Source organism: Amblyomma maculatum, chromosome 6, assembly GCF_055883805.1.
Source record: "Amblyomma maculatum isolate TAMU_Amacu chromosome 6, ASM5588380v1, whole genome shotgun sequence".
Lineage (NCBI taxonomy): Eukaryota > Metazoa > Arthropoda > Arachnida > Ixodida > Ixodidae > Amblyomma > Amblyomma maculatum.
The window spans coordinates 83,196,529-83,340,707 of NC_139349.1; the positions used below are offsets into that span (position 1 = coordinate 83,196,529).

General features: G+C 44.7%; 2 protein-coding genes and 1 long non-coding RNA gene across 4 annotated transcripts in view; 1 reads left to right on the top strand and 2 right to left on the bottom strand.

Annotated features, from left to right (window-relative positions):
- Positions 1–41,136, top strand: part of LOC146186123 (uncharacterized) — a 128,340-nt gene extending 87,204 nt beyond the window's left edge. Inside the window, exon 3 of one of the 2 annotated variants that reach the window (XR_014707840.1) lies at positions 40,752–41,136. This is a non-coding gene — a long non-coding RNA (uncharacterized LOC146186123). Of the gene's footprint in view, positions 1–7,879; positions 8,332–40,751 lie in introns of those variants that run through there. The other variant, XR_014707841.1, reaches the window with a different exon arrangement.
- Positions 41,137–54,894: 13,758 nt separating this feature from the next.
- On the bottom strand, positions 54,895–102,252 carry GPHR (Golgi pH regulator). The gene is made up of 16 exons (XM_084607053.1): positions 102,036–102,252; positions 101,497–101,556; positions 100,015–100,118; positions 97,996–98,102; positions 94,014–94,118; positions 93,798–93,918; positions 92,001–92,081; positions 89,040–89,152; positions 84,541–84,629; positions 72,472–72,564; positions 70,902–70,997; positions 67,599–67,688; positions 66,898–66,963; positions 66,383–66,441; positions 61,642–61,807; positions 54,895–55,062 (listed from the first exon to the last, which is right to left on the bottom strand). The coding sequence occupies exons 1-15, from the start codon at positions 102,075–102,077 to the stop codon at positions 61,660–61,662; spliced, it is 1,374 nt and encodes a 457-aa protein (XP_084463179.1). The 5' UTR covers positions 102,078–102,252; the 3' UTR covers positions 54,895–55,062; positions 61,642–61,659.
- Positions 102,253–102,755: 503 nt separating this feature from the next.
- or (AP-3 complex subunit sigma-2 or) lies at positions 102,756–116,037 on the bottom strand. The gene is made up of 7 exons (XM_084607054.1): positions 115,836–116,037; positions 115,509–115,600; positions 115,192–115,303; positions 110,920–110,991; positions 106,468–106,575; positions 104,239–104,359; positions 102,756–102,880 (listed from the first exon to the last, which is right to left on the bottom strand). The coding sequence occupies exons 1-6, from the start codon at positions 115,902–115,904 to the stop codon at positions 104,240–104,242; spliced, it is 573 nt and encodes a 190-aa protein (XP_084463180.1). The 5' UTR covers positions 115,905–116,037; the 3' UTR covers positions 102,756–102,880; position 104,239.
- Between the last annotated feature and the right edge of the window lie 28,142 nt (positions 116,038–144,179).

Here is a 144,179-nt window from a genome sequence, read left to right on the forward strand (position 1 = left end):
CTTCAAATCTTGGTACTTCGCCCTCAGACCACGCTTCCATAGATATCATGCGCAGGTCCATTTATTATTTGGCTAGTTCACTTACATACCCGTTCACTACCCTCGGTCATGGTGCCCCATTCAGTAATGACTATGGTTTTCTTTAAAAGGTCAATGCGTTACAAGGTTTTGCTGTGGTGTATCCTATAAATCTGCTATCGCTTTCGTTGGCAAAGCGTTGTGAACCTTCACAAGTGGCAGTCCTGCATGATCTGCTAGGCTTACTACTTTAGAGAAGTTGAACTTATGTTGTTTGAATATTAAGTTAAAAATAAGGCAAGCGCAGCCTAACGATCACTCAGCGTTTCATAAACCACAGAGGACAAAATAAAAAAAAAAGGGGGGGGGGGGGGGGGGCGGTAAGTATAATACCATAACTTTTTGACAGAAAGAAAAAGCGCAACAAGTTCTAATGCTTTGTTACCTAATCTTCGCGCCCAAAAAAAACGGACTTTATTCGAGAGGACTACGCATCTGAAAGTAACAGCACCAACAGAATTTACAGCGCGCCAGCAAGTTTGAGCGCATTTTTTATCATAAAAATTTCATGATAAAAATTGATAGCATTATCGAAATTGAGGGCGTTAAAAGCACGTTCCTGACGTCCCCCGCCTTTCTAATTCAAAGCGCCACGAAATAACGTTTTTGAACGGCGGGAACAAACGGCCCATATGCAGTTTCGCGTATAAAAAGCACTCGCGGCGCGCCCTTTGAGATAAATTCATATAATTAACGCCCAGTCAGATCAGCAATATCTCGAAATATGTTGAGAATAATATACTTTCGCACAGCGATCAGTAACTTCTTCCCTGAGCGTCACTCCGTAATACGCAATCGTCCGAGAACATATTTCGCAAAAAAATCACGCCGCCTTACCTCACCATTCGGTCCTTTCCATTAAGACCTCCGGTTGGCTTATCCCGAAAGTTGCATCGGCCACGCTCCGTGGAAGCAGCGCACTGTCTGTCAAACAGAAACAGCACGCAGTATCTTCGCGGCACCCACTGAAGTCGCTAGTCGCACGATAACACAAGTGCCGCACGAAACGGTTGTACGTTACCCATTTGCTAACGGGTAACAGACGTGCGTCGACGCTGATATCGGCGCCACATGCACAGTCATGGATTCCCCGTAGGCACAAATTCACACACAGCATCACACAATCAGAGCGCGCACGCAAGCGCACAATTTTCGAGATGTCCAGCGATGCTCAGTCGGTCTGGCGGCGACTTGCCTCCGTCCCCAGCAGACGATTTATGCCAGCTCTACTACGGACAGCGTCGGTTTCGTGCGGCTGGCCACGGCAGGAAGGCTCGACAGACACCGGTGTGTTCCCGTCTCTCTCTCTCACAGAGGAACACACTCTCTCGCTCCCCTGACAATCCCTTTCACACGCGAATGTTACGTTCTTTCCTGGTTTGTGTTTTTAATTCCATTTCTCGATCCCGGCAGCGGCGGTGGCGTTTAGTGAGGGCAGCAGTGCGACGGCGGCCGGTGATTCGCACCAGTGGCAGCTCGGCGCTCGCACCGCTAGCGCTGGCGCGTCGCCCGCGCCGCGGCAAACAGCACGGGCGCACGTGCTTGACTTGTCCCAAGAGCAGCAACAGCGGCAGGGTTCAGCGGCTGACCGCCAGGGGAGCATCGTCCGGCTGTGCGCCCGGCCGGCGGGCCGCGAGTCAGCTGAGTGCCGCAGCCGCGCCGATGCTCTCGCGCCGTTCGCCGCCTCTCGCAGCGCGCCATCAAAAGGAGTCAGTGCGGGGCACCCGGCTCGAGATGGAAAGAATAAAAAGAGGATATGATGACAAAAAAAAAAAAAAAAAGAAGACCCCGGCGCTCGCTCAAGAGAAAAGAAGGAGCGGAGAAGCGGGTCGAGGAGACGGAGGGAAAATAAAGAAAAGATGGAGGCGAAGGGAACCGCCGCGAGTCCCCACCCGGCAGCTCAACGTCGGCCGAGAGTTGCCAACGGTGACGGCCGGTGGCGTAGCGTACACGGATGAAGCTCCGGCCTGATGCGCGCTCGCAGGAGAGAGAACAGAGCTCCTCGGGTCCCATCCGCGCGCATCTTATTCCGAAGACGTGTGTCTACGTGTGTCGATGTGCTGCCGCCACCTGCGGCCGGTCGCCGATGCGTGGGGGTAGCAATCCATGCTCATATCTTTTCCGCCCCTCTCACCTAGCGCACAAGCAACAGAAAGTCGAAGCTTGCAGTCGCGGCTGGCGGGCGGACAGGCGTATATTCCAGCATACGATCGGCGATCGTGACGGACCCCGTCGCCGTGGCAGCTCTCCCGTCAGTCGAAAACCGTCCCTCTGGCCGCGGCACGCAACGTCTGTTTATTTTTATTTTTTTTCTATTCGTCCTTTTTATGCTACCGACGCGACTTTCTTATGGGCCCGTGTCTACTACCCCGCGATGCTTTATTTCTCCCGACCGCTGCCTCAGGTCCTCTCCTTTCCTCGATTGTTTCTCCTCTCGTTTGCCCTCTCACTCTGTGGCCACCGCGTTCGCTCGCAAGGCCGCGATTGCGCGCGTAAAAAGACGGCCGAGAAAGCATGCGTGCGCGCGCGCGTTTCGGCGTCGTCGCTCTCGTCCCGCGATGCTCGCTACTTCGCCGTCGTCCGTGCAGAGCCACCGGTGCTGTGCGCTCGTTGCGTGAGTGGATGTGAATGCTCGCAGAGATGCTCCCGAAATAGCCACTCCTCGGGGACACCCCGCGCCCGCACACACCTACCCTGGGCCAGAAAGTAGCTACATGCTGCCGACCCGCGAGCGAGCGTCTCCGCAGAGACAAAATAAACAAGTCCGCCGCTCGTTTTCACCCGAGCCCTGCGAGCCCGCCGCGACTCGGCTGAGAAAACCCCATCGCGGAGAATTATTCCAGCACTTTTGTATTGACTTTTTCCTCTTTTTCTGCTTCTCGTGTGTGGCCCCTGCGTCCATGTGGGACTTACCATTCCTGCTGTTTCCCTGTTACATGCTTCCCGGCGTTCCGCTTGGCTCGCTCATTTTTATTCTCGCATTTTTTTTTTTTTTTTTTTTTCTGCGCCTGAACGATGGCCTCAGTCTTCACGTGCGTACGGCTTGCTGCACACGCTATACCGTGGGTGGCTTCGAGGCGCGGTTAGCACCATCGGGCGCCGATATGAGCCTGTATGTACTTAGTTCTGCCAGTGGCTGTAATGATTTACTGGCGTGGCCAGCGCAGCACGTGCAATTAGCTCCAGAAGTACAATGAGCGATGAAACCGGTCTGTTGGATGTTCGAGACAGCTTCGAAAAGGAAAGAAGAGAAGGGTTACGTTGGGTTAACGTCCCAAAGTGGCTCGGCCTATGAGGGAAGCCGTAGTGAAGGGCTCTGAAAATTTCTACCACCAGGAGTTTCTTGACCTGCACTGACGTCGCCCAGTATTAGGGCGTCTTCTCTTTCGCCCCCAGAGAAAACCTGGCCGCCGCAGCCTGGACTGAACCCGCGCCTTTTGGGTTCAGCAGTGTAGCACCCTAAACACTGAGTCACCGTAGAGGCACAGAAGAAGAGAGAGAGAACTAAGTGTCCGCAGTATTAGCAACGCGGTTTTGTATAGATGACTTAGAATATCGCGCAAGAAGAAACAAGGACGTACTTAACTAATTGGCAGACTTCCTTTTAACCCCTCCCGATCTCCTCCAGCGAGAATTTTTACGTAGGAAAATTGTACAATACACCTGTTCTGGCGAAAAATTATCAAGAAATGCACAGTTAAAATCCCCTCCACGCCTTTCCTACCATTCGTCCTCCTTGATGCTTATGCAGCCACTTCCCTTTGTAGCGGGGGATCATATAGAATTCTAGATCAGGCCAAAAGAGAAATCAGGAAAAAAAAAAAAAAAACCTACACCGAATGCTGTACTTTGGTCAAATGGTCCAGAAAAAAAAAAGTAATAAGAAAAAAAAAGATGGGGGAAGGGGGGGAGTCCTTTAAGAATCTTCTCTTTTACGCCACCAGTCTTCAAGGCGGCGCTTTGTCCCCTCTACTGCCCTAGCTAGGGTAGCCTCTCTTTTTTGCGGTGTTTATTGCATTGGGGCTTAAAAAGAATATTATAAAGGATGAACGGTACGATAAATTTTGCGTGGAGCCGCCACCCGCAAACCAAGTGCTGTTTACACAGGTAGACCAGGTCTTAATAGGCAGCTACAGCTGTCAAAAGACTTCGCGCTCTTTTTTCTTTTGCGCTCAGTTTTTCTCCTACACCCAGCGATACACTGTTTTTTTTTTTTTTTTTTTTTTTTTTATTCTAACTGAATTTTGTACAGCATGTCTGCCGTGTACCAAACACTACCACCACATATTTTAAATGACAGCCACATACAGTATGCTTGAATAAGTATAAGCCTTAAAGAATAAGCATTACCCATTGTATTTTCCAGCGAGTGACAGTATGACCACGTCGGTGTGCACGTTGCTCAAGCTTTACGGCAAATCAACAAGTGCAAAATTCGGACGCAAAGACAACCGCGCACGCTGAAGACAGACAGCAAGGTATTGTTTACAGAACGCTCACGGAAAGAAAAAAAAAATGTGTATTCAGGGAATATTGGCGCGAATGTAGAGATGAGACCGTAAGTTTTCTGGCAACGATCATAATTTTATGATAGCTCGTTCGGTCGAAAAGCGTTGCCTCCGCCGTACCCCAGAATTGAGAAAAACGTGTTGGAAAAATTAGCGCCGGCATGCGGTGACCACCGAAAATAATCGAGACCTGATACGTCGTTGCCAAGACAGATCGCCCCACCGCTTTCTAAGCTAGAAAAGAACCTCCTGAGTGCAAACGGCGCAGTGGTTATGGCGCTCGACTACTGTTCCCAAGGACGCGGGATCGAATCCCGGCCTCGGCGGCCGCTTTTCGATGGAGGCGAAAAGCAAGGCGCCCGTGTGCTGTGCGATGCCAGTGCACGTCAAAAAACCCCAGGTGGTCGAAATTTCCGGAGTCCTCCACTACGGCGTCTCTCATAGCCTGAGTCGCTTTGGGACGTTAAACCCCACCAACCAAACCAAACCAAGGGCAGAGCAAATAAACACTTCTTTAAAAGGCACTTTAAAGGCTATAGGACTAAAGACCTGCAAACGGATATTATATCGTAAAAAAACAAAAAGACGGCTGATTTAGCATGGTTAGGCTAACTGCGAATTCGTCGCTCAAAAACTGGGGTTCAGTTCTGGTTCGAGGCTTGCATGGTTTTCAGGGTCAAGCAGGCTTCAGATGAATATATCTGCGAAATCGGTGAATAGCGGCCTTAATCTTAGTGCAATATAAACTTTGGAAGCCGCTTACGGCACCTTACGAGGGTGATACGATAGCGATATATTTTGTATCCACTGCGAACGAATGGAAGTTTACGATGGCCATATATGCAAGGCACAGCTCGAGGAAGTGATATACGAAGTGTCTATATTATATTTATTTTAGTTTTATTTTAGTTTATTTTAAGCCCTCCTACTGCTATACCGACTACCACCTGCCAGAGAGCAAGGATCGGACGAACCTCAGCAAAATCGACTAACGCGGTTTTTGACAGCCTGTCATATATATATATATATATATAGGCAGATCAATCAAGGGGAAATGAGGGTGCTCGTTATAATACATGAAGGAAAGAAGCCAACAGTCGGCGAGGCCAAGGAAAGCGTTGGGGATGGTATGTTTGTCATTTTTTTTTTTTTAATGTTTACTTCGATAACCACAGAAATTAGTAATGTAATCTGCTTAGGGGACAGATAATTAGACACAAAGTAGAAGAAAAAACAACGTGCCGATGGTGGGATCCGAACCCACGACCTCCGAATAACGCGTCCGGTGCTCTACCAACTGAGCTACATCGGCCGCTGTCCCCTCTGCTACTTTCTTGGGTATTTATGTTGTCTGTATACGAACCTTGAGAGTGTTCACCAGCGCCGCCCTCTGCCATAGCGGCGGACGTGGGACGTCCTTTGTTTTTTTCTTCTACTTTGTGTCTAATTATCTGTCCCCTAAGCAGATTACATTACTAATTTCTGTGGTTATCGAAGTAAACATTAAAAAAAAAAAAATGACAAACATACCATCCCCAACGCTTTCCTTGGCCTCGCCGACTGTTGGCTTCTTTCCTTCACATATATATATATATATATATATATATATATATATATATATATATATATATATATATATATATATATATATATATATATATATATATATATATATATATATATCGATCGAGACAGCCGTGGCCTAGTGGTTAGAGCGCCCGTCTCGGCTGCGGGAGGTGGTCAGTTCGAAACCCACCGCCGGACACCCACCGGTAAAAATGGGTACAAGCGTCCCCCGGCCTGGTGCTCGGCTTTTACAGGGGTGTACGTTTGGGAGAAGCTCCGTAAACCCCGTTGCGCGCCCCTCCTCCGCAGTGGGCCCAAACCCAGTTTCGAACCTCGCAGCCTGCAAAGGTGGTTCTGTTTGTCTTGCAAAGGTACTTCCTTTGACCCTCACCTGAAGTGCTCCCTTAGAGCCTCAGCTGCAGCAGTCCTAAACAAAAAAAATATATATATATATATATATATATATATATATATATATATATATGCAGCAGTCCTAAAAAAAAAACAAAACGAAAAAAAAAATATATATATATATATATATATATATATATATATATATATATATATATATATATATATATATATATATATATATATATATATATATATATGACAGGCTGTCAAACACCGCGTTAGTCGATTTTGCTGAGGTTCGTCCGATCCTTGCTCTCTGGCAGGTGGTAGTCGGTATAGCAGTAGGAGGGCTTAAAATAAACTAATATATATATATATATATATATATATATATATATATATATATATATATATATATATATATATATATATATATATATATTGAAGAAGGGTTTATTGGGGGTTATTCGAAGGACTGAAGACGGCGACCGGTGACACAAGACGATCGAGAGCACAATCTAGTCCGAACAAGACAGTCCGAGCTCTCTGAGTGCGCGCTAGCTGATCGGCGTCTTCATCATCGTTAGTGTCGGCGCTGTATCATCTTCTTCCTTACAATATATATATATATATATATATATATATATATATATATATATATATATATATATATATATATATATATGTATATATATATACATATATACATATATATATATATATATATATATATATATATATATATATATATATATATATATATATATATATATATGTATATATATATATATATATATATATATATATATATATATATATATATATATATATTCGTTTAAAAATGAAAATTCTGGAAATCTTGCTGACATGTAATTTTGTCTGCATATATATACTCTGCCGATCATCTGTTTGCGACCATTCATCTGTATTTATTGAATTGCACAGTTGTTTTTGGTGTCGCGAATATTGTTTCTTATGTAGTTCATTCGTTGCCCATTCTGCATGAAGCAGATGAGGTCTGCAGCATAAGGTAAATAAAGAAAAATTAGGAAAAATCACAACTTAAAATTTACACGCAATGTCGGGCAACGCATGTTTGTCATTCGTCGGCAATCGTTCGATCTATCGGTTCAGAACAAAAAGGTAAATTTCTTATGTTTGCCACCTTTTCTTTATTTTGATATTCCTATTGGTATATATATATATATATATATATATATATATATATATATATATATATATATATATATATATATATATATATATATATATATATATGCAGAACTGTTTTCTTCCGAAGTATTTCTCATTGCTGTGAATAGCTCCGTCATCATCCATATTTACTTTTTCTTTTTTTTTTTTTTTCTAAGCAGCCAGTGCCACTGGTTCTGCGCCGCCGGCAAAGCGGCCGAGACGAAGCAAGTTCGCCGATCTTGCCGAGCTGATGGATGGGAGGAATACTGTAGATGCTGGAGAACCGCTCCAAATTAATGCTTGAGCAGCAGAAAGAGCTGATAAAGAAGAAATTTAATCTTTTAAAGAAATTATGAATGGCATCACTGCGTCGTTCCTGCAAGGAACACTGGCAATGCTATCGCAGTTAATGAGCAGCCTCCCCCCACCTATTATCGGCTTTCAGAAGACATATTCCCATCCTTCGTGGATATATATGGCAAGACACCGTAGCCTCCAGAACGGAGCGGCACCCCAGCAGGCCCACAAAGTGTTCATGCCTCCATCAAACCTTGGGGCCCCACACATGCAGTAGGATGTTCTGTACCAGCGGGACACTCCATTCCAGCACGACGGGGCTAAGCAAGCAAGCAATGACTATATGTAATAAAGCATTCGTTTTATTTGTTTCATTAAAGAAACTGCTTAAATACGCACTGATAAGCATAATGGGAACGCTCATCATGCTAAAGAACGCAGTGGAAAACATTGCGCTAAATAATCGCACAAAAAATCTCGCACCCCCCAGCCAGGCCTTTGTTAACAGGTCTCGTTGATGGCTGTTGAAGTAAATTTTGCTCTGAGTCTCTAACATCTGCCATCACCCCTATCAGTTACCGTTTCACCCCTCTCTTCGCAAAAGTTGCGCAATATGCATGCAGCCAGAATCACTTTCGGCATAAATTTATAGTTGATGTCGGCTTGCTTCAAGGTTATATGCCATCGCCATTTTAATCGTCCGAAAGCATGCATGCTCTACAACATTTCTGGCACTGCATGCTGTGGTATAGATTAAATGACTCTTACACCCTAGAAAGTTTGCCGTATACGATTAATCCAAGGCAAGGCGGAATATATGCCGGATCTCCCAACAACGTGAACGGAATCGCTCGGCCCTGGAATATTTTTTATTCCTGAGGCATGGAGTTGGCCGCTTCTCTGGTACACAGATGACAGCCTAACTACAGCGTCAGCCGCACTTCCGGGGACGTTGCATGTTACACTGCGTAATCTGGAAAAGAGAAGTTCATTAAATGAGATTTTTATTGTACTTCTAATTATTCAGTCTTGGAGAACAGTTTTACATTCATTTACGCCGATTTTATCTGCACTGCTACAAAGCAAGACGTCCGTATGCGTTGCAAGGAGATTTATATATAATGAGATTAGAAGGTCTCAAAGCCTTTCAAGTCCTGCTAATAAATGCGTCTTACCGGCTTCGACCGTCCGCTATAGCTTGCAAGTTGTACGAAGTCATTATCTTTCTGCTGAAGAAGTCGCGATGTACCTTCTTCGGTGCCTTAACGGGAATATGTGAACCATCAATTGCATCAGAAATTTGTGCCAGGTGGCATCTCATTTCTAAACTCCTTGCGATCGCTGTCAATTCTTCTGCAGAAGGCAGGGCTATAAATTGATTCATATAATGGTCTACTAGTGCTTAGATATGCGGATGATACCACTTTAATGGCAGAAAGTGAAGTGGAACTCAAGAGACTTCTGATGCGCGTACAAGAAGAGAGTGAGAAGTTTGGGCTTAAACTGAACATTAAAAAGACAAAGATCATGGCGTCTTGCCCTATCAAGTCCTGGAGCATCAATGGACAAGAAGTGGAAGCTGTGACAGATTTTCTCTTCTTGGGCTCCAAGATTACCTCGGAAGGAGACTGCAGCCATGAAATTAGGAGACGCCTGCTTCTGGGAAAAAGAGCAATGGTTAGCCTTGACCGCCTAGTAAAGAGCAGAGACATTAGTCTGCCAACCAAGATCCGTATAACTCGTGCTATGGTCTTTCCAGTTGTGATGTATGGATGCCAGAGTTGGACTGTGAAAAAGGCTGACCGCCGAAGAATTGACGCATTTGAATTGTGGTGTTGGCGAAGACTCTTGAGAGTTCCTTGGACTGCCAGAAGATCAAATCAGTCGATATTGTCGACCATAAAACCTGAATGCTCATTGGAGGGTCAAATTCTAAAGTTAAAGCTCAGCTACTTTGGTCATCTGATGAGAAGAGAGGAGTCGCTGGAGAAAGATTTGATGTTGGGAAAGGTTGAGGGTCGGCGGAAAAGGGGTAGGCAGCGAACGCGGTGGTTAGATGGCACCCTCGAGGCACTGCAGATGAAGTTATGTGATGTTAGGAAGATAGTGAGAGACCGGAAAGCGTGGCGTGACATGGTCCATAGGGTCACGAAGAGTCGGACACGACTGAACGATTGAACTGAACTGAGTGCTTGGCAAAACATATAAACACAATTTTTTTATGCTGCTTTTGTAAATGCCGAACTGGTTTGCCACTATTCGGTATTCAGCACAGCTTGCCATTTTGTACAAAGTTATGGCCACTTTTTTCTCGACTGGAAGTGGTGGTCGCACACAGTGTTGCTTTGGCGGCATAAATGTCGTCAGAGCAACTAGTTCGTTGAAAGAAGCCAGACTCATTTTAAAGTTTTCTTTCCAATCAGCATCGGTGAACTCCGTTGCAACGAAGCGGTCCCAGCAGTCCCCGGTACGTGTCTTCATCCAAACCGATTTTTTCTTCCGTTTCATTTTTACAGAAGCTGCTCATTTCCACCGAAATGAGCAAGAAAAAAAAATTGGCGGGAAACAAATAACTTCACTTTAAAATATAATGTTTCATGGGGTTCAATGAACGAAATGACTCAGGCCATGAGAGGTGCCGTAGTCGAGGTCGCCGGATAATTTAACGTGTATGATTTTGCACATTACGCAGGCGTTTCGCGTTTCATCTCCACCGAAACGCTGCCACCTGGCCAGGGTTAAACCCCCCTGGTTCAGTAGTCCTAATCAAAGGCAGTGGTGAGAGAGCAATGAAATGAAAATGCATTCTCACGTACTTGTTGTGAAAGAAAATAATCGCTGTACAGCACCCTACAACAAACTGTTTAAAAATACTCAAATAAAGCGCTACTCCACCATCAGATATAAAACCGCACTCGCGAAGGCTTCGACCTCTATTAATAATCGTACGTCTCACCTTGCAAAAGAGCGCACAGATCTACGGTCGAACTCATCGCTGCTCCGGTGGCGTACAGACAAGCTTCCCGATGAGCTATCCGTATCCGCCGGCGAAGCATGCATGCGAGCGACAGTGTAGAGAAGGATGTGAAAGTTCGCCCACGCGGACAAAGCCAGCAGGACATGCAAACGCAATCTTGGGTTTAAAAACATGTTCCGTACAATCAAAAGCTTGATGTCGAGTTCACAGCACCCGAAGAACCGAACAAAAAATCGCGGGAAAAAGAAAAATATCGGAAGCAGATCGCACAGGAAGGGCACGCGTTGCTTTCGATATACGACAACATGCGCCGCCATCATCGCACTAGAGATGTTGTGCTACTGTAAACGCTGTCGCATCGCATTACCGTGAGGCGCTACGAAATGCGATGCGATGCGCTCCTGTCGCCTTCATGTAAACGCGGCTGATGAATCATATCGTTCGCGCGTTATTGGCGGCTGCGTGAGCCTTGATTTTGAATGTCTTCTACCGATTGATATATAGGGCACTATTGCTAACCGGTCAGGCTGCAAGACCCATACAATGGTTCCAAGGCGGCCACTCCGGTACAGACAGATGACGCTGATTTCTACTACACATAATGCTGTATAGCGCGCATATAATACGCACCAGGGAAGCCTGCCGCATTCCGCGCACTTACTCTCCGGAGTCTGCGTGCTGTCACTGATGGACCCCGAAAGCGGGGCCCGCATATATACGCACGTGCGCCTGCGTCCGAAAACGCGACACCTTGCTAGTGACAGCGTTGTTTGTCTCTAATCTGGAGATGTTTATCACTGCGCAATTTTCTAAATTGCCCCAGCTCGGGCCAGGGCGTATGCGCGTTATACAGCGAAGGCTTAACGTCTCGGATGCGCTGCTTAATTGGATATGTATCATACGAGCACCTGCTGCAAGCTTATAACGCTCCGTTTATTCAGGTCTATATCTTCTGCGTGCTCAGACGCGCGCACACACACGTATTATGCGAGGTGCACGCTTGTTCGCCGATTGTTTTTAGGAGCTATATATACGCGGGAACAGGAAGTTGTCCGCAGTGGGAAAAAAAAAAAAAAAAGAAAGAACAAAGAAGATGCAAAGACGGCTTCGCCCAGTTGTACAGGCACAAACATCCCAATTATGGCCAAAGCAGACTAAGAGTGGCGAATTGGGCGCTTTCTTTCTAAGACAGGAGCTGCGAGGAACAGACAATTCGTGAGAGAGTTTTCGCCTTATCGTGTGAGTTATGTGCTGCACCGTGGGCATGCCTTATCCTCCATATATTCCTCCACGGCAGCTGCCCATTATCTATTCCATGCAAGTGCTTCTTGCCTTAGCCAAGTGGATCCAAGTGCGAGTGTAGAAAACGTTTTTGTTTATTATTCCTATCCAAGCAAATTGTTTCGAAAGGTTTTGTGCCGGGCATCGCTTAAGACACGTAGTGCATGCTAATGACTTATAGGTGCAGGTGACGAATTGTGTGCATGACTTGTGGGAAAAATGGAACGAGGCCAAGCTGTTCAGAGTGGTATGCGGTTGCGCGTTGTGATGAGATGCGACGCATATGCAACACAGTGCGCCCTGACGTGCGCCTGTGCCAAGGCAGAGGGCACCACCAGGCTTGCAATATGGCGGACAAGTGGATGATCACGGACCTTTCACAGCTCTGAAGCATTACTTTTTTTTTATATGTTTTCTGGCTGGGTGTGAAATGATTGTATGTTTCGTTTTTCTTTGCTGGGCGCATCGAACCAGCTGACAATGACAGTCAATGTGTCCCGCGTCTCGATGAAGGCAAAAGTGCTTCAAGAAAGATTCCAGCGGGGAACATCGAACGTATCATATAGCGTTGGTAAAGTGACCGTCGATCGAGTGCGACATAAACTGTGTGTTCTCAGCCTGGTGTAATTAATAAATATTGGAATTGTCCGAAGCCCTAAATTTATTTATAAACGTTGCGCGGCTTAGAATTGGGTAGTACTATAGGTTCTTTTCCAGCCGCGTAGACAGCACATGAATAGGCACCACAGTGGCGAACACGCAAGCGTGTAGTGTGCGGTGTAAGAGCATCAATTGATGGTCGAAATTTGGAGCTCGCCCTCCCTTTCCGCCAACTCCTTCCAACGCCTCCTCTCCGCTGCGATATCCCCACCATACCTTCGGCACATAATTAAATTTACAGCAAGTTATGTGATTACTGCAACAAAACTCAGGCCGGCGTCTGGTGGCACTGATTCCCGTCAAAAGCCAATCTCGGAAGTCAGTTAAAAAAAAAGAGGTATTTATCACTTCTAATTCTAGCTACAAAGTGTATGGAAGGAAGCTATACTGGCAAATCAAAAACGCGCCCTATAGTTTTTTTAAAACACCAACGAGCTGCTTTCGTCAACGTTTAAACTAAGAATAAGCAGTTATGCTATTAGCGCCGTACACCTCACGGATGTTCGATCTCCATGGCAAATTTGTATTTGCTGACTACCCCAAGTATTATTTTGGAAAGCACAGGCCGAACGTGCGCAATCATCTTGTTGTCGAGCTAAAATCTTCCAATTAAAGCTCGAGGCAGAGTAATATCCTAAACAAGCTTTAACAAACGTGCTGACGAAAATGCTGCTGCTTTATCTGATAAGAAATTTCTGACCTGAAGGTCAGACACTTCTTACCAGATAAAGTCCCTACGCACATGGCTAGTGACTTCTGTGTTCTATGAGCAACAGTTAAAGCATTTATCATCTTCCCTGTATTTTAGTCTGTAATCGAGGATCTACTTATACATACGCTGGGTAAAATTATTACAATACATTGTCAATATTATGTTTTACATCATTGCTCTTGAAAAATTACATTACCCCCCCCCCCCCCCCCCCTTTCTCTATCAAAAATAAGAAACACAAAATAAATAGGAATGAATCAGTGACATTAATGCAAACTCACACCACCTGCCGCTCTCAAAACATCGCCCTCAACCAAAGTATGAGGTCTCGCTTATTACAACTTCTATGGCTAGGCATCATTAAGGCATCCGAGACAGCAGCGCTTCCTGGCGTCGGTTAGGCATAACAAAACATGTGAATGGAGGTTCGGTTCTCCTTTGCAGCTCATGACCACCGTTGACCACCGCGAAATAACTGGTCATCTTTCCTGGCCAAGCCAGTCGCACCGGCTGGCTCAGTATGGGCTAGTTATGTTTGAGTCGATATAGTACTTCTAAGAGTTCGCTACTATAGTTGTAACCTGACAGGGCGATTCGGCCCGCTTTTGTGGCATTCAATTGAACAGCCCGAAACTTTGGACGGAATAAAAAAAAAATAGACACTTAAATCTTGAGCAAACAAAACTTCGAGGATAGAAAACAATTATTCATGCGCCAATCGCAAGCCAGATTGGAGCTTAGCAAAAATATTTTTCTCTCGCAGCAAAAAATGGCACAAAGAGCATCGCATGGAACAAACTGGTGAAGAGCATCAGATACTTCGCTGCCACGTAGGGCCTCCCCCGTGGGTGTATGCGAGCGCGCGCGTGCACGCACGCACAAGTTGTCGAAGCGAGTGACCGCATTGAAAGGTCAGGGCGGCATTTTAAGCCCGTAATGGCGACACACACACGCACACACGCACAAACAACAGTGGGCGCAATAAACGGACCCAGCAGCGCGTCCGTCACCTTTTGTTGGCTCGTCCCATGCGCAACCTGTTTCGCGGGGGCCCCCTTTGTCTGGACGTGTAGGGAGCAACGCCAGTCGACAGACAGAGGGGAGGATCCGCGACCCCCGCTGCCGGACTGCTCAACGCCTCACCCCCCTTCCCTCTTTCTATTCCTAAGCCAGAAACAACAGACGGCCGGTCGCGGTGGTTTGTGCTCACCCTTCCCCATTCTCCGCTCTTTGCTCGGCCGGGACCCACTGTTATATGATTTATAGGCGCCGAGAGGGGGCCCCCCTCGACTGGCGAAGAGGCCAACGCACCGAACGGAAACTGGACTCTGCGTGCGACGAGGCGCTGGAGCGGGGAAGAGTACGCAGTGACTCGTCCGCTAGATGCAGACGACGGGTGCCCATCTGTAAGAACGACAGACACACACCCTTTTCCGAGCCAGCCGAGCAAGAAGGGCAGGCGCGGAAGCGAAGAAAGAAAAGCTCCGTCTGGCTAGCAAACGAGCGAGCGCTCTCTCGCGCGCGCGAAATCGAAGAGCGGTTGCAAATAAATGCAAAGCACAGATTCACCACCACGAGCGAAGAGCGACGGGAGAGGGATATGTAAAAAAACCTGTTTCCTCTCGTTGGACGGAGCGAGCCGAGACGACCCCCGTACGAAACGAGTCTCCGAGACGAACTGCCTCCGCACCCCTTCTCTTGATCCCTCCCTTATTCGTTGCTTTTCTTTTTCGGCGCTTGAGTTCTTGACCTTTGTTTCTGCGCAGTCGCAGACTCCTTCCTTCTTTCCACGCTGTGCAGCTGGCGATGATGTGCGTTATTGCGGTTGCGTGTGCGCGCGTGCGCTAGGTCTCATTTCGAAAACGAGCGGCCGTTATTTTTTCGGCGTCTAGGAGGAGACGCCCTTCATTCGTGGTCCTTGCTGCGTTGGTTTTTCAACTACGGCCGCACTCTTCCGGTTCAACCTCGCCACGCGTAATTCTGCGACGAGGAGGTGCCTAAGAAGAGGCCATATGTTGTCCATTGTCTGATGCAAAGAAAACCGGAAATTAAACAGAAGACACTCGCGTGAAGAGCTCAAGAACTTTTTTGTGAGGAGGAATAGGGAGCCGAATAAAAGTAGACGTGGTGTAAATGGCCAGGAATTGAAAATTCTGCACCGTTTTTTCCACCGAATTTTAGAGCGGAGCTCTTTGGCACCCGTTCCTGGGTTTCGTGTCGGCGTCGGCCTCGTAACCAGCTCCGCCCCCCTTTCGGCCCCCCACCTCAGCTCCCGTCTTCCAGTGTGGCGCCGACCGCGCGTGTTATCTGATTGCTTCGCGCGCTCCCCAGTTCTCCGATGCTTATACCCCCTTCCCCCCCCCCCCCCCCTCTTCCTGCGTGGCGGTGAGGGTGCTCTCCGGTTGCCGAAACGTCGGCTCGCTATCTGCGGATCACGGTGCGTGCATCTCAAGCCGAAACGCAGAGTCACGTTCTCTTCACTCGCTAGCGGCGTCAGCGGCATCAGTCAGGCGCTGCTGTCTGTTCGTCGCCCAACGTTCCTATGGGCCCACGCGCTGCCTCCCGCAACCTCCCGATAACGTATTCGCCCTCTTCATTTCTCCGACCACAAAGCTTCTTTCATGACAGCCAAGAACTGTTAGTGGAGTGTTTCTTGAAGGAATACGTATGAAAAATTAAAAAAAGTCTGTAAATGTACTTACGTTTCTTGCTCGAAATCTTTGCCTCAATCTATCGAAAAGAGCTGATGAGCTGCGCTCAAATTTAGCATTAGGAAGTAAAGTAATCATCGGCAATTTTTTTGTTTACGCGTGTCTTAAAACCAGGAAAAAGCAGACATATAACTATCATACGTTGGATGCAAGTTCTTGCCATGCCGCTTGTGCCAATGGAAGACGCTTATCTCTTCGGACACGGTGTGCGAATGCACATTGCATAAAATGAATATCCCTAATGCTGGCAAGCAGTAAAATAGCTAATGGGCTGAGTAGCATGTATGGCAAAATTACTTTTGAAAGGGAATTAAATTACATAACTAATTACCTTGCTGAGAAACGCAAAAAATGGTGTTGATTTACGCGCCTAATTACTGCTCCCAAAAAATAATGACAACACATTACATTACTTCTGGAGAGGAATGAAATTACTTTTAAATTACTTTCTAGTTTTCATTCGATTATGCAAAGCTAGGTAAATCTAGTGAATAATAAAACCTGTCTTTAAACGCGACGTACACATTATTTTGTATTCGCGCCGTATTCCGTTCCAGAGAACAATTCTTTTCAACTTAGACTGACATCGCTTGCTGTCAGTGTGCGTCCATGTGCGGCAGTCCCCAAGTTAAGCTAAGCCAATGTCAATAAATGTTTTCATCGTCATCATCATCATCATCATCCTCCCCGCGGCCGACATAACTAAGCAGCTTTCAATATGTCGGCGCCGAATGTTTTTTCTGTGCTCATGTCTATATATAGGTTGAGATATCAGTTTGCTCATTGTTGGTTTACTGCGTATTTATTTACTAAACATATCCAGGAGCTAGAAGAAGACTGATATCACAGAGCAAAACAACGGCCGCAACCTCGGTCTGTCATTTAGGGAGCTTCATCAACCGTTTTTTTTTTTTCTCTTTTGTCGACAATAATACGTACAAAGGTACATATAAAGTGACTTCGAAACGGCAACTACGAAGAGAGAGTTAATTTTTCCTCCCCTTTTTCTCCTTTTTGCTGATTGCTTGCTTATTGATACACTGACTCTGCACGTGCGATTTGAGTTGTCATTGAACTGACATGGTGCATTATTCGAGTCTGTCGAATGCGACAGGATGCTTCGCATGTTCTGGACATTCTGGCCTGAGAAAGGAACGAGGTGACCGGTATACGTAGGGGGCTTCCAGCGTGGTCATTCGAAAAGGCCGTTCACTTTAGACAGACGCAGCGAGGAAAGTTCCCCTCTGCCGTAAGGACGGAAATTAGCCAATGCGTGGGACGCACAGTGGAGCAATGACTCGGCCGGAGCTTTTCTGCGCAGTCGAGAGCAAGTGATCGCCCCGCGCGCGCTTCCCTTGGCAGCTTGACAAAGGTCGTTGCGCCGCGAAGAAAAAAAAAAAAAAACATTCCGGCAGCGCATCCGTTTGACACGCCGACAAGCGACACAAACCTCTCGCCCGGCAGCGAAGCCAAGTCGACTCAGCGCGCGCGCCATCTTGAGTGCGCACCATCACGGTGTGCGAATGATCGCGTGCATGTGTGACCTTCGGGGCGTTCACGTCACTCGTTTGACAAGTAAAATCGATTAACAGGCTTCGTACCCACGTTCTTTGTGGAACCCAGCTACATTTCCGCCCGCACTGACCACCCACTTAAGGTGCGCGAGTACAATTGCCGTATAAACGTATTCAAATATAGTTTTTTCCCACGAAAAGTGCATTACTGGAACTGTCTCCGTTCGCGAGTCACTACCGCTCCTCCTACATCGTTTCTGACCCATTTGCAAAGCCACCTGTCAATATAAGTGCAATAATTCTTGTTCAAGTGTATTATGTTGCTTTTTGGGGAATTTTTCCAAAGTTGATTATTCCTAAAGGTTTATTCTTTAAGCAGTGCTGCATTTTAAAATATATCTTTTTTTTTGTGCGTGTGTGTGTGTGTTTAGGGTATGCTTGCCTTTCTACAATGGTTTTTATTTTTTGTTTGTTTGTTTTTGCTTCCATAGTGCATGGGTTTTCTGTATTTTCTGTGTAGACCGCATCATTTGCCTAATTTATTGTGTGTTAGATGTTCGTTCTCATTTATGATGTTTCCCCCCTACAATAATGCCCCAATGAGGGCGCTGTAGGTATTCTGTATAAATAGAAATCAATACAAAACCCTTTCATTTACCTGAACTTCGGGCGGACGTCAACCCCGCCTTCAGGGGCAAGGCAGCGGGCAATGTGTCCAATCATTCATCTCCTAGGCTAAGCGTTTTCGTCTGGGGTAAGTGACTGCGGTATTTATTCACCATTGTTCACCTTACAGCAGTTTTCCCCGAGAAACCCTGAAGTGGCGCCCGTCCTACGTTTAGGTAGAATAGAGCACGCGCCGTTTATTTATTTTTTATTTTTTTGCGAAGAATGGGAGCGTGTGGTATGGGAACGAGTCGCATTGGCTTTTTTGGTCTATATTTATTTTTGTTCTACTGTTCTTACTTATTGGCTCTATTGTTTTTGTTTTGTTATTTTGCGGCTCCTGGCCCGCGACAACGGTGTAAGGACGAAATTTGGCTCCTTGGCTCGCATTTTGCTGTCCTATGACGTTGATGTGTCACGCGTGCCGCCGAAAAAGTTGCGAAAGTTCTAAAAAAGAGTCTGCCAAAATAAAATTCCCTGGCGTAATCTACAGCATATACCAGGCGAAAACTGTGATCACGCATATGCGAGTGAATTCGGAAACTTTGTGCAGATACTGAAACAGCACCGGAAGGATATTAAAAGAAGACAACAAAGCAAGAAACACACAAAACTGGCAAGCAGTTCTGTTCGTACGCGACGAATCGTAGATGCTTCTCCGCAGAGCAACCAAGCCGAGCGGTCCGAAAAACAAGAGCGCTTTCCAGGCGCTCGCGGGAGCCGCGGCAGAGCAAGCAGCGGAGGAGAGGGTAAAAGCGCCGGGCCCGCGGCCGGATAGACGCCGACGGAGGCTGAGGAGAGGGCAGCGCCAGACGCAGCGGCCGCTGCTGCGGGGTCAGCCGGGTTTATTTGCCTCCAAGGTTATGGAGGCGCGAAGCGCGCGCGCTCGCGCGACCGACCGACCGACGAGCTGCCACGTGCGCGCGCAAATGTGTGCCGGCTGCCGGTTGGGAGCTGAGCGCTGCCGTCTCGAAATAGGCATAGTTATTTCTTTCGGAAGAGAAAGAGTGAGAGGAAGCACGGAACTAGGGTTGCGCTAATGCTGAAGAACACACAATATATTTGTTGCATTACAGAATTACAGGTCGCACATTTAACCGGTGCTGAACCGTCGTACACTAGTGCTTTTAGGACGTGGATGAAAACGGCGGAGTTGGAAACAGCTCCTGTGATCTCGGAGAAGATCACAGTTTTGCTGCAGTAAACATCGCACATGACAGGACTAGTCACGGACTTCATGGTGGTGATGGGGACAATTAGGATGGTATGGTTATCATTGTTGTCATAAACATGACGTGGAGAGCTGCAGACACTGATTGTCCTTTAAAGAAAGCCACATGGATGATGATGCCAATGGTTATAGTGACATCACGCGCTAGAAGTAGCACCTGGGTACCTTCAGCGTCAATTTCCTGCTGCTCGATACCGCAATAAGTTTCCTTCACCTCTCAACAATTTTCTTCAACACTTTACATATGCTATCACGCGGAGTTGCGCCCGTTTTCAAAACAAAACGCAAAAAATAAAGTATTCGGCACTATTTTTACACTGTTTAATAAATTTAATATTTCATTGTTTGTAGACTTCTCTTCTTGCAGTTTAAACCACTTGGTCGTCCAGGCTGCTCGTCCCAAGTGAATTTCCGCTGTATTTTTCGATGCAACTTGCTCAAAAGGGGATATCCACTCGTGAGTTTGGTAATTTTTTTCTTCAGGCATACGTGCACTTCTTATACAATTTTCTACCTCTTTCTCTCGCTCTTTTAATTACGCAGCGAAAGCGCGCGGTTTAATTTGGTTAATATCAGCAGTCGAAATATAAGCCACACCGGCGCGCAAGAAACAACGAGGGCTGAAAACTTTTGGTGCGCAGCACGTCATAATGGGTACTTGTTTTGTCTCTCTGCTGCCACCCTCCCTTTTTTGTTGCATGACGGGTATGGTGCCATGTCTTCTATAGCCGGCCCTTGAAGTCGTCATGCAATTCGACTACGCCGTGTCCTTATTCACGGCACGCTGGTAGCACTGCTCGGGCATGTAATGAGTGATGACTATAAGCACGTAATAAGTGTTCAGTTCGAAATAGGCACTAAAATATTTAACTGCACTTGCTGGGCAATGTAGCCACATTCCAGAAATATTAACATAGAATACGACCAGCAGGTGTGGTGTCAGTGTACGCTAAAATCATTTTTGCTAATATTTTTCATATTATTAAAGCACACGCAAGTACATTTGTGCTTTTGCCACATTTCTTTTTTCATGTGCCCCCCCCCCCTCCCTCTCTTAAACCGCTCGTTTTCCTTTCTGTTTGTGACTGCACACTTTTATATACATTTTCTCTTTTAATGAGGATAATTCCAAAATTTTAAGAATCAGGAATCTCACTTTCAAACAAAATACTTGGGGGGGAAGGAAGGCGGTTTCTGGTGTATTCTGCAGTGTTGCTCTAAACATCCAACCTGTTTGTTAACAGTGGACCTCTAAGGGGACGCAAACATCATAGCGGGCAGGAAAATATTTTAGGTAATACGATCAACCTGTAAGGGTACAGCCCTGCTGCTAAGTAAGGTGCGTCTACCTTATTTAACAAAACGTATGGCTGCGGTGTAACCGTTTCTTCTGTACGCAAGTGGCGTCAGCATAAGCATAAGCCTAGCTGCCTGTGCTGGCACAACGCTTCAAGGGCGCGATTTCCGGCTTTTGCGCCTTCGTATATTCCCAGCCTTTTTTCTTTTTCTTTTTTTTTGTTTGCACATGATATGACGTCACTTTAGGAAAGAACGCTGCGCTAATATAGAAACAATACGCCAAGAGGCGAGGCAATCGAGGGATCGAGGCACCATAGCGCATGGTCGCCCCTCAAGCCTTTAAGGGCCTGGTAGCGCCATCTGTCGCAGGGCGGGTGCAATACAATGCTTGTCGAGGTTGCCGTCGCCACTTTACCGGCCGTGGCTACAGCTGCCTCGATCAGGCACTAGTATTCTTATTTTATACAGTGCGCAAGTTCTACTTTTTCTGACCTTATTAGATTATATATGTTCATGCTCACATATATTTACATATATAGTAAGTGATTTTTCCAATTGGCTCAAAAGCAGTTCGAAAAGCTATAGAATAAAAGTTGCGTACGCACATTTGCATGACGCCTAGTGAGCAATGGCGCACTAGGAAATATTTAAAAAAAAAAGAAAAGTGGCCTAAACGTGCTGCGCCTGCGTTAACCCGTGCACTGCAGGAATGCACACGTGTTATTCAAAGTTCTGATACCAATGCGTACGCAAGGAACAACACGAAGAGGGCTGTCATTAAAGAAACCTTTTCTCACCTTACTTATTACGCCACTTGTAAGCACTCATTTGGCAGCACTATAGTAAGAAAGCTTTGTATACCACTTAAAACCCTTCCCCGTTGCCGGCGTTTCGGCGCAAGCATTTGTTTTTGTTACACTTATGCCATCATGTTACGTGCTCCAGGTGAGAGGTCTGACGAATGCAAACATGATGACGCTATAGCGTTGGCAGATGCATACTTATAGACATCCTATGCGAGCCAGCTAAACACTCAAAAGCAGTCACAAAACCAAGGAAACAAACGCGCCCACTGCAAGCACGTGTGGACAAGAACGCGCCTGCTGGAGGCTATAGGAGCGATTGCTCGAAAACTACACAGAACGAATTATATGCAGAATCCCTGTTTTCCCCTATTATAACACATCAGTGGAACTGTTTGCCTCCATTTATCGTTGAATGCTCCAATGAAAATATGTTTGCTGAGCTGTTATTGCAACATATGTAATTTTTTCTCTGCCCTGCTAGACAGCGCTGCTGCCTGCAGTATAAATAAATAAATAAATAAATAAATAAATAAATAAATAAATAAATAAATAAATAAATAAATAAATAAATAAATAAATAAATAAATAAATAAATAAATAAATAAATAAATAAATAAATAAATAAATAAATAAATAAATAAATAAATAAATAAATAAATAAATAAATAAATAAATAAATAAATAAATAAATAAATACACCCTGCCCGTTACAAAATTACGAAAAGCAACTCGCGAAGATGCTTTGAATTTATAAATGGGCAAAATTTATGTCTGGTATGGTTTCTATTTTATAAATGTTTGTTTAGAAGTTAAACGCGATTTGTTATCGAATACTTCTAATTCTTAGCGCACATAAATTGCGTATGCGTAACTTTAGTACCTTTATTCACCCCAAGTATATGTGCTTCGGTGGCTTATAGGCAGCGTGCCCGCCTCTCAATAGGAAAGGCTCGATTCCTGCCCCACGCAAAATTAGCCCCTTTTATTTCCAACGCAATTATTTTTATTCGGTTACAGTAACCTCCCCGAGAAACTTGGCACCAATCCTAATATTTTGGCCTGTTCCTGAATTTATTTGTCCCAGCTGCACCCACTTTCTCGCAATGTAGACGAACAGAAGGAGAAAGGAAGATGAGAGATGAAAATCTAGTCGTTAAATGCATCCCTGCATTAAAAGCTTTCTTTTCTTAGAAACAAGCTGGTCTTGGATTTGACCATGTTGCTACAACTAAACAAAGATCGAAGTCTTACTTCGGTAAACTGATTTCAACTTGCGAATTGATGCTGAAGTCATTTGGTCAATCTCAATTTCTAAATAAGTTGTTTGGTTCAAACAATGAGTTACCACTGGTGGTGGTAGTAGTAGCGATATAGTTGCTTTTTTTGCTTAAATAAAGAACATGGAGAATTAAACCCAGTGCCCTGTAGCGGCGACTCGCTTTTTTTGTTCCAATGGGAGCAACCCGATATTCAGTACGTTGTCACTCTGTGATAATTTTCGTGTAGCAACGCGCTGATTTATTAATATTTCTTTATGCTTTCTCCTTCTCCCCGGCCTACAAATCGAAGCCAAACTTTTATCTGAAAAGGATAAGATTAAAGTATCGATTAGTGACGCTGAACGATGTCTTCCCGGAAGGGAACCCGAAGCGCTAGATGATATCCTACTTCAAAATTGCCGCCCGCGCCGACGAGTGACAGAACCGCGCTCGGCAACGAAAGATGGCGCGAGCGTACCACGCGTTTTAAAACTCCTCAAACTGCTTAAACTACGCGGTTTTGAGACGGGCACGCTCTCACTCAAATCGAAGGCAGTCACGATGCTCCCAATCGTTTCGTCGCATCTTCACTGCTCACACATTGGAGAGTCTGTCATTGTGATGACATGAGAATAGGCGTATGCAAACGCCATTCTCTGCCACAGGCGGCACTACAGCGTAGCATCACAGTGAGGTAGGCCGAATGGTATTTGTAGTTCAAGTAAGGGGTCAAAGTGGTGCGAACACGTGTCCAGTTTCCGGGGGTATAGACCATGACTGTACAGTCACTAGTCCAGTTTCGGGCGAACAGTCGAAGGTGTCTTGCTGCGCCGGCTCTTGTCAGTGGTATGGACAATGTTGGTTCGATTATGAGCCGATCGAGCATCATCGATCCTCAGCTAAGCCGTTGCCAACAAGGCTGCTATGCATAGGCGTGCATATCAGTGTTGCATGAACAGTGTCAATTAGGGCTAGCGTTGATAGGTTCGATTTTTTAATGGAAGTGCGGGCCCATGCCGAGCACGGGCTTGGAGCCATGGCCCCGGGCTGTGTTCGAGCTTCAAACGTTGGGCCAGGACCGGGCTCGGGCTGGGCACGGCCGGAAAATCAGGCCCATGCAGTGTTCTGACGTGCATTCTCAAGGAGGCTAGGGCAATATACGTCGAAAGCGAGTGGTCATTGGCGAGCGCAATACTTCAAAATGTTGATGCGCTCCGAAGGAGACCCAGTCATATCGAAGGGCCTGAACCTGGATTGTATGAGGGGCACGCAAATTAGTCTTGCACGTGTTTGAAAGTACGGGTGATATCAGATTTCCCTATTTGGGGTATCAGCCTACTAGATTTCTTTTCATGAGGAACAACACCGTATAGAGCCAAGAGTGGGTATAATGTTTGAAGACCTCTTCTCTCATGGTGTGGCAGCGCGCAGCATATCTGATTCTATCTGACCCTGCTGAAGACGAACGCCTACACCTTGGCAGAGCAGCGTCGAGTTCCTCCCGAGAAAAAAATGACATCCATCGCTGATTTTCGTGATGCACGAGGAACACGCTGGGAACCCCAGGTAGTCGTTGCACCCGCAATTTTCTTGCAGAAGTCTGTTGATACCTCAATCTGCTTACGACTTTGATAGGGCAGCCAACGCATAGAACGGCTGTCTTTGCTGTGGAAGCATACGAAGGCACCGCACACAGTACGTCACATGAGGGACATATATGCTTGGGATCCAAGTGCTGACAGAAGGAATTTTTGTGCTGGTCTGCCAGCATACCCAATCTTCACTTGATTTTTTTTTTTCTGCATTCGTATAGCCTCTCTCAGATCATTTGAGCACTGGTTCTGTATCCCCTTTCTGCCCGCCGCCGAAGTGCACGTAGCCGTTAGTTCGGCATTAAAGTCGTTGCGTAATCTAGATGACGTGGTGTGATTTCTGGCAACATAATTCATTGCTTTAGTTACGTATGCTCCAACCTGCCAGTGAGGGCTTCTTTGCACGCCTCCTCCATATGCTTTTGAAATACCGTCCAGTCGCGATGTGCATGAGTATAGCTGAGGCGAAGGCACAAAGTCCGTTTATTTTGAGGTAAGTAGGAATGTGGTCTCTCCCATGGGTATCCACATCACAAAACCAGCGAACACAACGGCGCGAAGGCCGTGCAACTAATGTCAGGCTCAGACAACTATAGAACAGCCGCGCAGGAATGTCGAACTGCCGTCATTCATTACATAGCGAACATTGTCGGAACCAAATAAGGCCAAATTCCTTCCTTTGTCGTTGATATAGTAGCTCCCCCATACTAAGTGGTGGACGTTTAAACCGCAACTAATGATCCAAGGAGTACGGGTTTCCTCCATGATGGCCTTTGGCAGTCTACTTGAGAGGAGGGAGAAAAATATGCTGGAATTGACGTATTGCCGTAAGTTGCCGCAGTGCGAATCCTAACGTTCTTCTACCGCTGTGAAACACGCGTACTGGTTGTCATTGTCAGGCGGAACCATATAGGCAGCAAACGTATACACGTCGTGTCAGTGCAGATGTATACCAAGACATGGCTACGCTCCCCGCTTGCATGAAGCGAAGAAAGATTCGCACCCGAAAATTCTGACTACTTGGGATAAGTTAGGCTTGCAGACGAACAAAATCAGGAAATTATAACTTCCCTCTCAAGTTTGCGACAGTATACGTCTTCATATATAGTTAAGACGTATTGCCGCAAACTTGAGATTCACAAATTCAGACCTCTTGCGTTCGAAGATAGCGGTGCCTATGACTTCCTCACAAAACATGAGAAGTTGGAATATGTTTTAAATATCCTTTAGCGCAGGGCCCATGATCCAGCATCATTAAGACGCTTCGAGCATGGTGAGGATTGCAGGCCTGTATAGAGAGGTCGAATGGCGTTGACCCGCCCGGAGCAGTCGATGTGGTCAACGATGGGAGCTTATGCTGATATGTCTCAAAAGAACGGAATGGTGGAAGCAGTGGCCAGGAATCTGAACCTGATGCCATTTGGCCGTCCTTGCCGTAGGGCGCGGACGGGTCACCATGGGCCGAGGTGGAACAGGAGGAGGGGGGTAGAGGAAGCTCAATTGCAGCAGCGCGTCGGCGCGGCTGTCGTTGGCAGCGCCCTTTCTGGAATTCCTCTTCCGTCTGGCATGTCTGGCAGCGCTTTTGCGCTTCATTTCTGCGAATAGTCGCATCAGATTCCCGGTGTGTACAATGGCCTCGGACCATTTGATTCAGGACAGCACGCTCGCCTTTAGCCGCGCGAAATCCCTAGATACGGCGATCATGGGGAACGTTGCAGTTTAAACACCTTAAAACTTGTTCTTCGTGCGGTACATGACTCAGCGTCATGAGGTCAGACACAATGGGAGTACACACTATAGCGTCACCACTGGCTCCGTTAACGTGGCCCAGTTTTATATTTGTGACATTTTATGGGCTTCGGTATAAATGGCTATACAGCGTGACGAAAATGGTCTACCTTCACATGAGAAGGAAGGCTGTGGGTAGTTGAAGACGATCCACAGCGTGATTTGCCAAGATGTGGAATCCGGAGAATTAAGGTGGTTTCATTTGCTGGCTTTTCGAGTATGTGCAAATCATGACAGCCTCGTCGACGTCGTAGATGACGCCAGAAGTTTCTCCTTGCCGAGCGCGATAACTGTGTGGACTGACATGCATGCCTTCGAGTTCAGCGATGGCCCGCAGTGATCCGAGCGCAGGCGAATGATGGACGTCAACTGCAAAGACGATTTTGCACGAGTTCACCCGAACGTCTTTAATTTCGATAGGCGCGAGGGCCTCAAGTTATACAGAGACCAGATCGATGCACAGGCAGAATGAGAATTGTGTGCCTCAGTGCTTGGCCATTTGTCTTCACCGTGAACTGGCTTGATGAAGTAAAGATATGGTAGCTTCGCTATTGGGGTCACTCGGAAGGCTACAATTAATGCTTCCTCGAAGAACTCGAAAAGGGAGCCGTCAGTTCGGTCGGATGCACAGGAGGATCCAGATCCATCGCCGTGTGAGGGGAGATGGCGTCGCACATTACATATATATGTAAAAACACTGAAAAAACGCTAAAAACGGATATAAAGCATTACAGAAGGATGCACTTGTCGTCTTCCCCGCGAAACATATATATTTTTAATTAAACATATTAGGAGTCATAATAGGGTTATTATACAGACCACCGAACTCAGGGCTATCAACAATCCTGCTAAAAAAAAATGGAAGAAATCTTAGACGATTTTTCAAATACAGAGAAACGGGTAATAATAGCTGGCGAATTCAATATTAGCATAAACAACCAAGTGAGTAGTGAATACCAAAACTGCTGTTGTCCTACGATTTCAAAAATCACATCGATCATCCGACAAGAATAACACCCACGTCTTCTTCCATAATCGACCATTTTCTCTCCGATTTCGAAGAGGATCTAGTTAGATCTAGAAGACAGAGAGCCCGAAGAGATGTGGACTGATGTTCGTGATATAATACAAGAAGTTGCTACTAAGGTAGTTCCAAAGCCAAATAAATGCAAGAAAGCAAACTGGTTATCTGAAGAGGCTTTGCAAATAGCTGAGGAAAGGAGGATGGCAAAAGTTATGGGGGAAAGAGAAAGATACAAGGTTCTCAATGCGGATTTTCAGAAAATAGCAAGGAGAGATAAGAATGCCTTCCTGAACATACAGTGCCAAGCAGTTGAGGACAACAGCCAATTAAGGAACACAAGAGCTCTGTATAAGACAATCAAAGATATCAAAGGAAGCTTCTGTGCTAAGCTGGGCATGATAAAGGACAAACGAGGCAAAGACCTCACTGAAGCCTCAGAGATAAAGAAGAGGTGGCAGGAATACACAGAAGAACTGTGCAAGAAGGACCCGAATGTGCAAACCCAACATAAGACTGTTGCGATTACTGATCTCGAGCCGGGCATCCTGAAGAGTGAAGTTGAATGGGCCTTAGCCAGCCTTGCTAAGAACAAAGCTGGCGGAATTGATGGCATTCCAGCTGAGTTGCTTCAAAACCTCAACCATGACGCTGTTAACATTCTGCATACATTATGTCAGAAGATTTGGACAACCCTGCAGTGGCCACATGATTGGAGAAGGTCAGTTTACATCCCCATTCCAAAGAAAGGCAGTGCCAAAGATTGTTCCAACTACCGCACGATCGCGCTTATTTCGCATGCTAGCAAGGTGATGTTGAAAATCCTCCAAGGTAGGCTGCAGCAGTATGTGGATCAGGAGCTTCCGGACGTGCAAGCTGGGTTTCGCAAGGCCAGAGGAACTAGGGACCAAATCGCCAACCTTCGCTGGATCATGGAAAAAGCAAGAGAGTTCCAGAAACCCATCTACTTCTGCTTTATTGATTATGCAAAAGCGTTTGACTGCGTAGATCACAGCAGATTGTGGCAAGCTCTCCAAGAGATGGGAGTTCCAATTCACATCATCTGTCTCCTCAGGAACCTGTATGAAGGGCAAGAGGCCACAGTCAGAACTGGGCATGGTCTTAATGATTGGTTTCCGATCGAGAAAGGAGTGAGGCAAGGCTGCATATTGTCGCCCTGCCTATTTAACCTATATGCAGAGTGCATCATGAGGAAGGCCGGTCTGGACGAGTCTTCAGCTGGAGTGAAGATTGCTGGAAAACGTATCAACAACCTTAGATATGCGGATGATACCACTTTAATGACAGAAAGTGGAACTCAAGAGACTTCTGATGCGCGTGCAAGAAGAGAGTGAGACGTTTGGGCTTAAACTGAACATTAAAAAGACAAAGATCATGGCGTCTCGCCCTATCAAGTCCTGGAGCATCAACGGACAAGAAGTGGAAGCTGTGACAAATTTTCTGTTCTTGGGCTCCAAGATTACCTCGGAAGGAGACTGCAGCCATGAAATTGGGATACGCCTGCTTTTGGGAAAGAGAGCAATGGCTAGCCTTGACCGCCTAGTAAAGAGCAGAGACATTAGTCTGCCAACCAAGATCCGTATAACTCGTGCTATGGTCTTTCCGGTTGTGATGTATGGATGCGAGAGTTGGACTGTGAAAAAGGCTGACCGCCGAAGAATTGACGCGTTTGAATTGTGGTGCTGGCGAAGACTCTTGAGAGTTCCTTGGACTGCCAGAAGATCAAATCAGTCGATATTGTCAACCATAAACCCTGACTGCTAATTGGAGGGTCAAATTCTAAAGTTAAAGCTCAGCTACTTTGGTCATACGATGAGAAGAGAGGAGTCGCGAGAAAGATTTGATGTTGGGAAAGGTTGAGGGTCGCCGGAGAAGGGGTAGGCAGCGAACGCGATGGTTAGATGGCATCCTCGAGGCACTGCAGATGAAGTTATGTGATGTTAGGAAGATAGTGAGAGACCGGAAAGCGTGGCGTGACATGGTCCATAGGGTCACGAAGAGTCGGACACGACTGAGAACGACTGAACTGAACTGATAGCTGATCATTTTCCCTTAATCATATCTGCAGACCTTGGTGCTCGGAGCTTCGCTAACAAACGCCAGAAAGCGACTCGTATAGGATCACGAAAAAAATAGAACATTGCTTCGAGAAAATAACTTTTCAGAAGCTAATGACGATGATGTAAATGTAACATATGAAAAGTTTTTTTCGCTGCTGAATTCAAGCTGTGTTAGCATTAACTCAATACTCGGAGGTCGAGGTACTTGACCATCCCGATCTGTCCCTGGATGACTGATTCAATACTGCATGTTATTAAATATAAGAACAGGTGAAGCATAATAGAAATAACGGCTACTGCAAAGAGAAATTCAGAATTACCCGAAACATATCCCTCTCACTGATGCGCAAGCGCAAAAAGCAGTACTCCCACACACTAATCTCAAAAGCACAAGGTAATTCTAAAAAGATATAAAGCGTCGCCCCAAAACGCTGTTCTATACTATAGGTGAACAATGATCTCTAATACCTGGCTGAAACGTTTAACGACTCTTTCTTCAAATAGGCAACCATTTTTTGTCCACTCCTAACGCCTCAAGCGACACTGCTCTGCTAAATGCGGTAGATAACACTTTTGTATTCAAAGAAATTACCGCCCAAGAATTAGGTGACATCACTCGCCAGATGAAAGCTAATACGGTTATGGGTTATGTTATGAAATATCAGTCGATGTACTAGGAGAACATTGACGTTTTGTGCAATGTTTTAGAAAAGATATTCAGTCAATCATTCATAACACGGGTTTAACCGAACGGCACAAAACTGCAAGGGTAACACCAGTATACAAAGGAGATGATCCGAGCATCGCAACAAATTACAGGACAATTACGATATTATTATGCATAAATGCGCTTGTTCAAACGTTAATAGCTAAGAGAATGACAGATTTCATGGAAAAATATAACATATTTATGCCTAGCCAACATGCATGGTTTCCGTGAGCATTATTCTACCGCTCAGTACTTTCAGCGGCAGAAATTGTTAACAGTGCGTTAAACAATAATCACGTTGTCATAGGTGTATTTTTAGATTTATATGTAAAAAAGCTTCTGGCTCGGTATATCGAAATATTCTTTCATTCAAATTAGAACGTTGTAGTTTCCGTGAGATAGTCATTATTCTGTTCAAAAGTTACCTAATAAATCGTGCTCAATATGTAGAAATTAATGGTTATCAGCCTTTAGTAGGAAAAGTTACACGACTACCCCAGTTTCCTACAGAGCACATCGCCAGTTTCATACGTCGATGACACAGTTCTTATTAAAACGCACAAGTCCTTAAAATAAGCAGAGGTAATCGTAAATAACGAACTGAAAGACTACAATGCAGTGTTTTAGAATAAACAAGGTTTTTACTTAATATATATATAAAAAACTGAATTTATGATTTTCGTCTCTAGCAGAAGACAGAGTTCTAAAACGTGAGCATTAAAGATCGGAAGAATACCCCTTGAGAAGCTATAAAACTGCAATATACTTAGAAGTTACCTTAGATAAATCTATCAATTGGGCTACTCACATACAAACACTACGTAAAAATTAACCCTTGCACGCGCCACTTTTTTTAAAGTTAGAAAGCATTTCAGTGTTTAAATACTTCGTGTAGTCTATTTCAGTATATGCTTTATTGTCATCTCACTGCATCTAGTCATGGAGCTTCATCTCCTCACCGTACCTCGCGCCGCTCAATACTCTCCATGAAAGAGCCTTACGAATAATAGCATCACTACCTTGGCACTCATCATCAGAACACTCTTCAGAGACCAACATCATGTGCTTTGATATAATTCGCGATCACAAAACAGCCGTTTTGGTGAACTCTATATATTATAAACGCAAATATACCGCACAAATCTTCCAGTCTGAAAATCAAGTCACACAAAACACGCTGATAACAGTAGCCTCAATATACCTAAAACCCACGATGCATACGGACGTCGAATCATGTCATTTGTCAGCACTAAATTTTGAAATTCATCCCCTTCGGCATTAAGTCCTCTCGATCATTACATCTACTTAAAAAAAAAAAAAAAAGCGATCAGAGCAGTTTACCGCCCCCAACTATTGAAATGTTCATATGTATAGTTGCAACCATAATCAACTGCCTAGATATATAGCATTTTTTGTAATGGATCCTATCCACTGCATGGCTAAAGATCCAGATGCCTCAGTCAACATGAACTTTGCATATTTTTTTTTTTCTGTGCAGTAGACGTGATGATACGCAGTGTTCAGATTGTAAAGAAACGCGAAGACTGAAACATATTTGTATTTTGTGTTATATTTACGACCTGAAAACTGCATTAGCATTTAGTGCGCATCATTGAGTAAAGTTCAGTTTAATGTCTTGTATTTACAACACATATAACGTTATTAATTTTGAGTTTGGCGCATTATAGCTTCAGCTGCTCACACGGCATCTAATCCAGGAGCGCGAATATAACTCCTTTTTGTTCATATTTTTACACAACTTTCTAGTGAAACATATATGTAATGCTTCTGCAACTTAAAGAACAGTTTTCTAACATTATTGAAAGTGTTAGGTGCTACCATGCCAGCTAAGCAATCCTGCTCTTTTAATAAATGTCAAGATGCAATTCTTAGGCTAAAAGCCCATGGTGCACTCAGCCCTCAGCGCATACAGCGGCAAATTGCATGCGTGTTCTGTCTTGTATATGCATAGGAACCTGTTTTGTACGTCGTACATCTAATTTGTGATTAGCTATACTCGCTAGCTGCTCTCAAACTATGTCGTAAGCGCGTGATTACTCACGAAGAGACACATTTTTCGCTCATATTATTAAAAGCAAAAGCTTTTACTACTCCCATCCGTAGATTCTTCGCCTTGCGCACAATGTTGACCCAAGGAGAAACCATGCGTGACAGCTATGACTTCCTCAGTGAGCCGCCGTGGCCGGAACCTCACCTATGCTTAGTCACGTGACAGCCATGACGTCACTAAACAGCTACGCCGGAGCAGTGCTCTAGCTCTGTCTTGATAGCCTCCGCTGCCTCTGAGCCAGTGCCAACACAGCAGATGTCACGGATGATCCAGGCGACACGCGGTACTGTCTGCGTCTCAGAGGTTGCGAAGACGAGAGGCTGAATCCGATCATCCGTGCAGTGGACGTAGCTCGCCGAGAGGATGCCGCACACGGACGAAAAAAGGCGAGTCCAGCGAAACGTGCCGCCGCTTTCACTTTGGTTACTTAGGTTTAGATAGGTTATATATTTGCCTATTTTTTTCTGACGGCACCAAGCCTTTGTGCAGCGGCTCTGCTGAAATCAAAATAAAGATTTAATGACAGCGGGACAACGAGTGAGCGAACAAAAACGTGCTACTTACCTGAGCGTGATCAGAGGTGCACGCTGTATATGGAGGTGTTTAAACAGTCAACACATCAAAGATACTGATATATGCTCATCTGCGCTGGGCTTTCATGTACACAAAAAGCTGTGACCAAAACAAGAAGGCTCAGCAGCCTGCTTCTCCACGATACACACGAGCATGCAAAGAAACAAACTTTCAAATGTGCGCAAGCAATAACAAAAAGGTTGGGGGAGAGGAACGGGGTGGAAAAACAAAAGGCTTACAGTGCACTATCTTCCCAAACATCTATAATTGCATATCGAGGGCGAGGTACATTATTCCATACATTGCTAATTATTCTGGAATGTTTATATGCTGCAAGTAATAAAATTAATCAAAAGACTATAAAATAATGTGTAGGTCTTAAAAAAATAAAAAAGGAAAACTGTCTCAACCATAACCTCGTTTTGAACGTCTTGAAATGCACTTAGACACAAACTCAGCGCAGGCTTGACAGCACACTCGAAAGCATTTTATGTAAACTTGTGTTTTTGATAGGCCATTAATGAGTAGGGTACAACGCTGCAAAGCACGGCGTTTTACTATAGCGCCACCTAAATTTTAAACGTGCCATCATATCGGTTTAATATTTAGCGATCATGGTCCAGCACACTTCCACTGAGATTTTCTGCAGGGCTGATTAGTTTGGTCTTTTCCATAGAAAATTGTTAAACAAGACTGTGTGAACGACAAAGGGGACCAACTTGTAAAATTGAGAAAAACACCTTGCGCAAAAAGAAGAAGAAAAAAAAAAAAGAAATGACAACAACAATAAATTAAAAGACACAAGAGAGAGACGAGAAGACAATGGATAGGCGCCTGGTCGTTCTGATTCAGTCGGGCTTCCAGTGCAACTTAGCCAATCTCGCATCCGTTCCGGAACGATCGAAATCACTTTTGTTGTGGTTTAAAAAGACAGACATTTCTTCCAGAGCAGGAAGCACAACAAGGCAGGCTGACAAAAATGTCTTCAAACAGCAGGCGGCACGCAACAACATCAATGCAGCGGTGAGAAAGCGTAGAACACAGTACATTATGTGGCGCGATCAACACTCAAATACCACTGAACACCAACGCAAGCAAAAAGGAAGACAACAAATAAGCGATTCACACACGGGCACAAACACAGACAAATAAGGGGAAAATACGTTGTCCACAGACAGAAATACAACGTCCAGTAAGCCAACAAACAATCATTACGCAGTCGCTTTCGTTTCACCAACAGAGTACGCCAGTCACCGCACAATGTCGAAGCGACGAACGTCATTTCGACAATGCCGACAATCGCTTCTACGCCGTCTTCATATTACACACGCGTCAACAGAGACATGCAACACGTGCCGGGAGGGGGTCTCTTCTGCCGAGCTAAGACTTGGCGCTGAACTCACTTGGACAAAAAAAGTCCTTCCTCTGCGGCAACAGCGTAGGCGCAATGGGCGCGGCAGTAATCCGATCACAGGGCACGTTCAGATGAAAAGAGGCTGCCAGAAGCGATGGTCGAATAGCTTCGACTGTGTGTACTCAGACCAGCCGTGGACGCGCAAACGCACAGAAGTCAACGTTTCTCCAGAAAGCCGCCGACGCCCAGGGGCAGAGAGAACGAAGACAGGGAGGAAGAGTACGGAGGGATAGCTATGAGGAAGCTCCGAGTCAGCGCCGCAAAAGGAAAGAAGAATAGAAGATTTGAAGAAAGAAGAGAGAGGGAGAGGGAGAGAAGGCCCACGCGGGGAAAACGAGTGGAGACAGCCGATAGGGGAAAGCCACCACGGACCGTTTCCCACTTTTTGGCTTTCGAGTTGGCTGTAGGAAGGGGACCGAAGCTTTCAAGCAAAAAGAAAAAAAAAAAAAAAAGGATTGGTGAGAACGAAAAGAAGTGTCTGAGAGTGACAGAAAGGGACAAGCCGCGTGCGCGAGAGGGAACGAAGAAAAAAACGACCATGAAAATGGAAAGAGGATGCGGAGGGAAAAGACAGGCGGAGTAAGCAAGTAAACAGGCATCAAGAGAGTCGGCTAAAAAAAAAAAAAGAAATGTAGGAAACACGAAGCACCAATGGGAGACCGAGCAAGGCGGAGTTGCCTCCACACTCCCGCCTCGTAACCCAGTAGCCCAAATAGGGGAGCGTGGCCACGAAGGAGAGAAGGAAAGGCAGGAGGAGGACGCAGTTAGCTGTGCGTTCTCGCGAACGGCCAAGCTGATTTCTACGTTTTTGTTTAGCACCACGCTTGCTTTCCCTTCAGAATGCCTATCCTCCCCACACCTTGCTTCCGCGGCGTGGTTAACTTATCTCCGTTTACGACTGTCCCGTCGTGGGCAGTCACTAGCGTCCATTTGCTCGGTGCGTTTCGGTGCTATGCGAAGCTGGGCGGACCAGGCTGTGGACACTGGACTGTATCGGAAGTGGCATGTGTGAGATGAGTGCTCGGAAGAGGACAGGAAAAGAAAGATACAGTTCTTTGCTACGGTCTTGGAACGATGACGAAGGACTTGCCAAGTACCGTCAGACGACTAAACTTCTCCGAGTGGAAGCACGGAAGTAGGACCGTATTAGGGAATTCTTTTTCTTTGCCGATATACAAGTGTGTAAGTATGTGGTTATTTTATATATATCTAAAAGGAAGGAAATATATTTGCCAGCCCCTGTATCTGCTATCTGATATCCGAAGCACCGGGCCGTGGAAATAAAGGGATAGTGAGGAAGCGGCAGATGAAATCAAAGAGGTGAGCGACAGGGAGAAAGGACAGGGTAGGAGATGTACAACTTCAGAGTGCTGTGTTCACCGCTGATGTAGGCTTGTGTTTTTGGAAGGGAATAAGAAATAATGACGGCAGGAATGTGGCGCAAACGTCAAAACGTTGTGATTAGCATAAAACTCGTGACTTTCGATTGCTGCAAGGCATATATAATCATATAGCATGACTTCAAACCAACAAACGAACATTTTGATCCTTCCACGTAGAGGCTGCTCCTGTTGAATACTGCTGCGCACGCTATGACAGCACTGATTCACAAAGTGTCGGAGCGGATCATCTGCTAGCTAGCGTTTCGACTCAAGGATTTGTCTTTGTTTTCGCTCAAATAAAGACAAGCCATTTTGTCGAAACGTTCGTATATGGTACTATATGAAGTGGCTGGCTGATTGAGGCTTGCCTCCTGCTTCTTGTTCATTTAGTACTGTGAATACATTCTACTCTTTCATCTGGGAATAATTCATGCGAGTAATTTGCTTGGAAGCAAGAGGCTAATTATTAAATAAGGCTTCATGATAAGACGTGCTTGACAGATTGAAATGGTCCACTTGAAATAGTCCACACAATTGCTATAGAACACGTCAGCGGCGATGGATGTGATTTCTTTCTTGCCACAAGATATGTGTCGTCATCAACACCTTCAGCTGATGCAACGCTTAGTTGTCTCAGCATTTAATTACATTCGCTCCGCTTTGACGCTTTGAACAAATCCTATGTTGATGATGACAGCTAGCTCAAAGACGCCTACTGTATCAATATCTCGGTGGTTGAAAAAGTGCCGGATGAGCAGGTTCAGACAACGCGTGCTGTGCAACGATTGAAAAGTTTTGACACCGAATAAGCGTATTTTATACCAAACAGTGTTTGATAAGGTGCTAGTGCAGGTGATGCACCAGATTTTGATGTCCCGTCCATTCTTGGTGTGTTCAAATTAAAAGCCCACCCTCAAAAATTCTGTAAACGGAAAGTAATTTTGGGTTCAGTCGCAATGTTTCAGGAAAAAAAAAAAGAAAAAAGAAAAGGCTTCACCAAAACCACGTTAATGCCTGTTCATGCTTGCGACTCGCCGAGGTCACACGATCGGAAATTTGGTCAAAAAGCGACTGTCGCAAATGATCGCATTGGTCGAAAAGCGATATTCGCAGGTCGTTCCGACTACTGCTCGTTTTCTAGCTTTGTGACTGCTGGTCGCAAACCGTTAAACCAAACAGCGGTTCAGCTGACGTGAACGTAAGTTAGCTTTACTCCATGTGGTGGACAGTCAAGGTAGACAAGATGGGAAAAGCGACCCGCAGGTCTCATTTGCAAGTGTGAATATCGGTCTTGCTGCGCGGCTCTCTGGTCGCATGCGACAGCCGGTCGCACGCCCTTCGCGAGTCGCAAGTGTGAATGGACATTTAAACCTCGTTGTGTGGCATCCACTGAGCGACGAGTCATCCAGCAGCACGTCGCCATGTATGCTTGTCCATGGCATCATTTCCCTTTCGTGCAGTTCTTGGCCATCCACATTCGTTCTCGATCGTGCATGCGAAGAAAAAAAAAAAAAACGCAGGAGAATTCGCTTTTGCGTCTATACTATAAGTTAAACGTCATTACCCATCTCCGTGTCCATCCGTTACTTCTCGATGACGCTCTATATCGCCCAAAGGGCTACAGTATTTTTCTACCTTACACCTTCAGTATGCGGTCTTTGCCAACTCTCCGCACTTTTCAGCGCCTCATTGATCGCGTGTTGGGTCACATATAAGTATAAGCCATGGCGCGTGGTCTATACCTCGACGACGTGATTGTCTACGCCTCTCACTTCGAGGAGCATCAGACACAGCTGAAAGGCTGAAACGCGTCCTATAGAAGCCCTAGGCAGTTACCAAGCAGTGCATGAAAAAAAAAAAAAAAAGAAAGAAAACCTCTTATTCGGTTTTGCCGAGGATTTTTATATATGCGTCATGTCGTGGACCGCGGCCCGACGTTCGTGCCGATAGTATACTTGCAAGCGGGCCAGTTGGCTAGACGACTCCGAAGACCTCTGGAGTTGCATAGTTATACATAAACACAACACACACACAAGAGATTAAAGCAAGACGTTCACACCGATGATGCGCTCGCTAACAACTGGCTGTTAATTATTTGTGATAGGTTGTAAAATGGAAGACGATCAACAGGACTCGAGGGGTACCCATTGTGTATCAAGGTTCACCGAAACAAAGGTGCTGGCTGGCGCAAAAGACAGTTTTAAAAGACAGATTATCGAAACATTCAAGATGATTTCGGGGGAAGAAGGGGAACACGCGTGTGTGTTCCGTCGGTGGCGCTCAACAGGAAGAAGGGGATACTGCTACGTTTGGACAATATGACAAGAAGATAGACGCAATTTGTCATTATTTTCGTTTTAATTTCGTTTTATTTTCGCATTTTTTTCTGAATCTTTTGTTTTCTTCTTCTTACCGAGCTGAGGGGCCTGATAGGGTTGGAACGTGTGTTGCGTAATCCTTCCAGTCTATATTGATACAAACTATAGAAGTCTACGCCAACTAGCAACCACTTCATCGTCTACGTCAACTAGCCACTGATTGTCTCCGCTTCGTCGTCGACTATAGTTTGTATCAATATACTCCGCTGCTGCGAAAAACAAAAAACAAAGTGAAAATAAACGACGAAAGAAGGAGCCTAACATTTCAAGGAAACAAATAAGCACGCTATAAGGTTGTTTCCTTTTTATTTATTTATTTTACGGGTATCTGTGTGCCAACGGAAGCACTGGGTGGAGAAAGGCGAGCAAGAGTATATCGTACACACATATGTGAAGTTCGCACGGGCTGAAAGCACTTAATCGATATAGCGCTAAAGCGAGTCGTAATACGAATATAGATTTGGCAGCTCGCGATGAGAGACGTTTAACTCGAACGTGCATATTTAGCCGCCTCGTCACTTCGCTCTTGACAGTCGTGTATCGGAGAACAAGATAAGTTACTTAGAGACGTTACATTCTACATAGCTCTTTATTTATACCTACACGGCGACGACTAATCTTGGAAGCATGGATGCATACTGATGTCGATAGCTGCCAAAGCGGACAGATCTGCCAAGACAATAGAGATGTTCGCATTAGGCATCGCTCTCGATTACTCGCTTCAACTAATTATACTGATGAGTACACATTATTGGTAAGGCTTCTTTCTTGACTCCTCTTTAAGGAAATATATGCACCACTACCACCTGTGGGGCTGGACAAAAAGAAGTGATTGTGGCACGGCTGGGTAGATTCACGGATTTTTTTTCTTTAATTCTTTAATGGTGCTAAAACTGGTGAACTGGTCCTTTCACTTACTAAGTTTAAATTCCTGCGCTTCTAACCTCACGCCCACTAATTTTCAGCCAACAGTCTTCCAATAGCTCTGTGCCAACTCCCAACGCATATTGAATATTATATTGGCATATCCCTTCTATAGAAGACGGGTCTGCGAGCCGCGGTCTCGCTCGTCGAGTGGCAACCCCATTCTGTCAAAAAAACACAGGTTTATTCCGAATAAATAGAACTTTGAGATCAGTGACTAAATTGCATTGAGAGAATGCGAAAGCATTAGCGCTGGCGCGAAGTTGGTGGCTCATAGTCGACGCTTTTCTACATTTACTTAACCACACGGCATGACTCAGCACTTTTTGTCTCATTACTCACATGACTCGAACGTTCATGTCACATGACAAATGACTCATGGCTCGTTGATGATACAGCACTTGTTTACAAAATGACTTAAGCATTCATCCCGTCATTTATTGATGATAACAGTTGGTGATGATGACGTAACAGGGGACTAACTTGCGGCTACACATTTTGCGGACACTTCCGTCGCCAACATAGCCTACTGATGCTTTCACATTAAAAAGCGCTTGGCAAAGCACATCATATCACGATGCTGCGCAGCAAAACGTGCTGTCGAGACTCGCGACAACGCAATGGCAATATTAAAACATAAAGAGGATCAGGGTTTTAACGCGGAAAAAAAAAAAAAAAAAAAAAAAAAAAAAGCACCGCGGCGCAAACAGCGCGATGCGACACCGCCTAAGAGTTCTGAGCGGTACAAGGAGCATTGCGTCTTGCGTGGCAGCAACTCACGCAAAACTGTCTAACTCATCTTTTTCGCTTGACTTGGTGCAAAAGGCCTGCTTCAAAGAAAATTACTGTTCATGCATCGACATCCGAGTGGATACCATCGCATTCGAGTACAAGCTCTTCCCTTGTTTCCAATGTTTTGCCTCACACATTGCACATGTTTCATTTTCCTGGCTAAATTTATTTTTGTATCTGCGTGTTCTAAGGCACCCTGATAAAGCCTCTTGAGTTATCAAAAAAAGGTTCCTTCCTGACCTGCTTTTCTAATTTCAATATAATTCTACACTCTGCCTCTTTCCTATATAATTTACCCAGTTTTTACGTACTGTGTTTTTATCTACCGTTTAAGACTTTCTATTTCTCCGTTTTGTATCTTGCATACTTACCGGCTTGTTTCCTAGTTATTTTCCCCCATTCAGAGCCAAAATTATTTAAGTATCTGCCCACCTGTATTGTCCAGTTTCCGAAGGCGATCCTTAAGTAATATTTTACTTCGAGCTTCCTGTGCTTTGAAAGATTCCCAGCCCATATCTTCCTGTACTGCCTTATTTTTTTGTGGTTTTGCAGTGGGCCCTTAGCGTTAATCGTCCAATAGCTCTCTGACTCATTACTAATTCCGACTGTCTTTGTGCATTTAGGCTCACAACCGCATTCCCGAAAGTAAGCCCTGGCATCATCATTCCTTTCCAAATATTCCTCAAAACCTGATATTTGTTGTACCCCATGTTATGATCTTGGCTCCAACCGAGGTTCGCGCGGTTCTCGCAGCGGTTGACGACATAAGCCAAGCGGGTTCCGTGCCGGTGCTCGGCGAGAGTGTGACGCCCCTTTACAAGTCCCGGTGCTGCGCCGCATGGCAGCGGAGCATGAAAGGAAGCCACGTCCTCGGACAACTCTGTACACGCTTCACGCCTGTTGTCCTGTCCAGGTTCCGTGGTGCCTCTACACGACGGCGACGCACCCTCCTGGCCCCCTCGCGCCGCGGAAGATTCGGAGCTGGATACCAGCGCGCTCGCTATTGGCCCTCTTGGACCACCACCAACTGCTGCCTCCAGATTGGAAAATTCAAGTGGCAACGATTTCCTGACCTATATAAGAAGGCGCGCTACCGCTCGGAGAGAGACCGCCGAGAGCGTCCATCGAGTGTAGTGCTGCTCGCCTGGAGGGGACACGGTGGAATCTCCCTGGCCGTCGCTGCGCGAAGACAGTCGCATGGAGACGGTAGCTTTCGGTCACCGTGCCGATGTTGTTCTGTGTTTTACCACGTCTGTAAATAATGTATAAAGTCACCATTTGTTCGCCTCATCTCGTGGACTCGGAGCCTTGATACCCGAATCGCGAAACCCACAATGCTCAATGGTTCATTATCCCGGTATATTTTCGCCCTTCTGACCCAAGAGACGGTTCGTGCTTTTCCATGTATGCCAGTCCTTCGTTTACTCATACTCCAAGATATCTGCTTTCTGCCACAGAGTATTTCATGGCCGTGTATTCTAATCCCTTGATCGGTTGAACAGTTGGAACATCAGACCCGACTTAACTGAGCTACAACTGAATGAAGCCTATAAAGAGCTTATCATCATCATCATCATCGAGTGGTGGAAAACCAATGCACGCGACGCTCTCGCGTAATTAATCAGGGCCCAAACACACAGTCGAAAAATTATACGAGGAAAGCATTAACAAGTTATTTCGTTTCATTTTCGCTTTGCGCCCGATCCCGGATTACTGGGTAGGGATGCAAACTTAGCGTTAGCTACATAAAGACATACTGCGCCGTGTGACTATAGCTGAATATTTACTGAAGGACGTCTGAAAATGCAATTGCACTCTTAAGATAGGTGTAAACGTCTACAATGCCTCACATTTATTTATTTAATATATATCTCAAAGCTGGCATGACCATGCCATGAAAATGGGAGCTTTTCGTGCTATAGAAGGAAGCTGCCCCAACCAAGGTGGTATACTAACGCTCACTGCAACCACGAAGATGACCACGAAGCATACTCAGAATGAACCAAGTCAAAATGAGAATATCAAGAGGTGTATGAACAGAATGTTCCTCTTCCGCCACGAGTTAGGAAAACCTTCATGCTGTGCAAATGCTTCGGCAAAGGAAGTGCATAGATATTGAACACGCAAGAAATGCTTTCTGGCAAAGCTTCCCCTGTCCTTTCTTGCTATCGCTCCTCTCTGCACTTCCACTTCCCCTCGCTATCGATCCTCTCCCTATCCCTTTTCTTTCCCGCTGGTCGCAGCTCGGGTGCTTCAGATTTTAGATAGCAGTTGCCGCTACCAGCAGCACTCTTTTCCTTCCTTTTGTTTGATTATTCAATAAATATATCCGCTACCACAACCAAATAGTTTACTTGACTTTTCTTTTTTCTTTTTTGACCACCCGACGTGTCATACATTGAAGGGTGTCATGGCCTGGTGACGAAACCTGGCCCTGATCGGTTTATGGTTTGTGTGACGTCAAGATAACGAATGACATAATCGAGTCGAATATAACTTTTGACATGAGAGACACGATTAGTAATTAAACGAACAGCAAAGCGTATGCACGCACACGAGTTTCAGCTAAGGGAAGCGTAGATGGGAGCCAATGACGATATATAACATCATACCCTTAAAGGCACAGCTTAAGTGTCACCTAAATTGTTTTGTATTATGACACAAGCAACTCAAACAACAAAAAAAGTGCTTTTGACTAGCCTGTATAAAACTTGTTAAAGTCGCTATATCATCTCCTTCAGTGTGAGGTATTCTTGCATGTGTTCCTGATGGCTTTGTTTCTTATGGAACTATGTGAGAGTATCGCAGATTGTGGGGATGCGATTGGGCTGCAACTTTGTGATGCGTCAGGTAAATGTACCGGCATGGATGCCAATATTATGGCATGCATGACACATTCAGTTAATAACAATTGTTATTGAACCAATTGGTCACTTCGGAGAGACTGCCTACCCGGTGGATGTGCACACCCAATTGACAATGTATACGACCAAAGAATTAAGAAGACTTCAGTCAACTACACTGCATTCGTATACGAGTTCCGTTCTAGCGCGGATGCGTCAGATCGACATCATTTCTTCTATTCTGTTCACTCGGTCTGTACAGGGATGTAGAACATTATTTAATGTGTTGTCAAGCTTACAATGCGGATAAATGTATACAGTTTGCTTGCCTCAAGAGGGCAGCTGCGCAACATGGTCCACCTCAAGTTATTGATAGCCCCCTTGGATACCAGACATATAGGGAGGTTTCCCGTCTTGTAGTGTTTCTACGAAACATTTATCTGCAGATAAATGTGGATCCCATTGGCTCCAGATGTTCATTGTGTACATGACGATGTAATTCTGCCAAGACATATAAGTCTATGCATCAGTTCCGGATGTTAATTAACCCCTAAGTATCGCTACGGCGTAGAAGTTGTTGAAATACAATCGCGAGGCTAATCAAACCAGTAGCTTATAATCTCAAAATTGTGGCACTATATATAATAGTTCCTGTGCACGTGCTGCCGCCGCGATTTTCCGGCGAAGGTGAAGAAACAAGCGACAGAGAGGCAGGGAATTTGTGACATATTCCATAGTCGCTCTCACGCCGAGGTCAAAGCCCCTCAAGTCGAGCACGGGTCCCTACAAAAAAAGAAAAAAAAAAAGAAAGAAAACTGTTACACGTCCCTCCGCAACGTATAAGCGAGCACAATGGCGAAAACCGGGAAGAAAAGGACGTCGCTTGCCCTCTTTCCTAGATGAACAGAGAAGAGACACACATACACATAACGGTGGGTTCCTTTTCAAAAATGCTTCCCTCCTGTCCCGGTTATGGACGTGGTATAACAAAGTAGGTCGCGACGGCAAACTTCGTGCTTCTTTTGTCGCGCATTTTCTATGCAGAGCTCGCCGTTATGTCCGACCCGCAGAGGTTCCTTGACGTGATGCGTGCGCACAATACACACAGTTCCTTGTTGCTCTCGAAATGCTGCCCTTCTTCAGCCGCCATTGTCGTGCCCGCCCCAAAGGCAGGTGTGGTTACGTATAGTGTTATGGCGAGTACACACACTATATGCACGCGCGCCATCCACTTCCGCCTCCGTGTAGCGCGCACGGAAGCGCTGTGTGTAACGGTGCGACTTCCCTGCTGGCGCCACATTTGTTACGGATCGACCCCTCCCCTTTCTATGAGAGGTCAATGGATAATACTGTAGTTCCGTGGCTTACCTGATACAGGCTACATGCATAATGATGTTGGACTTTATGATGAATTAAAAGCAAAACAAAATACGATGATCAAAATGCGACCAGATGCGAGAATAATGCTTGAGGGTACATGTCCTCGTCAGCCTGGTAATTAACTGAAACCAATTAATAAACATGTAGTTAGCATGCATGTTTCGCATGCACGGGTCCAAAAATATTAGGCTTTTTAATTATCAACTCAGTTCTGATAATCAAGTACGCAAGGCGGTCACGGTGGCAATTAGAAGGCAATGTTTTTGTCTGCCAGACAGTGCACTTGCAACATTTTTCGTGTAGGCGTGCATTTGACCTCAATAACTTCGACCTCGTCTTAACGTCAAATAAGGTTTCGTGGCTCAACCTCAATCTCTCACCAGTTGTGATTGAGGTCTCGTGAAACGCTCTCACCTCAATTTTCTAGACGGTACTGGTGACTTCACTCAACCTCATCTCAAACACATGCATGTTGTGAGGTTGAGGTCGTATGGCCGACCTCGAAAATAAAAGTAAATGTCATAAAGTAAACGTCAATAGGTCAGTAAATGAGTTACTAGAAATTCTAATTAAGCTCCGTCTATCGAGAAAACCAATATACTTGAATAAGACAACTTGTCGGGCTATTTGGTGATACAGGATCGTGCACTCTTAGTGCGAACAAGCATGCTTCCTTCAAAGCGCCATTGTGTCCGAGGCGGCTGCACACCGAAAGCAAAGCGGCGTAGCCTCAAAGCGACCCGAAAGTCGATGACTTTGTTTCAATGCGTGGTCGAATCGAAGGCAATGGCGCTCTGAATAGAGCATGCTTGTTCACAGTACGAGCGGACGACCCTGTATACATCATATTGGTCAACAGCGCATATTTCACAGGGACAGAACACACCTGCGTCGTTGCGTTCCGTCCCTGTGTACTATACTATGCGCTGTTGACCAATATGGGGTTAGAAAGCCAGATAATTTCGTTATAATTACAGCTTGGGGCAGTAATGGCGTTTAGGGCTGCGTTACTGGGTGTTTCGTGAACTAAGAAACCGTTAGAGCGTTGCTGGGTGGAACCATTGTTTGCCGTTATGTGACGCTCAACAAGGTATCTTAAGATACTAATCTCTATTAATTATATAACAAACTAATATTCTGGACACACATTTTAAACATGTATTCTAAGACATAATTCGCTTAATTAAGCTGCGAAGAGGGCTATGAAACAACAGAACCATTTTTTCCATGTTACGCATGGGACAGGTTGATCGAAAAAATTCGATCGGCTGTTTCTTAATCCACTCAACCGCAGACCCACTCTATACTGTTTGACTAAACAAGGTCTTCCGAGATTGCGTCGCTTTCAGAAGCGTCGTTTCCTCCCTGAGCTCGAGTCATCTGATTGGTGGAAATATCGGAACTGGACATCAATCTGACTCTCGGTTCCGGCGTTTTCACCAATTAGGTAAGAACAGACACTGAAAAAACGCCACTTCTGAAAACGACGTCAACTGGTAATACAGACGTATAGATTTCCCCCGGATGTAAATGTCAGTTTCGCCTGCAGCTGCAGTGCGGCACGTTTTATTAAGGCGAAAGCCTTTCTATGCTCATGGAACGAAATCATTTGCGCAAGAGTTGCGCATGGGATCTGTGCTGCACTTTGAGCATCGGATATGTGTGCAGATTTGTCATTTGCTAATAACGGAAGGAAATCAGGAACGGTATTGGGAAGGAAATTAGATGTCGTTCATTCTGATGACGTCATCAGAAGAGTAAAAATCCTGTCTCCATCGAGTTCGAACCATCCATACCTCGGATCCCAACCGAGTGCGCGCTAACCAACTTAGCCACGCCCGAGATCGTGAAACGCCCACCATATTATTGCGAAAGCAATACTACTCTTAAGTTTCGAGCCTTCAGCGTAGCGCGGCGGTAGCCATGCCTTACCCACGTGACGCTGTTACGTCACACCCCACGTGACACTAGGGTGAGAGCTGGGCTACCAACTCAAGCGGTCGGCGTAGCGCGGCGTTAGCCACGTCTTACCCCCGTGAAGCTGTGACGTCACACCCTACGTGACACAAAAGCGAGAAATGGGCTCCCAACTCAAGCGGTCGGCGTGGCGCGGTCGGAGCCGCGGCTTAGTTGGCAGAAGCTGCCAACTTGGGTATATCGTTTCACATGGGACGGTTATGTCAGAATCAGCCTGCTAGGACCCTGGCAGTCACGTTACTCCTAGAGCCCAATAAGGCACGTTCATACGGCTTGGTTAAAGCGGGGCTTTATATGTGGGCTGAGGAAGAAGAAAAAGAGGAGAAGAAGAACGCTCGGTCACCCGCAGCTAATGCTTTCGCTCAATATTTGGTTCAGCAGCGTTTAACTCTTGTAACTTCTTATATAATTCTTCTCTGTATACCGTGAGGATGATAACAGCGATAACAAGACGCTGCAATTAGTGACAGCAAGAATGACAAGCGATGATAATGATAGTTCATTTAGTTCATATTGATAATGAGAGCAAATATGCTTCAGTTAAATTTGCGTCAAACGCTCTGTGTATGCAATATGTAGTGCACCTATCTGTTCAGTGTGCATTAGGGTTTGGTCGGCTCGTAAATTTTTATGGATGATTTGCACGTGAAAGAGTCTGTCAATGACGTGGTTGTTAAGGGGCCCCGGGTATACTTTGTTTAGTCATGCGCTGCTACACAGCGTCTTACGCATCCGTATTCTGGATGATGGTGGTCTACTTTTCCGGTGCAAAGAACCCCGGGAAAATATGACTCACAGGTTTTAACACAAATATTGGTGAAATGTAGAAAATATTAGATGTTCGTTTATTCCTTTTTAATGCGCTGTCAATCAATAAGTGTCATCTGGCTTAGTGGACATTACCCACCTTCCACGGTTGGTGCACCAAAGAGCTAACCACCTCTGCCTGTCATGATTGACAGGTAGTACTCTTCCAGTCTCCCCTTGCAGGAGAAAAGATGTTAGCCAAAAGAAAATGTGTAAAGATACTGCCGATATTCTGCAAGTCATGTTAGAAAGGACCGAAATAAGGATAATGACTAAGAAACGCCATTCAAACAACGGTATATACAGTACTCCTTCTAAGAAAGTCATCCTGTAAGCTCGGGGTGAAGGGGCATGTTGGAACTGCTCAAGCCTATAGGAACGGGCTGTGACATCTGGTCTTTATAAGGAAGGGGGACAACCAAACCCTAGACAATAAACGGCGCACACGGCGGTGCACTTGGACTCCAGTTAGGAAGGAGTGTTCGTCCGAGTAAGCTGTGCCTGTCAACGCGCCGCGCGAACAATACAGCGGCGCTGCCGCTCCCGTCGCTGAGGGCGCCACTGACGTAGGTGTCGAGGCGCACGGGTACGAACATCGGCGCGAGGACGGGAGCGCTGTTATTCGCTCGAGGAATAACTGTCCCTCAGCATGAATTGTGCTTATTCAGCATATTTACTTGTAATACAGACATCCGGAGTGTAAGCATAACAAGTGATCATGATACTTGTTAGGCAATGACACAGACGCTATGACTTTTTACGTGATGCAGTTTCAAGAAATTGCTCATAGCTCGAAAAACTGCATGACTGCGCGCCAGCGCCAATGATAATAGAAAAATTACAATGCAAGTCTACGCTGCGGTAAAACAAAATTTAAGAAGAAAGGCATCAGCATTCATTTACACATTTCACAACAGCAGTTGTGCTACAAGAGTACCAGAGGTGGTGTTTGCACAAGCAGGGAAAAATGTTCACGGTGACTGCGGTCACTGATAGGGCGCATCAGAAGCCAGCTTGATTTGCAGATGACTGGAACAACTGCATCGTAGTACGCCCATTGAGATCTGTAAGGAGAACAATATTTCGGTATCAGCTGTTACTTTCAATGATTCAGCGCGTCGTACAAATATTTTTTTTTTACTTGAAAAACAGGAAAAAATATATGTGTTGCATCTTTCTGTTTCGCTCACTCCAAAGTAATCGTCACAATAGGTGAAGCTTGTGTTCTTATTTTATCATAAAATTGCGCAGTTAGCGAAACAAAAAATACTATGCTGGAGCACATGTAACATACCACACAGACGAGCTAACCAGGGAGGAAGTTAGCACCATAGTCCAGAAAATACACGTGCATACTTAACATTTTTATTACCTTACTGAAGCGTAACAAACACATTTTCTGGTGCTGTCATTATTTTTCACAGGCCTCAATGCGGTTGAGTACGAGTTTTGCGGTATCCGATGCTAGAGAGGGACACAACGATTTTGTTGACAAGGGAAACTAATATATGCTTTGCACGATTCGGTTTAACTCACTTTAAAGTAGTCATCTTCACAATAGGTAAAGCTTGTGTTTCTATTTTATCACATTTCGTGATTAGCGTATACTGCGAAAAAAAAAAAAACTGCACAGGAGCACATTCAACACACTACGCAGACGAGCTAGGCAGGGAAGCAATTAGCATTTCAGTCGAGAAAGCACACGTTCACATCTAATATTATTATTGCAGTATCGACGCTTAATAAACAGAGTTTTTAGTGCTGTCACTATTTTTCACAAGCCCCAAAGCAGATGAACACTACGCAGCGATCACCGGAAGGATAAAGCAAAGCTGGCACTTACCAGTTGGTGCAGTGCTGTACTCCTTGCACCCGAAAGCCGATAAAAGTAGAAGCATGACCTTGCACACTGCAAAACAGTCCACGAAACCGCGAGAGAGCGACAGCGCATGGCTATCCGGACCGCTTTGCAACACGGCGCACCCGGCACTCATCTGGCGAGGGTGACCCTACGTCGCTGTCGCCATCTCTCGGCAGCCAGCGGCGTAACTTCTCAATGGAGGAGTTTGTCGCTACCTTAAAATACTTAAAAATTATAGAGGGACCTTAATTCATCGTAGAGTCAGTAAAGTCACTGGAAAAATATTCATCGAGCACAACATCGGGCTCTGGCAGATCCGTTGGACCATAGCCTCCTTTATACTCAGAGTGTATAAAGGAGGCTATGGTTGGACAGCCCAGTCCGTCAAACCGCGGCTGTGTGAAGAAACGAGTCGGAGTTTTGTTTTTGGTTGTCCTTTTATATTACCTCTCATGCTAGATGTTACCCCTAATCCTTTAATTGCACCCATCATAGCCGGATTTTAGGAGACGCGATCCAAGACGCCGCATCGGCAGCCACCGTGACGGGCGCTTTTTCACGCCAGTGAGGTAACAAAGACGGCGAACTTCGCTGCGGGCGCTGCTTCTCTTTCGAAGCTGTCGTTTGGCAGTGTCTTCGCAATAAGCTTGATATCCTGTTCAGCAAAACAACTGCATTTTTTTTTAATTGGAGTCTACGATACGTAGTCTTTGACGATAATTTCTTTACAATGGTTCAGTCCCGAATAGATCCTTAGGAAGACGAATCACAAAAATTGTCAGTAACGAAATTTATTTGCGGAAGATTAAAAATCTCATTGGCATTCTTCAGAGTGACCTTAGTGAGACCAAAAGGTGCCGTCTGCAGCGATGACTTGACTTAGTCGTCGGCACAGGGGTTCTTATTCTTCCTTTCCGGGATCGGTTCGGTTCGGTTCCGGGCGAAAATTCGGGTTCGGTTCCGGTTCGACGCCCTGACCATGATGCTGTAGTAGGCAATTTTACGTCGATAACAGCCACAAAACACGGAGACGGGCAAGAGTTAGAGGTGCTTGGAATTACTCTGGTTTTTTTAGAACCAGGATGTCGAACCGGAATTTTTTCGGGGTCGGTTCGTGTTTGGCTCTAGAGACACATTCTGTTCCGGTTCGAACAGGTTCGACCCTGACAGAACCGGTTAAATTGACTCAGAAAAAAAAAAAAAGCTTCGGGTGCATTTTTTTAAACTGCTTTTATAATACTGAGTTTTCTTTCCTGTTCCAGTATATAATAAAAGCTGAAAATTCATATAGTAGTCAGTCTATTTTTGTCGTCACATGTGACGACCCACTGGTGAAGATTGTAACGGCATACTGGTTTATGGAACAATTCCCAGTTAGTTCCCATTGAGTTCCTACCGAGTTTCCATTGAAACCAATAGGAACTGGGTTGGAACTCAATGGGAACCAACTGGTACCAGCTGAGAATTGTTCCACAAACCAGTAAGACCAGTTACGATTTTCAACAGTAAAATGTTTATAATGATCGGTTGATTGGCGATTAGAGCATTACGAAGAAAAATAATTATTTTCATCAGCACATATACAAACTAACTATATATAGCTGTCATGCGCTGGAAATTAAAAGAAAATATTGTTTCTTGTCACGCTTTTCAGGTACACAAAATTTAACATCAATTTTATTTTAGAGCGAAACCTCTACTACAACACGTTCAGCTTGCCAAGGGAAATAAAGCAAGCAGACATTGCTAGGGACAAAAGGAAGAGAAGAAAAAAGAAATAGACTTATGAAATAATCTTTGTGCTAAGTTCAGGTACAACTCAAGAACAGACTGGTAAATTGCTGCCCAAGGCGGCCTTTCCATCATGTGTCGGCTTATCGTTCTGAAGACTAAGTCAATCAAATTGCATATACGGCTGCTATGTGCGTGCCCTGTCGCTCAAATTATCTGCGTGACATCTTTGTTAACAGATTCGTAATTTTATTTTCGAGTTTTACATGCATGGTTATATATATTTATCTAAATATGTAAGAACTTACTATTTATGCTACTATTTCACTGCCTAGGAAGGCTCTTGAATGGGGCAACTTTCTTCATGAGCGGTGTCATTGCGCAATGCAGCGACCACCTGTGTTCAGAATGAAACGATAGTATGACACCTGAGACTGGTGCTATGCATGTGGCAATGATATTTTCCTTTGTTCTTGTCATCTTTTTGCAAGGGACAATTTTTCAATATGGTTGATGTTTGCGTGGCGCTTTGGAAATAAGTGAGGGGAGCGCTTTACAAGCAGCGATAAAAGAAGAAACAAATGAAGGTAAGTTGCCAGCAAAAGTGGGGGAACCGGAAAAGCGGGGGTACCACGAACCGGCTCGGAACAGTTCTTCCGATTAGTTCCAGTTTTGGGCGAAAATTCGGGCTCGGCACCATGCTGAGTGCAATTTGCTCGATGGTGTCGTTCTGCACAAAAATGCGAGAAAGGACCAAGATAGCGAGTACTTTTGAAGTACATAAGCAATAAATAAAAAAAACTAAAAAATCAAAAAGAATGTTTCCCTGCTATTGTGATGGCCTTATCTAGCTCTGCGTTCACTGGTCCTTGGTACGCTGTAGATGAGCCCCCTTTGTCTGTGTTAAGGCATCTGCTTAGTTCCTCTATTAGGCCTTCACACACAGCACCATGCCCATGCTTGCCAGCCAAAATCAAGTCGTGCCCTTCACTCCTTATGACATTTCATCCATGACCCAGGCTGGAAGAAGTCTATTAGAGCAACATTCCCGGTTCAAAAAACAAACAGAAATATTAATTTTGAACATCCTGTACATATATGGCTGTGTCATTTTATTGAACATAGGAATAGAACCTATAAAAGGTAAGCTAGGTATCTGGCTGAATAGATAATTCAAAATAACAAGTGGCACCATGAAGGTATTGCAAGACTTGTCATAAATCCTGTACTGAAATAACACAAAGAATATACTGGCATCCCCTGGGTCCATAAAATGACCACTGCAGTTCGTCTGCAACCTGAATATGTGTGCTCGAACAGGGACCCACACCACACTAATTTTGCAAAAGCTCTCGAGTTGATATAGAGCAAATAGGTACATTTTGCACTTTCTGAGTACTATACATATCAACACACCATTGAAAAAGGAAGCTAACCTTCCCAGCCTTGAACCTCGCCACAAAAAACTGGACTCTGTTGTTTCAGCAAATTCTATCATTCACCGCTGAAACATTCCATTATCATCCCTGTTTATTGTCACTCAGTCCGTACCAAGAATAAGAATTAGTTTATTAAACGATCAATCAGTGCATACACATATTTGATAAAAAATTGTGGGGGTTTAAGCATGGCTTAAACCTAGTGATAAAGCGAAAGCTGCGAGTGTTGCAGCGATAGCATCTTAAACACCCGCTTTTCAATTCGCAGCTTTTTCATAATTTTTCTTTTGTGTTAGGTTTGGGGGAAAGAAATGTGCAGAATACTTTTGGGTGGATACCACAGAATCATGGACACCCACACTTAATTGGTCAAGGTCACAGTTGAAGGTCAAACTCCCAGCCACAGCAACCTTGAATTGACCTAGCGTAGCGAAGATTTCGCTGCAATAAATTGCTCCTTGACAATCCATGTCTGTGCATCTGAAGTTCTTTTTTGAGCAGGCAGCAAAAAACAAATAGCTTGCCTGCCGAACCGGTGACTTATCGCGACTGTGTGTGCTCCAGATCATTCACTGGAAGAAATGAATCACCTGTTAGTACATTCCTCATGTAATGCCTCCTTGTCGGCCTTCCTATTAAAATAAAATAAATAAATAAATAAATTGCACTACCTAAGCCTCAGCGCAAATGGTGGAAATACTTGCACATTGACAGCATCACCATCATACGAAGGAATATCAGTGACAGCAATCAAACCCTACCAAGGCAAGATTTGAGCTGCGATTCTCTTCAAATCTCAATACCATGCTTCCACCGGTGTGGAAGATGGTGAAGGCACTTGAGGCATCATTTTGTTTCACAAGGATTTACGATGCAGATAGCTTCAGTTATGTTAAACATAAGAATACGCACTTGCATCTAGTTCTCACTAAACAACTATACTTTTTCTTGCAAAACTACATGAACAGCTAGCACACTTGAAGGCATTATCTTTTATAACACATGAATTGCAAGAATATGAAAGCTAACCCTAGCGGCAGAAAAGCTTGAAATTTCTGTGAATGTAACACTCGAATGGCAGACAGTTAAGCGCTCAAATTTTTATTTACTCTATGTACTCCATATTTGTGATCAGTAACCTAATGTATTAAGACATCCAGACATAAACAAAATTGAATAAAATTCACTTAGGCTATTATCACATCTTCCCTAAAGTAACTACCGTAAAATTCGGAGCAAATGCCCCCCCTTCTCAAGAGCTGAAATTAGAGGAAAAGAGGAGGGGGGCACTTATCTAGAACAGCACTGAAATTAAAATGGCGAAGAGAAATTTTTTCCGCCAGGAAAATAAATGACCGCAGGTACAAGGATTTAAGGTTTAATTTTTCTTTCATCAGACCTAACGGGCTTAGAAGTGTGCACCGAGAGATCGGTGAACAGCTGCCGAGTGTTCTCGCTACCCCGCCGCAGATGTATTCTATGCACTATAGCCGATACTCGGCGTCCGCCTATGTTTCCTTTCAGCGCGCTATTTAATTATGTTCTCGGTTGTTGTATTTCTTTCGGCGCCAGTTCCTTTGGTCGCTCGCATCGGAAGTCTCTATCGCGGTGGTCATCCGACGCCAGCCGCCAACCTTTGAGAATGTGCACATCCGGACGAGTCAGTGCTGTACTGGTGACATTTTTGTTTGCGATGATGTTTTTGAAAGCTGAGATTGAATAGGATACTTGGACTGGAGAGGGCTGGCAGTGTTGCCTGAGTGAGGTGCGTGTTAAGGGTAGGGAGCGGGAAAGTGCGGCATGTTAGAAGGGTTGGGAGGAGGGGGCGCTTTCCCGTAGCAGCGTGGAAATGTGAAATTAGCTGTGCAGTGGGAGTGCTTGCCCAAAATTTCACGGTAGCGGTTTTTTTCATATTTCCACAATGAGAAGAGTTATACAGAAACAAAGATCACAACTCTTATCTGACACGTTAAATGCCTGCAGGCTCTACTGTATTATACAGCCTGTATTGCACTGCAGTATAATACCAAGCTGCTGGTGATAAGAATCACTAGGTCATCCATCACGTGATACAATGAAACCATTTAAATAAGACGAATTACGTTCAGTATGAAACAATAGTCATAGTGAGAGATTATTAACACAAACCATATGGCATGAAGAAAACTGGAAATTCAACATTATGCCAAACTCCAACTGTGTTACATCCAAAAAGTGACTTTCACCTTCCTGGAGAGCTGGATTCTTTGCCACACATCAAATGGGCAGGAGCAGTAGCGCCAACAGTGGGCACTTCTGGGTCAAAAGAGTTCATTTAATGCACTGCAGTCAATTTTGTGCAGCCTGCATATCACCATCGTATGATCATTCATGTGTGAGGTGACCGTGAACATGCGCAGTAACTTCACTAAAGGGCAGTCACTGATCACTGGAGGACCAAGTAAGCAATCCACCCATTATACTATGGCTGATAAAATCTTGCTAAACATCACAATCTCAGTGCGAGGCACCTGTTTTAACTGAAAGTGATATTGCAAATATGTTTGCACAAAATAATAATTTAATTTAACATATATTTGGCATTGTCTGTTTCCTTTTCTTTTTTTAATTTGACAGTGTGGGAGCTTGATGGCAATCCACATCAGTGCACACTGCAGTTTCAGTTATTCGACCTTGCAACCCAAGGTCTATTCATGACCTTGAAAGTGGGGTCTCGACAGCGGATCTTCACAAATGAATGAGAAAAATTTGTTGCGCATAACTTGAACTTTTCTGTGCAATCTGTTCGTGTCTTGTTTAGCTTGGATGGCAAAATGAATGGAAAAGAGGTGTGGTGATTCCAAGTTCGAGCTTCAGTACAGGATGAATTTTTTTTTCAACTAGAAACGTTTCTGAGGAAACCACACCGCTTTCTTCTGCAAGCAGTTGGCTGTGCTTTGGTAGACATCGGTGTGCCATTCCTCCCAAATGAAAAACACTGCACCCTCGAAGATTACACTAAACACGCCAGACTAACAACATTTGTACATAAGTTTATTACGCAGCGCTAAAAGTACTTATTTTTACCAGAAGCAGGTGTTACCTATGACCCTGTCAATAATCCCATTATGGTTTGGCCGGTCAAGTGTTGTTAAGTGCTCACACATTGTGTGAGCAGTATGATGAGCAGAAGAGTCTATGCCTGGCCTGGAAAGACACCAACAGTAAAAAAAGGGGGGGGGGGGGGAAACAAATTAAGCAACAATAAAATAAAATATGCCTAGTACACTGCAGCAGGTTTGTAATGGGAAAGAAAAAAGAAGATGCTGTTAAATAATCGCTTTGACACACACAATGACTATCCTTTTAAGTAGTATAATACCATCTACTTGTACAAGCAAACATTGAGTCCGGGTTTAGTTCTCTCTTCTCATTATTCTTCACGGAATCATAAACCACTTCTGAAAGTGATGCACAATGAAATATGCTTAAAAAACTAACAAAAGGGCCTCGTCCTTGGACTGCCATACAAGTGATAAAAACTTTGTTTCTGAATAGCTTCTCTTATCATTGTCTCTCCAGACATGATAAACCACCCATGAAATGTTGAGCACATGTCACTGACTTTACTTTGAAAGAAGCTAGGGAGGGTAACAATATAGAGGAAGAGTTTATTGGCGCATTCGGTTGGGGGGACAAGAGCAGGAGCGCCGAGCAGTGTAGAGCAGTACAGAAGCACGTCGAGTAAGGGTGTAACTGCCCTCCCACGGGAACGCTCTCTGCATGTCAAGAGCAGCGCGCCACGACCACATGACCGTACTTCTCTCCCCAGCATTCTCCACCTGCCCGCAGTGGCGGCAGTTGCAACCCGAGGAGAGGCCAACGCTCCGTGAAGAACCGCTTGCTTTGTATGCCTTGTTCTCACAGCATGGCGATCTGCCTCCTTTGGCTCTTTCGATGCCAGCAGTGACTCTCAAACATGCATACAGCACCTGAGCAATGCTTTCCGCTCCTGACGAAAATTCGCTTGATTCCGAAGAGCTCTCAGAAAGCCGACGCTTTGCAGCCGCCATTTTGAGAATCGCCGACTCCAGAGAAAAAATTAAAATAAAAAGATGCCGCGGATATGACGCTTTATGCCATGACTTCCTCTACTCTCGCTGTAGACGAGAGAGCAGCCGGGATTGCACTCGGGTGCTCTCAGCAGAAGAAAAGCCCTCCTCCTCTACCATTGGAAGCGAGTGATTCTACTCCTGCTCTCCAACTGGAGTGCGCCCGCTTGTCTGAGAGAACTTTTGAAGTGCTCTCGAGTGCACCTGCTCTCCCACTCGAATTCGCCATAAGGCTGCTTGAACTGGAAAGAAACAAACTGTACTTGTGAACATTCGCTTTAGAAGAAATGAATGCAGTAAAACTAGCTTCAGGCATGCTCGTTAGTTCCACTCGGGATACAGTGGCATGAAATACCTAGACCACTTGCTATTAAACCTCATGCATTTATGCTTTTTATGGCACAGTGATTATCACAAACACCTCATTTAGCACATGTTTATCACTGCACATGAGTCCTATGCCACGCATCAGAAGGAAGCTTCATCAGCGTTCCTAATGTGTACACTGCAGTAATATGATGGGACTGACATCGCACAACACGTGATGAGCATGGTTGCAGCTGTTGACACGCCTCAAGAGACCGCACCCTTTCGAGCTTAAGAACATATTGTATCCTTCTGTCTCCCCTCCCTTGCATGCAGGTCCGAGGAATCCTTGTCTGTGGAGTGCACACACCGGCCAACACAACTATCACTTATCACTGTCATGTGCCTCAGCTTTTCTGAGGCTTATGGTAGCCGACAACGAACTCTGGTTTCCCATGTGCTGCGGCCCCACTCTGTGGCCATGATTTCTTTTCGTAAAGTGTCATTCCTGTGTTACTAGCGTTGTCATGGGCCGCACACTTTCTATGCTTTCCTAATGACATCACTCCAGAGTGTGTCCAGCATCGTGCTGAAGCTTTTAGCATTGACTACTGCCGAAAATGACACCTGTGAGCAGCTGTTTAGAAGAGTCTTGAAGCAAGAAGGCACTGTACAGACAGCAAACTTTGGCATACTGGTGTGACATTTACAGACGACTGTTCATGGAATACACATGTGGATACCGTAGTTGCAAAAGCCGCCAGGACCTCAAACTTTATACAGCGAAATCTGAAACACGTGCCACCTTGTTTGAAATCAATAGCCTACTTAACGTACGTTCGACCCCTGCTCGAATACACTTGTGCTCTAAGGGACCCTTGGCAAACAGCACTGAGCAATAAAATTGAAAACATCCAAAATAGAGCAGCAAGGTTTGTCCTGTGTCGGTACTCGAGAACTGACAGCTGCACCGTCATGAAAAATGAATCAGGATAGGAAATCCTTTCCTCTCGAAAAAGGAAATTACGTCTGAAACTCTTGTACCAAATATACAACAAAACAGGCATTCGAAAGGAAATATACATACATAGGCCACATTATGTCTCTTCTCGCACAGATAACTGTTTTAAAATTTTGAAATACCGTGGCAGAACTAACATGTATGCCAGTTCTTTTTTTTGTTCGATCCATCAGTGAATGGAATCGGCTTTCAGGTCATCAAGTGTGCTCCATAAATGAAGATGTGTTTTTTTCCACTTTGTAACCCTCCTGCTGTAGCGTCCTCGGGCTAAGCGGGGTTATCATTGAATAAAGAATTAAAAAATACTTTAAGACGCGGACAGTGCAGGAACCAGGCGGCTAGCCCACGCGGAAAGTGGCAAGCGTGATCAAGCCCGCACATTTTGTTTACCACAGCCAAAACACGCACGTGGTGCCAAGAATTTGAACACAGCTTTATAGGCAGTTAAAATCACATAAACTTAAATACACAGTTGTTTATAATTTGAAAATAAAGTTTTTGAGTAATAGTTACTTTTGGTGGTATATTTGATTTATGTCTGCGAACAAGGGTGGCAATGACAGCTCGACTGCAGTCGAGACGGTAGAGCAGGATCACAGGGTGGTCGCGATTGAGTTCAGAGTGTAGCAACGCCAGATCTGCATCGGGCTCGATTTCGATCGACTTGATCCTGATCGAAATTGCCCATGTGACAGGGGTATAATGCTTGTAATTAGGCACCTTGCTTTTGTTTCAACCATCTAGCCGCCTCAGATAGAGTGTTCTCCACCTCCTCGCCATCCGTCTTACCAAGTCTCCGTGGTCATGTCAAGCCCCACCATCCAGGAAGACACATCTTCAAACAAAGGCCTCACACTATTAGACGCATCTGGTATACCGTATTTACTCGCATAATGATCGCACCCCTGAATTTTGAGGTCAAAATTCCATTTTTTAAATTCTCCGCGTAATGATCGCACCCCGAACATGGAGCCGCCTGGTGGTTGATCTGCAGTCATCCCGCAGCGAATGCATTCCGACGAGTTCCCAACCTAGTCTAGTAACGTTGGAGTTCCCATGATTCCATGCTTTGCGGCGTTCGCCATTTTGCAATTTGGCAGCGTCGTAGCGTGCTTTGTGTTTTTGTGCGAATTTACGCCATTTCACCATGGGGCGGTATGCCAGTTACACCACCGCGTTCAAGCTCAAGGCTGTCGATTATGCACTGGAGCATGGCAACTGCGCTGCTGGTAGGCATTTCGGCGTGGACGAAATGAGGATACGCTATTGGAAGAAGCAGCGGGAGAAGCTGATGGCTACGAACAAGACACGGCGGGCTTTCCGTGGACCCAAAACGGGCAAGTTCCCTCGTATTGAGGAGGCGGTCCTAGAATACGTGAGGGACCTGCGCAAGGATGGTTTTGCAGTGTCATTAGAGATGATACAGACGCAGGCGCGCACAACTGCCAGGAAGCTGGGAATCGCCGCAAAGGATTTCCGCGCTAGCTCCGGTTGGACGACTCGCTTTATGCGACGGAATGGACTTTCCCTGAGGCGGCGGACGTCGTTGTGCCAGCGGCTCCCAGCCGCGTATGAAAGCAAAGTGATAGACTTCCATCACTTCGTCACTAGGCTTCGCGAAAAATGCGGTTACCTCATGTCGCAAATTGGAAACGCCGATCAAACTCCACTGACGCTCGACATGCCCCGGAATACAACTGTGAACGAGAAGGGTGCTCGGCACGTCCTCGTGAAGACGTCTGGCGCAGAAAAACAGCGATGCACAGTCATGCTTGCTGTGACGGCCGACGGGCGGAAGCTGCCACCATACGTGATCTTCAAACGGAAGACTATTCCGAAGGGAAACTTTCCCCGTGGCATCCATATACGTGCACAGATGAAAGGGTGGATGACTGCAGACCTGATGGTCGACTGGATCAAGACTGGTTGGGGAAGAAGACCAGGAGCATTTCTGCTTCCCTCGCTTCTGGTTTTGGACAGTTTTAGGGGTCACCTTGTGGACAGCGTGCGTGCCAAGCTGAAAGAGCTGTGCACGGACATTGCAGTCATTCCTGGCGGCCTGACTTCGCTGCTGCAGCCTCTCGACGTGTTTTTGAACAAACCGTTCAAGGACAACGTTCGACGACTTTATGCTGAGTGGATGGCGATGGGCCAGCATGATTTGACGCCGAGCGGAAAGATTAGAAGGCCATCCGTGGAGATGCTGTGCTCGTGGATCACAGAAGCGTGGAGCAGTATCCCCGACGAGGTAGTGGCTAAGAGTTTTAAGAAGACAGGCATATCTAACGCTTCGGATGGAATGGAAGATGACTTCCTGTGGGATTGTGAAGATGCTCCCAGCGACGACACTGCCGTTTCCGATGAGTCGTGCAGCAGTGAAAGCGAGGATGGCGAGGATTCAGACTTTGATTAGAGTACTGACAAAAAAAAATAAATGGGCATTGTGCACTCCATGTGATGCTTAATGTGCGTGTTTATTGCGAAGGTAAGCCTTACTCAGCTTTTATTTTTGGTTGTAATCGAGATATATGTTCTAAGACGTCTCACCTGCAACTTGTTTGCGTTTTCGGTGCTCAAAAATTTTTTGTTGAAAATTTACCCCGCGTAATGATCGCACCCCGAAATTTGCGTCAGTATTTTAAAAAAAAAAGTGCGACCATTATGCGAGTAAATACGGTAATGCCACACGACGTTGTCGTACTAGTACCAGCCAGAGGTCATCATCACATGTGTTAAAATTCAGTGACACACATACAGATTATTTGTCTACAGTACACTGGTTTTATTCACTAATTGCCAATCACTGCTCACTAACCAGTCAGTCAACAAATCACACCCTCAATCAATAAACCAACACAATGCTTATCATATACACTCCATACAAGGTGCCTGTCATTTTTTTGGCATCTCTTTCGACTCAACCTCGACGTAGAATTGCAGTTTGATGATACAGTGAAAGCTCGTTAATTCACAACTCGTTAATTCGAAATTTTGGATAATTCGAAATAGTCATCGTGGTCCGGTCCGCAGTGCATAGAAGTCTATGCGCGTAACAGCTTGTTAATTCACTCAAAAATTGGCGCCGCCACCCATAATTTGAACTGCGCGCCGCCAAGCGGCGCTGTTAAAAACCATCGTTGGAAGCTTTCACGGCAGAACGATAGATGGCGCAGCCATCGGGGCGCCGCTAGGGTGCTGGAACAAGTACTAAACAGTCTTTCCTGCTGCGACTCCTTCGAGGAACGACGTTTTAGTGTTATCGACCACGGTTTCGTGTTGCATTTCGTGAGCCCTCGTTTTGCACGCCGCTTGTTGTGAGCTTGTGTCCGCGAGATGTGTTCGCGTGGGAAATACTGCGCCAAGACGGTGAAGGAGAAAGTGGCTATTTTACGCGAGGTGGATGAACGGAAGGCCAGCAAAGTGGAAATCGCGAAAAAGCACGGGATTCCACCAAGCACGTTGTCGACGTACGTCCGAAATAGGAAAGCCATCGAGGATGCCTATGAAGCCGAAGATTTCGCCAGCAACAGAAAAAGGCTTCGGTTAGCCAAGTATCCGGAAATTGAGACCGCTGTGATCACGTGGGTGAAAGATATGAGAAGCGCTGACATTCCACTGAGCGGCCCAATTATCATGGCGAAGGCGGCCGATTTCGCCCTGCGCTTGAATGTGGAAGATTTTGTCGCCTCCGAAGGATGGTTTCACCGCTTTAGAGACAGACATAATCAGAGGGGGAAGAAGACTCCCTGCATCGCATTCGCATGCTAGAAGACCGAGTGAGTACGGTAGCCCTCAGAGAGAAGAAGCAGAAGATAACAGACTTTTTTGCTAAATAAATGTTTTTCGTGCCCTCCGGGCATCAAACGCCTTTATTTTTGCTCACTTTCATTAGTTCGAATTTTGGTTAATTCGAACTGGCCTGGCGGCCCCGTGGAATTTGAATTAACGAGCTTTTACTGTAACACTAGAACGCGGAGGCATCACCTATCTTGGCCTTTATCAAGTCTATAGTTCTGGTAGCTGCCGCGCATTGCATGACGGCACCACCCAAATGTTTCGCCGACAAGAATTAGACTTGTCCTTCAAAGCTCCCTCTCAAACTGGGTACGGCAAGGGCTTTTTTGTGCAATGAGCCCAGTATGCAATACCTGTCACAAAGGCAACTCTTGGCGATGCAGAATTTGACACTTCTGTTGTTCTGAGAACTACCCCACTTAGGGATGTTCTAGTATCGTCACAAAACTGAGTGCCCATAAGAGGATCAAGGGTGAAAAAAGCAATTCTGCTTTTGAGTTGCTACAGTTTCCAATGCCCCCTAGTAACATATGGAGCAATATCTGGCGCCACCTTATCACAGGAGCCAGGTTAGGAGACAGTGTCCCGCTCAGGGCCTTGCTTGTGGGCCAGGTAGAGGAAGCCGATGCTCGTGAGTGCGCTGACCAGGAAGATCACATCGAACCACCTGTGGTAGAAGTTGAACTGCAGTTCCCCTAACACTTCAGTGATGATGGACCTGGAAGAAAATTTGGTTTTTAAGAAAATGCACATTGATGTCAAACAATCTCAAAAGCAACGTGTAATGCCAACAACAGTCCAAAAGTCGCATAAATCGCTTGTCCTGTGCTCCACCAGACTATATTCATTTCATGACTGCTCCAGTCCTATCAAAATTACTGTCGTCAACCTCCTCTGCTTATAGGCGGCACGCAAAACAAAGGCTGCACAACTGATGGGGGAATTGATAGGTGCATCCAGGAGTGAAGCTGGCTGCCCTGTCTGCTTGTCATGTGCTCCTATAGAGTCGTTGCACCATGGATTCGTTTTCCCACGGCGTTTGCATCGTTACATAAGCAGCATTCACTGCCAGTGCACCTTAAAACAAACTTTGGGGCATCTCCAGCGATAGTTTCTGATTGGGTAAATGTTCAAATGCTAAAAGAAGAAAAAAAAAAACACGCACTGGAGATTGTATTTGCTTGTCCCTGGTCGGCAAGCAATATTATCGAGAGCGTCCTGCTCGAGTTCACTTCACGTTAACAAGTTGCTTGTTATTCCCTCCTTACATTTAGACATGAAAGTACTATTTGAAACGATACCGGAGCGTCGTCATTAATTTTCTGATGTTCACTACCATCTACGTTTAGGTACAGGCAACAAAATGTGTTGGTTACTGAGTAATCCTGTAACAGTTCACTTGTTTAGAACAGTGCTGGATAGTTTTGTGGTGCTTAATTATTAGTCATTCCACAGGCCTTTAGTGAAAAGTAAAAATAGACATGACGAGCATGAAGTACCAGATTTAATGAATGAAACATGGTGCACCAAGCACATGGCACTTGCATTCAATGGCTTATACCTGGTGCGTGTTGGAAGTTGTATCCATAAATATTTTGGGGCTTGTACCGTAGCGCTCAAGCTTTACACAGTGTAGGATTTACCGAAGGATGTAACTGCTAGAATTGTTGCGTTTCACCCATTCACGACTGTACACGCTATGGAACATGTCATCGTCACGATCGAGTCCATCCTCCCGGCTAATCCCATGGGGGGATGTTTTAAGCATGGAGGAGCTTAATTAAGCTCCACTTTTAAAAGCAGAATGCGATAGTACTGCAGAGCCCAGTTCCCACTGCACATTCAGTATAGATCTACCTATATTCAACTTGAACCAGTGAGCCTTCGTGTCCTATAAGCAGTGTGTGTGTCTAGCAACCTAAAAGTCTTTGGTTTGATTTTTATGCCCCCTCCCATCAAAATTAAATCAATTTCAAATTCTGCTTAAAGGTCCCCAGAAAGGGGTCACCAAGAAGGGTAAACAACGCCATAACACTGATAGTTATTGAACCACCCATCATTCTCCCGCAAAAATTTTCGATCAAGCTTCTGCAACACCAGAGATATCGGCGATTAAAAATGACCCTTCCAATTTTCCCCCTCAACTCGTACGCCGAAGGGAGCCATAAAAAAACAAAGAATACAAGCAAGTTCAAAGCTCCGCCCAGACATACGTCACTTCGACGAACTTCCGGTTGCCACGCGCTCGCTCGCTGGCGTACTCGCGCCAACCCTGCCAACCCGTCCTCGCTCGCGTGTAGTTCGCCAGTTCGCGCAGCGACGGTTAGTGTAACCGCGAACCCGTGGTTATCCTATGTTACACGGCGGATCAAACCGTGGTTGCACCACTAACCGCGGTTACCGCAAACCGAGCTTGACGACCTAGGTTTGCGTCGTTAACCGAGGTTATGACGGCGTCTGTTGACGGAAGCTACTCGTCGGCGCCCGAGTGCGCGAAACGTACGAGCGGGTCTGCTTCACAAAATTATTCATTTGCCCACTGTATCACGTTTAAAGATCGATGTATAGATTATGGTGCTGCCCGACGTCTTCGATTACGGCCGACAGCGCAGCGACTGCGTACTGAAGCCTTGTCGTGCCTACAGTATCGTTTGAACGGCTTGTTGCTGAGCAGAACGCCAAAAAATATGCGGCCTTAGCTATGAAAGTACACGAGTTTGCAACGCTTGCAGCACGGGATGCCGCGAGCAGGCTGAGGTACGTTACACAATTACCGCGGGGGTGGAACGTGCGAGCGCGGCGAACGCCGGCACCGTGCGTGACCGTCCCTAGTCGCCGCTAGGCCTATTTCGCTTCGAAGCCGCGGCGGTCGACGCTTTGGAACATGATCAACGCTGTCGTAAATCGCCTACTTATGAAACTGCCTTATAGTGATTCCTATCCTGCCATAGTAAAATATCTGCCGACGCATTAATCGCAGAGCTAGTACGAGCAGATCGGATCAGCCGAAATGCACCAGCGGCAGCTGGCTTGAGCAGAAACTAGCTTGTATCACGGCTATCGCTCTTACCAGCAATTTGCTGCTGGTCAGCGATCCTCACTAGGGCTTCATACTTGATATTTGGCTCAGTATTCCAGACGCCAACAAATTTTAGAACGCTTTATTTCGGACATCGGTGCTAACAATCCGCCGTGTGGTTCGCGAACGGTATGCGGGAGGAGGGGCCACAGCGGCGATGTTTATGGCGGTCAAGGAGGTGCTGCCATCGTGCGGTGCTTGACCGTGCTGTTGACGCCTCGTCGGACGACACTCCGATACTCCTGAAACCACGTTATATAAATAAGATATTTGTAAATGCAGCTTCGTTCTGCCGATCCCTGCGTCGCTTCGGTTGTTGCACTTAATGGGCAATAGCCACCTAACCGATAAGGGCGGCGAGCTGTAACAGCCCGCACAGAGTTCGAGCAGCGCACGAGCAGACGACTTTCGCAGCTACCGGAAGTGTGTTCGTGACGTCATGGTTGCAGTGACCGCAGCGAATGGCAGCTTCTAGCAAGCCTTGCCAGTCAACCGACCCGTTACGTCACGGGATTAGGAAATAGTTCCATGCGACACCGCCAAGCGACATTTCCTCTGCCCGCGAATTTCAAAAAATGCTGTTTTTAAAAATTAATAATAAATCGCTGGCTTTGTTCCGAGGAGTTATACTTTGCGTTAATGCTCAAAAGGATGTGTTCTACACACTGAACACGTTTATCAGTGGTTTCTTGGGGGCCGTTTCCGTGGACCTTTAATTACTTTCCTTTGGTTACAGAAACTTCCGTGAGAAATTTAATGTCAATCCCAATATTTTGACCTATTCTTGAATGTTCCATCGAGATTTCTCACTCATGGCTGACGCCGATGCTGCCACTGTCGGATTTCCTTAACAATGTCGCGTTAATGTCTTGTGAATTCGGCCAATGAGGTCATATACAAAAATTGATGCTGGCACAATGCATTGGCCAGAGGCGCAGAATGTCTCATTGGTGTCAAGGCGTGTCAGTATATGCACGTGAAATGTGCTTGCAAAGGCAGGGCAAATGAAAAAAAAAAAGAAAACAAAAGAATAGCAATTCCTCAGTTGAAGTAATTGATCAGCGGGTGAAGCATACCCGCTCAATATAGCAACTGGCTATTAAAGATGGCTGCAGTACCTTAGTTTTATACTTCAGTCCACCACAGAAGAAATCGATAGGAGCCAAAAAAAAATTAATTTATAATCACTGCCGCAAACATCAATAATTCTTGCAGCAATGGATGAGCAGTGGCAACTCGCATCCCGGAAGAACTTTCGAAAACGACCATTAGGCGGCTTTCAGTGGCGCCCCTATACGCGATGCACGGGGCCCATATACTAGTCTCCCCAAAACAAATCTCACATGATCACGAAAATTATTTGTATCACCAGAAATGAAAATAATAAAATAAAAACAGTACAATCTGCCTGTTGAAGTACAGTCTACAGGTAACATATTCACAGCCATGTGCTGCTGCTTAGTGCTTGCGGTGTGGCGATGTGTGACTTGTGATTGCGCTTCTTGTGCCTCTATTGGTGCCGTAAAATGCTTGAGAAAGCCCAAATTTTGAAACTGAACTTCGGCAACACAATTTCAATATATGCATCATGTTCGTGTCAGTTCTGACTGTGCTGCAGATTCTGAGACTCTACTGTACCTTTACCACAGAGTTTTCAAATTCTTATCACAATGATATCCGTATCAGTTGTGACCATGCCATTGCAATTCTACCATAGCTTCACACCATGTTTTCACACCATGTTGTGCACTGAATGCACAGACTAAATACCTAAACTGCAAGGACCTAATGGCCCCATGGCTGTTTTCAATATGGGTGGAAAATCCAGTGAATTCTGTCACGTGAAAATACCATTTCAGGCAGTTTTTTTTCAGGTACCTTATACCAATACAGGTCTGTGAAGGTGGCATAATATTCTATGCCCATAGGAATAACAATTTCGCTGTAGGCACAATGATTACCTCGCAACGCCAGAAGCTGCATTACTTTCAACCGCATGTATAGCGAGCGTGGCAGACCACCACAGGATGTTATGGTGAGATTCCTTAAAACCAATCTTGCTGGAAAGTATTTAAATGAAATTTTTGAAAAACATAAGTCAATTTCTCACGACATGATCGATGCGGCAACTGTTTTAAAGCGCGACCTTCTATTGAGAAGGGACATAAGCTGTAAAGTGCATTCTGTGCAAGAAACAACATCTGCAAGTCTCACCTGTATTCTGCAGGCATGTTCATCCTGATAAGAAGCACAGAAGAAACAAAGTACATCCCCTGAAACATGCAGGAACTAGTGAGCATAAACTAGAAAGCCCTAATATCTTTTTTTTTTTTTTTGTTGCTGTTGTACCGTGTGACTCAATATGAAAGAGAACAAAGCCTGAAATTACAAAAAATGATTACTTCATAATTCTGTTTCACAAGCAACTTTTATCTCTTTGCTAACTAGAATTCTTCTTTGTATATAATATCGAAAAGTAATTTTAAGTTTTAGTACAGAAATAGTGATCAAATTCGTCTTTTTGTGCAGGCTCACTCCCTTTCACGTTGAGCAACCCTATAAGAGCGCTTGTGAGATGGCAAATCATGACTGCTACTGCGTTCCAGAAGCTCGACATAGGTAAATTATTCTAAATGTAGAGCTGATGTTTAAACAAGAGCAAGCTGCGACATTCATTCAGGCATTTAACAGTAGGTGGCGGTGGACAAAAAAGTTTGAACAGGGCGTACCATAACTTGGGCAAGGGCCAGGACAATGATGTTGGATGACTTGCTGCTTGAAATTGCATAGAAAAACTGCAGGAAGATTTTTTGCATCACTACACAGTAAAGAAAAGAAAGTTATCTTACATCCCCAAAAAATAAGAGCAGCTACCAGACACGAATTCATCAGATGTGTCTAAGACATATCAGCATGGTTAAAGGCACTTCAGCAGGCCTCATTAAACTGAGCCACCCTAAGTTGCCAATAATTATTTCAAGCTTGTATCGTTCGATTACTAGATCTAGTCACTGGGTGTTCACTTATCAGCTAATGCTTTGTAGGCTACACTAAGTTACATTGGTGATGAACAACTGAAAACAACGAAAAAGAATACTGCTTTGAAGGAAATACAGCTTTACCTGCCAACAAAATGACAAAAATTTGGCACCCCACACTCATCTGTCAAGAGCTTGGAAGCAAGTTTAGCTAACTGCTGATAGGCAAACCTACCAACTTTGCTTCCTTCGACTGTTCCACAAAAGGTAACATTATGCCATCCACCAAATCTTACCGTTTTGTTTTATTCTGTAATACATATTCTTGCTACGTATTTATTATTCAACACTGGATTTAATGCACGGTTAATTGCACCTTGCTGAGAGCAATAGCCTCAGACAAAGGAACACGCAATGACTAACCCAGAAGGAGAACAAGCCAATCGACTTACCTTAGTGAGTGTTATGAGAAGACCTCGTATGGAGGTGATAACAATAATGCCAACCAAGATAAAGGATATGTGCTGCGACCAAAACTTCACCTGAAACCATAGAAAACAAGCACATTCTCGAGGACACATAGTATATGTAAATATAAACAATAGAATGGTGAGTTTAAAATCACTGCAGGTATTCCTGGTAGATTTTTTTTTTCTTTTTTAAATGCCTTTGCTACCAGGATTTCTATTAAACTCTTTTTTGCAGAGATTTCCTCGAAACATGCAAGCAGGAAGCAGATATTTGAGGTTCCATAAATATCAGTTAAGTGTCAGCAGTCAGCCTCTGTTTTCCAACGATGCCAAACAGTCTTCCAATTAAAATTGACAATTCAAAACTCAGAATGATCATGTATACATACAGTAGTGCCTTGCCAATATGGATACATAGATCCCTAAACAAAACTGTCCATAAAACGATGCATCCACAATAACGAATCACAAAGAAGGAAAAAAGGCTGCCTCTGTGCATGCAATGGAAAGTGATAAGAAATAAAAATAAATTCAGGTGTTCCAAGTGGATCATCCTGGTTGAAATTACAGTTAAAATAATGCAGTGCAGTTTAAAGCCCCTAGAGGTATCTTATACAGCTGAACCTCCCTAACACGAATCTTATCATCATCATCATCAGCCTGATTATACCCACTGCAGGGCGACGGCCTCTCCCATATTCCTCCAATTAACCCGGTCCTGTGCTAGCTGTATCCACTTGACCCCTGTGAACTTTACCTCATCCACCCACCTAACTCTCTGCCGCCACCTGCTACACTTTCCTTCCCTTGGAATCCAGTTTGTTGTCCTAAGCGACCATCGGTTATCCTTTCTTCGCGCTACATGCCCTGCCCATGCCCATTTCTTCTTCTTGATTTCCACTAGAATGGCAGTGACTTGAGTTATTTCTCTGACTCACTCTGCACGTTTCCTATCTCTTAATAATATACCTACCATCTTTCTTTCCATAGCCCTCTGCGTTGTCCTCAACTTAAGTAGAACCCTCTTCGTTAGCCTCCACATTTCAGCCCCATAAGTAAGTATACAGGTAAAATGCAACTGTCGTATACTTTCCTCTTGAGCGATACCGGTAAGTTGCTAGTCATAATTTAGGAGTGCTTACCAAATGCGCTCCATCCCAGTCTTATTCTCCTTGTTATTTCCCTTTTATGGTCTAGATCTGCGGTTACTACCTGTCCTAAGTAGACATATTCGCCTACTACTTCCAGTGCTTCGCTACCTAACCTAAACTGTTTTTCCTTCCCTAGGAATCTCAAGGGATCGCAAATATATTCCTATCACTCAAAACAAATAAAAATCGTATGCAGAAGCATTGAAAGCCATTAACAAAAATTTTCTTTCTGGCTGTGCCACCAACACTACTTCTCGCGGTGCATACCAAGTGATCAGTGATCGCAATCATGGCAATTTATGAATTACATTTAGGGCCTGCAAGTCATGGATAGCGTGCAATCAGTTTTGGTCATTTGCTAAGGCCCCAGAGCACTAGGAAGGCGCAGAGAGACTTCAACGGATGGACCGAAACCAGTTGCGTGGTGTCTGCGAAAGCAAGCTTGAATGCACTCTTATTCCTCGAGGATGCATTTGTGTCTCACATGTTTGTATCTGTTGTGGTGCCAGAAAATGTCTAGAAGTTGGAACGTCTGAAATTCTGTACATAGCACTTTGGCAGGTTATATCATCCTAAAGTTCTTGAAAGGCCCCTGAAACGCTACTTGCGGTAATATTCTAACGTAAGAAATCCATGGATGTTGTCCTTATGAGTATTCGAGTCATATTTGAAAATTCTCTGCACGGAGCATGTAATTTACAAACAATTTTAAAAAGTGATCCTTGTTACCACTTAGGACAGATTGGGGCAATGCACCACCGCGCGTACCGCATACAAACCTCCATCGTGACGTCACTGGGACTCGCTGGACGCCCCCAAGTTACTATGTGGGCGGGATGAAGTGTGATGGGGCGCCGTTGCGACTTGTTTACTTCCTTTTTTCTTGTACACCAGAGCGGGCAGAGTTGAGTGGGGAGAGGAGGAGAATCGTTTTTGATCGCCCATATCTTCGATGCCAATAAATGCCTAAAAAGTTTTGCATTGCGGTGACGATAGACGGGATACCCATTGCTCGTGCGCGCTTTCTCGTTTTCGTAAACAATGGGCCCTTTAACCACCACGATAGATTCAACGGTACTCTAGCGGGTACGATGATGTACCCCCCAACGGTATGGTTTTTCAAATCTGGTGAAAAGCAGTAGTGCACATCTGCACTCAGTCGACTGAAAGCTGAAGAATGCACCCTTCAACCCAGCACAAGTTGAGGAGCTCACTTCACCATCATTCATACAATGTGGCAGATAGTAAAGCTTGCTAATTGTGCACCGTGACATTGTAAAGCACAAAGCCACACACACACACAAAAATATATGGGGCCATAACTTAGGCAATTGCAGTTTCACACTTCCTTTCAGTCCTGTTCTGCACTCAAAATACAGGATAAGGAAAGATCTCATTCGGGAGTGAACATCTTTTTCAAGGCGAAAGCCTTTAATGGCTCATGCTGTTGTGGACAAAATGTGTCCTGCTTTTGCGGCAGTTCTGATTGGTCGAGGCGGGATGGCGTCATAGAGGTCTCGACCGATCACAGAGCACCCCAGTATGCATGAATGCGTGCCTTATATTGCCATATGTCAATCAACGACCAATTACTATTTAATGACTAATTAATTAATTACCCACATAAGGCTGAATTCAATTACCAGTGATGCATAATTGTTTATTAATGCCCAATTAATCAATTACTAATTAGTGTTAATTGTATAGCACAATGCGGCACTCAGGCTTTCGCCTCTCACTACTTTAGTAGCTAAAGTCCCTCATAATTTTTTTTTCTCATCACTGTTCATATTTACTACGTGGCAAGGACATGTGGACCTCAATGGGCTCCATGCATTTTCATCCACGGTTACTGCCTGGACAGCGAGCTGCAACATTAAAATGAGGTACAAGCACACTGAAAAAGCTTGGTTTCCAAGAAAACTTCATATATAATGACTTGCGTCAACAAGATTAATGGGGTCATACCATCGAGCTATGACTATGAACCTCTAGAGCACAGCTATACCCTCTTTGTCGGTCACCTCCCATTAGAGGGTGACACCTCTAGACATATGTCTCCTGGGATAACTTTCAGTAGCTGTGCAAAATGGGAGCTAGAAATAAAAGCCGGAAAACAAGGGTTCCTACTCACATCAACATCAAATCCCATGTAATGCACAGCAATTTGCATTCCTCTCGTGACAGGATCCACCTTCCCGACACGATCAAACACAATGTTGATCGTGCACTGCAAAAATGACAAAAGAAATATAGCACCACACAAACATACACACAGAGAGAGGAAGAGTTTGAAACAGATATCATGAAGAGCAAAAGTAGGCTTGCTAAATTTAAAACAGGCTGCATGAGCTAGTACTGAGCAGAAGCACTCTTAACTGTCCACAAATGCAAACCTGACACAACCTAGTATCTAGGAAGGTGTTTGGATTTCCCGAACTTCAAGTGAAGGATGAGACAAAAAGGTACTGAAAGAGCCAACATATACTTTGTGTGTGTGGGTGTGACAGAGAGAGAGCAAAGTTAGACAATAACAGTAGAACAACAAACTTAGCAGTCGTAAGAACTAACATATTATACCACTAAAGGTGCGAGTGGGCCAGCAGCTAACATTAGCGCAGAATATACAAGCTTCCCATATACTAGTGCGTACCCTGATAAGGGAGCGACAGCAAAATAGACAAGACCACCCGAACTACCTTGTGAAGTGTCTGCACAAGCTCTAAATCACACAAAATATTCTTGTTATAGAACCTAGCACCACAGCTGATGTAAACTACACAGAGATAACTGTCCTTCCTAGCCAATGAGTGCCACAAATGCATAACAGATAGGAGATGCTTGAAACATCCATCACAAGCATTGTGCTGCAGAATGTTTTTGTTTTTTTTTCGGAGTTGACGCATTTTTAACGATGAAATAAACAGCAAAACCCAAAAGTGTTGCCCGCATATTATGCATAATGATCACTACACTCAAAAGCTACGAAATAAAATCTCTAGGACTAAACAAACAATAGAAAAAAGGGGAAGGCATTGTGCTTAGCAAGATATAAACAATCTATTTTCCAAACTATCTTGTCATGCAAAGTCTGCACCATAAAACAATGTCTGGTTTCACATTTCCTCACTCTGGACCAGCTCCTTAGCACTACAGCAGGTGTAAGCACATTGCACAGCTGTTCTGGACAAAAGATAGGCATTTCCGTAGCCCTAATCAGGCAGTATTCAATTACGATTACTAACTGAATACAAATTTAAGTGCTACCCATCCAAAGATCTAGACGAGTTTAACATTCAAATTACGAAGTTTTACATTAAAGATGAATTAACTTGGGTCACACTTTGCATGTTTGGCCTTTGCGTGTCGCACCGTATTCTTTGTTTGAATGAACTCTGAAAATGTGAGCATGTGATCTTCAATATATTCTGCACCACGGTGGAGCAAGCTTGCTTCAGGAGACTAATGAAAAGCAAACGCGCAAAAGCACAGACACCCTTAGAGCTTCATTCCAGGAAAAACTAATTCAGTAAGCATACGTGCACAACAAAGGAGCATGTATTCATTCAGAGCATTCACTGCATTCAGAGCACCACATTTCATTTGCTGAGGACTGTTCATGTAAACAAAATGCCCGACTGTAATGAAACTCATGCTTTTTGTGATATTCTCCCCTCTGCTCACACACACAAGAAAAAACTTACAATAAATATCTTCCATATACAGTACAGAGAGAAGAAGTAGCCGATAAAGTTGAAATATTTCCCCTTGAATGTGTGGGACCATTCAATTCTCTCCTGGAAAGAAAAAATAAAAAAGAGCAAGGAAAACAAGAATGAGAAAAACGGTGTGCATCGCTTCTCAGGTCAATGGGAACAAGTGGCTACCCCGATGTCACGTCCCTGCTCAAAATGTGCAGAAGTTTTCGACATTAATAATTCTAGGACACAGAGCCTTTCTACTACTGCAAGAGCTCCTCTCCAATATCCCCAGTTTACTTTATCTCTTTCTTCCTTTATCAGATAATAGTACTCCCTGAAGTTAATAAGCGCACCTCTAACATAATTTTACTCCTAAATGAAGGGCAGAAAAAAAAAGGCCTGATTAACAACAGAACACACACACATACAAACGAAAGGAGTGAAATCTTCAGATAAGAAGCTGTAACCAAAAATTATCCATCAATAAAATCTCACTGTATCCTATACCACAAGGATACGTGACGAATTTACAAAAAGTAAATGATAAGAAACGCTCAGAAGGACAGTGAGACAACTGCATCTAATCTTTGCTCTCAGGAAAAACTGATTCTGGGGCTCTCTCTGGGCAAGATGATGTCTGCCTGACAGTAAGAGGCACACTTATCGTTGAGAGAGTTGCATTTTCAAAATTCTCTGTTACTCGATTTAAACTTGTGACATATGAACTGAAAACTACTTCGTGGTCCCTGCATTGAAAGTGAGTGGTTGAGCAGGTCAGCCTCTGCGTGCCCATAAATTCTGCACTACAGGTTACTCACAAGAGTGGTTCGTGATGGAGATTCTTGTACTTCATTTCATCGCCTTTTTCTGTGTATATAACGCTCTCTTTTCCGTAAAAGTAGATCCTTTGGAAGAATGTGGCGATTTATAAATTACAAGTCAGCCTAAGCTTTTCTATGGTATCTTTTTAACCTTGAGCTGTCTTCATTTTTCTTTCTTGTGCTTAACAGTCGAATTTTACAAGTGCCAAAATAAAAGGCAAGGTATTTAGACCAGGGTTTATTAAACTGAGTTCTGAGGGCTCCTTTTGTGGATTTCGTAAACACCCACCCTGGCCAGTCCCCAGCTTTCAGTACTCTTCTTGCAAGCACGTGCTGGTTTGTTAACCAAGTTTAATGCGGCAGACTCCATTTAGGATGAATCTCAAGGAATCAGAAAATTTGTTGATCTTAACAGTAATGCCCATAAACGAGCAGGCACCGCACGTGCCTTTTTGTACACCGTAGGCAATGCACACGGTTGCCATATTTAGCCACATATGCATTCTGATAACAAGTGTTGTAGACCCAGAGTTTTGATTCCATCGGCCAATGAGCAAATGCACCTTGCACATACGTCTCATTTAGTCTGTGTCACAGGCATGTAACGCAAGCGAGGTGCCAAGATGTGATGTCACATTTCTATTAAGTCAGGTGCTAAGGTGCCCCGCAATTTCCACACCAGCAAGCAAGCTTTTCCCCAAAAGAATGCGCTTCTACAAGACAGCTACTCTCCAGTATTGCGCAAAAGGTGCGCAGAAGCCGTATTGTGGGGCTGTGTTTTTTCCAGCATAGAATAATTTAATACATACATGTATATTAATTGTTTTTCTGTGACAGTCCAAAGGCACCAAAGCCTACAGACTGCCGTGGTGGGCACAAGCAAGCAACTCTGCACAGTAGTCGGCGCACAACGTCACATGTTGCAGGGAGCTAATCAACGTGCATCACACATCACCCAGACAATGCATGCCATGACATCAAACCACATTTGACACTACAGGTTATGCCATGACGTTATCACGTCACCTGACACTTGGCATTGGTAAAAGTATGACAAACATCACCTAATGGTCCAACAATCTAGTCACGCTCTCATGTGACATCTGCTAAACAGAAAAAAATGCCAAAGCTGTGCTGACGCCACAACGAGAGGCAGCAAATGACCAATGAAAGCCGGAAAAGTTATCACATGGTTGTATGAGCAGTCCAGCTGACTGAGCGTGTGAATGTGATGGAATGTTTGTCTTGTGACTAGATGTCTGGATTCGAATCTTAGGTTTAGAGGTCTGAGCACGAGTGGCAGAGGGGCATTAATGAAAACTGATCGCCAATACAACAAACAATTTCTAACAAAAGGAAACAAAATGGCAAAAAGTTTGAAGGGTCCAGTCACAAGGAGCATTAACCAATATAACAACGCAAAGCATGGAGTGGTTTCTTGGCATATATTTAAGCTTTTGAGGCAGTTATTTCCAAAAGGTGCGAAGGCTTGGGGAATCGATGGGCTTCCCTATACAGCAGGTGTTCTTGCTGTTTCTTCTGCTGCCTTCGCTCGTACCAAATGGTGTTGGTGACCACCGCTGTGTCCGTGGCTCAGTGACACATTGCGGTGCGGAGATGACGACTTCTCTTCTCGGACTGTACACGTTTATTTACACCTTTTGACAACTTAGTATTTACAATAATGTCGTCGGGTGCGACATCAAACAGAGGGTTAACTTCAACGGGGTGTACGATCAGAGGTCAGAGGCTAGCAGAATCAGGCCTTGGCCTTCTGCTACACTTTAGGCCGGAGTCCCTTGGGCCCTCCGTCAGCCTAGCCTCCCTCCTCGAACAACCCGTCTGCTCTCGACTCTCGTCCGAGCCCAACTCTGCTCAGAGCCCAACTCTCTTCCAAGCCCAACTGTCCAACTCTCGCTTTCTTAGCGTTACCCAAAATTCCAGTTTAGTCCGTTGACCAATCAACGTACGCCACTCTGTGGCCAATAACATGCAGTCTTTTGAAATGGGCTCGCCAATCATTGTGCCACATATACCCCTCTCCTACGCATGTCAAATAATACAAACACAAAGCACGCACTAAGCGGTGAGTGGTTGCGCACACAAACACATACATCTGCAACTTTTCCCTCTCCAAAATCCTCCCACGCAAGAGGTGCCAAACAGTCGCAAAGACAAACGGCGTCAACGGTTACACTTCCGAAAATACATAAAAACACACACGCGCAAACCTCAGGCCCAAACATTCCGATCCCTGCTCTTGGTCGGTTGCGCGCGGGCGGCGGATTCAAAGGGACACACAGGCGTCTTCTCGGGAAGACATGTCAACAGCGCGTTCTCCCCAGGTCCGTGTTACGCCGCGTTTCGGGATTTATGGCCTCCGCGCCCTCTCCACTCGAACCGGGAGACACCGCAGTTAGCGCCGAACCCACAACCACGCGCTTATGCTGTGCGCTCTAACTGCACTGTTCTGCCTCCCTCGCGGCACGGGACGGAGAGAGCCGGCGGCGTCGCCCGCTGCCATGTGTTCTGGGCTCACTTCCGAGAAGCGGTCGCCCGCGCGACCGTCATAAATCTGCCCGCGTCAAACTGCCCCTTGACCTTGGTCGCCCCTTCGGAATCTTGCTTCTGTGCGAAGCCCAACTTAACTCCTCCCCATCGAGAATGTTGCGCGTACACTTGCTGTACGCTCAACATAAAACTCCTCTAACAGGGGGAAGAGGGGGGGGGGGGGGGGAATTGGGGTGTGGCGTACACCAAACAAAACAAACCAACGCAGCATGCAAACAATAGTGCACCGCTCCGTACATAGGCGTGTGCGCCCTGAACGACAACATCCGGTGTGCATATTCGCAAACGGTAAGTAATGCATGCGCCAAAACTCTGAACAACACTCCTGGCGTATACGACACCACACAAAGCAATACAAGGTAACACTGCTTGGCGTATACAGCACGAAACAAGGCAATAAACACAGCATGATAGAGCACAAAGCCAGAGTTCACACAAGACACATAGTCCGGCACAGGAATGACTGTCCACTCCGTGCTCAAAGTCTCTTGGATGAGTCAATGTTCCCCCACTCCAAATCACTGCTTCAGCGCGTGGTCGAGCCACAGGGGATCTTTACGCCTGTCACAACTGGCAGTGGCAGAGTGGGTTGACTGTGAACATTGCTCGGCGCTTACCACCGGGATCAAACAGCTTGACTGCTCGCACGGCACAGACGAGCCGCAGCATGCAAGACAATCGCACGCGCCCTGCTTTCCGGCTGTGCCGCTCTCCTGCATCACATAAGACGCTAGCTGCCTGCGTGCACGACACACGCGCTTCCTCGGAAGCACGAACAAGAATGCACCCAAAAGGTGCCTCTGAGACTATTGTGCCTGTCTCAGAAAGCTCATTCTCCGGAGGCTCCGCCTTAGCTGTCCTTCCTTTACGCAGATGCGCACCGAGGTCACAACGCTGGTCATGGTCCATCGCTGCATGTGACAATGTTATTTTACTGTTTTCTAAGCGTGGGACGCAATTTCCGCCGCCATCGCTCAGACCATGCCCCAGACTGCGCTCATCTGCATCTTCACACGAACCCGTGTTTTTCGGCTCGGGATCGCTTCGCCTAACCAGCTCTGCGGCTGCTGGCTCCTCGGACGCTACTACTGGTGTAGCGATCACTGTTTGGACTGTGGCGCTCTCGACACAGCCTGCCTGGCACTCTGCCGCTTCGGTCGGGAACACAAGTTCAGCGCTCGCGCCAACCAAGCATTTCGCGTCCTTGCTCACATTCGCGTCATTAGCATGGTGAGCACATTCGGCTACCTCGCAAGACTTGACCTGCTCATTTTGGCTAATGACATTCCATGTCAGAGGCGCCTCCGTAGAACACGTCTCTACCTCAGGGATATGAGACTGCTCCTCTCTCTCAACATCGGTTGATTCTACAACTCGCGTCTCCTCAACGCGAACTTCAACTGCACTCTCCTTACCGACCGCCTCGATCAGCGCTTGATCAGTGCCATCTGTGGGAGTGTACGCCTGAATTTGCACCGGCTCCGGTAGTTCACGCGCTGCCCTCCGTAAGCGCTCCTCCTCCTCGAGCCTTTTCCTTTCCTGCCTTAGCTCTTCCTTGGCTATGGCTAACTGCCGCAGGCGTTCGTGGATCTGCGCTACTCTTTTCTCCCTTCTCTCCCTTTCCTCTTTTTCCTTAATTCGCTCAGCCTCTGACATCGGCGCATACCAAGCGTCGTATGCACAGTCCGAGGCGTCGTTGATCTCTCGCCACTCCGCAGAAAGTCGCTGGGCCGATCCTGTCTCGACTGCGCCAGTTATTTTCAAAAGGTGCGAAGGCTTGGGGAATCGATGGGCTTCCCTATACAGCAGGTGTTCTTGCTGTTTCTTCTGCTGCCTTCGCTCGTACCGAGTGGTGTTGGTGACCACCGCTGCGTCCGTGGCTCAGTGACACATTGCGGTGCGGAGATGACGACTTCTCTTCTCGGACTGTACACGTTTATTTACACCTTTTTACAACTTAGTATTTACAATAATGTCGTCGGGTGTGACATCAAACAGAGGGTTAACTTCAACGGGGTGTACGATCAGAGGTCAGAGGCTAGCAGAATCAGGCCTTGGCCTTCTGCTACACTTTAGGCCGGAGTCCCTTGGGCCCTCCGTCAGCCTAGCCTCCCTCCTCGAACAACCAGTCTGCTCTCGACTCTCGTCCGAGCCCAACTCTGCTCCAAGCCCAACTCTCTTCCAAGCCCAACTGTCCAACGCTCGCTTTCTTAGCGTTACCCAAAATTCCAGTTTAGTCCGTTGACCAATCAACGTACGCCACTCTGTGGCCAATAACATGCAGTCTTTTGAAATGGGCTCGCCAATCATTGTGCCACATATACCCCTCTCCTACGCATGTCAAATAATACAAACACAAAGCACGCACTAAGCGGCGAGTGGTTGCGCACACAAACACATACATCTGCAACTTTTCCCTCTCCAAAATCCTCCCTCGCAAGAGGTGCCAAACGGTCGCAAAGACAAACGGCGTCAACGGTTACACTTCCGAAAATACATAAAAACACACACGCGCAAACCTCAGGCCAAAACATTCCGATCCCTGCTCTTGGTCGGTTGCGCGCGGGCGGCGGATTCAAAGGGACACACAGGCGTCTTCTCGGGAAGACATGTCAACAGCGCGTTCTCCCCAGGTCCGTGTTACGCCGCGTTTCGGGATTTATGGCCTCTGCGCCTTCTCCACTCGAACCGGGAGACACCGCAGTTAGCGCCGAACCCACAACCACGTGCTTATGCTGTGCGCTCTAACTGCACTGTTCTGCCTCCCTCGCGGCACGGGACGGAGAGAGCCGGCGGCGTCGCCCGCTGCCATGTGTTCTGGGCTCACTTTCGAGAAGCGGTCGCCCGCGCGACCATCATAAATCTGCTTGCGTCAAACTGCCCCTTGACCTTGGTCGCCCCTTCGGAATCTCGCTTCTGTGCGAAGCCCAACTTAACTGAGGCTACCGTGGTGTAGACAAAACTAAATGAATCATTAGAATAAATACCCAAACACCGTACTTTCTTTAAATACATAAATACATATAATAAATACATAGACCTTCCGCGTCGGGACCAATCAGTGCATGCGCGCCGCCCACACGCGGGAGAGGGTCACAGTAGCGGATCGCAGATCACAGTATACTGTCTCTCTAATATCAAGAACAGCTGGGATGAAACAATACAGTGGACAATTGTTGTTGCAATCAGTGTCAGGAGCCATTCACTGCAAAGTTCGCATTTCAATTTAGACTGAAGACACAAGCTTTTGCTCAACATCATCAGTACTGGTTACTTCAGGTTACTTCATTCCAGCATTTGTTATTATAATGCACCAACATGTAAAAAAAGCCACAAAATTTTCTATGAATAAAATACCTCGTGCAATGCAAATCTTGGGAAACAGAAGACCAGGGCATTACAAGCAGAGCAACCAGGAGAAAGGTCGTCAAGGTAGCAAAAATAATAACTGTAATGTCTTCTCACATTCTACAGTCACATATCGGTCATTCCTCAATAAATGCATAAGACTTTCACTTGACCCATATTGATCTCTTTTGGAAAAGTTATGGTGCTTCAATACTGTGTGGAGAAAGAATGTTCCTGACATGTGACACCCTTTAAAATTTGCAGACAAATGAACAGCTATATCACACTAAAGATTAGTTAAAAAACAATCAATTTTTACAGGCTGAAGCTCAAAATGTTTTTCCTGAACAACATACAAGCACTGCTTTTTAATACCAACTAAATATAAACTTCCACAAAACAAAATGTCTTATACCTGTGCTACACGGGCATCTTCGAATGATATTCGAATCGACTGGCATTCGAGATTTCGAATGACATTCGGACTCAACGGGCTCCCGCGGTGCTATACGACAGCTTCCAGATTCATTCAAAAGCTTCAGAATTCGCTCGCGGTATTGCAACGGCGCTTCTGCATCGAGTTTCGCTTCTGTACGAATTCGCTTCTCTTCAGTTTGTACAATGTACAACGGCGCCATGACAGTGGCTCTCATGGTCACGCCAGACCGACAGCAACACAAGCATGTCCAACAGCCGCATATTATTTTACTGCGTCATGTTTTTCGGGCAATCGACATGGACAGCAGCCATTTATGCCTTCGACAGATCGCGGTGGCTTTACGTAAATTTTAGGTTGGCGAGGCGACGCCGTGATGAGAGCGCTTGTATCTACGTTATACATTACAAATACAAGCGAAACGAGCGGCTATATTTCACACTTGAACACTCAACCATGCGATAAACTCATGTGAAATGATTGCATTTCATTCGACGGCAACTCTCTTCTCCACGATAGCCTATCATCGAGTAAGCAGTACTCGCGCTTTCAGCGATTCTCCAGAGCCAATGCACAAGTTTTAATGAATGCAAATGGCCATTGATTGTAGTTTTGGCAATACTGTTCTGAAATCGACTATTGTTCACATGGCAGGTCGCGCATACAATAGACAGAAGGCATCGATGTGACCCAGCAAAGTCGGAAACGTCACTTGCAAATGGCAAATAAGACCATTGTAGTGAATGTGAACGGTCACTGCACATACTTTTGGTTAAAGCAATCTATATAAGGTAGTGGTCACGTTAGAGAAAACAGGGAGAATCAGCGAGAAGCCCCGGTCGTATGCGACATCACCAAACAGACTGTAAAGTGCCTTCAAGGTAGGCAATCGCATCAGCACTTCCTACAGAGTTGTCTTACTATGTAAACAAGTAATAGTACGAACGGTTCGAAAGAGAAGATATTACTTCATAACAGTACAGCACAACCTATGCTTCATGTCAGGTAAACGAGCACTGGTTTTATGTGCACATCGATGTAAACAAGCGTACCGGAGCGAAATCGTCGCATCGGCGCATTCGCGAGCAACTTTTGCACTCACGCGGTAAATACCAAGCTGTGTAATAGTATCTCCAAGCACTCATTTAGCCAATACACGAGCTATTCCGGAAACAGGCAGCAGAAGAAAGCAAGCAGCAGAGACATCTAAATCAACAACACCGCAGAGCGAAGCAGTCGCGAACCTCGTCGTGCAGCCTGGCTGTGGGTGGAGCAAAGCGATGGCGACCTGCCGGCCTGCTATTGGTCGGCACTTGCTGTGTTCGCGTTTCGAAGGCATTCCAAAATCTCGAATGTCTTCACGTAGCTCATTCAATTCGAATGACATTTCAGTCAAATACTGTCGAAACACACCGTGTAGCAGCGCACGTTCGGCATTCGAGTCGAATGGCATTCGATTCGAAGGCATTCGAAACTCCTGTGTAGCAGGGGTATTATATTACTTTAGGTCAATGTTTTAGCCCTAACTGCGCCATTCTTTCCCAATTTCTCCAGAAAACACATGTCATCATCATCATCATCACCAGCCTGATTATACCCACTGCAGGGCGAAGGCCTCTCCCATATTTCTCCACTTAACCCAGTTCTGTGCTAGCTGCATCCACTTGACCCCTGCGAACTTCTTAATCTCATCCACCCACCTAACTTTCTGCTGCCCCCTGCTACGCTTTCCTTCCCTTGGAATCCAGTTTGTTACCCTCAGCGACCATCGGTTATCCTCTCTTCACACTACATGTCCTGCCCATGTCCATTTCTTCTTCTTAATTTCTACTAGAATGTCGGTAACTTGAGTTATTTCTCTGACCCACTCTGCACGCTTTCTATCTCTTAATGTTACCCCTACCATTTTTCGTTCCATAGCCCTCTGGGTTGTCCTCAACTTAAGTAGAACTCTCTTGGTTAGCCTCCACGCTTCAGCCCCATAGGTGAGTACAGGCAAGATGCAACTGAAAACACATGTAACATATCACAAGTTCAGAAGTGCAAGATGCCGGGCTAGTTGGTACTGCATAATGAAATAAAACAGCGCTGTTTTATTTCATTATGACATATCACCTTTACCAGCACCTTAGTATTGGCCAACGATCCTCCTAAATTATTAGTTACTGACAGTTCTCTATACGAAGATTTGTTATTTATGCGAAGAAAAATTACCATGGTCTGCCATCATGCGTTCTACTCTGCACGCCCAGAGTGATGGCGCCAGATGGCGTCACATGCTTGGACGGCAATACACAGGCCTGCCACATCGGAACCAATCAATGTGCAGTATACCGGCGGCGCGTGGTAGCAGGCCACAGTGGCTGACCACGGGTGGACCGCACCATGCTAAAACCTCTCTACTCGAACATTTTTCCAAACGCTGGCTTGGCTGGCAGCAGTGGCAAAGCTGACTTATAGAGTTAACATACTGCTGCTGCTTCCTGCTTCATCGCAGGTGAATGGTTCGAAATAAAGGTGTCTGGCAATACTGTTAATGTCTGCACCACTGGGCGAAATAATGTTAGACCGAAACTATGCTGAATTGTTGCTTGGTAACAATATTTTTTTTCCACGTGAGATCGCAAGCAGATGAAAAACACTACCCTATGCGTCATCAGATCCTGTGTCCACGAGATCACCAGTCGTGCCAGTAGGGGTGTTTCTGTGGTGTTTTTGCAACTTTGACGTCACCCTGTGCTCATGCTCGGAACTTTCCAAGTCGAAACTGGTCGTGGTAAGTGCCCTAATAATTAATTAAATGAGTTGTGTTGGGGCTTTTTGGGTTGCAGTTATTCTGCTTTGACCATTATGAATCGACTAAAGCCAAAATCCTACAACAGACAACATACATATTTATACTCCTTTACCTCAGCTTATGCACCTCTAAGTGCATCTAAATACCATCTCCCCGTGCATCTGAACAGCTTATGATACTAGTAGAACAATGTCAACTGATCTTCATTTTTCCACAGACCCACAGATATTTCAAGGCTGAAAGTTCCCGAACTGCACTTGTCAGTCATTTCAGTAACACAATGTATTAGCATCAGAAGTGGCACCTTCGGAAATAAACGCCTAGCCGTTAAGACATACGGGTCACAAAACACATCCAGGTTTGCTACCCAAATACACACAGCAGTAGCGAGTGTATGCTGATAACGAACATGAATCATTGCCTAAGAAGGAAGGAAGCGACTAGTTTTGGCAGCACTTGAATAAACAGAGCATGAAATTATTGCCATATGCCTCTTAAAACAAATTCCGACAGTGCCACGCAGTGCAAAGTGTAAATATAATCTTTTTGGTATTTTTACTTGGGCAATACCAAAAACCTCAGTGCAAAAATTAAGGTGCAATATAGTCGAGCCCACTTATAACGGCCGCAGTTATAACAAACGCTCGGTTATTACGAACGAGGGGGGAGCTACCGCCACAATATGTATTGTGGTAATGGCGCTGCGTCTTAGATAAAACGAACCATGGCCACACAACTTGGTTAGAGCGAACGTGAAGGCGCAGTAAAATCGACCCCGCTGTCGAAAAATTCGCCCTTACCACGCCAGCGCGACATGCGCGGCAACCCCCTTCCCCTCCCTTTCCCCCCGTTTCATCACTCTCCAGCTAACATCTCCATTTCGAGAGGTAGGCCAGGCGGCTGCCATTTGTGATCGGGAAGTCTCCTGCAAGCCGCGGTGCTTTGGGACTAATGTTGCAGTCTGCTACAGACACAACAGAAAGACTTGGATGATGTGCAAATTGTTCGCCAAGTGGCTGTTTGCATTCGACCGTGACATGATGAAGGAAAACAGAAAGGTCTTACTTGTGGCCGACAACTGCTCGGCGCACCACGTGCAGCCTTCCCCGACTGCAGAGACCACACTTTTTCTGCCACCGAATGCGACATGAAAGATTCAACTACTGGACATGGGTATCATTCACGCGCTAAAGGTTTCTCATTTATCAGCGTGTAATCCGGTGGATGCTGATTGCAATTGAGAGACCAGGTTCCGTCGCTCCATTCTGTATCTCTTCGTTTGATGCTCTGAGATTGCTTAAGGCCTCTTGGATTGAGCTTTGATTGATGCTTATCGTGACATATAATGCCCATACACAAAGCTCAACTTCAGCCACAAACTCACTGAGAAAGAGCCTCTGATATACCTCTGAGAACAGGTGGAAAGGTAAGTGGCACAAAAATAATACAAGAAAATTGCCCATCAGCAGTCCACTCCCACCCTCTCCTTTTTTAAAAGTTAACAGGGAAGAAAAATGTGTCAAAGTTGAGCACAATTTCTTCCTAATTAAAGAGACCAAACAATCAAACAATTGGTATTGGTGTCCAATTTTCTCCGATGTCCATAATGATTGATTCCATAACAGTTCTGATAGAAATGCAGCAGACAAATTTTGCAGACAATTTTTCATCAGTGCATGCGCCCGCTTTTATGCACGCCGATGCTGAAAAGCATATGCAGCGCCCACAATGACAACTTTGGTGTCGGTAAAAGTGATGTATGAAAACTAGTACAAATCTTACCTACCAGACAGCAATCAACCATTTTTAGTGTAGAGCGGCCTCCATTTCAATTTTCACACTCAAGGCTGTCATGGCACACACGAACGTACACAAGACATCGCTTCAGTTTGTTTCACGTGACGTTCAGCACCAAAGCAAAACTATAAATCCTCGTTTCACCGCCACTGTAGCGCTCAGTCTGTACACTATGAGGCATTACCACCGTAAACCCATGACACGTTTTGGTCAGTGTTTGCTCCATTTGGTGCAAACACAGATGAGTGGATGGCCCAAAAGGGCTTCAACACAGAGTCCTTCCTCTGCGAGCTTTGCCTCACCAGCATGTTGTGCAGCTCCACGGTCTCGAGGAACAACTGTCGGCTGAACTCCTCCAGGGCTTCCACACTCTGCTTCAGCTGTCCAATATCTGGAATACAGAGAGAGAACGTCTGATCGGGCCACAACCACACAAATGCAAAATGTCAGGTCAGAACCACGCAATGTCCCCCCTTCCTCCCTGTGAGGAAATATGTGATTAAATATGATGCCTTTGTACACAGTCAAGAATTCCGGACATTTTGTATGCACCTTCTAAACATTTTAAACAGTTTGGCACTTCCTGAATTGAATGTTACAAATCAAAGAATAGCACGGAGCAATAAAAAGTTAGAAAACATAATGGTGCATTAGTTGGTGCTTACAACAGATCTGAGACACAGCCTGTGGCAATGGGTTAAATGGCTCCATTATTCGACTTAGGAGGACACTGGAAACAGCAAACTCTTGTGCACACGTTTACAATGCTGTCCTCGTGAACTCAATCTCATGTCTCCAACTTGACTTTGAAATTCGAACGATATGGTGCCCATCTCATCTGCAGGAATACTTTTCTGAATGAAGGTCTATCATGGTCCCTACATCCCTGAAGGTAAGTGTACAAGGCAAAAATACGCACTCTATGTGCCTCCAATGAACTTCTTTCAAAATCGTAATAATTTGAAAAGCATTCCGCTGATCCATTACATAGTAAGGGTAATTAACGCCCGTCCCAATTAAACAGGATAGTGTTTCCACATGTCGCTGGTCCATCAATGGTTGGAATTCCAACGCAAATTACCTCCAATAACATGAGCTCAAGTTTTATCACACAGTTGGCGAGTGCTATATGGCATCAACTGCGGAAGGGAAAGTTGAAGCCACGCATGCAGAATGTCCTGCCTGGCTAGCGCAGAAATCTGTGGTACCTCGAGCGCGTGCCGTCTGTGTGGAACGCAATGAGGGCGACATCTGGTGGCAGTCAAAGAAAGAAGGTGGCACCCTGCGACTTTCTGGTCATGGGAGAGGCGAGTCTTTCCTCTTAAAGACTATTGCTCTGTGACCAACACATACGTCCTTGGGACACTCAGGGCATGAACAACCTTTCTTTCTTTATACCTGCATATAACCGTTCCCTCCAAAAAATATTAATGAAAGGTTTCGTCATTGTTTTATGGGGCTTAACACCATGAAGTGACACAGGCTATGAGGAATGCCACAGTGGAGGGGCCTGGACAACTTCGACCACCAGGGTTATCCAATGTGCTTTTATATTGCCCACTACAGGGGTGTCCTGCCCTTTGCCTCCCCATAAAAGATTGGCCACTGTAGCTGTCGAGCACCATAACCCCGAGCCACTGCAGCTGCAGGAGTGCGAAAAGAATCTACAACTGGGGTACAGGCACATAATGTAGTGCAAAATGATTATAGGCTCAGTGATAAGACCAAAACCACTTACAGCATGGGCTGTGAAACACACACAAAGAAAACGAAAAATTTAGCCAGCGTTTAACTCCTCTTAAACTGACTAAGGTATGGAAAGCACTGGCATGGTTTTGCTTGGCAGTTTACCGAGCACCTGTCACAACGATGTCAGCATGTAAAAGTCCTTAGGTGGCGGAAATTATTCCACAGTTCTCCATAACGGTCACTCTCTCTCATTAACTTCCCCCTTATTCCCATCCCATAAAGCGCAGCTCAGGTGCCTAGTGAGAACATTTAAATATACTGCGCCTTTCCTACACACCGATTTGCAATTTACGAAGAGTTTGCGAGAAGCCCATGCACTGTGTGACGACACTCGGGTCCGATCCATGCTGCAGTCTCTCTGGGAGTTTGTATGTGAGGCACGCACTGATGTCCAAATGTGACCTCCCCAACCCTAATAGGTCTCCCGTGAATCGGCCTTAATGCCAGCTCCATTTAATAACGATTATTCACTCACTCACTGTGCAATGTCAGTGCACATTAAAGAACCCCAAAACAAATGGACAAACATTGTTGTCACTCTGGTTTCATCTCAAATGCAGACAACCATCATGCAGGTGCTCAGGTGTTCATCTGACAAAATTACTGTGATGGTTTTCGGCAGTTTTTTCAGGCTCATTCAATAATTCGAGGTTTCGGTTAAGTCACACACCTTTTCTGGTCCCTTAAAAATTGAATGAAAGAGAGTTTACTGTATTCAGCAGTGATATGACAGCTCCACCCAGTTTCATGTAGATCCTTCCTGTACAGAAAGCTGGTATGCAGAATCATGGTATACACTTTTGGGCAATTTTAGTTTAACTTTATTTGTAAATACCATGTCAATTCTGAAATAAACAAGATGAGCAATGTTTGCTTGATTTAATTTTGTATTTATTTTTCACTGATGAGATATTTTGTATTCTATATGATATTTGAAGAAATCTTTTTCCCAATTCATAATTGATTTGTATTTGAAAATTTTGATCTTTGCACACCCCTAGTCTTCATCTGTTGTAATAATGGCTGGAAGGTGTTGCATTATAGTTGTCATAAATATGGGGTCACATGATCGGTATTCCGCTGTACATAGGGCGATCAAAAAGTACTGTGACGCGCTTTGAATTGTACTTCATTTAATTTTGCTTATATTTTGTGCACCAATATTGCTGTTTTTGTTTTCCTTGTGCTCTTTTCATTGAGAAATTAAAATTTTTAATGCAATGGGTGTGATAGCAATGGAAAAAAATGTATCTGAAGAACTAGATTGTATCATTGTCCCGCGCCACAGGCAAAAACAGTTAATTCTGGGGATAATGAAACTGGTTGGTTTGGCTTGGCTTATGATGTTTGACGTCCCAAAGCAACTGAGGCTATGAGAGACGACATAGTGGAAGGCTCCGGAAATTTTGACCCCCTGGGGTTCTTAATTGCGCACTGAAATCGCGTAGCATATGGGCGCCTTTCTTTTCGCCTCCATCGAAAAGAGGCCGCAGGTAACGAAATGGCTGTAAGTGCAAGTGCATTCTTTGTTAAACCTAATCCAGAAAACAGGAGGCATCGAGGGCTGGTACTACAGTGGAAGACCTCAAACAACCAAAATATGGGAGTTGAAATTGGCCGTGCATGAGAAAATCAAGCAAAATCTCCTAAAAGACATGAGAAATCTCTCCCAGGAAGTGCAGAGTTAGCAACTCTGTGATGCAGCTACTCGTCAAACAGAACCTAGGATACCAAGTGCACATATCAGAAACAAGACAGCTGCTCAGGACCCAGATGAAGGACTGCAGAGCACAAAGCTGCAAAGTAACGAAGCTGCAGAGCCTCAATGAAGCCCTGAATCATCTAGCAACGAGATTTTTTCGCTCTCAAACAGGCCTGAAATTCACAAAATCGAGATCTGCTGCCAACTGTGCGGGTTGAAAAAAAAAAAAATCTTTAATTTAAAGCATCATAGCTTTTGGCAAGATTTGAGGCCTTGAGGTGACAAAGCTTGTTTTTCTGCAAACACAGAATACAGTCAATGCAATATAATCACCGCGAGTATTCTTTTGTTGGCAGTGCCAACACCTTGGTTCAAGATAATGCATGGAAGAATGAGTGGAGGCTTCAGCAAGAATGGGTTCCAGCTGACGGCACGGAGAAGTGTGAGGCAAAATTCCTCACCTTCTGGGAAAAGGAAGTTAGGCCATCAAATTGCCTCGGTCTCTGTCCGTAGGACTTCGCTGGTTGGTGAACAGTGGTGAAAAAAAAAAAAGGTGCTCTTTCAAGCACAAATCCAAACACTCGCTGAACTGTGCTCTGGAGAAAGAGTGGAGCAAAATCACTCCCCAAGGCATTGCGGTTACTTTGAAGAATTTCAAAGATCATCTAGGAGCCTGTGTTGAAGCAGAACATAGGAATTTTGAACCTGGAATTATAAACTGTCTTAAGGAATTGCATGCGCTTTAAAATTTAAAAAAAAAAAAAAAAAATGCCCCATTTTGCTTGCGCATTAGAAAGTTACAGTTGCTTTTTTGTGTTGCAGTATTTCTCAATCACTCTATATATGCAGGGTTACCATGAAAAGCTTTCTAGCTGCAAACTCTACAAAAGAAGTTACTACAGGCTGACACAGTGCATAAGGCCACGTCTGCTTCTCTAATAAATAATAATAATTGTATAGTTGCTTATGATGACAGGGAAGGCACAGTGACCCTCACTTAGAATGAGAACCTAAATTGTGCGACAGGCTTGCGATTAAGGGGTGAAAAGAATGGAGGAAGACGGCAGTGGTGGCGGATGGCTCTGGATTGATTTCGACAACTGGAGCACCTTATCCCACACCGACATTGTAGAGCACACGAGTCAATCTGTATTTTGCCCCCATTGATACAGACCTGCAGCAGCTGGGGTTTGATTTCATGACCTCCTGCATAGCAGCAGGATGCCATGGCCAATTAGCCACCATTGAGTGACCTTTGAACTTTAGCTACAGAGACTGAATACCTTGAGACAAAGCACACACAAAGTGTACACGTGTATTGCTTTTAACTGGCTGCTGCCGTAAACCTACCTTCGGTGCCTCCAGATGGGAGTGATGTGACGCTCTGAAGCATCCCCCAGATACCAGAGGTCTGTCTACCGGATGCTGACTGCTTCTGCTTTTCCCTCATGGCCAAGGCAATCCTGGTGAAAAGCAGAAACACTAGTTTTGAGAACCAAAGTCATTACAACTGCCCACTACGTAGACATGGCACAGAAGAAAGCAAACACAGAGAGACAGTGGCATCATAAGCTGGCGATTTCTGCTGAAAAATGAACCTACTTTCCGAATATCAAGTCTACTTTTTGGTTTCACACCATTTCATCATGCTACATGCCCATAGTATCTAGCGAGAGTCAAAGCTGCGAAATACCCCCGGAAAATGATGTGCTGTTATGATGAATATGTGACCTGGCAACCAAAAGGAGAAAAGAAGGTTTAATCAGAATGCATACACCCTTCCTTTCTACATAAAGGTTGTATCGCGTTACGATAAGACGTGGGCCAACACTTCAGTGCACAACACTTCAGTACAACACTTCAGTGCACAAGATACTGACACCTCAATGTAAAAAAAAAAATCAGTCCCACAAAATAAAAAAATAGCGCAGAGGATGCTTAAGTACCTTCAATAGTTATGCAATAACACTGTCATGGGGGCATTAAGCATTTCTGCTAAGCAGAGGCCTTAATTAGTTGCTAATTAGTAAAAATCACTAGCAGTGGTAATTGGGTAATTAGTAGCACCAAGTAGTAGGGCCAAGAGCAATACTACTTATGAGGTCTGTTCAGTAGTGTTGATTAGTGGTTGCAGTTTTACTAGGCATCACTGCAATGTACTAATACATGGCTGCTGCCTGCTCAAAAGTATGAGGCGGTTGCATAAGGCCAACTATTGCACTGAATGTAGTGGATGTAGTGTTATGATGTCACACACCCAGATCACCAAACGGCGCTCGGCTATGTCACCTGTTGACTGCCACCTGTCAACTTGGCTACAAAATTTTGAGTGGCCTAAAGGTGGCGACGTCAGAAGGCCACATGACCTGAATGAGCACTGGTTGGTCAGCGATGCAAGTGACGTCACGAGACCGTGTGACTTCTCTCAACCAACCTGAGAGTTTTGTTGCATACGGCTGCGCTGCGGTTTTTTGCAGGAAGTGGAATCTAATGCTAACGCTTTAATGTGCTGGTGAAAGAAATTTCAGCAGTATCAGGAGTGAAAACAGGCTCAAGCATTTTGGAGCAGCTTTGGGAGCAGCAGTAAAGCCATTTTGGAGCAGCTTTGGAGCAACAAAACGAGAGTTTTGGAGCATTTGAATTATGCTTTGGAGCAAGTTTCTAAGGTCAAATGCCTTTGATAATTGCATTTTTCTTTTTCTGAAATATAAAACCTCCAATTTGATTCCTTTTTATGCAAGTTCAATGCCTTTTTAACTTCGCAGCAGTAATACTAATTTGGAGTTCAGATCAGCGGGCATGACATTTCCACTCCCTATTTTGTGCATATCTATTTCATTTTATTTATTTAGAATACACCTCAAAGCCCTCAGATATGGGGTATTACATGATCCTTTTTGATCCTATGCCTGGCTGATAAATTCCTGAGCACATGGATATTTCGTCTGCCAGAAAGGCGCCTTCAGACCACAATAACGCGCCTTGACAAGCTTGGCGCTAGTGCCGCCCCCGTGCTTTTTGCCTACTGTGGGATCGCAGACGACTGCAGCACGATCTCGATTGTCTGTAAAAATGGCGCAGGTCTGAGTATGCCACAGGGATTTCCAGAGATTCGTTGGTGAGGCGTGCACAAGCAGAAATTCTGAGCACATGCCTGGCCAAGCCCCGTGCTCAAACCTAAGGTCCCAGCATGGCCTGACCCGCTACAGTTGCAATCGAAGTGACGACACAGAAAGAAATACTTTAGGATGATGAACTCAGCTGAGGCATGTGCAATACTCCTGTATTATGAATCCAGCAAGGCTTAAGTGTATTTTGTTGCACTAACTGGGGGCTGGAATGGCTTTCTTAGCAAAATGAGAAAGTTGTGGGTATGCGACTTCTTTTCTTTTCCAAAAGTGCACTAGCGCTAATTCTGAGCAAGGGGCTGATTCTGCGGCCAAGCACTTGGAAGGCATGTCTCACTCGCCATGCGTTTCCCCGAGTGCTTTCATGTGGCTTTCACAGTGCTGGTGCGGTGCCGCCCCTGAATTTTCTGGGCCAAGAAAAAAGAAACTTAAAGACATCAGATGCTCTGACTAAGAGCTATATCCCACTCGCACTGAGGGTATGTTGATTCTAGGAACAAGCCACAACAGAGACTTATGAGAGGTGATAGTAGGACATGAATCTTGAAATGGATACCTAAACACCTGTGCCGGTGTTACCAAAGTGAGAGACACGAAAGTAGAAACTTAATAGCCCAAAGACACCTCTTTAGTTCAGTCGTTGACAGCTAGCAAAGATCTGTTCACAGAGAGGGTACGTAGAACAGGTGGGGCTCGACGTTGTTCTCATGCAGGGAAGATGCAGGAAAGCACACCCTGCTCTGCCTTCGCGATGCCTAGTGCAGCCTGGCTATATTCACACTTTTGCAAGTTACATTTGCTTGGCACTGGGTGTCCCGGCTTGGCCCACCTGAGACAAATATACCTTGGCCCAGGCCTGAACCAAGCCCCAGGCTTCAAAGCGGCCTGAGCCTGGACCGCAAACCGTGTTATGACCTTTGGGACTGGCCTAAGCCCGCATACGGCTCTAATTTATTGTACAACAAATGACCGTCACTGCAATACCAGGTCTACATAACTCAGCCTTGGGTTCTATGAAACTAAAGCCGACAATAGGACCAAGTGCCCACTCTCTAAGGCTACATAAAGAACCAATGTTAAGCCTACACATAATGACTTGCCATTAAAGCCAGTAAAATTACTGCACCAAAGTACTTATTACCATCACATTTGCCCACCCCAGATCACCAATGCAAGGACACACCTTTTTTTCTTCATGATGATCACATCGAGAGTCTGCAGGAGCTTCTTCTCCATGTTTTGAACATCAGTGGTGGTGACAACCCTGCAAGGAAATGTAGGCCACAGTGTACATCATTTGTTACAAGCCTTTTTCACTTGTACACGTGATTCACAGTCTTTTGAAACTCTGTACAACAAAGTACTGTACTAGTCCACCAAAAGAAGGTGTATGAAATGCTTATGGCATGGTCCCAAAGCTGCGAACGACCTACAAGCAATTGTGTAAAGGAGGGCTCCAGGTATATTTTGGTTATTTGGGGTGCTTTATCATGCCATGACATCAGACAACACACAGGCTCTTTGACATTTTGCCTACACCAAAATTTCTACAAAATCTGTGACCTTGGGACCGGCAGAAGGACAAACCAGCCAAAAAAGAAAATCCCCCAAGGTGGAGCAGGAAAGTTATTACACAAAAACATTCACCCAAGCGCAGCCGTACGCCTCTACAGGGACCGTACAGCTGGATGGCTGGTGCCGCCTCTCGGCACTTCCCTCGCTACCAGAATGCACTGGCGTCAGCGTTGCACTGGAGCGCGCAGTCTGTTGATGGTTTGTGCGGAGTTTGCTTCTGAACTCCTGATGTTTACATGATGTGCATGAATATGTCCGGTCAAACGTAGTGTGGGCAGACGTTTGTGGTTGGCTGCGCTAACAGCTACACAAACTCATTGGACACTTCTAAGATTCCTAAGATTCTTGTTGGAGACTGCAATCCTAAGATTCTTGTTGGAGACTGCAATAGGAAAATTTGGCTTTATAGCTTCTTTTGTTCTGCTTTGTTCGAATAGAATTTTTTTCCTTTCTGCTTGGGCTCTATGTGTGCAATGTGTATAAGTTGTACGTATGCTTATTATTTTTGTATTATTTGCATCCTGTCTGTCGCTACAGCTCGGTACGGCAGAAGCCTTCGCCAGGCTGCACCTTTAGCTTTTGCTTTATTGAATGCTCTTCTCTTGTATAAAAAACTGATGAATAAACTTCAAACTTCAAATTTCAAATGGGGGAACAGCCTGTAAATGAGAAACACAAGCCATGCACACTAACCTGATATGCAAAAAATCAAATGCCTAAAATAAGAATGCTCAAACAAATACAAAAGTAAATTACATTTACATTTTCTTGCAATCACTTCTCTTTTGAGCACACAGAGAGAAAAAAAAGAGAGAACATCAAACTAAGGGGTTTAACACTGCAAACAGTCTTATGGGCTGTGAGAAATGCCACATGGAAAGCTTCAAATTAATTTAGAGTTAGACCATCTGGGGTCTTTAACGTGCACTGACATCGCACAGCACACAGGCATATTTCGAGTTTCAGTTCCATAGTAATGCGACAGCCATGGACTAGATGACCTGCATAAATGAGTAAGGTCACTTTAAGGTGATTTTATATTAATTACGTTAAAGCCTACCTGCAGCCCAATGTGCACTAAATCTCAACACACTGTAGTGGGCACAATGTCACACAGTACATTAATCACACCCCCTATTCCCATTGGCAAGTTTATTTTTACCTTTTTTGTGCAAGCTGCACAACACAGGTCCAGTTTAGAGCTGCATTTTTAACATATTATTTCAATTTCATGTAAAAAAAAAAAACAAGCCTCTAAAGGCCCTCACTTAAAGAACCTGCAAGTGCAGCAGGTGTAACAACAGAAGGTCCAGAACAAAGGCATCCAACTACGAAAATTCTACACTGTCTGTAACACATTCTTCAGAGTACACTAGTGATGAAACGTGCCAATACTATTTGTTACCTCATGAAGTAAGCCATGGAGGTGTAAGGGTAGTTGACGGCACCGAATCCTGAGAGGACGGCCATGAGTGTGACGCCCACGACACCCACACGGCTGATAACTTGCTCTATTGACAATATGCCTGGCAGCGAACAAGGAAAAAAATATATAGATGCAACCATGAGCCCAATGGTCCAGAATGGAATAGGGCACATAAAGAAAAAGAGAGCAACTAACCATGTTTTGGGCTCAGTATTGGAAATGGATCCCCAATCTTCCAAAATAAATAGACGAACACCAGCCATGCCCCCAGAGCAAGTGGCTTGACAAGCCTTGTCTGCACTGAAAGTATGAAAATTAAAGGATATAGGAAATGCACACTGTCTCAACTCATGACTACACCTTTCAAATTCTAAACCATGACCAAGAATATGCCAGGGACAGTAAAGCGGTAAAAAATGAAAAATAAAGCATGAAAAATTAACTGCGACACAAGCAAGAAACCAGGCGCAGTACTAATTAGACATAAAATGATGGGCATCCACGCGGCACTTTCTTTGTGTTGGTTTGTATCTTTTGCTGTCTCCGCACAGTTATTTCAGGATTTCTCACTGTTTTTTCAAGCAATACAAAGATACCACTTGTGAAACTTGCTTTAACAGCATTTTCCCACGGCTAATTTTTTTTGCCTTCGATCCCTGAAGGCAGTGCTTTAAATGCTGCTTGACCAAAAGAGTAAAATGAACAGCATACTGGATGCAAGCTTCATCAAGTGCAACAGCTTCTAATCTGCCTTCCACAAGTCTTTCCTCACCAGGGTTTTTTTTTCTTCAATACAAATCTTTATGCACATTAAAAACACTGTGATGTGCTTTAGGGCATGGTGTACATCAAATCTCTTCAAGCCTGCTCTCATCTAAACTCTACTGAGCCTTGTTTAAAAAAAAATAAAATGGCACCGATGATTATGACACTCAGTATGCGAAATTTATGCACAGCTCTTTATGGTGCAAGGACACTGGCATCTTTGTTGTAAGCGGCATGAGCGAGAAGCATGCTTCCATTCTGCCGACCACAACTCCATCACCAACTCCTTCCTAACCCATTACCCCTAACCCCCAATTTTCAGGTAATAAAGTTTATCAATCAATTAATTCTGTCAACACAGTCAACAATGCTTCCATTTGATTTGCATCACTTAATGACCTATAGGAGAAATTTCATGAAGACAAATTATAGTGTAATTCCCACATCTTCTGGTTGGGCAGCAACAGCTACTGACAAATCAGCGAAATTTTATGAAAACAAATAACAGCACAATTAAATGCATCACTTCTCGATGGTTCTGTGGAGCAACATATTAGCGCTGCATTTCTGAGCGGGAAAAGCCGCAGTTCGAATCTGCTTGCTCTGGTCTCTTCTTCCTCTCTCAATTTCTTTTTTTTTTTGCATTACTATGTTGAATATTTTTAAGCTTCACTGTGAACTGTGTGAGACGTGTTCTAGAAGAATGGCAGGTTGCGAGAGGCCAAGCAGAATACTGCACCCCAAGTTGGCCGGTGCCAACTGTGATAGGGTGGCTCCCGGGCCATCCTATAGCTGTGCACCAGATATGCCGATGCTAATGCCCACTCAAGTCAAGAACGGGCATCTCAGAGCTACGCTTTAAGAAAGGGAAAGCTTCTCATATGCCCGATTCTCGAATGCTTAGTGACCAAACATAACTGTTTTGTGGAAACAAATTGCAACAACACCCCATGTCGTAAGGGCCCTTTAGGCAAACCTGCACAGAACGGCATGGTGTGCTGGAGCGAAACCTTGCCACCAGCACAAAGAGCAGTACTGAAGTTGGCCATATCAATAACATTACCAAAATCAAGGCAAACAAAACAACTGGAAGGCACTAACTATTGGAAGACTGCATGTGCATGACGCATATGGCAGTAAGCACACAGGTTTTGCACTGTGAAAAGACTGGAACTGACAGCTGCATGGCACCTCACCACGTTGAGTTTACCAATAGCGAAGGCCCTTTTGGACATAGAAAAATCATAGGCTGTCGAGAGCGCTCACTTCTTTATCGACACACCCATGCAGTATGTTGCCTGCAGGCAGTACATGAGAGAGAAAGCTTTTAGTTGCAACACATTATTATAACAATGGCAACACTATGCTGCTAACATGTGGTGAAAGTCCTTCCTATAGGCACTGCTAAAGAAAAGGTTTTCAGCAGAGAGCTTAAAGTTATCCCTCGCATGAAAAGAAACTTTACCGCATTGCGTCTTACTTCACTAGTGCCCAGCACTCATACTTTAGTTGCTTTTATTTGCAAGGTCTTTTTTATTGTGAAAGCAATACTATGCCAGGTTTCAGCCCGTCGTGTAGTCCGTGGCTGCAGTAACGAATGACTTTGAGCAGCCGTGAAGAAGACGAAGACGAAGAAAAAGAACTTTCGGTCCCCCGCAGCTAATGCTTTCGCTCCATATTCTATTTGGCAGCGTTGAACCCTTCTCAATTTATATGTGGGCTGGTAGCTTACGCTCTCGCGTCAGTCCCCAATAATGTAGCACTTTGCACTGATAGGGCATGATAGGGCAATAATGTAGCAGGCAAAAGAAGCTTCCGCCTTTGCTTTCACAATCCAACTAGGGTTAACCAGAGCTAAACCACAACTATTTTTTATGCGAAGCATATTGCTAGAGGTAAACCACAGCCCTTTGTGACGGTTACACGCCGTGCAAAGAATGTGGAATGCTACGTCACACCACGTGATACGCTGACGTCACGACAGAGGAGAGACGGGGGTCCAGCTCGCGCCGTTGGCTGCGGTTGCACGCCGTGCGGAGCACGTGATATGGTGACGTCACACCACGTGCTACGCTGACGTCATGACAGAAGAGAGACGGGGGACCGGCTCGCACCGTCAGCTGCGGTTGCACGCCGTGCGGACCACGTGGTATGGTGACGTCACACCACGTGATAGGCTGACGTCACGACCGAGGAGAGACGGGGGTCCAGCTCACGCCTCACAGCCATGCTTGGTGAAGACATAACGACCGTTGGTGCACGTCAAGCCGGCTGGACACGGGTAGTTTACGGGGAGGCTTATCCATACGACCGTGTTGTTGCCGAAGAAATCAAAATCGTTGATTCCTTTAGCACGTCGGTGTTCTAAGAGCTTTTGCTTTGCGTACATATTAGCGTAGTGGCAATCGAGTATCGTTGGCCTGGGGGACGACATGTTCGTTGTGCGTGTCGGTAACACAGTTAGATTAGAGATGAACGAGTCATGCTATTACCTAGTTTTATGCAATGGGAAAACATTGTGCATTCCAAGTTTAAACCATGTAAAAGCACGTGTAACCAAGGAAAGAAAAGTTTAGCCAAGTGTAACCATGGAAAGCCGAGTTTAGCAATCAATATGCTTCGAATCTGACCAGGCTTAACCAAGCTAAGCCTCAGCCATTTTTTTTTTCAACACTAGCTGCGCTATACAGGATCTTGGCCAGCTTCAGGAGACTTGGTATCTGTGGGGATGAAAGGCAGGGTAAGCCTGACTCTGAAGGCTTATTCTCATGGCTCACGTGAGCCCCTGATCTAGTGCTACGACAGCAACCAACTAATACCCTCAGTTCTGCCAGTGCTGCCACTTAACTATTTTAAATACTTCATTAACTACATTATTTACAGTAACATCACAGTGAGGTGGGGTTGAGTGACAACCAAGAGCTGAAGCTCACAATACCTTTTTTTACATTCAGTGTTGGTAAGACTAACGCATCATGTCAAATGACCTCGGGTTTGATTTAAACGAGCTCAAATAGAAAAGGATCCACTGTACCATTCGCCAACAAAATTTCGAGAAGCTTCAGAAATCAACCTGCTTCGAAGAGAAATTCGTATCAGCTTCATCTACTAGCTCTTCGAGAACAAACAAGCACTTGCAAGTACTTTACCTCCAAGACCACATTAGCTAGTTGGATAGAGAAATTTGCGTCAACTCTTCACTAATGCATTCCAGCGCTTGCTCTGTTTAGGTGAACTTTGATGTTCACAATCTCAGCTGCTGCCTATGCACCATAAAAAAAGGAGTTGACTGTACGTCCGCAGCAGCCACATATGGCTTTTCCAGCCTCATGTTTGCTCAACTATTCAAGCATCTTTTTTAAAGCAAAGGCAAAAAAAAAAAATACTAGACACTTACAAATGTCATACTTACAGAAACGTGTGTTGCTGATTATAAGATAGCCAATGTAAAAAGGAAGAAGCACTATCAACATGAATAAAATGGCGTACAGTCCAAGCTTCCAATGCAGATACCGTGAACTGAGAGAGAGAGAGAGGGGGGGGGAAGGGAGGGGTAAAAAAGATGATATAAGCCTCAAAAAGATCAAGTTCTAGTACAGACATATGCTAGAAATGCAGCATATCACATAAAATAAAATGAGTATTGTACAGGTTTTCAATCAGCTTCTTATCAACAAAAATAACCACAATGCACTGGTTCCCTCTTGACAAAATGTGAAAAATACATTTAAACACGTTAAACCAAGACAAAATCAAAACCGATGAAAGCCCTTCCCCACACAGGCTTGCGTGTACATGAACACACACAGATATGATATGGACAGCTGTGTTATCATTTTCATAGCAGAGTTGTACATGCCACAAGCTTTTTATTCCTCGTAACAAATTTCATCTTCTGTGAATTTTGCAATGCACTGATTACTTTCTGGATGAGTTAATATTCTCGGTAATCAAATTCTTTTTCCCTCACACGTCAAATACTAGTAATCAGCTACTTTCTATTTGAAAAACAAGTCACCACCAATATAACTTCAAGAACTTGAACTTAATGAAAAACACTAATGCTAGCGTGGAACATTTTGCGAAAGAGAAGCAATGGTTGGACTGCAGAAAAGCAGTGCAAGCTGGGATGCCGTAACAAGGTATTTGTAAGTTACAACTCCGTCCTCCCCAGCACACACATAGAGTCTTAATGTTGCTCTGCTCTTTTCATAGAGAAATGCCAGAAAAATGTGAAGAAAATTCAGGAAAACAACACCAGGAGAAAATTAAAAGTGTATGAATTCGAACAGGTCAAAGTAATTGTGATTGTTCTTGGTTGCTTTACTGAAATGTTTACCTTACCGAAATACACGGAACATTTTCCGAGATATAATCGACGGCAGCAAGGCCTCCAATGTGTGATCACATGCAAACTCCCATGCTGCGGTAACCGCTGACACTGCTGTGCCACCACAATGCATTTCACGTGCATTTCATGCTGCCAAGTCCCGTGCCTGTTCACCCTCCTTTCCCTAATCCACCACACTCTTCCAGTGCCTCTTTCTTCAGAGTGACCCACACAGTCATCTTCCTCTCATCCTTGCCATGATCACAGCCACCCTCTCATTGATTTCATTTGAGCCTGTTTTCATAAAGCCTGGTGTTTTAACAGTACAGTATACAACTAATTTTAGTTTGTAAGAAATCTTCTGTGTGTGCATAAAAATTAATCATCAACAAATTGTCTTTCTGAAGCAAAAATATTGCATGAAAGTAACATTTTACACAGCATAGTCACAGTTTATCATGATATCAAAAATTACTAGAAAATTTGAACACTAGACATAAACGCACCTTGCCCTTAAGTTTGCTTAAGTGGTATATCTCTCCAACAATGACTATATTTTCTGTGGCTAGGCCTAGGTGTGACAATTTGTGCATGGTGCCAAAAGTTTCATTTTATTCTGTCTGTAGTGCTTATCAGGAGCGCAGGAACAAGCATACTTACACAGGCAATATTGTTCTTGTGGCATGCCGTATGCAAGCAACATTCACTAATTATTTTTCATGTTTGCATTTTGAGATATCAGAAGAATAAAGCATTCTGGCAAGTTTCCAACAGATGCTCAGCATGCAATGCCATGGGTGCCATAATGGTGGACTGTGCACAGCTTTCTCTGTACATCAGAGCAGACTGTGATAAGCAGGATAAAAAAATGGGCAGCCTTTTGACATGCTCTCTCCAATACAGCGGCTACTAAGACATCAATGCTGACCATGTAAGAAGAAGCTACAACTTGTCTCTCTTAATACATGTCAGTGCAAAGAAGTCAAAACATTCTTATTGGTAATCTTGACTTAAGTAATGCGTCATAAACTTCTAGTCTAATGGCACATGCCATGACAGCATAAAACAAAAGATTTGCAACATTAAAACACATGTGTTTACCTTGTATCGAGAAAGCCCAGAATTTCAAAGATGATCAACTCAAACATTGTGCATGACAACGAGAAGGTTACTGAAAACAGCAGCTGTACAGATAAGTGATGGACCTGTACATAAAGTAAAAATGCAAGTATTATTAAAAACACAGAAAAAAGACAAGAGACAAACTTCCTTATGCAAAATGAGCAGGTCAGTTTAAATGAAAGCTCAAGTGAATAGAAGCCATAAGCGGTAATCACGAAGGTGCGACTCCATTATCTGGAGGACATGGAACCACAACTTTTCATTAAGCCTTGAAGCTTTTCTAAATGATGATTTCGGCTTAGAAGCATCTCAACAGCTCACTTAACAGGCAACACACACACACAATCTTGAGAGATAAAAAAAATGAATGGACACTTAAGCTCCACCTTTAAAGTTATGACATTACAGTGTTAATGGCTCCAGTCTATGGCTCCATTTACGGATCTTCGTTCATGCACATTGCCAATCGCTTAATCGCTAGTTTCTTAATTTCTTCCTCTATTACCTTACATATACTCATTAGCCTACAGTCATATGACAGCCTGGTGAAGATAGAGTTGGCAGCTCATGCTAACTCAGCCTTGTCATGGGGTCTCATGCCACACAACCCACCAACCAATCATGGCCATGTTGCCTGCCAACTACCACCTACTTCATGACTTTTCACTCACAACACTACACTGGATTTTCTGCCAAACAGGGCCATTAACGCTCTACAGCTGTCATTTTGCCGCACACAGTTGTAATTGTGTAACCAATCTTTAGTGCACCTGCATGTCCAAAATTAGCTACATGCACACATTCAGCACATTAAAGGCATCACACAAAGACGGAAGTAGAAGTTGACTTTTAGAAACTGGGTTATGTTATTGTTGAGTTATTGTGCTGGCATCATGTGATTTGCATGTTACAACACTGAAGGAACAGCTAAACACTGAAAGAACATGGGACTTTTTAATAAGTTCTATGCATGGTCTTGCATCAGTGTCCTCAAATGTGCAATGCTCTTTCACCTACTAAAAAAAGTTAATGTGAGAGTGGGTGATGACAGTGAACAATGTTTTGCTAGAAGGTGAAGACGCCGATCAAGGCATGCCAAGTACTGGTACATTGCCTCAAAACACAGAACCACACTAATCTAACATGACACCACTTCACCTCACACCTCATACTCAGTTACTTTCCTTCTTAGACTGACAATCTGTATTTTCAATTATAACCAAGTTTAGAAAATTTAATCCACACTCTTTAGCGCTTTTTTTTTTCTGGATCTGCCTCACCTGATATATGCTTCTATTCAAAATGCCTTTACTTTAAAGTACTGCGTAACAGCCTTCTTGGGCGGTGACACTCAAGTAAAACCACTTTTATTTTGTTTTTCAATTTCACCTCAGGAGCACCTGTGTAAAAACACCAGTTGGCATTATGAAACATGCAGTTCTCACTTCACATGCCAGTTACCTCATAGTCTTTGAACAGCTTCTTCATAAAGAATACCCATCCACCCGCAAAGAAGAATATCTGAAACACAAGCGTTCAGACATTTAATAAGCAATTTCACAACACGTCTGCCCTGCGACTTGATGCAGGACAATCGTATGCATTTAGATCTGCTATGCAGAGAATCAGGCGACAAACGCAGCGGTTTACTTTCAAGTGACTTTTTTTTTTTTTTTTTTTGTCGCCCCCAAGGACGATGATGCAACAATGAAAAGTGTCACAATGCTTCCACTGCAGTTAAGAATACATGAGCAGAAGCAATTTCAAGGTTGATTCTACAATCAATTCAGATATGAATACTACTTATATAAAAAGCAACTAAGTCCTGACAAACGAAACGTTTTTGTACACATTTGACTATCAGCTGACACAAAGCAAGCCGACTGTTTATAAACCACCCGGTTGAAAGCGAAAAATGTAAAATGTTGAGCGCAAGCATAAATTGTTGACATTGACGACGCTTCGAAGGCGCGTCCAATCGACACGTAGATGGCACGTACTTGCGACACGGTCACGACGAGAAAATCTGTAAGAAGCGACATGGCTCAATGTCAACTTCACGAAGCCCTGTAAACAAATTGTCTTAGCTTGTTCTCAAGGGCTTAAATATTTGTCTGAACTTGACCACCGCATTCTGGCGGACGTAAAACGCCCTGTCGACTGCGTCGGCACCGCCACTCGAAAAGCGAAGTCGAATCTTGGCAATGTTGACACCAGTGTCGCCAGACCAACGCAGCTTTCGCGGACGTTTTTGAGTTTCGGTTTTGCTTGTGGCCACGTCATTCATGGTCCACTCATGGTCCACTTCGCGAAAATACCAAGGCCAAAGTAACGTTGACCAAGGCCAATGTCAATACGCCAGTAACTAGTTGTTTGGTACGTAACTTCTGTAGTAGTAAATTTGCGCATCCATGCTTGCAGATCTCTTTACTGTACGAATCTCGCCTGGCACTCTGCTCTTATCTTCAGTGGTCACTTCACAATGCTTCACAGCCATTCCGTTCAGTCACGTTGAAGGGTTAAAAACGTCCGCTGCTGTTTTACTCACCTCTTACCTTTCCGGCGTTCTAGCTTAAAAATAACGCCAAAAGCATCCATATTTATATATGCCTTCCAGAGCAATCAACAACTTTCATGCTACTGTCCTACTGTCTCCTCCTGGTCACTTCTGATGGCTTCAATAAAAATGTTTTGGACAAATGACAACAAGAATACTAGAGCCAGCGCTGTTCAGATTGCTTTATTTACAGGCAACAAAAATACTTGAGATATCACTGCGTAAGGTTTAAATGCAATGGCAAAAATTTCACAGAAGAAAAAAAACTTTCTCCGTGCTTGGACGTACCTGTAAGTAAACAGAAAAAACATTTTTTGAAATGTCATGAAGCATCATGAAAGATGATTTATATTATCATCAGCATGGTACCATCAAGTCTCACACGATGCAATCAAACAACGAAAGCTGCAGTGCAACTAATAAATTGTAGTCGGCTTATCAACTGATTGCTGCATTGCAACGACCAAGACACTGCTTTGATGAGAAAAAAAAAAAAGAAGCTTTTGTAAATTTGAAAAGGTAAAACTTGGGGCATGCTTAAGTATCCTTAAGAGTTTATGCAGCATTGTCATATGCATTGTTGCTAAATAATATACTTAATAATATGCTAAATAGTAGTCATCAGTAGTAATACTAACTAGCAGTACTACTGGTAGGGCAAAGTCATGCTGCTTAGATTTATTATATAGCATAGCTAAGTAATAATGCTTCTTAGGGAGGCTGCTTAGTAGTACTAACTTGTGGTCTTAATTTTATGCAGTGTTGTTGTCATGTAATGTGTGGTTGCTGCTTACCCTACCGTAAGAGGCACTTACATATGGCCCCAAAACTACTGCACCAAATGAAAGCTCCTCCGTGGTGTAGATGTAGCACACTCAGCTCGCGACCCAAAGGTTTGATCCTGCTTAGCAGCCTTTTGCCTTTCAGCAAAAGCGTTTCCCTTTTTTTAGAGGCACTTCATAATCTTGCAACCCTGTGGACGTCATTGCAAACCTGCAGAACTCTGCCATATAACCAGTCAACTGCCCCCTGCCAATTCCATTGTGAAATTCTGTGGGTTAGTCGAAAGCCTGATAACATGACAAAATCATATGACCCTGCCCAGTGATGACTGGTCACCTGGGTGTGCGACATCACGAGGCAATGTGACAACTCTCAACACATTAAGAAAATTCGTCCGATATGCTGACTTTTTCTGAGAATGTGGACCAAAACGCTATCGACACCCACATACAAAAAAAAGTAAGTACAGGTATCACCACAATCAGATATTTTTACAAGCAGCAACATCACATTCTTTAGCTTCTATGCACATCCCCAAGGCTAGACTACACTGCGAAGCACACTGAAATAGATTCAGCATATCATCAGCGCTAAGAATTTGAGTCAAGTGGTGGGAAAAATATTTCATTTTTAACTAAGATTTTCTATGCAGTAAACAAGTTTTTTTTTTTTTTTGGTGCTAAATAAAAGTCTACAGAGTGAAAACAAACTGAACAATCAAATTTCACTGCGAACAAAGAGTTGGTCGAGTTATCTTAAGTGCCCGTTAAGGGATATCCACTCTATCTAAGGAAGCACTAGTGGGGCACTTAAGTACCCTGGTATGCTTCCTTTATGCAAACTGAGTAACTTGCCCAACATACTCTAAAACTTGAGATTTCCGATGGACGGCAGATCTGGCAGCTTGATGTCCTTGATCTGCTGTGGCAGATTCATGTTTTTGACGGCTGAAACAGCCCTTGCAGGAGCAGCTGAGAGGCCCGCCTGCAAGCAGGATGCAGAATGGGCAGTCACAGAAGTGTGCATGTAAACCATGTTCAAGAATTAATCCAGGCAGCACTCAAAAACACCATGTCAAAGACACCTCAGAGCCTAACTTTTATAAACCATCACAAGGCCTATCTTTCCTATGCGAGGGCAGAAACTGACAGTCGAACTCGAGCTACGATGCAATCAGGATCCGAAAAGCAATTAAGCAATTAATTTTTTTTTCTCCATTAGAATACACTACACACCGAAAGTACCAAAGATATTGCATAGACAGCTACTAGTACTGCTAACATTCATCTCTTCAACTAAAGCAATAACCCACTATCTTCCTGACTGCCGATTTTTACACAAGCAAAATCGATGGCTTGGCCAGCTTTGATGTGCCCCTCCCTCTTTTGTCTCACAGTATTAAGGAAGCAACCTCAGACTTGCAGCCAAAGCATGTGTCATCTTCTAATGTCAGGAAGCAACCGCTGAATGCAGACAACTGCAGCAGGAGTACCACCTCCTTGCATGTCCAGGCCTAACCTCTCAAACACACTTTTGAAATTTCAGGTGAGAGACATACCTAAAATGGGAAGACATGGCAAGCTAAAGTCGGTCTACACAAATTGGTTCCCACGTTCTCTTGACAAAGAGTCTACTCTAACTGAAAAACAGGGTTTTTACAAGCTAGAAAAGGTCATAATATGTAGTACTGGTACTGCTGTCAAAGGCTGTTTTCACAAACTGTGATGACATCAAGTAATATATTTATCAGTGGATTTCTGAAGCAGGACCACACTGCACACTGCCATCCAATGTGGCCAATGACTGTGCAGTCCATGATTCTCTCGACATCACAGCTACTGTTATGAGTTTATGTCCAAGTGGAGGAAAAATTTTTCATATTTAAATCTTAATTTCTCAGCGATATATGCATGCCTTGCCAGTGATTGTCAACAAAGCCACAAAAGGCAAAACAATTGTAATTTCATGATAATGAAAACTGTACGGAACTGCTGTCACAGTCCCTTCAGCAGCGAATGAGCTAGGGAAACCTTGTGATTGAGACTGCTACTTGTGTTGATGGGGCGGAACGAGACAATCTCCAGGCCTTCACAGATGGTGGGACGCTCGTGTAATCTGCACAGATTCTCATTTGGCTGCTTGAACCAATGGTGTGGATTGCAAGCTGACCGGAGTGTTCATTAAAAGATTCAGCTCTTAATTTTTTTTGCACAAAGAATAAACTGACCCCAACATCAGAAGCTTTTAAGTACACAGTGTCTGCCATACCCGGAGCAGGACACTATACACAGCGGTACATGCACATTTCAGCTCCAGAAAGTGCTTCTGTGAGTGGATATATTTCCGGCACCCCCATAGGGAAAAACAAGGTTGTTTATCCATCCCCCTTCTCGACAAACCAAATTTACAAGAGCTATTTGTCTTGCAGGTGCGTGTGAGAGCTTTTGGAGGGCTATGAAGCATAGGCATAGAACAGGGGTAGGTTTATAGGTCACCCTCCGAGGGAGCAGCTAGAAGGGGGAAACCCACCTGAAAATGAATTTCTTGGTTAGTTTTCGAAGAAGGAAGTGGGGGGGGGGAGGGGGCTCAGCATGACATTTCTATGCAAAATGTGTCACATGGGAGAGAAAACTAGACCCCAACCTCGATCCACCTCCTCCATAGATCTGCCCCTGGCCCACCATTGCGACTTTGGAGCAAGAAGTCACCCCACTAAGGTGCTTTTCTGTATGCAGCCAGTTCTAGCCAACATTATCACGTTTATATCAGAACAGGCAAACAGCCTGTAGTTCCCAACAGTGACAAAGAAGAACACAGTAACTGGCCACAGTCCTACCCGACAGTTTGGAATTTCCTGCTTGCACTCACTGCTGGAACTGTCATAAAATATCAGACTGATGTTTCAGCATGCCACATTGGTGGCAACCAAGCATGCCCAATAGCAAAGCTTAGATTTATTAAGTCCACTGAATTACGGCTTCTTTTAGTGTTCGCAGTTGAGTAGGTGACATTGGGAGAAGTGTAAGGTGAAAGGGAATCTCCAAGAGCCGACACTGGTGTCTTTTTTTTCCGGCTTTTTTATGCAGTAATACCTCTTGCTTCTCTATCTTGTTTTGATCTTCGATCCGTGTGATGATCTCAGTCATGCTGGTTTCCAGGACCATGCCCCCCATGACAAGCTCGTTGAGAATGTAGTGAACCTACAGCCAGGAGAGGGCACATATTGAAGTCAGAGGCAACACAAAAAAAGTTCCTCTAAGGTTATGCCTCCTCAATGCGCATGAACAGCCCAGCTGCCAGTGATGTCACCGGCCACAGGGTTTCACACGATGGCATGTGACGGTGACATCACAATCGCGTGACCACCACGAGATGGTTGCGATGCTGTGCATCAACGGTAACACTGCTCACACGCCAAGTGAACCATTAACAGCGTCAATGTTAAAAATGGCAACCATATTTTGCCTACTGTTTCAAATCTGAGAACTACAAACGAAACGTAAAAAGACACCAAGATAAATTCTTTTGAATGTGCAAGCTTCTTTACTGCACCAGTGACCACATCGTTGAGCTACCATATTACTCTATGCACCAGCGGGACAGAAAGGGGCTTTAAAAGCAGCTACTTTCCCAAACTCATAGTTTATCTCTCAAGTCACGATGAGACAACTGCACATAGTAGTACTGTTAAGTTAATCTACTGTATCGGCTAGTTGTGTTACATCTTTTTCAGAGAAAGTTTTAACAAAAAATGAAAGAAAATAAACATTTATGTGTTCGCTACAGGTAAATATAACATCCAATGAATCCACATTGAACCTAGATCAAACAAGTGACAAAGTAGTAGGCCATAATAAATAAAAGAAACAAGGAAGCATTTGGGGCAATTTGAATTTGAAGTGGCTGAAGTAGTCCCTTTACACTGAATGCTTCCTACCGCAAAATCCTACAAGAAAATTAGTCTGTAAACAAGGTCAAGGTTAATTAATGAAACAAGCTGAGCACTCAAATTATTACGTAAAAGTCACTATAAAAAGAACTAATGCAATGTGCCGCAAGCTATGAACTGGGAAGTTAGTAACCTGTAGGACATTCCATGTGCACAAATGGTTACGTGCAAGCCGATCTCTGTTTGCTTCCTACTTTCCAAGTTTGTAAAATATGCAAATAAAGCAAAAGTAATGCTGGTGTGTATTAGCTCTTTCTCCAGAAAAATAGTGTAGTCCATTTTTCAAAGCACGCAAAAATCAACCTTAAAAAAGACCCTTGAACCACACGCTTGAGGATCTCACGAGATGGCTAGGAAACAGAAGAGGTGATCTTGAAAAAATCAAAGAAACAACTGATTAGCTCCACATTATAAAGCCTAAAATACCCACATTCAAGAGCCAATACAAAAGTTCAGCCCTCCACTACGGCACCTTTCTCCCACCTTCCTCCCTTCCTTTACTGCCTGGTACATGTGTCAGCGGAGAATTATGACAGATACTGTGCCTTTTCTACACTGTAAATCAATTTCAAACGCCGCTGATTCCTGCTGTACTAATGTCTCCTAGACATCTGGGTCTGCTTCTGTTTGCGGTGTGGTGCGGCGTTCGAGAAGACGGCAAATGAAAGCCGCCGCACGGACGCCTGGATCGGACGCCCGGCGGGGTCAGCTTCATATATGTATGAATCGCCTGGTGACGTCATGACCAGTCATGACGGTACATGACGCGCCCCTTGTCAAACACAACCAGCATTTCATTGAATGCATCAAAGTTAACCGGTGTTCTACAATTTGTTTAGCGAAAGGAAAGGCACAGTATCTATCACTCGCGGAATCCCACTATCATCCTTACAGTAAACAAGAAGAATTATGAAGAGCGTTTCATGATCCAGGGCGTGGCGCAGTTTGTAAAGCACTGGGCTGGGGATTCCAAATAATGGAGGTTTGATTCCCGGTGGAGACAAGGTTTATTAATTTATTTTTAACTCTCGCTCTCGAAAGCGTGACACCTTTGCTAACAACCTTCTGTCGACAACAATGAGGTATTAAAGGCATTCGCCTTAAAAATATTATCACTTGTTGCATTCCCCAAACTAATTCTAGTTGTTTGAAAGACCAAATCAAAAGTCTCGAACAGACTTGAAGCTCAAGGACAGCAAACAATATTTTTATCCAGCAAATGTCTTCCCATTTTTCCTTAAGCAATTCTAAGATATGAAACCAGGAATTTTTAGACCCTAGCTGGAAGTCATTCATTAAAGCCTCCTTTTCCTCGCACAGCTTACTCTAAGTGATGCCAAACATTTCGACCAGAAAGCACTGGCTACCGAGAACAAATTTGACATCAAACTTCGCATTCAAGTTCCACGTCCCACCCTCCATGTACAGATGCCCAAAGAAGAATTCAGGGCACTGCACAGGTGGTTGCTCGTCGGCGAAAGAATACAGTCACGGTCAGTGCATGTGCGGCCTTCTCATGAAGTAAGCCTCATTTTCTAGTTAACAGAGACTAGCGCAGCGGTGCCAACACAAAGCACTAGGGACCTGGTTGCATGGTGAGGTGAAAGGTCATGAAAACTGGGCAACTGATGCTGTCGCCGTCAGGAGCAAGTTATCATTTCTTGCAAGCAGCCTGTGGCAAGTTTGCTGCTGTTATCTGGAGCCGTGGAGCGCAAACGCCACACTTCACTGAATCATGTATACGTTCTGCTGTCTGTTTTCACATCGCAGTGGCTGCTCCTTTTAGCTTCTTTTCTTCCCTTTTCTCTCCTTTTTTTCTTACCAATGAATGCAATGATTTGAAAAGAAATATGACTTTTACCATAAGCAGCAGTAACAAAGTGGCGATGTTGAGTTGAGTTGGGGCACATAGGCTACTAAGAAAAAAATAAGTGGCGATGAAACTGTTGGTAAAGATGAATGAAGTAGCCTATGCTTTATCGCCAAGTTCTTGCACATAAGATTTGGTGCGTTCCCAGCTTTACCTTCAATTGTGTGTCCGTATTTGTTGATGCAGATAAGTTGTTTTTTTAAGTCCTATTGCGTGCGACCCAAGAAGACTTTACAAGTAGTGGGGGGAAGTTAACAGTAAGAGCGCAGAGCATCTCTGTTACAGAAAATAATGCAGGGTTTATTCACAGCTCATGCATGCTATAAAATTATTGACCACCATCTACTGCCATACGCCTTAGTGGGCCCACTAGAGGGTAGGTGCTTCTACTTCCAGCTCGTCTTCAGCCCTGTACCCAGCGTCAGAGCTGTGCGAACCCTTTTGAGAAACATGCTGCTCACATCATTGAGTTTGCCCTCAAGGTTGCGGACTTCAACGTTTTTGAAAATGTGTTGGGCGCCTTGAAACGATTTGTCCAGCAAGAGTCTGGGGGCTACCAGCGTAGACGAGCTATGGTACGCCATTTCTGATGAGTGCGTGAGATAGAGGGATGCGCAGAATTTGACTCTACCCCGCTGGATAGAAGCTGCCGTATATTTAGGTGGTGCATTTGCAGTTTACTGACAACAGGCGAGACATATGCCAATCAGATTTGAGGGAATCGACTTTCTGTAAAAACTTATTTTGTGGTAGAGATAATAAACTTGTCCCACACTTGTGCTGCACTTCTCGCGCTGTTTACTTCTATGCTACTGGTATTTATTTATGTTCGAGCACAGTAAGACTTAAATAAGGGATTGATCTATGCCAACAAACACGGATGCATGAGTAAGAGTATAGCTTGGGAATATTGGCCTTCGTGAGTCAACAGAAGCAACCAGTAAAGCTAGCGGGACAATATAGAAATGTCTCTGAACCTCGGTGAAAGTGGCCTCCCGAATTCTGGGTTGTGGCATAGTGCACATAATATTGTGTGCAAGAATGTGATATATTTCCACAAACTCTTTATATATCAGTATAACAGCTAACGATATATGCATCTCGCAAATGAACAGTGAAAGGAGTAAATGAAAATTTCCTGCCAGTGCGATGTTTAGCCAGACAGTGGAGGTCACACACAGTGAAGGGGAGCATCACTTTTGTATGCCATGACCGTTAATAATCACGCCAAATGATGACTTGCTCTAAATGGCACACAGCGTTTTCCCTGCAGTGTCCACAGCCACTCAACTCTCTGCACGATGCCTGGAGGGTCCCTAGCACTTGCAAACCGGTAGTAGTGCAGCACTAGTCTACAGGTTCGCTAGGGAACGCCGCTCACTAGTTAGGGAAGTCGCACATGCAAAGACTGTAGCTATACTCTTTCCACCTGTCCAATGCTCCGAATTATTCTGTGGACACCTGCACATAGCATACAAACAGCAAATTTCGAACCGTGAAACTGGTCATGAAAGCGTTAAGAAACACAAAAGCAATGCTACTTTCGCAGCCCATTTAGAATGATACGGCCTAGATGTCACATTCACGGTGGTACTATCCATCTGTTGAATGTGATAACTTGCGAAGCGCAATGGTGACATCAGAGACACCTAGATTAACGGAACAATCTCACTTTTACTATGAAAGGCACATAAAGTAAGAGTAGCAAAATCGAGAAGTAGCTACCTTATCCACATGAAAGATCAGGTCCAATTCACAGACGTTCTCAAAGCACTTGTCCAGTGTTTCTACAAACACCTGCATAAATAAATTAAAAAAAAAAAAAAAACGAAGACATTCAAATACATCACATGTGAAAGGGGCGCAATCCGCAATCTAATGCACTCTGGCAAGCATCACATCAATTTCAATTAAAAAAGGCAAAAGCTCTGTCACAGGGATACTGAAATAAAGTTTTCCAGCTGGAGTTTTTGATGAAAATGAAAGTTGAACTGCTAGAAATTATATGTATGTAAAAAGAGTTCCAGAGGAAAAACAATGCAAAAAATGCTCTTTTTTCAAAATTTTATACTGCATGAGTGCAGCTGGTGACCACCTCTGGAAGCATCAGATCTGGTTGGTTGGTTGGTTGGTTGGTTGGTTGGTTGGTTTATGGGGCTCATAGCTACTCAGGCTATGAGAGACACCGTAAGGGAGGGCTCCAGAAATTTCAACTATCTGAGGTTCTTTACCGTGCACTGACATTGCACAGCACACGGGTGCCTTGCTTTTCACCTAAAACGAAAAGCAGCCACTGCAGCTGGGTTTCAACCCCCAGTCCTAGGGCACAGTAGTTGAGCACCCTAGCCACAGTACCACCATTGCGGGCCGCTTAAGATGACGCCATAATAGCACCCCTTGATCTCGTGCTATTCAAGTCACTATCCGCGCGTGGCCAGTAGGTATTAGCTTTCTGTGCACATGTCTTGTCTTGTCTAATTTTCCGCTTTGCCTCGATCACCCTTTGTAACAAGTTTCCAGTGTGATGGAAGAAAATTATTACACACTGCGGTTGCCGAGCCTGTCACAATAGCATCGCTGCTTGAGCATATCCTCTTATATTATCCATGCCTGATCATAGGCACCAAGACTGAAGGATGTTGAACATCCCATTCAAGGCCATGGCAGAAGAATAGTGCTGAGTCAGCACACCCTCGCTTCGGCGAAATAGCAGCTACTAGTGTACGTGGCTAGTGGTGGCACGTTGTTTAGGGAACTGTACTTTCTGTTGATACTGTTGGTGTTCCTATGGTGAAACAGCATGCGTGCTGAAATTTGCAGCCTGTGCCATTCAAATATGCCGGTTTTACTTATTTAATTTCCTAATTCAAAGCAAGCAGGTGGTTTCGTGCTACTTCTTACCATCCAAATAATTTAATTTATTAACACAGAGACATATGTCATCTGCTCAAGCAGCAATAATGACGGCACCCCATGAGATTGAAGTGGTAGGTTACCTCCTTTGACAAAGAAACGCTGCCAACAACAATCCCTGGCTGCATAATCGTCAACTTAGCAGACAGGGGTACAGTAATGTGCTGAGCCGACTCGTGAATTCTCTTAAAATTCATTGATCCGTAGTCTTGAATATTTTATGACTTGGCTACGGCAAGAAGAGCAGTCACAGATGGTTACACACCCTGCAAGGAGAAAATATCTCTCCAGCGCTCCTGAAGCTGGCATTTTGAAGCGCACGGCTATAAAATTACATGCTTACAGCCTAAAAAAGTCAGAATAAGCACTCGAACATGATATATGCATCAGAAATAAGCGCTTGTGCCAAAGGTCGTAGTAGAAAAAGTCCCTCCAGTAATGGTGCTACTCCTTGCAGCCGCTCTGTACGTACAAAGCTAACAAAATGTACCTCCCAGAGCATTCAGACCGCCTCTTCTACCGAGCATTAGGTAGCCCAAGTGGGTGCGTGGGCGGCTGGGTAGCGACCGCATCTTAGTATCGAGTGAAAAAATTAGGTGGTCGCCGCTATGAATGAAGGACTGAGGGACTCCTCTGCAATGAAGCGCGCACCTCGCATGGCAAGAATCGCAAGTGCAGATCACCACACAATTAGAAAAGCAGCGCATTAAACAGTCTCACAATGTGAGCGCCTCATTACACAGAATCATTCTATTGCGGTAAACACCTAGTTTTTAGCGTGCCTCACGAAGCAGCACTTGCAGTCAGGAGTTTTAGATCAATCTTGAACAGTCGCTCTGGAGCGAGTGAAATATAGGAGGCTGTGGCTTGAGGCATGCCTATGCGTATGTTTTCGAGAGATGAAAAGCTTTCAAGAGTGAAGTTGTGCTGTTTAGCCATCATAGAAAAATGGATGCATTCAACTTCTTCTGAAGCCTTTCATCCCAGGGCTTGTGCAAATAGTACAGCTATATTTCAACGCTTGACATGGTTTTTGACAAAAAAAAGAAAAAGCTGGAAGCCCAATGCTGTTCTATCAGTATTCTCAAGAAAACGCAAAGTACAAAGGATCAGGGCCTATATTCCAAGTTAGCTTCGTTTACAGAGGTGTTGTTTTCGCCCTCACCTCGAGTCACCTGATTGGTGGAAATACCAGAACCGCATGTCTGTTCTGGTGCCACCACTTCCGGTTCGTGTGTTTCCACCGATCAGATGAAGGCGAAAATGATGAAAACGGCACTTGTGAAAATGACGCAAACTCAAAATGGTGCGATAATGAAAAGAAGAGAGGTTGTCATTTTCTTAATGTGGCAACAGATTTGTGACAGCACAGAAAATTTCTTGTCGCCATCCCAGTACGGTAAGAGTGCTAAGCTGAAAGAACAATACCATCAGAGAAGAATGCTCACTACTCATATTTAAATTCCCTCTAAGAGTGGAAAAGCAATATGCTTAGCTCAATACAATGTTTAGTTCAATGCAGCCCCGAGTTGTCTACGCTCACATTTGCTTAGTCCTTTGTAAAGTTTAGCTGTCCCTAGTGCAGTGAACAACTACTGGTCCCTTGTGTACTTGGTTGACAAAAAATAAATCTAATTATGCAGCTAAAATTATAGAAAGAATTATCAGATATTCTCTCTCAAATTGAATTTTGTGCTCGGCTGTGTAAAAAAAAGTGCGAAAAAAAATCTAGTGGACTTTTAGGCTCCGCCAGCTCCACAATGTTATTGGCTTCCATCTGCTCCTCCTCTTAAAGATCCTTGTATGCATACGTGCACTTTGGTACTTGCTTAACGACTAATCCCTTAATTTGTGCCCCTGCTTTTACCCCGCACTAGCATACAGTCGTAAGCTAAAGCATTACGTGAAGATCCCCCAACACTGATATAAATCCCTACTTCGACCAACCAGTGGCTAGGATTAGCTTGTCTGACTCGGGATACAGATATCTCGGCGGGTTCGATTTCTATCTCACCTTTCCATCACAAAGGAGCTACCCAAGCAGGCAGCACCGGCGAACTCGGCCATGTTTTGTGTTCCCGTGACGCCACCAAACCACCGTGCAACCAGCAGGTGCCGATGTCACCTGCCAACTACCCTCTGCTGAAGCATGCTTGTAACTTTTCGCTCACAATGCCACATGCCCACAATGGCAGATTTGTTGGAGAATGGAGCCTTTAACGCTGTCGTATTGAACTGAGGCAGCACTGAAAGAGTGCTGAACAGGTGTTACAGTATCTGGGATTTGATATCCTGAAGCTGCAGATGTGTTAGGAGAGGGGTTACAGTGGAGGGTGCTGGATTATTTTCTACCATTAAAGGTTCTTGACATGCACTAATACTGCACAGTCCCCATTGAAATGAAGTAGCCACAGCCGTGATTTGGTCCTAGAACTCGTGCTTAGCATCTTTGTAACAGTGCCACCACTGTGACAAGTGCTTCTGCATGTGTCCCATCATTATTATTTTGTTTTAAGGAGTCCCTTAAAATTTCAAACTTCTCCTGTTTCTGCACACACCTGCACATACTTTATTAAACAGTGGCATCAGAAAATAATCTCAATTTTCCTTGTGCCCCAGCTGTTATTGAAAAATCTATTACAAGAGTGTACGAAGCTTGGATCCTATAAATTTCTAACAGATTAAAAGCATTGTAATACCTCTGTCACAAGAACACTCTCAACCCTCATTGAACACGATCTGCATTCAACTCAATGCAGATCGAGGTTGTCACACGGCAACTTTCCAGTGCAATTGTGCCCAAGACTGCTTGGCTCGAAGCTGCTTCCTCAAGCGCTCTTGAGTTTTCAAGCACATTCGAGAGCAGACATTGCCGCCATCAGCATTACATGACGCACACAAAGGAAACTTCTCAATGGTCATTCAAAATGGGCATGTAGCACCGGATGCTTCAATCCTTCTTGAAAACCTCAATGCAGAAAGAGTTCAATGAGAACTGGAAGTGTTTGTGTGAAAGAGGTATAACTCATGTCCATGCACACCTATTTGCAGAAATTTTTTCTGACAAACTGAGCAGTTATTCACCTGAATAAGGTCCAGAATGCCAAGTTCACTCTCCGAGGAATCCACACAGAACACGAAATACAGGGTAGCATAATGACGGTAAATAATCTTGTAGTCTGAGCCTCCTATGAGCCTGTAACAAATAGAGCTTCAATGAACGACTTAATAAACTACCAGAACATTGAAATCGGCAGTGCCTTGACAAGCTGTGCCATGCAGCTGTACGGAGCAAAAACAACAAGAAAAAGACTCGCAATAAAAGCTAACAGGGAAATGTGTTTTCTACTTTTGCTAAGTGTGCTGGCATCTTGTGCAAATTACTGAGTCCAGTAACTTACGTTCCGCCCTCCAAGAAGTTGCACACATTGTCATCCCTCTTCGAGACGAGCTGGAATGTTTCCCGAATGATCTGCTGTTGCGAATCTTCGGGCTGTATAAACAAAAAATAACAGACGCAACATAAAGCAAGAAAATGTAAAGCACGATGGCATCAAAATACTAAAATACTCTGAAATATTGCGGTCTCTGGTGTTATGGCAGTGACAAAATGTTTCCTCCCCGCTATAACACTGACCTCACCGTTTACAAGTTTAACGGGCAGTGAGGTGCTGGCAAACAAAATCCGTAATTCATGCACAGTTTTCATGTGGTACGACCGTACTCACGTAATACTGGTAAAACTTGGTGAGTCTCGGTTTCCCGTGGTTATTGAAGACTAATATTGCTTTTATCATTGTCGATTTACGAGAACTAAACGTGCATAGCTAACAAACTGTTTGGTCGGGAGCGGCAAGCACAAGTTGCAGGAAACAGCAACTAGAAGCAGACAGGGCAAGACGCATCCATAAACGAGCTACGAAAAAAAAAAAAAAAAAAAAATCCAAATTTTGTGGCAACGTTGCCAGTTGTGATAAATAATTCTCTAGATTTGGTCGCAATTGACGTTGCGACAATTTTTGGTTGCGGTTACTACGCCAGCTACATTCACTGTCAGCCGGCAGCATTTAAACTACTGTGACAACATCAGTAAACGTGTTTGTTTCAAGGGGGAAGACAAAAGGCAGACCCTGTGTGCGATTATTTGCAGAAAGCCAGATGGCGCCACCAAAGGCACCATCGGCAAAAGGAGAAAAGCGCCAAATTCAAAATTTTCGATATGGGCGTGTGTTTTGAACACCCATTTTATCTCCACAGCTTTCCTTTCATTTCAAAAACAACAACAATGCATGAATGGAAGCTTTGATTTTGGAAGTTGCGCTACCTGTAGTTGCGGCTGGTGCTTCACGAGGATCCTCGCCCCGCCGTGGTGGCGCAGTAATTAGGACACTCGACTGCTGTGCCCAAGGATACGTGATCGGATACCGGCTTCTGTTGATTTTCGATCGAGACGAAAAGCAAGGCGCCCGTGTACTGTGTGAATACAGCGCACGTTAAAGACCCCAGATGGCCGAATTTTCCAGCGCCTACGGCCTCTCTCGTAGCCTTGAACACTATAAACCAAACCGTATCTTTAACAATGCTAAACTAAGGCATTAGTCCCAAGTATTATAGGTGATTAATGTAGCCGTACACGTCACCGCTGAATATTAAGTCAGGCGCACATACCAGATCATATTTCATTTCTGTCTAGATACATTGCATAGACAGGCACATACAGAAACATACCTCCTACGTTTGTACTATACTTTTCAATATATATATATATATTCCAGTTATTAGACCTCAATGGTGTAACCCATGGCGCTTGCCCATTAAGCGAGAATATCTAATCTATTTCTATCACAGTGAACGGCGTGAGTGGCAAGTACAGTTCACCAGATCAAGATAATGACATATCTTCTATTCCGAAAAGAACACCCGTTCTAGGCTGTGTTTATAATGAGCATATATGTTGTGCAGCAATGCACAGCTAGAAATGTCCAAATGGAACTGTTGAAAAACCCAATTGGAACCAGCTGGAATCGTATTCCATTACAGACTTTTTGAAACCATTTTGAAAACCATTTCATCGCTAGAAAGCCCAACTGGTCTGAGCAATGGGAATGGGAATTCCAACTGGAGTCAAATGGATCCAGTTGCACACCATTTGAATCCAATTGGAACCTGCTGGAAACTCAGCTGTTTTTTCTTTTGTTTTTTGACTTCAGGGATAACATCCATTCGCCTGCAGAAACTTTCACGCCATCGGGATACGCTTTCTGTTGAAAGCCGCACAATAACCAGGAGACCGAACTGAAATATCGAGCAGGTGCCCTATATCGCAGCCCCCCACTTTTTTCTCTTTGCAGCCACCTGGGCGATTGCAGTGATTTCCTTACACACGCCCTCGGTTATCAGTTAGGAATTTTTGTTTTATACACTACATGGAATTTTGTTTAATGGTGCGCCAGAAGACGCGCATGTATGCAAATAAACACATCGTTCACAGACGGATTGTGGGGGAAGAAACCACGACTTTTGTACGACGACCACCTTGTCCCCAAATTTGCGACAGGGCTAGGATGAAAGCATAAGAAACGTGTCGCAAGACGGCAGCGCCGCGTTGTGATACCCGTCGTGGCTAATATCAATTGAGTTGCAATATATACATCTGCGCGTGTGTACAATGTTGAACATTGATTTGAATTGGTGGCGTGCGTTCAAATATTGTGTTGATCTGTTATACTGTACTGCAGAAGTGCGCGTGTTTTACAGCGTTTTCCACCACTGCATTACGCGAGTGGGGTTGAGAAGTATTTTATTAGGTTTATTGCTAACAGCTTGACTTGCCACATAGTTTCTCAACACATTTTATATAGTCTTTATTCTCTAGCTATTTTTTTTTTTGTTCATAAACACGATTTTGTTCTTGTGTAAAGTAAAGTAATTGTTCGCAATCTATTATCACGGGTGTCGGAATCATATATGTCGCTAGTAATCGGCGACACGTGAGCGACACAAATAAAAAATGACTACCACTTGTTCTTTATCATCCATGCACTCCCACCCCTCTCCCCCTCGGAAATTTCCACACCCCTCTTAATTACACTTCAAGAGGAAACCACTGGGCGATTGAAAATCTGCATACCTTTCGAACCGGCTAGCATTGTCGCCATTGGCCTGCTCTCAAACCTAAACTAAAACCGAACAGTTCTGCTTAACATTCCCTCCACGAAACAGCACAGTGTTGCTGCCAAGTGAGACAGTCACCAAGAGGAAAACAGTTGTAGCCCTTCCCCGCGCGGCAGTCGTCATTTCGCGGAAGCATCAACCGGCACCAGCACGGTGGTTATATGCATGGGAATGTTCGTTTCAGCGAAACTTCACACGTATCTTCCCTTTTCACTTCGCAATCTTTTCATTACCGACTAGATTTTTCTCAGTTTATCCAGCATTAGAAAATCTGCTTGGCATGCTTCGCACGCCGGTTGCCCTGCGATCGGCTCTACATTTACGCACGGTTTTGACACATTGCGTCAACGGGATCTTACGTTTTGAATTGCGCAGACATATGATGGCTCCGACTGCCTCTGGGTAGAGACTGGGGAATCCTACAGACGTAGACCGATCGAAGCGGCTTCGTAGAAACAGCAGCAGCAGAAGCGGTATAGATAGTTTCGATGGCGTCGCTTCGACATTGCAGGCACGGCTGGAGCGAACGGTGCAGTACGTGGTCAGACGCACTGAAAACCTGGAGCCTCCCACGGCTGTATCGCTGACCTCTGGAGCACTTGCGTTCAGTGCAAGCGAGCGCCGGTTTCCCCACGCTGCCAATCGTGTGTGCGTGCATGCATACGTTCAGAGACGATAACGAGTGGGTCTCTGGCTTTTCAAGTGGTTGTCTATCGCGCTAGCTTCTGTTTTTCTTCAGTAGAGGGGGGGGGGGGGGGGGGGATTTTTGTGTAGAGGAAGTAAACGATGACGACAGCGGCGAGAACTGAATGCTCGTTTACCAAGAGATAAGGTTGCCAGCTTTGTGCCTGGGGCCCTCTGAAAAATCACAGCAAATATCATAGGAAAAAAAAGTAGAAAAATGTATGCACAGCAAACTGAATTCCGATCTTGCATGACTTATCTTGTGCGATTCTCCTCACGCTCAACGTGATGAAAAAAGAATATTTTCTTTCGTGTAAAGCAAGTTGGCAAACACTTCTACGTATGCAGCCTTCGACGCAGTTCGAGAATTACATGCACCCGAACGGAGCAAAATTTGTATATTATGCGATAGCTTAAACAGCTCGTACGGCAGAAAACCAGTCGGCCATCGCGTGTCGAAAATAATCGGGGGCTTCGTAAAAAAATAGTATTATGGTAATTTGCCGTTGTAGTGATTGATGATTTATTGGTGTCGGATAGGCGATGACAAGTTAAAGAAATCATTGCAGTTATTTGAATAATTGATGAATGAAATTAAAAATTGGCAAAAAGGGGATTCAATGTCAAAATTCTAAAAAAAAAAAGTCAATGCTTGTTGATGCTATGCAAATAAAAAATATACAGTGTACAATTGATCAATTAATAAATTGCCATAATTTAAGAAATGATAAATTGGAAAAAGAAGGCTCAAAGGTGCCAAAATGCTAAGAATGAAAAAGGCAATGCATGATGATGCTACCTGAAAAAAAAAAAAAAAAAATGGAGCGTTAATTGAACAATTTATTAACCGAAATATTTAAAAAAGCAGATCCTTGATGATGCTAATTAAGAAAATTTTGAGTAACTATCAATAAGATAATTGAAATAATTGAATATGAAATGTTGGAAACAGGGGAAATCAAAGGTGTCAAAATGATCAAAATGAAAAACCAATGCTTCATGATGCTAATTAGAAAAATTTAGAGTGTGTAATTGATCAATTTATTGAAGTGATTCAAAAATAAACATCGGAATAAGGAGGGCTACAAAGTGTCAAAATGCTCAGAATGGAAAGCTATTGTTTGCTGCTACTAAGTACTGGTGTATAAAAAAGAAACAAAAATATAAATCATGAAATGTGGAACAAACATTGTCCATGTGATGTTATGTGATAACAATTTTAGTTTTCCACCAGATAAGGAGGTCCCCAATCCCCGCCCCCGGCATGCAGGCCTAAGAGACGGAAGCCGAGGTCTTGGCTCTTCGTGGCTTCTTCCGCTAGGCGGATGCTGCTGTGGAGCAGGGACCTCTCTCCGCAGCAGGGCTTCCCAGGCTTATCTACAATTTATATTTGCTTTAGCCCCTGGGGAGCACATTCCCAGATTATGTGGTTGAGGGTCCCTCACTCCCCGCAGTGCTCGCATTTATCGTGTTTTTAATCGTCCATATGGACATAATATGCCAAGATCGCGTTTGTGAAGTTCCCAGCTTGCAGGCGCCGCCATGCGACTGCCTCCCTATTGTTTAGACTTTTATCCGGTGGTTGCACCAGCCTCCTGCTTAATCTATAATTTTCGAGAATCTCTGTATAATTTTGCAGACTCTCGCCCATGCTCCGGTAGTCGGGAGGCTCCACAGTTACCCGGAAGTAGAGAGCTCGGGCTAACTCGTGGGCCGCTTCGTTGCCAGGAACGGACGTGTGTGCAGGGGTCCAAATTAGGCGAATTTTCCAGTTTAGTCGTCTGCTGGCCAGAATCCTTGCCGCTTCCGGCGAGACCCTACCCTTTCCAAATTTACAAATAGCTGTTTTGCTATCAATAATTATGAAATTGGCTTGCATTCCGACGCAAGCGAGCGCTATTGCAACTTCTTCAGCCGTTTCGGCGTTGCGGCTTCTAATGGTGGCGGCTGATACCAGGGCACCTCGGCCGTCGACCACCGAGGCGACTGCCGCCCGTTTTGCCACTTGCCGCATCCACGTACGCAACCGACTTGCTGTCCATCTGATTAGTGCTTCTGCTCTCTTCTCCCTCCTCTCTGTGTTGAATATGGGATGCATGTTACGAGGGGGGGGAATGATTATATTTTCTCGACAGTCCTGTGGGATACTTGATTTTTCTCGTAGTCCCCTATCTGTCTGCAAGCTTACCATTTCGAGTATAGTTCTGCTCGTGGTCGTTCGACTTAATCTTTCCAGCTGCGAAACTCTGACAGCCTCCGCTATTTCGTCCCAGCTATTGTGCCTTCCCATAGAAAGTAGCTTCTCTCTGGATGTGGTAATTGGTAAGCCCAGGGCCCTCCTTATGCACCGTCGAATGAGAGAGTCTAATCTCTTCTCCTCCTCCTCCTCCGACCTGATATTTAAGAACGGCGTGGAATAGCTCACGCGACTTATTACGTAAGCTCAGGTTAGTTTAAGCAAGCTTCTTTCCTTCAGGCCTCGTCCTTTCAACGCGATCCTTCTCAATATGCCAATGGCTTGCGTGGCAAATCCCTCTAGATTTTTTATTGTTGCATCATTATATCCAATCTCCTGAATGAATAGTCCTAAGATTCTGATTTGATCTACCTTTGGAACTGGTTTCCATCCTACTTTAATGCCCAATTCCCAGCTGCGCTTGCATCGGAGTGACTTTGGGTTATAGATGAATAATTTCGATTTTTGCGGCGAGCATGATAGACCCCTACTGGCAGCGTAGTCTACGACATTGTCCGCCACAGCCTGCAGGTGCTCCTCAATGCTCGCATAACTACACTGGATAATCCTGAGATTCCGCATAAATACTGAAATCTAGCCCCTTTATGTTCCTCACAGCTTCTGGAAGGCCCCTCATCGCCACGTTGAAAAGGAACGGGGAGAGAACCGAGCCCTGCGGCGTGCCCCTGCTCCCTAACTTTAGTGTGGGGGACTGAATGTCTTGAAATTTCATGCAGAGTTCTGTTTGACAAAAAGTCCTTGATGTACTCGTATGCTCGTGCACCTATTCCGATTTCTTGGAGACCGTGGAGAATCGCTTCGTGTTTAACTTTATCAAAAGCCTTTGTCAACTCCAGGCCGAGAATCACTTTGACGTCTCTAGAACGCGAGTCAATTATGTGGTATTTGAGTCGGAACATCACGTCCTGCGTGCTCAAACCCGGTCGGAAACCGACCATCTCGTTGAAACACTATTACGTCATACCCTCAACGGTGGAGTCCCTCGTCTTTGCATCGAACGCAAACACAGCGTTCCGCTGAACGCGCACTGGGACGCATCAAGTTTCGAGAAGAAGTGTGCGAGCTTACGCGGTGACATCATCGCCCGGTAGGATATACGAGAAAAAAAAATAGAAATTAAGTAAAAAGAAAAAAAAAGTTAAAATCATCGCTTGCATTTTCTACCCACCCAGAGGCTGGTCATGTAAAAAGAGGAAAGACACAATAAATGTTTCGGACAGACAAAATTAACCCCAACCTCCTCACATAGCCGAGGTCGTCTACTACCACTAGCAGTACTGCTCTAAGTGTTATCGTCATTGGTACGAAGCTTGGGTGAGTTGGTGGTTGCTCGTAATTAAAATAGCGCTAACTAGACGGGGGAGAGAAAGATGGAGAAGCATACAGTAGCACAGTGTCCTTTATTATCGCTCTTCGTGTAGTGTGCTCAAATACCAGGTTTCGAAATTTAACACCAAGCCCAGCTAGCTGCTTTAATTAAGCGCATACATAGCCAGCTGGACAGCACAGCAAAAGCTCACAGAAAAGATGCGTATAGTTTTCAAAACTGTTTTCTTTTCTGTCTGTTCCGTGCACAAGAGCAAGGTAGAACAACCAGTCAGCATTTTGTTGTTGCGGCTGTAGGACGGAAGAAAAGAAAATGCATGGGTCTGCCAAGAAGGAAGAAAGGAAGGAAGGAAAAGACGCGCGTCGCAACAGCGGTCGTACGCCATCGAAGCGGCGGCGAGTGCAATGACGGCATGCACAACAGGTACCAAAACAGGTACCAAAAGGGCGAAGGCCGGGAGCTGCTATCTGTCTAAGCTCTTTTGAAAATGGTTGCGAACGGCTTTTAGGTCGCTTTTGAAATTGTGCCAGTTATCACCCCGCATGTTGCTATCTTTTTCAACCTTCGATGCCTAATGAGTAGTTGCGACTTGTAACGGTATAACTCAGCGAAATAAGTAATGCGATTTGATTTCCCTAGGTCACTAAGGGCGTGTGCTGACGAACAGCATAAGGGAGAAAAAATAGCTGGGGGAAATAATAGGGGAAGGAATACTCTTGTATCTCATACATCCGCCATTACCCTTAAAACTAGTACAGTTCGCAGTCGAACAAAATGGAACACACACATCATTTTACGGCGTAGAGAAAAAACTAGAAAACTTTCTCAAATTAAGCGTAGCGTTGACGAAACATATAACGTGCACATGCCGATCGTTTTTGTTTTGTTTTGTTTTTTTTAAAGGGGAAAGGAAAGGCTGATGGCAAAATGCAACTTGTCTATTGAGAATTTCATTCACGAAGGCGCTGATTTGGAGGGTCAGCAGCGCCGGGTAAGCCAGATGAAAGGTGTCGTCATTGCAGGAAAGCGGCTGGTTATCTTGGTCAAGCTGGAAACCCATTGAAACATTTTTCCTGACAGAAAGCAAAAACACAAAAGCCAAATTTCCTGGAGCACTTTTTAATTGTGAGGTAGCTGTAGGATGTTTTAAAATACGGTTTATGCACATGTTGCCAGTAAAGGCTCACGCTTCTGAAGCGCTTAGCAAAAGTTTGCTTATAAATTTCGCTCTGCGCCTAAAAGGAGTCATTCGGACTGCCATGCCGGGTACGGTTTTGGAGATATATCGTATGGAGGAAGCTGTGGAATCTCATAGCGTATGCCTTCATGAACATATTCTCGAACAAATGATCTCAGATATCTTCCGATGCACAGCCCAGTATATTTTTATCCTGAAATTTGTCCGGTGCCAACAACGAGTAATTAAGGGTGCCATAGGAAACCAGCTTGGTGCATTTTTTGAAAATGATTATAGTAAATCTGCAAACCTACTAATGGAGGGGCTGCGGGTTTATTGATCGTTACACAGTTATACAATATGCGGAAAATTACGTTCGAAAACTCTTCCCCAAATTTTATTCAAACTTCTGGTTATGATCTTGACAACTCCAATGCTTACGATGTGAGAATGATATATGTTATATATAGCCTTTTCAGTTCCCCGCCTGATTCAAGATAGAAGGAAAGGTGCGCAGTTTCTTTTTAGTACCGTTAGATGTGTTGGGAATGTATTCAACTCTTTATTTTCTGCGCTTGATACATGATGTGTATATATTACGGTGCTAGCCTTTTATGCAACATAGCCATACGCGTTGGACAAAGCACGAGGTGAGAAAATTAAGGAGAGCTAGCGCGCTTTTGTTGTCTTCGGGTGGGGTTCGCTACAATGAAGAGGTATCGACAACGTTGTTGTGATTAAGTTGGATAGGAAGTCTCTGTCATTCCTACCACCTTGATACTTTGTTCTTAATGTCCCTTTTTTTTTTTCGAATGCCTCCTAAAAATTGCTAATAAAAACTGCTAACTTTGCATTAAGTAAACATGTATAATATTTATTTATTATTTACTTATTAAGCTTTATTAACGGTGTCCCGTGAAGAACAGCAATGAGCGCGGGCAATAAGCTAAGTTCGGCTAAAAAAAATAATGCAGTCATATAGCAATGCATGCAGTCTATGGCGGACACAACCTAGAGTTTACTGCGAAGTACTGAATTTTGAAGGACAACCTCTACTCGAACAAAAGTGAGAAACGTTTAGGACACATTGCTTTAAATGTGCTTGCGCTGTTGTTTTATTGTTGGACTCAAACATAAAACATACAGAACGCAATATTAGAACAATGCTTAGTATAAACGTTAAGCAATTTTTTTGCGATATAATCTTTTAACGTTTCGGACACAACGTTCTTACACAGTGTTTACTTTCAATGGTGAACAATATATTACGTTACGCTGCTGTACACTGACATCTTATTTTAATGTATAACTAATAAATAACGTTATACGTTTGTCATAAATATTGATTTTGTGCTAGTTTATGGGGTTTAACGTCCCAAAGCTATTCAGGCTATGAGAGACGCCGCAGAAGAGGGCTCCAGAAATGCCGACCACCTGGGCTCCTTTAACGTGCACTGACGTGCACTGACATCGCCCGTGTCATTTGTTCTATATAAACCTTCCCGATGTATGCACCTACCGACTTCTACCTACTATACAGTCACTATAACCATCTAACATGCCACCATTGGATGGCGAACTCGTTTACGTTAACGAAACGCTTCAAGTACCTGTTGTCAACGGTATTCACCTACCAACATGATCTTCATACTTATATCAAGCTAAAGCTAAAGCCTAGCTCGTGTACCCGGCTTTAATCGTATGCCGCAGCAGTCGCGATGGCTTACTGTCGGTGTACTTCAAAGAACCTGAGGCGGTCGATATTATCCAGCGGCCTCCACTACGCCATTCTACATAGCTGAGTCACAGCCTATAAGCCAAATGAGATCATATCAGACCAAACCAAGCCAACTGAAAGCTTACCTTGGTGACGATTTTCATTATGGGGCACTTGTGCCCAGGTGCACGTGCAAAAATTTATACTCTTCCTTCTTAGTGCGAAGTAAGGGCAGGGAAAGAAAAGATGGTTGACCACAGACCACCCGAGTAGCCTTTTGTCCAACAAACTCCTTCAACGTAGCGTAGTAAAATATCCGCTCTTTGCAAAAGGCTGCCACTGGCACGTCATTCAATGTGTTCACTAGACCACAAGTACACCTCTTTCGTCATAAGATTCTGGGCAGGTCGTTGCCTTTCAAATATCTTTAAGCAACGAACAGCAGTTTCCGCATGGCTTCGTGGTTTCTCATGAATCGGGAGAACAAGGCGTAAGTCAGCGCGAAGGAAAGAGCAGCATGCACCGCGCAGCACTGATCCACATCAATGAGAGAAGAAAGTGCCGTAGCCTTCTCCACGGTCGCGTCTGCAATCGGTTTCAACGATCTGAGGAAAATGAGAAAATACGCAGCGCACGTAGCACTCTGCGGTCGTCTTTTTCCCGCACACTGCCCTCGGCCGGAGCGTCGACGAGCGCTTTTTGCATGCCGGTGCGGCGGTCGATTGATTCGTACCGGGGCGGCGGGCCTCGTCGATAGCTGGCGTACTGAAAGGCTGGAAATGTGTTACAAAAACAAACAAAAAAAGAAAGAAAAGAAAGCGAAGGCCGTTTAAACAGAAGTTCCGGTCATAGAAATTTAGGCTGTGATGTGAGAAACTGATCGATATGCCATTTGGCGACGGGAGACGAAGGTTGAGACAACGAGTCGCTGACGAGGCCACGAGGCTACTAGAAGCAATGAATTCAAGGCAGCGGTTCTTCGAAAGCTGTAACACTTGAACAGAGATGAAGGTTTCCATGTACGGTGCAAGAAAAAAAAAAGAAGAATGCTCCATGTCCTCGAATCTAAGACTGACAGCCGCAAACTTATTTATCCAGTCTCAGGGTAACGTAGTGGGTTCCAAGAGAAGGTAAGCATTATATAGCATGCGGAGAGTCGGGTCAGCGGAAGAAATTACGAAGTTTGCGGGCACATGACGTGATTAGCGTGGAGACTCCAGATAGCAGGAGAAGCCTTTCTCTCGTAGCGGCCGTTAGGCAGGTGATGATTCCTTACAGCGATGAGTCGTCTACACCTGCAGTTGTTATACAGGTTGTGCAGCCACCGACTAATACCTAAGGCTCCCTGAAATCTTTAATAAATTAGGTGGGGTTTTTTAATTAAAAGAGTACTTTTCGGCATATAATCATTGCCAGCGGTGGTGGGCATCAGGATACATTCAAGATGTGCAAACTTTAGCATGCTGGTCATAGCACTTATTAATGAAAATTTTAACTGTTACTTTTAAGATTCTCATTGATTGACTTGTTTGTAGTCCACCGCATTAGCAATGACCATATTAGTTCTCAGAATTAAAAAAAAAAACGCTATTCTCGTCGCCGTTGCACCGCAAGGAACTCTAGGGCCAAACAAATTTGGTGAAACTAAAAACAACTAAAAACGCATAGCACTATACCTTACCAGCTCACAAGTGCGAGTCACAGAGCAGCGCAAATGTCACCTACTCTTTTCGCAGCGCCGAACTAGAGGGCGCTATATCGGGACACGTGACATACTCGCCTTCGAGTGACGCCCGCTTGTAGGCTCTCTGTGAGGGACATTTGTGAGGAGACAAAATTAGTATTTTTTCTTATTTGTAAACGGCGTTTTCACCCTTCTCAACCGACGCCGGCAGGGATAAACAGATGTCGAGTATAATTGCTATTTGCGACTGCAAGTCAGCGAGCGAAAAGAAGGCGACAGCCTTTTGACGAAAACTGGGGGTAACGCGTCTGGGTTCAAAGGGCCGCATAAGGCTTGCGGGTCTCGTGTCATAGAAGTTATAGACCCCTGCTTCGTAGTGTTCGGGTCTACTTTGACGGGGACGGCCGATGAGGGATATATAATAAATATGATTTCACAGCACTCTGGAACGATACATTTCTAACTTCAGTTGTAAAATTACAGCATAGCACTTAGCTTCGCTTAAGAGCTTAATTGCGAAGGCCTATCCTTCTCCTTCTCTTCTTACCTTATCTTGAGGGTTTGTGTACTCGTTATAATTTCATTGGTTTCTTTACTTTGGCTTCGTTGTCAGAACCTATTGTGAAGTCCTTACAGGGAAAATTATGTTGACGTCTATTGCGACGTCTCGCTGACACATCTCGAGGAATCTCGCAGACACATCTCGCTGACGCGAGATATTCACCACGAGCCTAGAAAGGCTTTCGCATTAAAAACATCCAACACGAACCGTGTGCGGGCGATTAGGAATGGCTCGATCTCAGCGCCTACTTGGACAGCGCCGCTCTTCGCGGATCGCCGACATCCCAGCTGCCTTGCGGTCTCGTCCTTGAAAGCAGCCGTTGAGTCTCGGTCCGTGACAAGCGCCATTGCTGTGTGCGCGCGATTATTCGCGTCACGCAACTCTTTCGCACTTCGTTACATACAGGCGTCCAACCGTGCGACAACCGGCCCCAGTAAATAAGAGGCCGCTTATTCTTTTCTTTTTTCAAGGTGGAGCTGTACTCTGCAAAGAGGAGAGACTTCGCAGATATTTATGATTTTTGTTAGGTGACTCAGTCCTCTCTCTGCCGCACGGTAACGCGCTTGTATATTCCATACTGACAGCAACGTCAGCCACCAGCTTTGACATCGTTCATGTATTCAAGAGTTCGCTGACAGAGTTGGCTGAGGGCTTGTTCAGCCCTGACTTCACCCTACCTCTTCCACCTCCCTCCGCTGCTACTGAAAAGCTTGCAATTTGATATTAGGTTTTCTAGAGGAATCAATATTTAAATTTTTATTTAATTATGTTCGGAACTGATTCGGAATACATCACTGGCTTCATTATGAGACATGACTGCTGCAGCGTTACACATACACCAGTCGTCAAAAGGTTTCGAAAAGCGAGCGAGCAAGGTAAATTTTGTCCCAGCCATTGCATGTAATTTGAAATCGATGTTCCATCCTGAGCATTAGAGCGAGAAGACGACCCATTGCTTCCTGTCGTTTTAGGACTGTGCGCTAAGGCTATGCAGAAATAGTCTTACTCGGCGATTCTTGTGACTAGAATTTTAGACGCCGGATGCACTTTGCTGGCTCTAATAAAATCCAGCAATTGATTTAAGCGTTAGAAAAAAAAAAAGCTTTCAAGTTAATTGCGAAGCTGTGATTAGCAACAGCAACAAAAAAGGAAAATCTAGGCGGTAATTATAAGCTCATTAAACGAAAACCTACCCATAGAGATACCATTAGCGAGCGGTGAACGTGGACTGTAGAAAACGAGCCGAGGGAAGACGCTGAACAAATATCAGTACCATACAGCCGTGTAAGGAGTTACCAAGTGTCAAAAAATCAGGGACAGACTTTCAAACCTGTTCTCACGATGGAACGATGCCTGCTTGACCCCCCTCTCGTTATTATACGCTGGTCTGTATGACCGGCTGACGAACAGACAAACACGAGTGAGGCACCAATCGTACTTTCGTTTTCATGGGAGACAGTTTGACATTTTTTTAAAAATACACAGCGCAACAAACATAGGACAAGTGAGTAGACGGGAACAGCGCTGTTCCCGTCTACTCGCTTGTCCTATGTTTGTTGCGATGTGTATTTTTAAAAAATGATGCACCCACTAGCTCAACTCACAGTTCTTTTACAGTTTGACATTATGCACACAGATAGATAGATGGATTTATTGAAAGGAAAAGCAGAGAGGTTGGCCGGAGTAATTCAAATCTGGCCTGCTACTCTGCACTGGGAAAGGGGAAGGGGAGAAGAAAGAAGATCATGATGGGTGACGATGGGGGAGAAGGCATATGAAATATATATACAGGCACAGTAGCTTGCCTTACAAGCGCGAATCAAGCCCGCTGGCATCCTTAATCCGATCCTTCATCCCCAATTGCGGTTTACGGTTCAGCATTAACAAGGTGTGATACAGATCCTTGTCACTTGTTACAACTGCGATTCTTGCCGCGTTTTTATCTGAAAGACTCATCACATCTCGTGGGCATTATAATGAAATGCGCACCTGTATTTCATGCTTAAAAAAAAAAAAATAAACCCGCACCGCGTTCGTCACCTAAGCGCTACTGGAAGTCAGTGACTATAACTCAATGGACGGTTATGGGAGTATCGAAGCGCTTTCACCATAGCAACTTCGGCTCAGGTCTAAGGTCTAAGCAAAGCATCCCCCCCCCCCCCCCCCCCCCTTCTTCCACCCACCTTTATTTTTCCCACGAGAAACTCCGATGCGCACGGCCTTTTCTTTACACAGCACCGGTTTGTCCATTTAAAAAACAGGCATGCACATGCGTCCAGACCCAATATAGAACGTTGCTGTCTTCCTTTTCCTTTCCGCTTGCCTGCTACGGGGCGGCAATTCATCGTGCTATTGTTTACCACGCACGTCACACAGTAAGTTTTTTATTCAAGCCAACATCTATTCATAGTCGTGCGGCCTCGACAAGCCCCGTTGTCGTACGTATACGTGCACGCCTGTCCATAGAAGCGCACGGTATAGTGCAGACTATCAGAATGTCAAGATACAAGTGTCCACAGATGTTCCAGCCTTAAACTGTGTACACTTCGACACTAATGCACTCCGCAACCGCCGTAATACCGTGACCATCTTCTAACAGCACATCGCCTAGGTCTTGACATCAAGGACTTCCGCTGCTCGCGTGAGCGCATCGCTCCTCGTAGTACCCTTCCTGTTTGAATAGAAGACGCAACCGAAGACGAAAGAATTAAAAGAAAGACTGCGGCGTGTGCTGAAGAGGGCCAGAGACTGATTTAACTTCACCTTGCTTGTATTCATATTGCTTGCGAACTCCTTGCTGTACAACCGTGGGCGATATTGCTGAGTTAGAACTGAAAAGGAAAATTAAATAGAAAGAAGCACTTCGATCGTTAGACCTTTTCTCATGGCGCAGTTTCCCGCGCGTTGTGCGTTCATATTGACATAACTTCAAACCCGTCTTATCAGACAGGCATCGTTCTGGCGAAACATTTTACTTTCATGATCGGGATAAAGGAAAGTCTTCCGGCTTTTATTGAAAATAATCTTTTTGCTTCACTTCTAGACTCCTCGCCCAAATAAATGGATGCTCGGCTGTGGCTTTGAGAAACAGAGTGGAGCATTTAAAACCATTTTTTTTTGTTTCACATATGCAGTTTCGTTTTCTTGTGGTAGACGGCGTTAGCTAACCTTTTCATTAGCACTGAGCGCCCATGGAAAAACCACAAATGAGGCGGTGCAGTGAGATATGGGCTGGACATCTTTCCAAGTACGGGAAGCTCAGAGTAAAATATTATATGAGGAATGGCTAAGGAAATTGGAAAATAAAATGGGGGCAGCTAAAGTATTTAAATACCTATACCTAAACAGCGTTGAGTCACAATGGAGGAAAAGAACTAGGAAACTAACCAGTAAGTAAGCTGGTCACAAGGACGAAGAAATAGAGCGTTAAGCCACAGGTGAAAAACGCGGGAGGTAAAAATTGGATAAATTCTATGCAAATGAAACAAACTATACCGAAAATGGAAAAGACAGAGCAGGGAGGAAGCTTTCTTTGATAACTCAAGAGGCAGTGCCCTACTTTTTGAAGCTAGATCGAGGTGCCTTAGAACGCGCAACTACAAAAAGAAAAAAGAAATGACCATGAAGATGAAACATGTGCAGTATGGGGTAAATCCACAGAAACAATTAACCATCTTATACTCGAATGTGATGGTATCCATCCGGAAGTCGATGCAGGTGCGGTCACTCTTCCTGGGGCCCTGCGATTTAGAGATAACATTGACCGGGTGAATGAACCTGCGGTGGAAGCTAGCAAAAAACGATTGGAAGATTGGTGGCTTAAAAGCAGAAAAGTGACATATATGTTAGTAATGTAAAAACAAAAATTCAGTAAATAGAATGATGGTATAGTTAACTGATCTAAAACAATAATTAAGATATAGGGGAAAAACAAGCATGATAGCAACTGCTATCACCCTGTTTCAAAGGGGACGCTCCTATATTTCATCCGTCCGTCCGTCCGTCCGTCCGTCCGTCCGTCCGTCCGTCCGTCCGTCCGTCCGTCCGTCCGTCCGTCCGTCCGTCCGTCCGTCCGTCCATCCATCCATCCATCCATCCATCCATCCATCCATCCATCCATCCATCCATCCATCCATCCATCCATCCATCCATCCATCCATCCATCCATCCATCCATCCATCCATCCATCCATCCATCCATCCATCCATCCATCCATCCATCCATCCATCCATCGGGGGCACAATATACTAGCTGTTCATGCAGTAACTCCATGCATTCGTATGGACACTACGACTGCCACGCTATTGAGGCGACGTGCAGTGGCAATATCAAGCGTTAAATTAAACAAGGTATAACGATTCTGTTAAAATTACTGTTGAGAGCAAGGTTATTTTAAATATAACGTTGATGGATTAATACTGGTCGATAATAGCAACCGCTTCTGTCAGCAGCTCCGCTCGCAGCATAACAGTAGCCTCTGTTTCTGAATACATTAGAAGAGGTGATGACAAAAGGTGACAATTAAGTTGTAAGGGCTGAGCTGAGCTGTATTCATATTCATAGCGTATTCATAGCTGTATTGAGATGAGCTGTATTCATAGAGTGTCGCATAGCAGCGCCAGTCGACATGGCCCGGGTTACACGGACGCGTCGACAAAGTTTGAACACAGCATGGTGCGAATGTCGAATCTGGCAGTAGACTGTTCCTTTGGAAACACAATAGATGGACGATACTGTGCTATTAACTCTACTTGAGCATTGGTGTAAAAGAAATAAAACGCGCTTGACAAACCAGCTCGACAACATGTCTGTCAGTGTGGACGCGGTACTCATACATCTTGAAATATGCATGTATTAATCCTCTCGTCTGGTCTGCGCAGAAGGCATGCCATGCTGTGCACGGTTGTGCGGAGTTAATGCGTTCTTTTCAAAAGCATACATCTCAGGCATGTGAACACATTGAATGCATGTTTATTAATTTTAAGGATGGCATGGGGGTGGTCAATTGCACCGAACATGGCTCAGCGTCTGGATGTACCCGGTTCGTCTGTGCTCTCCTTGCACGCACGCACGCACGCACACACACACACACACACACACACACACACACACACACACACACACACACACACACACACACACACACACACACACACACACACACACACACACACACACACACACACACACACACGCACGCACGCACACACGCACGCACGCACGCACGCACGCACGCACGCACGCACGCACGCACGCACGCACACACACACACACACACACACACACACACACACACACACACACACACACACACACACACACACACACACACACACACACACACACACACACACACACACACACACACACACACACACTTGTCATCGCGCAACAGACGTAGACGAAGCAAGGCGTCCTGTCTTGGCCACCGTGAGCGCTGACGACTGCAACCTTAATTGGCAGGGAAGGCAGTGGCAGCGCAAGAATATAGCATGCATAGTGCTGACGCATATATATCACGACTAATAAAGATTTCATGTAAAAATTACAGCTGCCACTCAGTGCCACTCAGTGCCCTATTTTGCCTTTATTCACTGCATCTACTCCACCCAAGGCAGATCCTTGCGCCTTCTGCGTTCTAGCTTTTGTGGTCCGGAGCAAGCTCACCGCCAACATTCGGCTATCAATAGACTGTTTGAGAGTTTCAAGCTCAGGCTCTGCTAGTAGCACATAGTTGCCATCTGAAAATTAAGGACTGTAGGAATAAACGATGCGGGAGAATCCAGTTGCACGCTGCAGCTGTTCCTCGCCCAGCAGATGTCCCAACGAACGACCAGCCTTATCAGCCTTGAAAACGCGATGCTTGGGCTTAGTTGCTATATACACGTGGCACATTCTTTCCGTGACTCTTGGCCGATCGCCTAAAGCCTAATCACGGATCGTCGCGCACTGCGTCGCCGCCCATTTGATGCTTGTTTAGCTTTCCTTCTAACCCTTTCGCTTTTTTTTTCTGTCTCCTTAAAATCTCTGCATAAATCATGCCACTTTCCCTTTTCCTTCCGCAGGTTCTACCATTTGTCGTGCCGTGGATTGCCTGACAGCGTTGAAGCTATAAGCGGAGCTCCTTTGACAAAACGCCATGATTTCCCCACACACCTCCGTAAGGGGGGGGGGGGGGGGGTGAATTGAATTTACACGCCCCCTTGTTTTTCTGAAAGCACTGTCTTAATTCACAACGAATATGTTTTTTTTTTTGCTACATACTACGAGAAATTTTGCTTAATATCACCAGAAGACGGGCATATATGCGATGAGACGCAGCGTCCTATCGTCCATCACTGGTATGTGGGGTAAGAAACCGCGACTTCAACACGAAAGAAAGTGCGATTACGACGACCGCCCTTTGTCGTCAGAGCGAAGCCGCCTTCACCATAACTAACATAACTGTGTCAATGCAGCTGCTGAGAATCAACATTGAAGGCCCGGAACTGCCACACGCCCGAAATGCCTCTGAAAGTGACCGACGTGTTTTTGTGGATTCTGCCGCAAGTGCTGGGATGTTGCAGCAGGAAACCAGGCGAATACGTAACTGTTGAGAATGTGGTTGCGAATGTGTACATACATTTATTTCTTTTGGCTTTTTTTTTCGTAGTAGGAAGTACATAAACATTGTCATGACTTATATTTATTTTACTAATTTAGTTATTGAGTGAATGGTCAATATGTGCAAAGTGTCTGTGCGTGCACATATTCGACCAATTCTGAGTCGTAAATTCATATGTATAGATGTGTCAGTATCATGCAAATTGTCATGGTGAGCAAAGCTCCGATATACGCCTTCCGCGTGCGTTTGCAGTGTTGAACTTGAATGGGTTCAAATTCCTGGTGTATGTTCACATATTGTGTTGATCTGTTATACTATAATGCAAAGTTGCGCGTGTTTTACAGAGCTTTCCACCTCTGCATTACGCGAGTGGTGTTGACCAGCAAGCATTCCTTACAAGGCTTATTGCTAGTAATCTGAACTGTTGCGTATTTTCTGGACAAAGTTTATGTAGTACTTGTTTTTTGTTTTGTTTACACCTGTAGCTCGTTAAGTCACTCGATCACCGCGCTTCCAGGAGGGGTCAAAATTCGCAAAAAAAAAATAATAAATAGGCAAGCAGCTTGTGGATAGAGAGGACGGAACAGAAGGAACTCCACTTCCGTTTTTACTGCTAGTAATACAGTGGTAGTACTCGACCGTTAGGAAGAGAGACTGTATTTGTTAAGGAGGAGGTGGGTGGGGTACATAAGGGTATGGAAGAAAAGGAGGGGTCTTGCGGAAATAGATCGTTGCGTGCTTTCTGAGAACTTTTTGTGAATGTTTAGCCCACGCTGAGGGGTGAGCTTTGAGCCAGACTATGAATCAGCCAACCCACGGAATCCAGGCTGTTGGCTAGGCACATAACATGCGTCTTCAATTTCGTAGCCGTTGGGTTAGAATCCAAGGACGGCGTGAGTCCGCACACACTTGGTGTAGACGACATTCTGAGAGCGAATCTCTGAAAGCCCGAACTAAGGAACTTCTCGGGAGAAACAAATCTCAAGACTGGTTTATGAATTCGGAAGGAGGCATGTGGATGCAGCTAGCACAGAACCGGGTTAATTGGAGAAATATGGGAGAGGCCTTCGCCCTGCAGTGGGTATAGTCAGGAGGAGGAGGAGGAGGAGGAGGGGGATGGTGATGATGATGATGAAGGAGGTACGTGATGGGTGCGTGAAGCAAAGTGAGGTAATCTAAGTCCTGTGGCGAGGTTTTACCCAACCTACAGTGACCAAGCAGGTATGAAAATATGCGATTCTAAGGTAAAAAGAAAAGGCTGAAGAATAAAGCGCAGTACTAGTAAGAACGAGTCAAATTACCATCGTTGTCTCCGTTGCCGCCACCACCATACACCTGACCTCATAGCTATACTCATCATCCGGACCACGCCCACAGCGGGGCAAAAGCCTCCTGCAGCTCCCTCCAGTATATACGCTGTGAACGCAATCTCATTAGGAACGAAAAAAAGAAAAGAAACAGAAACACTCGAACAAAACATGCGTTCCCTCCGGTTCCTCTTACTGCAAGAAGAGCTGTCAGCGCGAGCTGTCACTTCGCGACGAGCCGGACTGAGCTTAAGCTGTTAGAAGCGGAGAGGGGAATGGAAGAGCGCCCGGTCGTCACGGTTAGTAGTGTTCGGTGAGGCCTCTTCGCGACAAGGGCAGATTAACTGTCTCCCCCACGAACCTAGGCTCAAAAGAAATGACTCGCATGAGAGGCCGTCTTCGGGGTCATCGCCCCCTTGCACCGTGTCGCGCGGGACTGCTTTGTTCACGATTCGAGCCTAGATTTGTACACTGCAGGGTCGTAGCGGTTTTTCAAAGAAGGCGATTCTGAGGGCACCTTGCCTGGAAGGGGCTGTCGGTCTTCGACTGGACCTGCAGTGTTTTCTTATCCCCGCTGTGTCTGGAGACGAAGATATTTGCGGAATGGCCGGTTGACTTGTTCTCTGCTGGTCAGGAGACGCGCTGATTTTTCCTCCTTCCTTACTTTGTCTCCAGTTACTGCAAGGATAGCGATAGCGTCTCAGTTAGTTTGCGCGTTGCGCGATTCGACGTCGATATATTCTACTTTTTTAACACACTGCCTCCTTAGCAAATGACAACGTCCTCTTCGTGCGCTTTGCCCACGTTTGAACACTTCCTCAGTAGCCGGCTACACCGCCACAAATGCAAAAAAAAAAAAAAAGAAAAATGTGAGCACACAGTCACATTCCTGAACCTGCCATGCCGAACTTTCGACCTCGCTCTAGATCAAAAAGTCCTAGGAGTAACAATTGGCGTCGAAGCAATCACGTCAGAACGGACGCTGAAGTTTTGCGCTGAGCAGGTGACGTCACGTCATTGCAAGGTGAAACCGGCACTGGAAAAAGCGATGACGTCGGTTCGCTGCGCACTTTCCTTTAACATACGCGTAAAAAGTATACAAGGGGTACCAAGGAAGCCTGGGCCACTCTGTGAAACCATTGAGCCGAGCCGGACGACCGGTCTGGCGGGGCACCAGCCCCTTTCCTTCGCCGCACGAAATGGGAACGAGTTTGATTGAGACATTTCAGCAAGACGAGGAACGCACGGAATACGTAAGCGCCAGTCACGGGGCCCGGTCGGGCATCACGAGTCTGCGAGTGGAATCGACTGGGGCTGCCTGTTTCCCTTCCTCACGTATTCTATGGCTTTCTAGTTGCGTGCAGTTAACAGCAGTTGCACTTTGTTGCGTCTAAAACACGTGACAGTGATGACACCACAGCAAATATTTTACTTTGCTTCCAATGAACTCTACACCGTGTATATATTGATGTGGAAGGTAAACGCTTACACTATATTTTTTATTATATAGGCTCATATTTACTTACCGCATATGCACCATATATTGATATAAATAATTCAGTATAACTCATAACAACACGAAAGGTATACGCTTATCTATCGGATCATTGCCGAGGGAAAGCTGCCCGAACGCGCACTTCGCGCCAAGTTGCCTCCTCCATGAATGCTCCATTTCTCACTATGAATATTCTCACTATGCTTGTAATAGGAGTAACGAAGCAGTTGTTAGGAAGCGTGTACAATCCATCCGGGTAACCGTCTTGTTTCAAGGCTGCATACATGACAGGGTTATGAGCGAACGTTCGCTCATGTTGATCGCCCACACCGCGCTGCGCGGTACTAACGAGGCGGGACGATCGTATCTGCTAGCGGAGTGATTACTGAAGACGCAGCGTTCACATGCAGGGCAGATGCTCGCCGATCTCAGTCAAGGGCGATAGCGTTTCCTCGTTGATTGCAACTGAATAGGGAGGAATGTGGATTCCCAGCGCTAGCTGCTTTCTTTCCGTTTCTCCAGCCTTTATCTCTCCCTCTCTGTAGTGCGTCCAGGCAATCTGGCCAGAGCTGGGCGAGAATTGCGAAGGTTTATGTGTCGATCGGAAAATGCTGGTCACAACCTCCGTATTGCGACATCCCTCTGTAACTTAAAAGGCTGTCGACCTCTCGTTGCACGCGTGGATTCGCCACACAAAGCAGTAATACAAGCTGAAACGCTGCCAGAATCCATTTGTGGTAGACAGTACAACCGTCATTGCCCTCCTGCAGGTGTAGCCATAGCAAAATCTTTAACGGAGGCTGGTGGGCTAAACAAATATTTCTGAGTGTTCAGCTAAGCTTTTTCTAATCGGTAAATCTAATCTGCGTTAATACAATCTCGGAAAAAGTCAGAGCAGGTAATCCCTTCGTTACGAATAAGAGGACAAGTATATATATCAAGAGTACAAGTTCAAAGGCATGCATTACGTGTACTTGTATGAATGCAATCAATCAATCAATCAATCAATCAATCAATCAATCAATCAATCAATCAATCAATCAATCAATCAATCAATCAATCAATCAATCAATCATATAAATCAATTAATTAATCGTCAATTAATAACGTGCGCAGGAAAAACTATGTGGTCTTGGACATGCACAAAAAAAAATGCACAAAAATCTTTCTATACGAGGACAAAAGACAAAAGAAGAAAGAAATAACACAATAAGTGGAATTTAAATTGAGGAGGATCTCGTAGCAAATGAAATCCACAAGAAATAAGTTTTGCGGAACACGTCACAAAAAACAATCAAAAGAGAAAAAGAACAAGGAACAGTTGTTGGTTATAAGAATACAGATATATACAGGAAATAATCAATCGTTCCAAGCACGAAAGAATATGAAGTCCCTAAACTAAAGGTAAGAAGTACAGTCAAATGCATTAAATAAGTACAATCATTCAATGCAGCGCAAACAATCAGATACGTAGGTACATAGATACAAATACAAATACATAGATTTAAAGGCAAAATATCAATAAAACAGTAAGAAACAGTTAAGATCGAGACATAGAGAAAATTAAAGAGGTTAAAAAGCACAAGTGAAGTACATTCGTACAATAGGCGTGAGTGGAAGTTAGCTGTAAAAAAAAAAAAATGCAGAAGCGTAGAAACTGAATTCCCTCATGCTCTTTCGCGAAACTAGCAGCAGGATGCACTCTAGCAGCTGAGGGCACATAATGCGTCCATGAAGGAGGTTGTAGAAGAAAATTATATCTTCCTTTCCACGACGGCAATTAAGAAAGAAGATGTGACGATTTTCTCCGTGTGGAGCGAGAGCTGAAAGTTGTGCATGCGAAACTATATATTAAAAAAAATACTTTGTTTCCTTCAAGACCATAATACAAGATGCAGACCCGCCAAAGCCACGATTGGGCTTGTAGGGCGTGGGCCTGCAGCAGCAACATCCTCTTTTTTTTTTTAGTTTGCTGCATTTGTGCGATAAAGAACAACAACTAAGTATTACATTTTTTTTTTGTAATTTTGCAATCACGTAAGCACTGCGAATGTTTAAATATATAACGTCATCAGGCAGCACATTAAATATATGTGCGTCAATATGTGAGATATAAAAATGCGCTCGCACTCTGGAATTTTCTCTCTAGATATGTCTATATTTACATATTTATCTGATATATTTAGATATATCGCACTCCAGATATATCTAGGATTTTCGGAGCGCAACTGTTTTAAGATTAGCAGCCTTAAAATCACTTTTCTAGAAATATCGTATAGTACAACAATTTGTGTGAACAGGGCATCAAAATAAGGCAATCTCGAGGAAATGAAATCACTTAGTGATTTGTTGGGTGCGGAATATAAAACAACTTGCATCCATATTCTTAAGAAGACGGTTTATCCTGTTATTTGATGTAGCAGAAAAGTTAAAGAAACAGCACATGTCATACCTAAGCACATTCAATTTCAAACGCTCTAACGCGCTAATCGCTAAAAGCACGTAACTCTTTAGAGCATGCAACATGCATGCGATCTCATTAACATTCTTGCTCGGGTAGGTCATGTGTGTATCCCAGGATAAATCGCTGTGTGTGTATACACCAAGATAATTTAGAAGCGGAAAACAGGTAATAGGATAGCTGGAATGCGAGGTGCACTTGTATCTGAGAAAAAAAAAAATTAAAATATAGTAATGTATAAACTATTCAGGATCAGTTTTTGCGGGTTTCTAAAGCATACTAGCTTAGTTTTCTGGGATAGATGTCAATTAAGTTACATTAACCTATATCTTAGTAACATCCCGCTGAAATAGCACGCATGAAAAGTTGCATTAATTGTAATTATCAGGGTGTCATCATCGTATTGATAAATACTTGAAAATGTTATAACACTAGGTGGCTCATTAACATAGATATTAAATAAGATAGATGGAAACATGAGACCTTTCGAAACGTCAAGTTTATAATTCTACTCTGCAAAGGCCCAAGTGCCACCGTTTGAAATCGCTCAGACAGTTTCCTAACATCGAAAATGGTCCACAAAACTTATACCGGTGTTCAATATTAAACGCCTTTTTAAGAAAATAAAAAAGAAAAGACCACTTGACAATTCGCCTTTATCAAAACTGGAATGAAAGGAATTAAAAGCTTTTTCTTATAATGTGTGGTATACCAGAAACGGCAGCGAATCTATGCTGATGCTGCCTAAGAGCAAGTTGGGCTTCTACAGAAATGCTGACATCACCGATAAAATGTTTTTCTAATAGTTTTGAGACGCAAGATACATTGGATATTGGACTACGCGCGAAATTTCATTTCTTTTTCCGCTCTCGTGAAGTCGTATAACGCGACATCTTTTGTTTGAAAAATGCAGCCACTTTCTATCATAGTGATACGCGGCGCTCATAAGCAGTGCGATGAAGATGAAAAGGTGTAAGAGCGGAGGCACGCGGGCTGAGAAGCTGTTCGCTGACCGCTCCGCGACGTCCCCAATCCCTGTAAATAAATTAGTTTTGTCAACCGCTACTTCGTAACATTTGGTGGAGGTGCAGGGTGTCGATCCCGGACCCATCAGCCATCCGAAAGAGCCGACGTCTGGCCGGGCTACCGCCATCGTTGCCCACTATGAATACCTCGGGAGGAAACGACCAGCCTGCGAGGACGTCTGGGATAACTCAACAACATCCGGGGGTTTTTTGACATTCGAATATTCTAATAAAAATTTTACTGTAGATTCTCCTCTCCGTCCTGACGCATTCTACAAAATTTGGGCGCCGAACGATAATCCGTTCGCGCGCAACACGACTTTAAAATATGCTGTTTTCATGGCTTAAGTTGAGACCATTTCTGCCGGCAACACTGAGTTTCTGACGTCACAAACAGTATACCGGCGTTACTGTCCACTTCCCGCATGATTATGAAATTGTGAGGCTTATATTGAACTACCTCAGACATTTTATGCAGTGCTTCATGATTTCCATACTTTATTTTCATCATCCAACGCACGTACGAGTGTTGCTCTAATACTGAGTGTGACGTCACCATTTCGTCCCCTGGGACGTCGTTTCTGGCCGTGAAAGCAGTTTCGGTTTCGATTTGCTGTTTTTTCTTTTTAAAAATACTTCTGATTGAAATTTCGAAAAACGTTTTTTTGTGTCTGTGTGTTCGAGTCAGGACGTGCCGAGGAATGTAATTCAACCAAAAACACAGAATGATGGAAAAACCACAGGAGTTGACCTTTAAACGCGAGCCGCGTACGTTTTCTGGAACGTCTGATGAAGTAGTTGAAGAGTGGCTCACACATTACCGACTGAGCAAGGGCACGACCATGCAGTTGGCGAATGTGGTGTTATTTCTTGCGGGAACTGCACTCCTGTAGCTCGAGAACCACAAAGATGCCCTTACCACTTGGGACAGTTTCAAGGAGGAACTGAGGAAGTGCCTTGGGGGCGTCTTGTCGCGAAAGAAAAAGGCCGAACAAAAGCTTGTGCAACGAGCACAGCGGCCAGGTGAGACAAGCACCATGTACATAGAAGGGCTAAAGCTTTGCAGCACTTGCTAACGGTGCCATGTCAGAAGAAGATGAAATTAGCCGCCTTCTGAAAGGAATTGCTGAAGATTTCTACAATTTCTTTATTACGAAAGAATACCTCGCCACTTCTGACGTCGTCCATCATTACAGGCGTATCGCCCCCAAGTTCGGTAGTCTTTCCAGCGTCTCAACCGTTGCCAGTGTTGAGAGTTACAACCGTGATGATCCGGCGGATTGTCCCAGAACTGTCCGAGAAACATCCTACCGCCCACACCGGCTACCATGAATGTGCGCTCCAACAGTCCCGTGTTGAATCAACGCCCTCCTGGGCTGGAACGAGCTACAATGGTCCGTGAAGTAGTACCGGCAGCGATCCTGGAGATGACTCCCTAGTAGCAGTGGTTTATTATTATTAGGTTTTAATAATCAAAAAGAAGGAAAAGGGTATTGCCGGCCGCGGCAATTGCTATCTTCACAAAGCGGCTTGAAAACGCGCTCTGGAGGGAGTCAGCTGAAGCACCTCTCGCTATCCTCTCCCTATCCCCTTTTCTTTCCCGCCGGCCGCCGCTCAAGGGCTTCAGCTGACCCCCTCCAGAGCGCGTTTTCAAGCCGCTTTGTGGAAGACCAAGTATCAGGGCCGCGAAGCTACTACCACCCTTCAAACGACTTCGCTTTTCTTGCACTGCGCCGCTGCTACCCTCCCAACAGTGACTTTCCTGGAGCAATTAACTCATCGTCCAGCTTCGGTGTGTTCCCGTTGTGGTCGTCGTGGGCACATTTTCCAGTACTGTCAGCGTCGGGAGCAACATCCACGTTCGTATGCAAGTCCCTCTGGTCAACCTTTGGCGGCGTTTCATGAGTACCAGCCCTGGAACCCACCTCGTTCCTGGCCGCTGTGACAAGGAACACACCGAAACTACTCACCCGCTTCCGTCGCCACGCCGCCGCTGCCGCCGCTCTGTATCGTCACTTCCGGAAAACTAATTGCTGCAGCCAGTTGAGGTGAGGTGATGGAGTGAGGTCGGACATATATGTTTTAGACTTCGGAAGCTTCTGTAGAGATCGCTAGTAAATAGCTCATCCTGCAGATTTCTTGTGCTGTTGAATTCGAATTAATAGACTTGAAATGTCTCGCTCTGATATCGAAGGAATGCTGAATACCTGTTAGTCGACTATAATGATGTGGGCATTCGTAGTAAACGTAGGAGGCAAACAGTTTTTAACTCGAATATGAATGAAGAGAGCTAACGTGATAATTAAATTACATCATATCTTATGAGCGTGCCTGATACTACAAGTAGTAGCGGCACAATCTTATCATTAGGGGCCAAATGATTGTGGACCAAATTTATTTGCATGTTTTCTTTCTTTAAATGATATGTGATAGAAATTGGAATACACAGATCATCGCGTGATGTGCGCCTACGGCCAATAAATAAATAAAATTGATTTCCTTCCTTGATCCTCCTTCAGTCATGGTTTCATCATCTGAACAATGGATGTGACGTGTTCAGATATGTGGCGCAAATAAACACAAACACAGGAGAAGATACACAGCACACGCGCACACTACCAACTGTAAGAAGAACCGGAAAACACTTCCTCTTCTACACTCAGGCACGTCTCAACTTCCTCTTCTTCTCATTTTCCTCTTCTTTGCCCAGGGGGAAAATGGCACTCACTTCCTCGCAGACCTTAACCTTGTCCAAACATGGCGGTGACCAATCTCTTCTTCCTCTTCTTCTATTCTTCCTCTTCTTTCCCAAGGGAATATTGACACTTTCTTCCTCTCAGCCCGAAAACATCAACCAATCATGACAGTCACAAAATCTATACCGTCTTGTAAATCCACACCTCTGCTTTGCCCAGCAGCTCCTACCACGCTGGACAGGCAAATATCACCACAAAGTCACAAGTCATTCACTAAAAACACCACCACACATATACAGTAGGACATGTCCATCTACACCCCATAAACTTAAGTAGTCTCTATATAATGAGCAACTTTATCTTGCCAACATCTAAGAAGCCACGAGGCCCATGTACTTGAGGGGAAAAAATTCAGTAAACTCCCATGGCCCCAAAACGTAAGATGAGTCCAAGAATACCAACTTTAGGCCAAGATTAACAGCTAGAGGCCCGATAATAATCTCATTCTTTGCATAACTCAGGAGGATTGCTCAATAAAATTAAATTCTTTTCTACGTAAACTCAACGAAGCTTCACTAATGCATCTCTCATCTTTCTTCTGTATCCAATACGCCTCTAAAATTTCGCGTGCCATCTTATCCCGACTCTTGCCTAATATGTTTAGCCTGCTGAACAACGGCTCACACTTGCACTTTTGGCAGTGCAAGGCTAAATTTGACCCTTTGCCATTTACTATGGACTTCTCATGTTCCCTCATTCTATCATTAATGCATCTGCCTGTTTGCCCAATATATAGATTATCGCACGTCAGAGGAACCTCATAAATCACCCCCACCCGACATCCAATAAAACTCTTAACATGCTTCTTATCGCATTGCCCTTTGTTTTTTCTTCCTATTATT

Bases quoted from the DNA above. Each gene is read 5' to 3' on its own strand.
- GPHR (XM_084607053.1), bottom strand. From the start codon at position 102,077: ATGTCGCTTCTTACAGATTTTCTCGTCGTGACCGTGTCGCAA. The intron at 94,119-97,995 runs GTAAGTATGACA...TCATACTTTCAG, and splicing joins AATCAGCAACACACGTTTCT to TGCAGACAAGGCTTGTCAAG. The intron at 70,998-72,471 runs GTAAGTTTTTTC...TCATTTTTGCAG, and splicing joins GTATATGGAAGATATTTATT to TGCACGATCAACATTGTGTT.
- or (XM_084607054.1), bottom strand. From the start codon at position 115,904: ATGATAAAAGCAATATTAGTCTTCAATAACCACGGGAAACCGAGACTC. The intron at 115,601-115,835 runs GTGAGTACGGTC...TTGTTTATACAG, and splicing joins CCAAGTTTTACCAGTATTAC to CCCGAAGATTCGCAACAGCA. The intron at 106,576-110,919 runs GTAGCTACTTCT...TCCTGGCTGTAG, and splicing joins TGATCTTTCATGTGGATAAG to GTTCACTACATTCTCAACGA.